This window comes from Lethenteron reissneri, chromosome 47 (assembly GCF_015708825.2).
Source record: "Lethenteron reissneri isolate LAM-NWPU_2019-01 chromosome 47, ASM1570882v1, whole genome shotgun sequence".
Lineage (NCBI taxonomy): Eukaryota > Metazoa > Chordata > Hyperoartia > Petromyzontiformes > Petromyzontidae > Lethenteron > Lethenteron reissneri.
In genome coordinates, this window is record NC_083825.1 from 11,435,746 (window position 1) to 11,549,154 (window position 113,409).

The 113,409-nt window shown below is 47.1% G+C and overlaps 2 protein-coding genes across 9 annotated transcripts; both read right to left on the bottom strand.

Annotated features, from left to right (window-relative positions):
• Positions 1–11,645: 11,645 nt before the first annotated feature.
• On the bottom strand, positions 11,646–61,218 carry LOC133354495 (uncharacterized). Of its 3 annotated transcripts, none has more exons than XM_061571379.1 (16): positions 61,012–61,218; positions 56,040–56,597; positions 53,256–54,385; positions 51,955–52,099; positions 44,797–44,945; positions 43,498–43,615; positions 42,641–42,837; positions 42,078–42,225; positions 41,626–41,694; positions 40,589–40,840; positions 30,521–30,726; positions 29,589–29,652; positions 28,490–28,564; positions 20,326–20,387; positions 19,537–19,676; positions 11,646–14,433 (listed from the first exon to the last, which is right to left on the bottom strand). In XM_061571379.1, the coding sequence occupies exons 1-16, from the start codon at positions 61,031–61,033 to the stop codon at positions 13,596–13,598; spliced, it is 4,173 nt and encodes a 1,390-aa protein (XP_061427363.1). In that variant the 5' UTR covers positions 61,034–61,218; the 3' UTR covers positions 11,646–13,595. The 3 variants fall into 3 exon arrangements, with proteins under 3 accessions (XP_061427363.1, XP_061427362.1, XP_061427364.1); XM_061571378.1 differs by having other exon boundaries at positions 28,430–28,564; XM_061571380.1 differs by lacking the exons at positions 11,646–14,433; positions 19,537–19,676; positions 20,326–20,387 and having other exon boundaries at positions 27,986–28,564.
• Positions 61,219–63,481: 2,263 nt separating this feature from the next.
• On the bottom strand, positions 63,482–113,134 carry SLC39A14 (solute carrier family 39 member 14). Of its 6 annotated transcripts, XM_061571078.1 has the most exons (10): positions 113,041–113,059; positions 96,175–96,520; positions 83,950–84,121; positions 81,817–81,986; positions 80,919–81,088; positions 70,192–70,314; positions 68,854–69,060; positions 67,140–67,347; positions 64,573–64,757; positions 63,482–63,908 (listed from the first exon to the last, which is right to left on the bottom strand). In XM_061571078.1, exons 5-10 carry the CDS (start codon positions 81,012–81,014, stop codon positions 63,762–63,764), a joined length of 966 nt encoding a protein of 321 aa, XP_061427062.1. In that variant the 5' UTR covers positions 81,015–81,088; positions 81,817–81,986; positions 83,950–84,121; positions 96,175–96,520; positions 113,041–113,059; the 3' UTR covers positions 63,482–63,761. The 6 variants fall into 6 exon arrangements, with proteins under 6 accessions (XP_061427062.1, XP_061427057.1, XP_061427059.1 ...); XM_061571073.1 differs by lacking the exon at positions 81,817–81,986 and having other exon boundaries at positions 113,057–113,134; XM_061571075.1 differs by lacking the exon at positions 81,817–81,986 and having other exon boundaries at positions 113,048–113,124.
• Between the last annotated feature and the right edge of the window lie 275 nt (positions 113,135–113,409).

The following is a 113,409-nucleotide window of genomic DNA, read 5'->3' on the forward strand; positions in this document are numbered from 1 at the left end:
GGGGTCCTACCTCTTTTCCCACCTGCCCTTCTAACGAGTAATGCTGGTCATAAATTAAACCCATATTGTTAATTTCCAAATTTGGAATCTTGCCAAATTATGTTTTAAATCATATGTAATGCATACCTGTCAACCCATACGGTTTACCTGCATTCTTGTACAGGGAAATAGAGTTTTCAGGTCCATACGGCGTACAGCCGTTTCAATACAGGCAAAACTAATTTTCATAATCAACGTTTTTGGGTTTAGATCGCGTTATTTATAAATGTGTCGTAACCCTCCACCACCCGACACGGCCAATCAGTAAAAAAGTGTCATGTTGACAAAAAGACAAATAGTTCACTGCTTTAGCCCACCGGTGTGTTGAAACGTGAAACCACAACATTTACAATTTGAGTACGACGTTTCGCTGGTAATTGCATCCAGCATCATCGGGCAATTCGCCAGAATGGTGAGGCTCTGCAGCAGCAGGGTGACGTCATCGTTAACTCATTAACTCATCAGGTGCAACGATTTGAGGGGGGGGGGTTATTGTAATTACATACTAGATTAGTAATCAGGCAGTTGTTTCGATGCGAGTTGTAGATTAGTAATCAGTTTTAATGTGTTTTATTGTGATTATGCTACGTTAGTAATCAGTTCGTGTTTGTTTCCCCTATAAGGAATTGTAATGTATCTTATTTAATAATACGCTTCCAGGCCGCACTAAGCCTGTGGCTGTCTGAGCGATTAAAGTTATTTTTGTTTCTCTCAATTTCAATGGATTCTCTAATTAGTCTTTGCCAGTAGTAACTAGTTTTACACAACACTTCAACGTTGTCAAAATCAATTGAGTGTCCCTGTTGGCAAGCATGTTTTGCCAATGCCGACAGTTGTGTTTGCGATAGTTTAATATTTCTCTGGTGTTCTTTTATTCTTACACTAATGTTACGCCCTGTCTGTCCAATATAGCATCTGCCACATAAACAATTAATCCGGTATACACCTTCTGTGGATAATTTAGGTAATTCGTTTTTAGTGCAAGTTACTAGTTGTTGAATTTTGTGTACTGTACCAAATCTTACTGTAATGTTTTGCTTTTGCAAAACACGGGCTAATTTGTCAGTTACTCCTGAGATAAATGGTATTTTTAAATCCTTTATATTAAGTTCACTTGCTTGCTTGCGCGCTTACGACTGTGCAAATCTTTCGGTCGTTTTTTAACCCACTTCCCGTGATCCAATCGAGCTGACATTTTGCACACAGACTCGTTGTGCGTGACAATACATTTTCGTGAATTTTTTTTTCCAAATGTTTACACTTTTTAGGAATTTTTTTTATATTTAATTACCAATTGCTTAATGGTGGCAGACAATCATCTGACCCATAGGTGGCAGCCATCTCAAGCCAGAGGACGAGAGGACTCTAGCCGCCACGCATATAAAGGATTTATAGTGAAAAACTTTGTTTTTACGGGTTAATTTTTTTAATCCTTTATATTAAGTTCACTTGCTTGCTTGCGAGCTTACGACCGTGCAAATCTTTCGGTCGTTTTTTAACCCACTTCCCGTTACCCAATCGAGCTGACATTTTGCAAACAGACTCGTTGTGCGTGACAATTTAATTTCGTGAAATTTTTTTTCCAAAATTTTACACTTTTTAGGTACAAATGTTTTTATATTTAATTACCAATTGCTTAATGGCGGCAGTTAATCATCTGACCCATAGGTGGCAGCCATCTCAAGCCAGAGGACGAGAGGACTCTAGCCGCCCGTTTCAAAGACCAATGTGGGCTGGGTTGTGGCCCATTGAACACGCATATAAAGGATTTATAGTGAAAAACTTTGTTTTTACGGGTTAATGTTTTAATAATCTGATCGCTTTCAGCAGTGTTGCTTTGCGATCGTGATTTGGCATTTAGTGCTGTTAATTTGAGCATTATTGTAGCCATTCTGTCTTAGTGCTTCTTTAACATGTTTAATCTCTCTCACTAGACTTTCACCATCTGACACTGTTTTAGCCCGATGTATGAGCGTCTTGATAAGAGAGGATTTCTGAGCTGGGTGATGATGCGAATCTGCATTCAGATAGGCATCAGTGTGCGTTTGCTTTCTGTAAACGCTGTGTGTTATTTTACCATTTAGGCCATGCCCAAGTAAAATATCCAGGAACGGGAGTGTGTTATTCACCTCCATTTCCATGGTGAACTGAATGGCAGGGTTTTGTGCATTGAGATGGTTTCGAAAATCGTTAAGTGTATTTTTACCATGTGGCCAGACAACCAAAGTGTCATCCACATATCTAAACCAAAAGAATGGTTTTAATGTGCTCGAGGCAAGTGCTCTGGTTTAAAAGTTTTCCATGTACAAATTTGCTATAGCAGGAGATAAAGGAGAGCCCATTGCTGCTCCCTCCCTTTGTTTAAAAAATTCGCCTCTCCATAAGAAGTAAGTGTTATTTAAACAATGGTCAGCGAGTTTCGGAATATTTTTTGGTAAACCTCTATTCTTTACCAGTGTATCAAGTAATTTAAGCGACTCGCTCACTGGAACCTTAGTGAATAGCGAAATCACATCAAAACTCACCAAAATATCATTAGGGTTAAGTTTAATATTCACAAAAGGCAATCCTTTGGATTGCCTTTTGGATTGCAACTCTCATGTTCACGTCCTTTGGATTGCACTCTCATGGTGCTAATCTCTCATTAACACTGCTGTTGTGCGCATATGCGGACATGATACTCTTATGTGGCGACGGAAGCTCATTCATGCTAATCTCCCTCCCTAATCCCTCTCTCCCTAATCTGCCCCATTAACACAACTGACGTGCTTATGTCCGTGGATGGAGTTCCTTTCCATCTCAGACCCCGCTTGCTTGACCATCGCCACATATATAACCTTGTAACTGCTCTCTCGCTTGTTCAGCAGTTCCACTGCTGGATTATATTTTTCCGCCTGAGGACGACTGCTTGTGTTGCGATCAAAATGTCGTAATTTATTTAATTTTATACCTACGTGACTTTACCGAAAGAACCAAAGAGTATGGATTCCTGCAGTCACGAAAGCTTCAAATCAAGAATGTACATTTACGTTTTCTTGTGTGATTGTAAACTTACCTTTTGTTTTAAGTGCTGAAGAAAGAAATAATGACACCAAAAACACGTTGTTGCTGTGTATAATTATTTATTTGATTAACTTTTTCAATAAAGAAACGTAAAATTTAAAGCGAATTTATGTAAAAATATTTCTTCCGCTCGACCTTCTTCTGCGGGAGTGTATCCACCCGCTCATGATTACTAATGATGGCGGGGGGGGGGGGAGCTCTTTTGCAGTGACGTAACATACGGATATAGCAGTGTACTGCATATATACATTTTTTACCGTCACTTTCTGTAAAGAAACGCCATATTTGCGTAATAAATTATTTAATTCAGCTCGACCTTCCTCTGTGTTAGTGTAAAAATACACCCACTCATGAATATTACTGAGGCGGATGGGGCCTCATGTGGAGTGATGTCAAATTAGCGATTTAGTGGGATGTAGCTATATTTATTTATTTATTGCGCGCCAACGACCATACCAACTCACGCTAATTGCGTGGGGGGGGGGGGGGCGGACCCTGCCAAGTGATGCGCGTTCAGTCGAGCTCACGGGGGACATTTTCTTTTACGTGTTTAACATGTGAAATGCGAGCGTAAATGGGGTTGCTGCTGGACTCTGGCCCAATCATACGACCCGGGGTATTGGGGGCGGAGCCCGGTATGGGGGGCATGTGAGAGGGGCCGCCGTTCACCTCGGCTCCAATGGAAAGCGAGGTGAATGGAGGTGGAGCCACCAGGGCAGTATGGGAAGTCCGGATCTGACGACCCGGAAGGGAGGAGTCAGGGTCACGTGGGAGAGATGATATAGAGGGGAGCCCGGAAGAGATCGGGGCCATTTGATGGAGTGAAGAAGCGGGACCACGTTGGGTGGCCGCCGCGCCATCAGCCACGTGGCTGATGGGGCTTCGGCACACCGTCGGCCAGCGGTGTGCGGAGCGGGAGAAGGAGCTGACAGAGGAGCCTGCGGGGCACGCGAGAGGAGCGTGCGGGGCACGCGAGAGGAGCGTGCGTGGCACGCGAGAGGAGACGCTGGTCCCTCGTCAGGACCAGCGGGGTGTGAGGACGAGTGGAGGAGCTGAGGAGGAAGCGCGTGCGTGGGGCGCGCGAGAGACGACGCTGGTCCGTGGAGGAGACCAGTGGGGTGCGGAGAAGAACCTGAATAAAAGACAAGCGGAGACTAGCAGTGCCTAACGGAGTCTTTTATTACACTGGAGTAAGAAGTGGAACGAGATGTCGAAACATCTCAAGAAAAAGAATATACCTGCACCATCTTCAGAAGATGAAGAGGACCTTCCTCTGGCGGTGGCGGTCCCGTCCATGGAAGGCGTGGGCGAAGTGGCGGCGAGCGACACGACAGGAGTACAAGATGTCGTCGGGGCGGCCGGGCCGTCTGCGTCGACGGGCGCTGAGGACGGCTGGCGACACGTGGCAATCCAGCTTGATTCGCTGCGGGCCGTTCTGCTGGATTTTGTCATCCTGGTGGCGCCAGCGACGATGCCGGATCGGCCACGCGGCGGGCCTTTGAGCGGGGTGCCTTCGGGTGGGGCCGAGCCGTCCGCCATTGGGGCCTCTGCGACGCTTCCCGCCCTCTCCGACACGCGGCAGGACGCCGCCATCTGGGGTGTGGTCGCGGACGAACGGCGGGAAGCCGCCATCTTGTCGCCGCCGCGGCGGGAAGCCGCCGCCATCTTGAACATTGCGGCGAAGAGGCGGCCATGCGCTGCCATCTCGGAGGCGCCGCGTGGTGTGCATCCTGCTGCTGAGCAGCTGTTTTGCGGGAAGGAGCCGCAAGGAGAGGGCGCCGACGCTGCTGCTGCCGGGGCGGGAGTACCCCCGTCCTGGCTTGTGTGCGAGACACCGGAGCAGTCGCGGGAGGATGCCGCGCTCACCGTCCGAGTTCTTCGAGGCGTCTCAAGTCACCACCCTGCCGTCCTCTGCTCGCTGCAGCCCCGGGCGAGTCGTCACGATATGCACTCGGCCCTAACACACACCTCACCCATCTTGCTTGTGCCGGGGTGCGATTGTTGTATGTCTCGAGCGTGCGGAGCGCAGGTCGGGATGTGTGTGTGCGTGAGGATGGACGGGCTGTCTGCTTGTGTTGCTCTGTGTCAAATAGTGGTTATGCGTTGCGGCATGGGGATGTTATCTTGATGGGGAGGTTAATTATTAATTCGGTTACGTCGAGTGTCCCGCGCTGTTACTATCCCGTGGGTTGCTGTGTGCGACGTGGTTATTTTGATAATTTTTTTTGCTGCACGGTGCGACAGGGTTAATGGTGTGTTGTCTGCCTGCAGCTCTGCTTGCGATTGTGCATAATGTACGACCTGTGTGGAACTTTGCTGCTTGTAATCGCGATATGCTGACTGCACGTACTGTATAGACTGTCTTTCTGTACGGATGCGGTGCATTGTTTGGATCATTGGGTTCGGGATTGTTATTAGTTGTGCGTACCTGTTCGGAAATTGGTCAATTCGTGGGGGACCCTAAATTTTGGTTGTATGGGTGTTCGTGCACACGAGATTGCGTGTATGTTCATCGGAAATTGCGAGTGTTGAGGGATGGGGTCGTAAAATTCCGCCAAGTGGCGTCGCTCTTGCGGCCAGGGGTTGCATTGCGAGTTGGTGTGTGTGAGCAATGTGTCTTGGTCAACTATGGGTTAAAAATTCCCCCGATACAACTGCTGTGCGCAGCGAGCTGCGGCTATGCATCGTATTGTTGGGGGTTGTTAAAACGTGACAGGGGATGTGTGTTGTGACCCCCAGCGAGGGGCAGCTGGGGTGCACGCACGGGAAAAACTGCCAAAGTGGTCACACGTTGGGCCGCCATTTTGGCTAGCGCGGGAAATCGCTGGGATGCGCTCGGCGCATGGGGCCGCCATTTTGAGCGCGCGCGGGAAATCGCGGGGATGCGCTCGGCGCATGGGGCCGCCATTTTTAACGCGCGGGGAAAACCTCAATGGGGCGCTTCGCGTGTGCCGCCGCCATTTTGAGTATACACGTCGAGCCGCGGGGATGCGGTTATGGATATCATCCCTTGACTCTCGTGTTGCGCTCTAACTTGTGTGCGTGCATTGCGTGTTGTGCGCAATGCTGGCGTGTTGGCGCCCATCGGGGTAACAGGAGCATAGTGGCCCGTGTCTGACTAAGGGGGGGCGTGTCATTGCACCAGCATTTTGGGACAGAGATGCTGGCTGGGTTCTATTCTGGGGCAAATATTTCACCAGTATACACCTACCATTGTTGAGTGGGTGATGCACGAGTTGTGGTCACATCGGCCTATGGCCGATGGCTGACCTGACAGCCCGGAGGCGAGACACTCCGTGGTATGTCTCAAACTAATGGGCCGTATGCTCATATGGCTCGGGGAGTCGGGGTTCCGTTGTGCGGTGGCAGACTGTGAACCTGGTGGGCCGGGGGCTCACGGAATTCAGGAGTAGAGGTTCCGTTACGTGGCAGCGAACGGGGAGACCTGGCTAGCATGGGGCGGAGATTCCCCTTGCGGGTCCTCCAGCGGGAAGGGCCGCGGACTTGTTCCGCTCTGGATTATGATGTTATTGAAGGTATAGGGGAACTAGTCCTGCAGATCCTATTCGGGGATATGGATATTGTGGGGGTTCAAGCGATTGGAATATGGCCAGTGGACGTTGCTGTGGTTGGCCGACCACTGTGAGGGCGAAGGCAAGTTAAATGTTGCCGCTGGGGAGCGTGGCTCTCTCCACGCGAGGGTGTGCGGCTGGGGGCTGTGTTGAGAGTGACAGTGGTGTTGTATCTATGCCCTGTTTTCCGTTATTAATATTAAGAATAATTAAAAAATATATTTTTTTTATCTATATATATATTTTTTTAATTAAATAATGAAAACAACCCACTTCTCCACCGGCTATACCAGGAATCTATGAAACATGGAGGGCCATTAAAACTATAAGAATTCGGTCATAGAGAGGTCAGAGACATCCAGATGGACAAAGATCGATGGCCTGACCTCCCAAGACATCTTGAGATGCACGGAGGGGGTGCAGAGCAGAGAAAAACAACTTTTGCAACTCGCGTTTTCCTTACACGTTTTCCGTACCGAAAAGTAGAAACTTAACAAAAAGAATTAACCAACAAACAATAGGGGCCTTTTATTAGTAATTCCCTTATATTACTCGTTTTCACCGCATACATATTATTTAGAATTATATGTTTCCTATCTACATGACCTTCCTAAAAACTAAAGAGTACGAATTCCAGAAAGCTTAAGTGGAAACATAGTTACACTTAACCTCAGGACATTAAAATATAACTCAGAATAAAACACCAATCTCTGGAGAACTAAACTTGGCGAAGCCCCCAAATAATGATGTAACGAGGATCATTACGAATATTCATGAAACATAGACTAATGATAACCACGATACTTAACCTCAGGACATTAAAATATAACTCAAGAATAAATGTAACACACAGGACCACATAAATGTATTGCAAAAATCTCCTCAGCCACCTTTGTCTCCAACGGTCCGGCACAAACAGATGGCCCATAAATGCTTGGGGGGTTAGAAAAGGTCGCGAGGAGGGGTCGCCGGGGGTGTCTGGTTCTTCTCGCTCGTTTTTGTTGTTTTGTTTCCCGCTCGCAAGGAATGCGCAGAGAGGGGAGTCACGTTTTGAGTTAAGCACAAGCGCACATAGCGAATGAGCAGTCTGGTTCGAGTCGTGCTCACTCTCGCAACTCGGCTTGCAACGCGGCGTTGCGACGGGGCTCGCAAGAGAGCGGGGGCAGATCGTGCCTCGAGGAGAGATGGGACGACGAAACATCGTTAAAGTGGCAGCCTGAGTGCAATCGGGTTCGAGTCGTGCTCAGTCTCGCAACTCGGCTTGCGACGCAGCGTTGCGACGGGGCTCGCAAGAGAGCTGGGGAAGATCGTGCCTCGAGGAAAGATGGAACGAGGAGGGGTCGTTCGAGTCGCAGAAGTCTGAGTTCAACCTGGGTCGAGGCTGGGTTTCAGCCGTGCTCCGGCTGGCGGAGCGTCGTGAGGGAGCAAACACTGATGCCGATAGCAGTTGTCACTTCTCGCAGAACGAAGTTAAGTGCGAGTGAAGCTGGCAGCTGCACGAACAAAGGAAGCACGGAGAAGAGAGAGTGACGAGTGACGACAAGCAATCAACCTATAAAAAGGCGGAAATCGCCAAGCGTCGACCAACCGAGCATCGAAAAGGACGAGCAGCAGCGGATGAGCAACAAAAGACATCGTTCATCGCCAGAGCGCTCCAAGCCGGTGAGCGCGCACAGCCGCGTCGTCCAGAGCCTGAGCCAACACAGCCTGAAGTAAGGGCGAGTGTCCGTGTGAAGTTGGCAGCGATCAAGAAGAGAGCGACAGCAGCACGACCCGGGCGTCACCGAGCGTCGTGCCGACCCAACAATCATCCAGCAGTGGAGAAGCCTGGAGCTGCCACCAAGAGAGAGAAAGCGCCATTGAATGCGTAGTGTGCTTGATACCCACACCGACCAACACCCAGTGAGAACAGACAAGACGTCGCAGCGACGACGGAATCATCGCGCACCACGCCGGCGAGCGTCGTGCCAACTCGTCATCTAGCAGTAGAGGGAGAGAGAGCGCAAGAGCAGCACGACTCGGACGTTACCGAGCGTCGTGCCGACTCGTGGAGGAGCTGCGCGCTATCCAACGACGGAATCATCGCGCACCACGACGGCGAGCATCGTGCAAACTCAATCGAGCAGTGGAGAGAGCGAGAGCGCACAAGCAGAGACACGCCCGAGCGAGGGAGCAGCACGGCTCGCTGCGGCCACGCCCAACCCAGAGAGAACCTCTGGCCGCTGTTTGTATCCTCCCACACCACACAAGCTAACGACACAACTCCCGGCTCTAAGAATTAATTAATTTTACAAGGGGATAACGCACACACAGCACGCACACGAATAAGACTTTAAAAGAAAAAATATCTTTGCGTTTCAAAAAGGGTTGCCATTTCGAGGTGGTGCGTTCAATATCAACTGATCGTGCAAAGCAGTTGCTGCCGTCAAGTTACATGAATAAGGAATGTTTTAGTCATTCATTTTCGTTAAATGCATAATCTCGCAAATGAATAAGTTTTAGTCATTCATTTTAGTTAATTGCATAGTCTCGCCAATGAATAAGTTTTAGTCATTTATTTCCATTAATTGCATAATCTTGCCTTTTGCATACTAGAGTGTCATGTGTTTGTTTAGAATTAAAATTGCTTAACACCAAGTCTCGAGTGCTTCTTTCCAAGTCCATGCAAAACTGTCTTATTCCTTGCAACTGTATCCTGTGATGAGATATGAAACTGGAGACCTAAAATAACATAACACACACTAAGATAATTGGTAAATGTTTAATCAATGATAATCGTGTTATCCTGATTGATATAACTCTGGATAAACGAAACTAAGCTTAATTGTCATAACTGCATACATTAACATAATCGCACGCATCCGCATAAATTATTACGATTATATCCGTGATTATCATAATTTATGCATATAATTACACGCATTATCATAATGTATGCATATTAATACACACTATCATAATTTATGCCATTCACGCATTTTTCGGAAAATTATTTATTTTTATTATTTTTATCAAAATTTCATAACCCAACACATACAACAGTGGGTAGATGCTGTGTACGTGAGATGTCTGTGCTGGTCCTCAAGGGAGGACTGCTGATTGGCAAGAGCAGGAAAATTTTTGTTGTCACGTGTAAATAATATTTTTTAGTTAAAATGTAAATATTGGGGCATCCATTGCGTCAATTTTTGGGTATTTATTGCGGTTCTCCTTACGCGGGGCGGATTTAGATCATCTCCACTACCCTGGGGCCGGGTGGCTGTCGTGTACGACATGCGGATGTGCGTTTCGTTGTGCTGTGACTCAGGGGGTTGGGTTCTCCTTCTCGTCACAGATTTTCGGCGCCTGCCACATTGGGTGTCACCGGTTGTGCTAACCGGATGTGGACTTGAAGGGGGAGTGGAGCGCCTGTTCGTCACGCTTGCTCTAGCAGTTGCTCTCTGAAGTTGGACTTGAGCCAGGCAGATAGACTAGCAACACGGACACGCTCTAAGACACTGCATTCCTGGTTTATGCGCGTCGGCCATTCTTGCGTGTCGGTTACCGTTGTTGTGCATTGCTTTCCATTCCTTAATTCTTCTGGCTTGTTGCACGGAGGACGGGCCGGTGTTCCGTACCGGATCCTGATCCCTTCCCTTAGTTAATTGTGTTTGTTGTTGTACACTCCGTTGTGTCTGGGGTGATTCCTGATTGTGATGCCGTCGCTCGCATTATTTTATCCTATTGCAGCCGGGACGGCTGGATTTTTCATCAGGGGGGGGGTCATGTAATGCGAGCGTAATTGGGGTTGCTGCTGGACTCTTGCCCAATCACACGACCCGGGGTTTTGGGGGTGGAGCCCGGTATGGGGGGCATGTGAGAGGGGCCGCCGTTCACCTCGGCTCCAATGGAAAGCGAGGTGAATGGAGGTGGAGCCAGCAGGGCAGCATGGGAAGGCCGGATCTGTCGACCCGGAAGGGAGGAGTCAGGGTCACGTGGGAGAGATGATATAGAGGGGAGCCCGGAAGAGATCGGGGCCAGTTGATGGAGTGAAGAAGCGGGACCACGTTGGGTGGCCGCCGCGCCATCAGCCACGTGGCTGATGGGGCTTCGGCACACCGTCGGCCAGCGGTGTGCGGAGCGGGAGAAGGAGCTGACAGAGGAGCGTGCGGGGCACGTGAGAGGAGCGTGCGTGGCACGCGAGAGGAGCGTGCGTGGCACGCGAGAGGAGACGCTGGTCCCTTGTCAGGACCAGCGGGGTGTGAGGACGAGTGGAGGAGCTGAGGAGGAAGCGCGTGCGCGGGGCGCGCGAGAGACGAAGCTGGTCCGTGGAGGAGACCAGTAGGGTGCGGAGAAGAACCTGAATAAAAGACAAGCGGAGACCAGCAGTGCCTGACGGAGTCTTTTATTACACATGCAATAAATATACACATAACACTGCGGCTATTTCTTCACAGTGTGATGTCCTCTTCGCCCCCCCCAACATGATGCGTCCAGTTACTGCTATAAAGTCCGTAGAATATAAAACAAGTAAAATTCTTACACAATTTTTAGATAATTTTTGTTTTATATTTGTATTATTTTACTTTTTCCCTTCTACGTGACTTTACCGAAAGAAACAATAATGTCACTACACATGTTTTAAGATTGAGATCCAAAGAGGTGCAGGCTGCAGCAAAGGTTAAGAACCACTGCTCTAAAAGCATGTTTCTAAATGTGGAGGGAAATACCGGAGAAAAATCCATGCGACCACGGGGAGAGCACGCAGACTCAAAATATACAGGCGTCAGGGTTGGGATTGAACCCACAACCTCTTGTATACCAGGCGAGGTAGTTAACATCTTGCCACCGTGGGTCGATAAAATAAGCATCACTTTCTGGACAATTCAACCGTGGTTGTCCTATAGATAGACCCATCCCCACCATAGAAATGTGTAATTTCCACCACTGGTCCAGAGCTGTAAACAAGAGATGAGCACCAATGCCTCAATGCTCATTTGAGCTTGACATGTTTAATGAACATAAGAAGTACATATAAAAAATGAGTACATGCATTGTAATTGAAACAAGTAGTATGTAAAACGCATATACAGTAATGTAATTTAAGATAAGCAGGTACATATAAAAGTGTGCGTGCACTTGAATACCGTTTGAATACAATAAACGTATATTTCATTTGTGTAGGTGCACGATATGTTACGGTTACATTTTACTTACATAACTTTTTTCAAAACATTGCAAACTAAAAATATATTTTTCTAATCACAAGGGTATTTTGTTACCCAAATATATTTCAAATGTTCATGGTTATGATGCAATAAAATGTTGTAAAGTATATTGGTTACATGTTCAAAACAATTTCATACATTTAAACGTGGCTGAAAACCTTTATTCTTATAATTTCAATGTAGTATATTCAGTTTCCCCTTAAATTTATATTTCACCAACCCACACTGACCACTGGATAAAGTAGCAGCCAAACAACCCCCATGACTGACGGCGTGGGGAGGCCTTCATCCAGCAGTGGATTGCCAAAGCGCTGTACAGGTATCCCTCGATTTACGTAAGTGATACATTCTTCAAAAAACATGAGTAAAACGACATTCTGTTAATTTGAATGGCTTTTCCCATTAATTTAATATGAAAATTATGGATGTGTTTCTGGCCTAAAGGCTGTTGCTGTGACCAAATGTTGGTCCTTGCAATGCACATCGAGGCCAGATCCTAGAAATCCAAGACCAGTACAGCCTTTGTAGACATGTCATCGAACTATGACACGGTTGTGATTTAAAGACCTACATGAAGTTCGTAAGGATCACCCCCCTGCCTCAAATATGCCTACTATGGACGATGTCGAGCAATGTGTCCATTTGGCTTAGCACTCACGCCGTCGCTCTTTATTATTTACAAAAGCGATGCGCCACCAACGAATTAGCACATATTGCATACGTGGATGACCTTGCCTTGGCTATTCAAGCAGTCACCTTCATTGACATCGAATTCATCTTGAACGGGGACCTAAACACCATAGATAGATATTTCCGGACATGGAGGCTCAGCCGAGTAGCTGCATGTCATCTTCGTAACAAGACTGTTAAGCACACCCTGAAAGTGTCCTTTTGTGGCTACACTGTGCAAGATGACCCCGCTCCGACCTACCTAGGAGTGAATTTGGACCGCACCCTAACCTTCCACGATCACCTGAAGGTAGCCACTAAAATGAAGATAAGGGTAAATCTGGTCCAGAAACTGGCACCCACAAGATGGGGAGCATCAACATTGGTGCTACAGACTCGATTTGTTGATGTCCAAATGAACGATGCAATGACATGGAATCCCCAAGACGACCCCAATGCCCTGGCTTCCTGTGTCATCGCACGTAGCTTCCCCATCCATTCAGGAAGTCCAGCGATGCATAGGAAACATACATCTCCCCATCCACCAGGATATCAAAAATGTCACTCACCACCGTTTGAAGTTATGCAAGCCCTTTTGGACCCACCCACTTAACCTTCAACAATGCAACTTCCACCCTGATGATGCTTGAAACCCCGAATGGAGATCACGACACTTCACAAACATGTCATGGAAGACCGGATGCTGATCCCTGGTTAAAATTTTCCACTCAGCTCATGGGCCACAACCCTAAACCACATCTGCACAAACCAATGGAAAATTTTAAACTCTGTGGTGTGCGACTGTGGTCACTCAAAACAGACCATGGAACATAGAACGACTCAATTCCCAATTCACAAACTTGAACAGGATATCATTCAACCATTTTACAAAGTTTTACAAATATTTTAAAGGTTTTAACCGAATACCTTTTATAATCATCCTTCTTAAGATTTCCATAAACGTTACTTTGTAAATTCCATCATCGCATTTTAAATCCGAAAATATTCCCAGTAATTTAGACGATTGTATCTCATTGCGTGCAGCCTAGTCACACACGTACTGATTTTGCGAACGCTTTGGCAGTTGAGGAGGCAGCGGAGTGGGCAGGGTCTGCGCTCGGGAACTCCTGCATGGCAGCGGTGGGGCCGTCTGAGGTTGCCTTGGCGATGCCACCACGGGCAACGTGTTGTGCTTGCGTCCGTGTGGTTGGGGTGACACGCTCTGCGAGTATTTGGCCTGAGTGAGTAAATAAGAGCCGCTCAAATCAGGCCGTATGGAAATGGGTTTGTATGAAGATCTGGGTGGGAGGGGTAACTGGGTGTGTGATTGGCGAGAAGATACGGGTTGTGCTGGCAATGAATTATATTTGTATCTGGGTGTTGAAGGTAAGGCATTGTCTATGTGTCTGGGTTTTGGAGGAAACGGATTGTCTGTGTATCTGGGTGTTGGGGGTAAGGTACTGGAGGCCTGTCTGTGCGTTGGGGCTGAGGAATAATCTCTGTATCTGGGTGTTGGAGGTAAGGGATATAATGTGTGCCTGTACGTTGGGGGTAACGGGTTGTCTGTGTGTCTGGGTGTTGGGGGTAAGGTGTTGAATGTGTGTCTGTGTGTTGGGGGAAACAGGTTTTCTGCACACCTAGGTGCCACCCTTAAGCGATGATCTTCTTGCCTGGATGCTCGGAGTAGTGGACTGTCTGTTGTCTGGGACGATGGGCTCGATTGTTTGCCTGTGAACATCGGTGGCACGGGCAAAGCGCCCCTCGAGTGGCCGGTAAACGTGTCGTATTGGTGCTGGGTCTGCAGAGGCAACGTGAGCCTTCTCTGCTGTGGAATTGGTAAAGTTGTTGCCCTTGTCCCATCTGTTCGTGGTAACGTTGAATACCTGTGAAGATAATTAAATATGAGCATAACTATGAATAGTTCATAGCACTTTGTCAATCCCAGAGTGGCGAGGTTCATAGTGCAATGTGCTAACCACTGCACCGCTGCTTTACACCACACAAGGGTAAAAAAATCGAACTTTGACCATCTACATTAGTGCCACAATTTATTCGTAGGTGTGGAGAAGGACACATACAAATGTTGTGCTTCTCACACACGTTCTTATTGGGGCTGTGATCAAAGAGAATTATCCTCATTATCTGTGCTATCACCTCTTGCTTGTTTTATAAAACTACCATCTCTCTTCTCCAATCATCTGCGAATGGCATAAACTTAGGGCCTAACACAAAAAAGTAATATTTTGTTACGTCGCCTCTTCCGCGATTTCCTGCTTGCGTAACGGCCCAAAACATTACGGTGAGAAAGTTAAACATATTACAGGTCACACATTTATTTTTTTCACTGATATAGTAGTAATCATTACTTATTTACCCAGGAAAGCCACACTGAGAATAGGGATACAGTCTGTTCTTCCATAACACAAATTGGATATAACCACAATTAATGTAATAGGGAACACATTTTTTATAATGTGAATGCGAATTCGATGTGACGCACACGAGTAAACAGAACTTTGTCGCACGAGTAGGAATAAGCGGCTGTATGGCTGCCTCTGTGTAGCATCACACAAGATGGGATGCTGCTGGATGTTTTTTTTTATGCTATCCAAGCCCCTCAGTCTTTGTTCAGCCTGAGTACACATCTCACGCGTTATTGCAGACTGTGCTTTACCATATATTCTATATTATTTACTATAACGCATCTATCTTGATTTGAAGCTTTCGTGATTGCAGGAATCCATACTCTTTGGTTCTTTCGGTAAAGTCACGTAGGTATAACATTAAATAAATCACGACGTTTCGATCGCAACACAAGCGGTCGTCCTCAGGTGGAAAAAATATAATCCAGCAGTGGAACTGCTGAACCAGCGAGAGAGAAGTTACAACAATGCTATATATGTGGCGATGGGCAAGCAAGCGGGGTCTGAGCTGGAAAGAAATTCCATCCACGGACGCAAGCACGTCAGTTGTGTTAATGGGGGAGATTAGGGAGAGAGGAATTAGGGAGGGAGATTAGCATGAATGAGCACCATGAGAGTGCAATCCAAAGGACGTGAGCATGAGAGTGCAATCCAAAGGGCATGTGAGCATGAGAGTGCAATCCAAAGGACATGTGAGCATGAGAGTGCAATCCAAAGGACATGTAAGCATGAGAGTGCAATCCAAAGGACATGTGAGAGATCTAAGATAGAGGCATAGAGAGAGAGAGAGACAGACTGCAAGACAGACTGCAAGACAGACTGCGAGACAACAAGGCTCACCTGATCGAGTCGCTAACCTTTCTCAAGAGATGCCGCGATAACAAGGTAATACCGATCGCATTTACACTCACATCTGCTGCTGTCACTTCCCCTAACGCTAAACGGATTTTGTTCAAAACTAGCCTATCGCTAATCTCAGAGAGAATAAGATTGCTCCGATTTGAACTTGATAATTTAGACAAGACTCTCTTACAATCACACTTAAAATTAACTGATAAAATGTCCACTTCTGATTGGGACCATGTAGAAAACATGACAGTCTCTTCTGCTACTTCAATGTCAACCAAATGTAAAGTTAACTTGATCGCTAAATTCAACCTCCTGTCAAAAAAGAAGCCAGAGCCACACGTTAAAAAGTTAAATGTTAACAAAATTGTCATCAATCAGAGGAACATCCCAATTTCCGACAGCCTAAAATCGGTACTAGCTAAAGGGTTGAATTTCGCAGTCACCCCTAAACACATCCCAGTGGATGATATAATTGCCCAGGCCGACGTAGCCCTCAAAGGCTTGGGACACATCCCGGCAGACGTTGCTAGATCTGAAATCGCTGCTATCCTCAAAAACGCTAAGACACCCGTTCGCAACATCAGCAAGGACGAGCGTTTTGAACTCGCTCAATTAATAAAGAGAGATTATATTATCATCCTCTCAGTCGACAAGGGCAATGCCACTGTCATCATGGATAAAACCACATACAACAACAAAATTCCGGACCTTCTTAATGATAGCAGCTATACCAAAATCAACAGAGATCCCACCAACTGCCTAGCCACAAAAACCAACAATATCACTAAATCGACTTTTCTAATCGATCAAACCAAGCAGAGCTCCCTAAAACCTTCGGCTGCTAGACCACCCAGATTTTATGGCCTTCCAAAAATCCACAAAGTAGGTACCCCGCTCCATCCTATCGTCTCCACCATTAACTCACCCACCTACAAACTGGCCCGATTTCTGTCTGAGACCCTGCTTCCTTTCACGGGCAAGTCCACTTCAGCTGTACTTAACTTAGCTCACTTGGTTTCTCTAATCAAGGACATCTCACTGTCTCCAGATGATTTGCTTGTCAGTTTCGATGTTGTCTCTCTGTTCACCAATGTACCTGTACTCGACACCATTGCAATCATTGAAGACTTGGTCCAACAAGGACTGAATCCAGATTACCAACTTTGGTAAGGCACTGTCTTACCAACACATACTTCACCTGGAATGGTACATTCTACAAACAAATTGAGGGTACCCCAATGGGTTCTCCCTTATCACCAGTGGTAACGAATGTTTTCATTGAGAAATTTGAGAGAGATGCCATCTAGACATCCACCCTTTCCTTGTTTTAGCTATGGGAGGGAAACAGAGAACCCAGTTGTAACCCAATGCAACACAGGGGGGGAACATATAAACTCCACGCATAAGTCACGCGAGATATGAATCGAACCCAGGAATTTCTCGCTGTGAGGCGCGAGCATCACCGCTGTGCCACTACCCTGTCGCCCACTCATTGCTAGGCATATGTATGCATATGTAATAATGTTCCAGGAGACTTGGACGCCGGGGTTGGAGGCACACGTATTTATTCCGTGTTGGGTACAGCACAACACTGGACATACAACACTGGAGGGGGTATCGGCCCCCTCACCCGTCTAACTGGGAATACACCCTCTAGCTACGCCTAGCCTACCTCTTGGTCCTCCACTAACGGGCTAGGGGAGGCTCGCTAGCCGACACTGGTAAGTCGGGCTCACGGTACCCGGAGTCCCAGACCAGCTCTTACAAGAGCACCGGCTCTGGCTCTCGGGACCACGCCGCTGGATCGATCCTGTTCGGCCCTGATAAGGGCGGCGATCCAGGGGAGTCCAGGGCTCTATCTAGACGACCTTCTGTCTTCACTGGTTAGCTTCAACATCTCTCCCCGAGCCCTCCAGCTCATCCCCTTTTATACCAAAACCCCCGCTGAGGGGTGGGGCCCCGGGGGATCCCAGCTCCGAGTCAGCCCCCCAGGCTGCCCGATGCGGACGTCGCTGGGAGCACCTTCCCGTGCACCGACATAGCCACGCCCACTGTGTTTCTTTCCCGTGTGATCCCATTGTATAACAGCCCCTCCATAACACCCCTACACATACATAAGTGTATACAGTAGGTCGTGGGTTCGATCCTGACCTTGACGCCTGTATATTTGGAGTCTGCATGTTCTCCCCGTAGTCGAGTGGATTTTTCTCCGGGTCCTCCGGTTTTTACCTCCACATTTAGAATCAACATTCGTTTAGAGTATTTGGCTGCAATACATTTCCACATCTTCTTGGTTCTTTCGGTAAAGTCACATAGAAGGGAAGTAATAAAATAATAAAAGTAAAAATAATAAAATAATTCTCACGACGTTTCGGCTGCAACGCAAGCAGCCGTCTTCAGGTGAAGAATGAGACACTGCCAAGCTTGGAGCTTATATATAAGCTGGGTTGGAGGTGGAAGAAGAGCGCCTTGACAAAAAAATGTGCATATCAAGAGGAATTTAGCATATTCATGGGAAATACGTAGGAGGTGGGCAGGGGGGTTTCAAAGTCATATTATGCCCATGCATTATGCAGGATTAGCAGCATCAAAGGGAGGGGGTAGGGGTAGCATTAACAAAGGGAGGGAATGTTAATAGTATGTAGAAGCCACGAAACATGTCAATGGGAGAGCGGTGGCAGGAGACCCGCAGCGGAGCAAATAATGCATTCCCTGTGGAGAACACAATATACACAGTCAATGCCTGTGAGTGGACTGCGGTCTGAAAGTCACCGTAAACGTGAACAACAATCAGTTAAGATCCGAAATGGTTTATTACGTCCTTCCAATGATTGCTGAGCTAGAATCCATCTTCTCGGTTGAAATTTTCTCTGTGTTTGTATATGTGGATCGCCTCATGAACGAATCTCTCATGGTAGCCAGATGGCTTGCAGAGAACCTCTGTCTTAGAGAAGTCAATGTCATGTGAGCCCACTGAATTGTAACAGTGATCTGCCATGGCTGAGGTGTTTGTCCTACCGTGTTTCAGGTCTCACTGGCATTGACTGTGTATCTTGTGTTCTCCACAGGGAATGCATTATTTGCTCCGCTGCGGGTCTCCTACCACCGCTATCCCATTGACATGTTTCATTGCTTCTACATACTATTAACATCCCCTCCCTTTGTTAATGCTACCCCCTCCCTTTGATGCTGCTAATCCTGCATAATGCATGGGCATAATATGACTTTGAAACCCCCCCGCCCACCTCCTACGCATTTCCATGAATATGCTAAATTCCTCTTGATATGCAAATTATTTTGTCAAGGCGCTCTTCTTCCACCTTCAACCCAGCTTATATATAAGCTCCAAGCTTGGTAGTGTCTCATTCTTCACCTGAAGACGGCTGCTTGCGTTGCAGCCGAAACGTCGTGAGAATTATTTTATTATGTTTTATTTTTTTATTTTATTACTTCCCTTCTACGTAACTTTACCGAAAGAACCAACAAGATGAATCCCTGCAGTCACGAAAGCTTTAAATCGAAATTTCCACATGATAAGCCACTTCTTTGAGCTATCACCTGTGGCCAGGTCGCTTATGAAAAAGAGCTATATAGCTCAGTAGGCCTTACCTGGTAAAATAAAAATAGTAAATCGTTTTGTATGCATGTTGAACTTCTTTGGCACCGTACGTAGCCAACCGTGCGAGGGACGTCGCATCCTCCCTGGCGTCTCACCTGGCTGCACCGTCGCTGCTGTAGAACGTTGGGCGCGGGGAGAGGCGAGGGGCGACAGGCAGGGGCTCGTGACCGAGAAACGCGCTTCTCTGGTTGTGCGTGTTCTGAAGAGGCGGAGCTGAAACGTGCCGCGCGTCCTCCTGCAAGAAGCGTTGCGATCACAAGAGCTCAGGGGGTGCGGGGGTGCAATGCAAAGGCGAAATTTAAAACGCGAAGGGATCCAGTAAGTAGATTGATGGCTGAAGTGAATAGTTATGACTGTAGTCAGCAAACATGCAAAATATGAAGACTGCTTCAATGAATTGCAGGTTGCTCCAGTTAGCTTAGTAAATCCACTAGATTTACTGTTACGTCTCATCCACACTGTGTTCAATCACCGTGCTGCAGGTCACAGCAACACATTCACCCATCCACTCACTCACCCACTCACCCACACAAGACAAATATCCCCCTTTTAACCTTAACAGACTTTTGGGGCAAGTGCTGTTCGCGAATAGCGCCTATGAAGGCTGGCACGACACACAAAGGGGTAGGTGGCCAATACCACGCCCGGCCACCTTTGTCTCCCCAGTGGCAATATTTACTACACACTGCACCAGGTACTCAGTGAGTCGAACCTAGGGGAGGCCCAGGGCTGGTTCAGATAATCGTTACTGGTGCTGGCTGTGAGTGGGAATCGAACTCGGGTTGCCAAGCTCGTGGCACAGCGTGCTAACCAGGACACTACGGCTACCCACATACAAACACACACATAAAATCCTGTTAGTATCCTCCAGAAAATACACACACCTTTGGTAGGATGTAGGACTGGTTTGAGCTCCTTTGACCACACGGCCCCTTGTCAACACAACCTATAATAAAATATAAGCAGAAATTAGCTGTCAATCAAGACTTATAAGTGGTAACACTGGTGAACAGTTCAAAATTTTATTTATACGGTTACATAAATAACCCAACAAAACCTTAATTTCGTTTATTTGCCATGATTTGCAATGGCAGCGTTATAACTGTGCCGTGTATCCGAACCACACGGGGAAGAAATTGTGGTTGACATAGAAGTTTACCTTATACTTTCAGCGTATAACTCATGAACATTGTTATTTCATCAAATTCAAGTCTCTCCACCGACCCCTGCTGATTGTAGTGATAATGTAATAAAGGACTCCTTCACAAGATGTCGCTCTCCGTTGGTCCTTTATTGGATTCTTTCCTCGCACCCGCTGGTCCTTGCTCCGACCCTCGCCGTCTTCGTCGACGTGCGCCCCGCGCACGCTCCGTGTGGCTCTCGCCCCGCCGTCTCCATCGGCCCCTCCGTGTGCTCTCTCCTCACCCGCCCCTGGCCACACCGCCCTTCGGGTACCCCGCACACTCTGCTGACTCTCTCTATCTCCGTGCGATCCCGCACGCTCCGCTGGCCTGGCCGCACCCCGCGCCCGCTGGACCGCAGTGCGCCTATGACTCCCGACCACGTGGCAATGGCGCCACTTCTCCCAGTGTGGCTCCCTCCATGGTTCACTCTCTTCTCTCCTCCTCTCCCCTTCCGGCTCTCTCCCTATATCCCCCTCTCTCACGTGACCCAAACTCCACCTTCTATCCTGCCTCCGCCTCCGCCCCCCCCCCCCCCCCCGTTCACCCCGCTCCCATTGGCGGCGCAGAGGCCAGCAAGCACCCTGTTCTTGCTCGCATTACACGACCCCCCCCCCCCTGATGAAAAAGCCAGCCGTCCTCGGCTGCAACAGAACAACAATAATGCGAGCAACACATGACACTCAGGCATAAGAAGACAACGGAGATTAGAACAATAACAATTAACGAAAGGGAAGGGATTTAGAACGCGTGCGAGTCGCTGGGCTGTCCCACACGGGGGTGCCCCCCCGCGCGGACCGTGGCCTTGACGGGGTTTTAGGAACGGCGGGACTGGAACTGCCCACCGCTGTTGGAGGCCCATCACTCCCAGCGTCCCATTCCCCAAAGAGGCCCGTCATCGAGCCCTCCCGCAACTGCGCCCGAGGTGGGGTTGTAGGGGCAGCGGGGTCAATTGTCCCCGTCGCCGTGGTAGGCCCACCCGGAGCAGGAATCAGCATGTCCGGCAGGATCACAGCCGGTCCGTCTACAGGAGGCACGACAGGCGCGCTTGCAGGTTGAACAGGCAAAGTCAGTGGCGCGTCGGTCGCGACAGACACCGGCAAGGCAACATTAGGAGATGACGCATCCATCCACGGGGCCACATAAGGTTTCAATCGGGACGTATGAACGTACCAACGCCGCGATCCGAACCGAACACGCGCGGACTGCGGACTAGGAACCTCAATAAGCACCACCGGCCCCTGCCACAGCCTATGCAACTTAGGGGAGGTCCCCACCGGTACCTGCGGGCAGTGCAGCCAGGCCATGCCCCCCACCAGCGAGGGGTCTCACCATACGAGCGTCGTGCACAACGTTCGTTCCGGACCTGGGTCTTGGCAGTAGCCAATCGGGCCCCCTCCCGCGCCTCAGCCACGCGACGAACGGTGTCCCGAATATAATCGGGGAGAGGCTTAACAGGACCCTTCACCCCCGTGCCCAGCTGCACGTCCACCGGCGGCACGTTCTCGCGGCCATACATCAAAAAGAAAGGCGAGTACCCCGTCGACGCATGTGGCGTCATCCGGTACGCAGAGAGCACCCCAGGGATATGCAAATCCCAATCAGCCTGCTTTTCGCTTACCGTATGACAGAGCATTGCCGATAGGGTCCGATTAAGACGTTCAACCATCCCATCCGTCTGCGGATGGTAGGGAGACGTCCGTACCTTCTTGGTCCCCAGTGCAGCGCATACCTCAGCCAATAATTTAGAAGAAAAATTTCGCCCTTGGTCCGTAAGCAACCTTTCCGGTGCCCCTTTGTCCATTACATATCCGAACAAGAACGCCTCCGTGATAGACGCCGCTGACTGATCGGCTAAGGGCCAGGCCATCGGCCAGTGGGAAAGATATTCCACTCCAACCAATAAAAATTTGTTATCCCGAGCGGACGGCGGAAAGGGTCCCAAAATATCCAACGCCACTAATTCATTAATCCGTGACACCTGTATGGACTGCACTGGCGGAACATATGAGTGTTTAGGCGGTTTCCGTCGGGCACAGTCGGAGCACGCCCGAATGTGCCCGACGACATCAGTCATCATGCCGTGCCAAAAAATTATCCCGCTGTGACGTCAACAAGGTTTTCTGCACTCCAAGATGTAACAACTTCTCCGAATGCAGAATCCGAATCAATTCATATCGCAGCGACACCGGCACAACAAGACGCCAGCGATCGTGCAAGCCTTCCCTCCACATCAACAAGCCATCCCAGAGAGCAGCTCCCGGCGTCCCATCGGACAGCGAGCCACCCCTTACCTTCGCAGCCCGACCCCGCAAAGCCCCCAGCAAGTCATCAAGCAATTGCTCGCGGACCCATACCGAACGTGGCAAATTCAAAACCCTATCAGCCGGCTCTGGACATGCGGGAGCCTCAGGCACCTCCACAGCGGACATAACCAGCCGAGGTGGCAGCGGAACCCGCTTGCACCTATTTGTGCCCGAAGTGCAAGCGCAAGGGGACCCCTGCGGCAATCTAGAAAGTGCGTCCGCGTTCGTGTGATGCGATCCCTTCCGGTACTGAATTTCAAATGAAAACTCCTGCAGGGTTTCCAACCATCGTGCCAAATGGCCAGACGGTTGATCAACCCTCAGGGCATATTGCAGAGCAGCATGATCCGTGCGCACAATAAACGTACGGCCGTATAGATACGGCCGGTATTGGCGAAGAAAATGTACTATGGCCAAGAGTTCCCGACGAGTAACGCAGTAGCGGGTCTCCGCCGGAGACAGCACGCGGCTTCCGTAAGCCACTACGTGTTCGACGCCATCCCTAGATTGGGACAGGACGGCCCCAATCCCCGTGTCACTCGCGTCGGTATCCAGGATAAATGGCCGAGTAAAATCTGGATAGTCTAGCGTCGGTGCTGAAACCAAACGATCGCGTAGGCTCTGAAATGCCACCTCCTCCGCCGGTCCCCAACTGAACCTCCGGCCCTTTGCCGTAAGGAGGTGTAATGGCCTCGCGATCGTGGCAAAGTCAGGTACGAACCTGCGGTAATAAGAAGCGAACCCGACGAACCGACGCACGTCCCCCACTGAGGCCGGAGTCGGCCAGTTTCGGACGCACGCCGTCTTCTCCGGGTCCGTGGCCACCCCGTCCGAGCTGACTATGTGGCCCAAATAGCGCACGGATCGCTGCAACAGGTGACACTTTTTAGGCTTAAACTTCAATTTAGCGGAACGCATCCTCGCAAACACCGCGTCCAATCTCTGCAGATATTCCTCAAACGTGCGGCTGAAGATGATAACTTCGTCCAAATATATCAGACATGTGTCCCACTGCAGACCGGTCAACACGAGTTCCATCAATCGCTGGAACGTCGCTGGGGGGGCGTTCAAGCCCATGGGGAGACAATTAAATTGAAACAAGCCCTGCAGCGTACGGAAAGCCGTCTTTTCCCTCGAGGACTCATCTAGGGGAAGTTGCCAAAATCCCGATGAAAGATCGAGAGTAGAACATTTTTTTGCCCCAGACAAGGCATCGAGGGAATCATCCATACGCGGCAGGGGGTACGCGTTCGCAACCGACACTTTATTCAACCTGCGAAAATCGACACAAAACCGCAATTTCCCATCCTTTTTCTTCACAAGGACCACTGGAGCACCCCACGGACTGTTGGACGGGGAAATAATGTCGGCGGCCAGCATATCCTCCACCGCGCCCCGTATATGATCCCGCTCCGACGGACTCAACCGATGCGGGTTCATCCGAATCGGAGCGGCATCCCCCGTATCAATATGGTAGGAGAGCAGAGAAGTGCGTCCCAAATCGAAATCGTCCAAACTAAAAACGTCGGAATACTTTCCCAACAGCGTGCGAAGCGCGGACCGTTGGTCCCCAGTTAAGGACACATTCTCCCGGGACAATTCTGCAATCTAGCGATTGTCCTGTGCCGTGGAGGTCGAGACCCCCCCTATGAGGCCCCGGAGGCCCCCATCGTCATGGGCCGTGAAAGCAGTCATAGCATGAGCTAAAACCGTTCCGGCCGGCACACTAACATTATCTGCGGTCCCATTCAACACTTGTAAAAACGGGGGTTGACCCGGCCGAACAATCGTCTGCGCCCCGACCAGCGTCAAGCCCCCCGTTATAGCATTGGACGGTGACAACAACACACCTGCTGCCCCCTCGATTCCCGGCACCGGTTTCCGATAACGCAGCGGAATAAGCATTTGCGACCCAGGTGGAACATCAACCGATACCTTGGAGAGCGCCTGCACCTGGCGGTCAGGAACGGACTGGCCCCAGGGTGATGGCAAGAAGGCAATTTGGCGGCCCCCCAGTAATTGGATACAATTCTGATCCACCCTAATCTGAATGGGCATTTTTGCCAGGAAATCCGTTCCCAACAAGCAGGGCACCACGAGGGACCTAGAAATTAACACCGTCCCAGAAACCGAAACACCCCCAACCGCTATGCTGGCGTCCACCTGACCCACAATGCCCATACTTCCCCCATTCGCCGCTATGCACGAGTCGTAAACCGGTCGCACCCGCTCCGGAGGAATGGACAGGAGGTGAAATATAACGTCTGAGATAATGGTCGTGGACGCACCCAAGTCCACCAAAATACGCACGTCCACCCCTTGGATGGAACCCGGCACAGTGGATGACCCAGTAGCGGCCGCAACCACCCTCCGTGCCAATTTACGCCACTGCGTCAGCGAGCGACACGGCCCTTCCAGCGCTCCCCTGTTAGTAACATTATCCGGACCCCGCGGTGAAAGTGATGCATGAGGTGACAGGCCTTGCCGGGTGTCTGATGCGTACCGACTTGCCTGTCGTGGTTGTTCTTGACGTGTCGCCTTCTTGGCAGGGGCCTCCTGCTGGAGCGGCGGGCGAGGGCGAGCCCAACACTCCCTGGCGAAGTGCCCCCGACGGCCGCAGCGGAAGCACAACAGGTCGGGCCGTCGTCCGGCGCCCCCCCTGTCCTGGCGATCTCGCAACGGTGGCCCCGGCCACAACTCCGCACCCCCGCGAGTAGGCGGCTGGGTCGCTGCTGCCGTCAACTCCGCAGGCCCCCTCTCGTCCCGCACGTACACGGCCTTGGACGGATCCCATCCCGTGGCACCACCCTCGATCTTGGGGCTCCCCGTCCAGGCTGTCACCTGCTTCCACCGGCGCAGGTTGAATTGCGCGTCCAGGCACTTAGCCGCTATCCGGGAGGTCAGTTGTTCGTGGCCGCACACAGGCATGGGGATGCCCAAATCCCTGGACAACTCCAACATTTTTCCTAAAATCAAAGGCTCCAGCAAGTCAGGCTCCGTGTCCGGGTACGCGGCCATAGCCAATTCCAAGACGGCACCCCGGTAAGCCACAGGAGATTCCTCCGGAGCCCGTTGCCGTTGAATAAACCTGCGATGTGCATCATCCGGGGGCTAATAAGCCTCTGCTATCTCTTCAAATACAGCCTTCAGCGTAGTCTTCCTCGCGGCTTTAATGGAACGGAAAAACCTGACCGATTCGTCATCCAGGAGCGTCGGCAGGACTTCTAGAGCCTCCGCATCCGTCCATTTGGCAGAGCGGACTGCCGCCTCAAAGCGGCAGGCGAACGCACTCCAGTCGCCGCCAATGGAGAATTCCTTGAGCGTCGTCAGACGATGGCTGCGGGTCCCTGAGTCGCCGTAATCCGCTGACGGTGTTCCACGTGGTGGCGACACGATAGCGTCTTCCCGCGTTGACAAGACGGCGGCTTCTCGCAGTGACAAGATGGCGGCTTCCCACGGTGACAAGATGGCGGCTTCCCGCGCTTTGTCCCCGGACCCGCCCAAGATGGCGGCGTCTTGCCACGTGGCGGAGAGGGCGGGAAGCGTCGCGCGGGCCCCAATCGCGGGCGATCCGGCCTCGCCGTCGTCGTCACCAGGGCACACAGTTGTGTCAGCGTGGCCCGTAGCAACTCGAGTTGAGCCGTCACGTGCCGCCAGCCTTCCTCGGCGCCTGTCGAAGCAGACAGCCCCGCTGCACCGACGATTTCTTGCACCCCGGCATGTCGCCCGTCCGCACTTCGCCCCCTCCTTCCATCGTCGGGAACGCCGCCGCTGTTGGAAGCTCGTTTTCGTCGTCCGAGGATGGTGCAGGTACGTTCTTATTTTTAAGATGCTTAGACATCTTGGTTCACTTCTGACACCAGTGTAATAAAGGACTCCTTCACAAGATGTCGCTCTCCGTTGGTCCTTTATTGGGTTCTTTCCTCGCACCCGCTGGTCCTCGCTCCGACTCACGCCGTCTCCGTCGGCCCCTCCGTGTGCTCTCTCCTCACCCGCCCCTGGCCACACCGCCCTTCGGGTACCCCACACACTCTGCTGACTCTCTCTATCTCCGTGCGATCCCGCACGCTCCGCTGGCCTGGCCGCACCCCGCGCCCGCTGGACCGCAGTGCGCCTATGACCCCCGACCACGTGGCAATGGCGCCACTTCTCCTTCCACCGCCAGCGTGGCTCCCTCCGTGGTTCACTCTCTTCTCTCCTCCTCTCCCCTTCCGGCTCTCGCCCTATATCCCCCTCTCTCACGTGACCCAAACTCCACCTTCTATCCTGCCTCCGCCTCCGCCCCCCCGTTCACCCCGCTCCCATTGGAGCGAGGTGAGCAGTGGCTCCTCCCACACGCTCCGCCTCCCAATACCCTGGCGCGTGTGAGCGGCGCGGAGGCCAGCAAGCACCCTGTTCTTGCTCGCATTACAATAATAACAGTGGAACTCACCTCATTTAGCAAAAGTCAATGAACAAAGGTAAGTCCTCGCTTAACGCGTGTTCACACAACGCATTTTCGCTATAACGTGGTTCTTCTATTCGGGAATACTTCGCAGAAAGTGCATTATAACGGATTGCATCTGTTATACTGCGGAAAGCACCCTGTTATGTGGTTTCTGAGCAGTTGATGACAAAATACTTTCTTGAGCTGCGCAGCTGAGCGGTGCGATACAGTATGTGGAATGATACAGTCACGCAGCTGCATACCCTCAGTTATTCCCACCATGTCATTTTGTGTGCATAGTACATCGTATTTTTCATAATAGAGGTTTTTGGGTTAGGTCGCGTAAATATATAAATAAGTCATTAAAACCCGCCACCACCCGGCACAGCCAACTAGTAAGGGTTGTCACGTAAACAGAACATGGCCAATTCGTCACTAGTACAGCACATCGGTGTGTTGGAGAGCCAAGCCACAACATTTACAATCTGAGTACGACGTTTCGCCAATAATTACAACTAGCTTCATCAGGCGACAGCCAGATTTGTGAAGTCTTACTGTTTCGTTCCTTATATAGAGGCGTAGATGTGTTGACCACCCTTCTGCGCTCTTGCACAATGGGGGGGGGGGGGGGGGGGTTATGGATGACATTGGTCGCGAAAGCCTACGTGTTATGCATCGTATTTCACCAACCTTCGTTACATTATTTATGGGGGAATTGTTTTCGCTCAACGTGTTTTTAGCTCAACGTGGCATTTTCAGGAATGCATCTACCACCGCCTTAAATGAGGACCGTACTGCACTGTGCCGACTCGCAACACGCCGCTGCCACCCACACTGCCCCTCTTCGGCGTTTCCGTAGCTCCCACGTCAGGAGCCACCCTGCCGGAGACAGGGGGTGAATGCGTGGCCCTCTGTGCCTGCACGTCATTGGCCAGACTGTACAAGTTCAGATTTGGCACAGACATGACGTGCGGCATTCCACCGAGGGAGCGTACACCCTCCGGCGGCCTCGTGTGGGCTGGGCCTGTTGGAGGCAGGGTACTATAATCGACGCTACAGGACCAATCCAGGTCACCTTGGCTGTACAATTTGGGCGGTGCATGGGCCACGCTGGAAAGGTTGCCCGCCTTGTCACCTTTCCCTGGTGGGCACGGCGCTTCCACTGATTGGTACAGCCCTCGATCGGACAGGTGGATGATCTCCATAACGCCTGTAAAACGAAGCGCACAGAAACACCGCACACACCACACCGCATCTGCTTTCGGCATACATCCTTTCCTGTTTACGCGCTGGTGAAATAATCACCCTCAAACCATTCTAATATTTCCAACTTGATCTGACTATGAACGATTTAATAAAAAATTATCTAAGCCAACTTTGATTGGAGTAATTTTGTATTTTTTACCGAGTTATGTATGTACACAGTTTTTCGATTTCTTCTGTAAAGTGGTTGTTTTTGCTTCAATTTATATCTTGTTATTTTGCTCCGATTTCTATTTGCTTTGTGTTCTTGTTTTAATGTTTTTACGTTTTTGTAATGGTGGCCCAGGCCACTCCTGCCAATGAGACTCTATCCTGGGCTCTTGAGTTTTCACCTCGCTGATCTCGTCAATGAACATAAACCATCACGCGATCTCCGGCCATCTTCGAAGCAGCGGCTTTTGGCTAGCCATCAGACAAAGACAGTCACTGCATCACATGTTGTGAAACTCCCTTCCTGCGGGTATCGAGGTGCCATATCCTCATTTGCCAGGGGAAAGGTGGCCATCTATTACATCTGTATTGCATGGAGTGTTGCCCCGTCGTATGCATGGGTTTTCTCTGGGTCCTCCGGTTTCCTCCCACATTAATGGAGCTCGCCAAACATCTCAATATAGGACCGCAGAGCTCGGGCAATTGTTGGCGCCAGTTCTGGCTGCTACCTTCCCAAGTGCTCATCTGTCCTTTCCCGCGCCTCTGAATTCTACAAAAACTATGCGCGATATAAATTTGTAAATTTCATTTTTGGGGAAGCCTTTATCATCCAGTAGTGGATTAATAATGGTTGATGATGATGATGCTGCTGATACATGTTTAAGGCTGGGGTCGGAGCTTTGGCTAAGCTGTATCCATTTACACAGCCACTGCTGGAGTGTTGACATTGTAGAGTTATTTTGCCCTCTTACCTCTGTGCTTTCCAATAGCAGCTGCTTTGATGTGTCTGGAGGTGTACGTATGCAAGTTGGTTAGCTTACCAGCCTGTGAAGATGTGTCCTTCTGTCGCTCTGCGATGCTTTTCCGTAGCTGCTGTAGATTTTTCTAGTGAGAAGGAACAGGAAGCACATGATAATTGTGCGGTAGTTGTTTTTGTAATACTTCAAGCAGTCTTATTTTACATTCAATATCTCCCCATATTTCACGTGTGCATGTATGTTGAACTTATTTCACACCGTACATAGCCAACCGTGCTAATCAGAGGTGCGGGGGGAAGGACAACAAACTAAACATAAAAATATATTCTAATGAAGCGAGTTTTAAATTTAGATTGAAAAGTTAATAGTTCCAGTGTCTTCCTAATATTGGCAGGAAAAGCTTTCCAGACTGCTGCAGAAGCTCATCTGAATCTACTGTGCTTATTTTAACAATTGTCCCCCTTACTCTGCCTCTGCGGTGCTGACATATAGATTAAGGACTTGCCTGAGAAAAGGATCCGCCAAATAGCGGTAAAGAGAGCGGTTCGCAGTCAGTCACAAGGTTGGGAGATCAATTCCCGGTTGTTGGAAGTTCACTCAGCCCATCATCCCTCCGGTGTCTATAAAATAGTACTACCATTCACTATGGTAAAGTCGATAGTAAGCGTTCTATGGATGGACTTTTCCCCCCTCTAAACGTACAAAAAATGCAATTTACACCACCAGCTCATGGCTGTGAACAGGAAAACGAGCGGCGCCTCAATGCTGGAGCGAGCAGGAAATTGCTTCGACTTGACTATTCGAGTCCCTGCTTCAGGCAATTGACTTGACGATTCAAGTGCCTGGACCGCCTCCGCACCTCCGATTACCACGTTTGACTGCGTACTGTGCAAAAGAAAGTCAACACACATACATACAGTACATGCTTGCTCCAGTTTGCCAGCAACACGGAACACCGTGACAAACCGAGCCCTGGTAATGACCGCCGAGCTTACCGCTTTAATCTGCATGGATTCGGCCTGCTGCTCGTGATGCTGCTGCCAGGTCTTGAAGTTGGACACGGCCTGGTCGATGGAGATGTGTCCGAGCTTCACCTGCTGCTGCAGCTGGATGAGCTCCTGGAGCCCAGGCAGCAATTCCTGCTTGGCCTGATCTCCGGCGTCCCCAGTAGAACGCCGACGAGCGTCCTCCTCGGTCTTGCCTAGGGCACAGGAGAGCCACGACACTGATGCACTTAGCCGCCACGCGCAAGGTGATTGTTGAATGAACGCTTCAGCAACACCAATGCACCTTAACATCGCATCTCGTCTCAAAACATTCGAAGGTGACCAGCTTGATTCCCCGTGGAAGCTGTCCCTGAACATTTCTGCATGAACGAACATATAGAGATATGGCCTGGAATAATGCAAACACATCAAACAACCTCCCTGATTGAATTACCTATAGAACGCTAAGAAATAGACGTACTCGCCTCGTAAGAAATGTTACATTTTAATCCTATTATCAAAATATTCTAAATTTACAAAAATAAATCAAGACTTCTGGGAAACATTTAATTCAGTTGAAAACAAAGGAAAGCAAAATGTTTCACCAAAAAAACCTTTCCTGGATGCCAAAGCACTGATCACAAAACAAGACATTGTCAATAGGTATAATTCTCATTGTGGATCAACCCTGAAAATGTTAGTGAAAGGCATCGTTCCTGCTTCTTATTTAGTCTCATATCTGAAGTGTACATACTGCATAAGCGAATATCCATTAAGACATCATCATCCACATGAGAAGACGAGTTACCTGCATTTTTACTCATGGCTGTAACAGATCTCAACTTTAAACCTCACACATACATGTTCAACCTATCACTTACCGAAGGTACATTTCTACAAGAGTGGAAATCCACTCGTTCATCCAGTATATAAAAATGGATCCAAAGAAGATCCGAATAACACTGATCTACAATTTTTTAGACGTTGTCTGCTTCAGAGATGAAATGTGCTGTTTATTATGGATTTTGATGTGATGAATTCAAATATGACAATTAACACAACTGATTGGCTACTGTTCCCAAGATATTTACTTTTTACATTTTACGTATATATAATGTGCAGATAGTAAAGTGTTACTCATAAATTGTAAACCTATGTCTTTTCATTGGTTTATGGTTGCTTTAAATGATAACATGTCACCTGTCCTGTTTATGTAACACTTTAAAAATCAACAGAAAGGTTATATAAATAAAATGTATTGTAAAGGAGAGCCGACACAAGGTTGCAGGGGGTTCGTCTTTTATTGCTTCCCCCCGGCCCAGCCTTCTCTCCCCGTTTCCCGCCAGTTCTCCCTCTTATATCTCCTCACCTGCTCCTCCCCTTTCCACTGTCACCGTCCCACTGTCCCCCTCCTTTTGGTGGGAATCCTTCCCCTGAGATCCCTTACAGTATTATGAAACAAAAGGCAAAAAAATTACATATATAAGTACATAGTTGAGTCCTTATTCAGTGTGTACTCGGCGTTTCTTGGCTTATCTCTTGTAACCATTAAATTGAGCATCTCTTGTCACTGTCCAGCAATAGTCTGCAAGCATTGATGGGCTCCATTTGCCGTGATAGCGTTTCTCCATTGTTGCAATGTCCTGGTGAAATTGCTCGCCTTCCTCGTGGCTCACTGCTCCGCAGTTTGGTGGGGAAAATCTAGATGAAAGTGCAAAAAAATTTTCTTTAGCGACATGTTTCAACCAAGGCTTTTGTTAGCCTTGAGGAGGGTTTCCACCAACTCCCTGTAGTTGTCTGCCCTTGTCTGCCCTTGTTGTGTCCTTCCATAAGGTCGGGCGTAGAGTGGCAGTCTGGATGGCGTCCGTCTCAAATTTCTCCATGAAGATGTTGGCTACAACCGGAGATAGGGGAGAGCCCATTGGGGTGCCCTCAATTTGCTTGTAGAAGGTTCCATTCCAGGTGAAGTATGTATTGGTTAAGCAGTGTCTCACCAGGGGGGGTACCCCAGCATTCAGTCCTTGATGAACCAAGTCTTCAATGATTGCGATGGTGTCAGGCACAGGCACCTTGGTGAACAAGGAAACCACATCAAAACTGACAAGCAGGTCGTCTGGGGACAGGGCAATCCCCTTGATTGTCGATACCAGGTCAGTAGAGTTTAGTACTGCAGAGGTGGTTTTTCCAGTGAAAGGCCGTAGGATTTCGGACAAAAAACGAGCCAGTTTGTAAGTGGGGGAGTTGATAGTAGAGACAATGGGACGAAGAGGTGTATCTTCTTTATGTATCTTTGGCAAGCCGTACAATCTTGGTGGCCTGGCTGCAGAAGGTTTCAACGAGAACTGTTTGGTCTGATCAATTAATGCGGTTGAAGCAGAAATGATGTTGTTGGTTTTGGAGACAAGGCTGTTGGTGGGGTCTCTTTTTATTTTTGTATAGCTGCCATCGTTGAGTAGTTCTTGAATTTTGTTGTTGTATTCTATTTTGTCCATGATGACAGTGGCATTGCCTTTGTCGGCTGAGAGGATGACAATGTCATCCCTCTTTTTTAATTGAGCTAATTCAAAACGCTCATCTTTGCTGATGTTGCTAGCTGGCATGTGAGCCCACTGAATTGTAACAGATCACTGTTACAATTCAGTGGGCTCACATGACATTGACTTCTCCAAGACAGAGGTTCTCTGCAAGCCATCTGGCTATCATGAGAGATTCGTTCATGAGGCGATCCACATATACAAACACAGAGACAATTTCAACCGAGAAGATGGATTCTGGCTTAGCAATCATTGGAAGGACGTAATAAACCATTTCGGATCTTAACTGATTGTGTTCACGTTTACGGTGACTTTCAGACCACGTTCCACTCACTGGCATGGTGCAGTGTGCAGAGTAATGTATGGTGTCGTAATTGTACAGTAAACATATAGCAGTATGATACACATTAGGGTGGGTAGAATAATACATAGTGTTATATTAAAATGGATAAGGCAGCAAGTGCAGCAGCAGCAGCAAGTGCAGCAGCAGCAGCAAGTGCAGCAGCAGCAGCAAGTGCAGCAGCAGCAGCAAGTGCAGCAGCAGCAGCAACTGCAGCAGCAGCAGCAACTGCAGCAGCAGCAGAAACTGCAGCAGCAGCAGCAACTGCTGCAGCAGCAGTAACTGCAGCTCCCTTTGATGCTGTTAATCCTGCATAATGCACATGCATATGCAGTACTAATCACATTCCTGCATTTCCCATAAATATGCTAAATTCCTTTTGATATGCAAATTCCTTTGTCAATGCGCCCAGCTTATATATATGCTCCAAGCTCGTGTGCTGTTTCATTCAGACTCTGTCGCCTCGACGGACCTGGTTTTCACCTGAGGACGGCTGTTTGCGTTGTGGCCGAAACGTCGTGAGAATTGTTTTATTATGTTTTATTTTTATTATTTTATTACTTCCCTTCTACGTGACTTTACCGAAAGAACCAAGAAGATGAATCCCTGCAGTCACGAAAGCTTTAAATCGAAATATAGCAGACGTTATCTGCCTTGTTCATACAAGTACGAGGCATCTCTGCTCACTTTGGCTAAACAGAAATGTGTCCTTTTGCAAAATCAAACACTGACAAATAAGAGAGCACAGCACTACATGATTTCTAGAGCTGATATAGGGCAATTTGTTCAGCAGAAGGATGTAAGCTTAGTTATGATTGCATCATCCATGACTTCTAGGAATAACATGATGCAATTCATATCATGTATAACGCAATACCAGGTTCGGATTGGATCATTCATTGTTTTGCTCAAAAAGGAAGTACTAACCAAACCCAGTCATATATTTATTCATAGATCCAGTCAAATATGTATTTTAGTCATTTCTGGTTTAAATTAAGATATCTTCCCTTTATAACTCACTTATCCTCTGCTATTCCCGAGTCAAGGGTCGTATATACTGACCCAGTAGCATAGCTTAAAACTAGAGCCAATCAACACTTTTAAGCATCATTTTAATTCTCAGTGACCCTGAATTAGTAAAGTTGGACTACATTTATTTCGGAAACATTTTGGCTGCACACCAGTGTAATTAGAGACAAATCTCTATTCTTTCATCATTTAAAAAAATATTCGAAAAAATACTTAATTCACAAATAAACTGCTACCTAAAAAGTCATAATCTTCTACACAATAAACCGTTTTCAAGAGGAGTACTGCACCACCCACAACAATGATGGATGTATTACACTGTCTCTTCACTTCAGTAACCTGGATAAAGGCCACTACTTCTGTACACTATTCCTCAACTTCTCAAAATACTTTGATACTGTTGGCCATGATATTTTACTCACAAAACTTGGTCAACTAACATTTTCAGACAATACAATAAACTTGTTTAAGAGATACCATTCAGACCGTTCTCAAAATGTACAAAATGATAATATCTCGTCCAAAAATATTAAAATAACAAAGGGCGTTCCACAAGTTTCCGTGCTAGGTTCAATTATGTTCTTATATATAAACAATCTTGTACTAAACTTAAATCACTCAGAATTAAATCTCTGTGCAGATGACACTGTCATGCTAGTATCGGGTAAATCTCCAAAGTCAAACAATACCCAACATGATTTCGACTTCACTCAATACAATTGTCATCACTAAATTGCTCCTAAACCCCCCCAAAAAACGAATATGCTCTTTCCTTCAAGCAAAAATGCACTCTTTGACAGCTGTGACCCTTATAAATCAGCTACTTATGAATACTAAACAGACTAAACCCGCGTTATCGTTCTGCTCTTCGATTAGCACTGGATGTACCTCACAGGACCCACCATTGTGACCTCTACTTAAAATCCAATCTCACATCACTTGATGCAAGACGAAATCTACAGTACATTAGGCCCTGTTCATCCATAACATCCTTATTAGCAAATCTGCGCAATACTTAGCTCATTTATTTGTCAAACCCAAGAAACCTAAGACGTCCCTAAATAGCAATTTGACTTTTATAGATCGGATCTCTGAGCTGGGCTCCGCAGCTCAGGGTCGCTGCCTTCGGGCAAGTAAAAAATGTGTGGTTTACAAATTATCATTATTATTCATAGGTGACAAAGCCTTTACCGTTGGAGCACCAACATTTTGGAACAACCTTATTTCCTCCCTTAACATCGTAAATCTTCCTTTAAAAAATATCCTGAAGCAGAAGATTAGTACTGTACACAACCACATTTGCAAATGTGATTTGTAACTTTCAACTTCCCCCGTGTATTGATAGTTACATTTTAATGTTCGGTTTTATTGAGGGACTACTGTGTGTTATCTTGGTGTGGTGTGGACTCGTTTTTGTTGTTTTATTGATTTGCCCAAGCATACATTTAGTATTGAAAAATCGGCAGGAATTCATGTACTTATACAATGTATGCTTATATACTTTATTTATTTCTATTTATTTATGTTTAGTGCAAGGGTCGGCAACTAAAATAGAAAGAAGAGCCTTTTTTTTTCTAAATCAGTAAAAACCTCAATGTTCCAAGAGCCGCAATGCAGACCCGCAATGCATGTGAATACGAAACGTCCTTAATAAATAACGTCATGGAGCAGACCTTCATGAGCCGCAGGCTGCTGACCCCTGCCCATGGTAAATTGGACTTCCATGGTGAACTGGACTTCCATGTTGAACTGGACTTCCATGGTGAACTAAACTTCCATGGTGAGCTGGACTTGCATAGTCAACTGGACTTCCATGGTGAACTGGACTTCCATGGTGAACTAGACTTCCATGGTGAGCTGGACTTGCATAGTCAACTGGACTTCCATGGTGAACTGGACTTCCATGGTGAACTGGACTTCCATGTTGAACTGGACTTCCGTGGTGAACTAAACTTCCATGGTGAGCTGGACTTGCATGGTGAACTAGACTTCCATGGTGAGCTGGACTTGCATTGTCAACTGGACTTCCATGGTGAACTGGACTTCCATGGTGAACTGGACTTCCATGGTGAACTGGATTTCCATGGCTAACTGGACTTCCATGGTGAACTGGACTTTCATGGTCAGGGGTCGGCAACCAAAATAACAAGAGCCATTTTTTTTCGAATTCGGGAAAAAAAACTCAATATTTCAAGAGTCGCAATGCAGTCCTTCAAGAGCCGCATGTGGCTCCGGAGCCGCAAGTTGCCAGGAGGGGGCGATGATTTGCTGCCGTGTGTAATGCCAATGGAATAACTCGTGGGTAACATTCAATATTTGCACCTTATGGCGGGACCCCGGGGTCACGAATAAACGTAAGTAAAAATCATAATGAATTTCTTCATTTTTGGCGACTCCGTCCCACTACGCACGTAAATGCCGCGACCCACCTGGCGCGAATCATTCTGTTGTCATGTCGTCCAAGCGCAGCGAGGACGAATGCGCAGAAGAGCTGAACAAGCGAATGCATTCCATACTCGGGTATGGGCAGGATCATAAGGCTAATTCAAAGCTGCTCAAACTGCCTACACTACTTAAGTGACTACTTAAGTCATTTATTTGTCATAACGGTATGCATAATACAGTGAAACTGCTCTCTTATCTTCATTATTATTTGTGATCTACCAATGTCTGCAGTCAGGATCAATCGATGACAATCCTATTACCTGCAGATATTTAACAGATGAGATGCATTGCGCCGTTAATTCCTCCTGTTTGATAATTCTTATCTTACTCTTTGGTTCTTTCGGTAAAGTCACGTAGGTAGAAAAATAATAATAGATCACGACGTTTCGATCGCCACACAAGCAACCGTCTTCAGGTGGAAGTGAGAAACAGGCTGCTGAAACAAGTCCTTATATATAGAGCCGAAGGGGGGGGGGGGTTGCCGCATCGGGCAAGAGGGTGGGGGCTGGAGCTTGTGCTGAGGTAGCCATTGTATTGTGAGAGAGTCGCATGTCAATGTGTAGTGACGGTATATCCGCCACTAGGTGGATAGAACACTGAACAGGGTGAAGGAAAGTCAGCGCTGAACAGGGTGAAGGAAAGGCGGGAAGATGATCGAGGGTCGAGTGTAATGACGGTATATCAGCCACTAGGGGGATAGAGTGTGCAGCAGGAGACACAGACAGAGACACAGAGAGAGAAACACACACAGAGAGACACATAGATAGAGAGACACACCTAGAGAGACACACAGAGACACACACAGAGACACACAGAGGGACACACCCAGAGAGACACACACAGAAAGACACACCCACACACACATATTTTTTTTGCGGTTAATCCATAGTCCCCACATACCGCTCGTATCAATACGGATAAGAGGAGCGGCGACCCACTACTCTGTAGAGTAACATTGGTGTAAACGCTTGTTACAATAGGAACAGTGCATTGAAAACGCGTACTATTTTATGTACTGCTTACAAAGTGTGTTCACAAATCCACACTGAGAAACATGATGATTGACAGAGGGGTATAAATTATCTTTTTTGATAGTGTATTTAAATAGAGGTACTGCAGGTAAGTAGTTTTCAGTTTTAAAGTCATAGTTTAACAAGACAACACTTGCCACCATCCTTCAAACCCATTGGTGAAAAAGAGCAAAGTTTTTGTTAACATTATAATATATTGTTTATGCGAGAGCCGGGGGCTTATGGGACCCCGGGGTTCTGCCATAAGGTTCAATTTACAAATTTGGACCATGACGCCGGCACATATAATGGCTGCATCTTTTGTAATGTCGTTGCACGAACATCCACTATGAAGCAGACAACGCGTATTGTATGGTTAATACATCTGCCATATCATGAACAAAGTGCTTGTTTGTGTATTCATCATCTATCCACTGCTGAATGAAGTCCTCCCAAAGCTATCACGCAACTCTTATTGTCTCACGATGCAACAATCCATTTAGCTGCTGCACACGAGCTGATTTCATCGCTCTGTGGCGCACGTCCTCCTTCAGTTGCCACTGTCATTAGTCTCAACCACCAGCTGTCACCAACTGACGTGTGCTTTCTGATAAACGCGTTCCTCCCTCTCTCTCGGTGTAATCCCAAGCATGTGCCTCTCCACGCTTCTTTGCGCACTTTTTACGCAGTGCACGTTTCACCAAATTAATTTTTTTATTCCGCATTCACATATCACAAAAAAAGAACGTGAGAGCATTTTTGCAGAATGCAATTCTAAGTGTGCACGAGTCACCACCAGGAGTGTCCGCACTCCTATCGTATTTGTGTACTGTTCGTTGTTGTGACCTTCTGACCCGCCTCCTACTTTGGACATCTTGTTAAAAAAAGAGCTTCATAGCTCATAGGATTCCTCCGATAGAAATAAAGACACTGATTCTGAATTGTACGTCTGCGTATGAGTTGCACTGCCGCCCGTTTTATTTGGTAGGCAAGACACATTGCGCAGCTCTCGCGCCACGAGCCGGAGGCGTGCCTGTCCCAACGTGTACGATGGACCCCAGGTGCCCTCGTCTCAGCATCAGAATCAGTATTTAGACTGCAGGAGGAGGAATCTGATGAACCACGAAGCTCTTTTTCACAGATACCCAGTATGGGCGGGTCAGCAACTTACAATAAACAATACAATAAACGATAGGAGTGCAAAATAGTGAAAATGGTAAGCAAGTCACTAAATATGAATGCATAATGCATTCATTATATAAGTCCGACTTATCAAGCTAGGACAAGGAAGGAAAAACAACAACAAAACAGTCCCAGACCACACCAACACAACACCACACAGTAGTCCCTGAATTAAATGGCACATTAACATTGAGCTATGGATACATGTGTAGAGGAGTACTGTGAGTAGCCAATGAGGGATGAGCGTAAGGAAGTGCGATTTGGTGGAGAGTTATGCGAGGCCAAGGATGACATAACGTCACGGGTTACGTAGGGGGACTTTCGGAAAGCACTTTCGGGAAAGTGTGCGGGGCCGAGCTGGGGAGAGGAGCTGCCAAGTGGGTTCTTAAGGGGGACCACGTGACGGACACGTGGTCGTCATCGGGGAGGCAGGGTAAGGATCGGCTGGAAGAGATCTCTCTCCTCGTTGCAGACGGGTGAGAGAGCCTAGGGGTACCCGAAGTAGGCCCGACGTATATAGTTATCCCAGGTCCAAGTGAAGGACGGAGAATAGAGTGCACCTACACTGGTGTGAGTGTAGGATGCAGTGTGAAAACGTTAAGTAATAAACGGCAACCAGCCCTTACAGTATTCCTTGTCTCCGCGTGGTTGGTTTGCACTACACATGGGTTAAAAGTTACAAATCACACTGGCAAATGTGACTACTGTATCCAGCGCTAATCTTCTGCTTCAGGATATTTTTTTAAGGAAGATGTATGACGTTCATGTTAATTTGTAAATTGCGCTCCCAGCCTCGTACCACGAGATTAAGAATCCATTCGGAGCTCTTGCACGGGTGGTTAGCGAACTCCGCACGAGTTGCCATTATATTTCTGTGTTACCTGCCGGTGTTACTACTTGTTGAGTGGTGCATCACTGGAAAGTTGTTTTACTACGCCGCTGCGACTTTCCTTTTCTTCACCATGGTTCTCCGTGGGTCGTTCTTGTAAAACAGCAGATGGCTAAATGTTTATTCCTGTGTCAACAAATAAAATATAATCTCACAGGGCAGTGCATCATTGTCCCATATGAAAGAATGGACCTGCAGAAGGAGATATCGCAAACTTCAATTGAATCTGTCTGAATTTTTGTTTATTTCAGCGGGTCAGGCCCACTGAGCTATATATCTTTTTTTCAGTAGCGACCTGACCACAAATGATAGTTCAACGAAGTGGCTTATCATGTGATAATATATAGCAGCCAAATACTCTAAACGCGTGTTTCTAAATGTGGAGGGAAAAACCGGAAGACCCGGAGAAAAAAAAACACCCGACCATGGGGAGAACATGCAAACTACAAATATATGGGCGTCAGGGTCGGCATCGAAACCACGACCTCCTGTATACCAGGCAAGGAAATTAACATCTCGCCACTGTGGCGCCCAGGAACGAAACCACACAAACGGAATCAACCCGATGATAGCGGGAATTTTTGTTGCACGGGGCCACAAATAACAATGCCGGCAGATAAAAGGAGTCTTTCCGAGCTGATGGTTTACCTTGCTGAGCGTACGCACCGGAGCCCGGTGGGCAGGGCGGCGGCGCCACTGCGTCGTGCTGGGCCGCGGGAGCCGCCACCGCCGCTGCTGATTTGGCGGGCATCTTGCCTGGTGGCCACACGTTGCTGTCACCCATCAACTCGTAGTCGTTCAGTTCCAGGACAATGTATGGATCCTTCTTCACGTGGCCATCTGCCAAGTCTCGTGCGCATTCACCGTGATCCCACACCCCTGGGATTTCCTGAGAAGAGACTGAATCCCCAGCAAATATGCGCGACGCTTTAAATCACAACACGTAGTTATATTGTATATGTATCCATGTGCACGCGCAACCCTCGCGTCTATCTACTGCTGGATGGAGTTCTCCCCACGCCATGCAGGCTGCAGTTGTTTGACCATACTTCACCATGCTGGTCAATGCATGTTTGCGAAGGGGGCGGGGGGCGGGGGAGTGCTCAGGACTGGTTCAGATATCAGCCGTAGCCAGGAATTGAACCCGGTTTATAGCACAAGTTGATGACCGCTGCTGTACCATGGCTCCATGATGGCACCGGCATGTGATAACAATATAGCAGATGGAAAGCAGCAGCATACAGTTTAAATATTAACCAGAATAGATGAACATCTTACACTGTGAGTAATACTAAGCAATAAAACAATGTTGTGGTGTAGAGTTTATATGCAACTTAAAAAGCCAATCAAAAGTCCGAATGTGGTAGGAGTTCAGAGTTAATCTTCATTGCATGTTGATGGCCGGTAGCACAGAGTACAGTGAGCATAGAAGTACAGTATAACAGTATATACTGCCGCACCACATTCTGTTGCCCACCACGAAGCCCAATAGCCCCGTGACAACCCGTTTGTGTGTGACGGTCGGTCATCCGAATGCCATCCGGGAGGAGCGAATTGGCTGCAGGCCACAGGAATGGAGCAATTTTGCTGAGCGCAATCTGACTCGGCGGTGAGAGGGCGCACCACTGGGTCCGAGGACCCACACGCAAGTCACGTATGCGTTTGCGTCGCAACGAAAGGCTCACCCGGCATTGGGCTTGAACGTGAGCGGAAGTCTGCTGCTGTGCCCGGACCCTTGTCACGAACATCTTCGTCTGCACAACCGTTACAGGAAACGAGTAATGTCATTGGTTGTGTGAGAAATGAGAATTGGCCGGCCAGGGGGTGCTCGGCAGTAGAGCGAGCGTCTTGCGATTAGAAGGTTGCGGGTATTCTAATCCTGATTGAGATTTGAACTCAACCATCCAGAGTCGATAAAACGAGCACCGCTTTGTGGGGAACCCAACGGTGGTTGTCCGATGGAGAGACTCGCCCCTGCCATAGGATCTAGGAATCTCCACCAGTAGCTCAGGGCGATAAATAGGAGATGGCCATCGATGCCTCAGTGTCCATTTGGTTCAAACAAATAACTTTGAATGGGAATTACACGGCACGAATTAAAAAGTCACAATTTCACAGAAACTCTTGATTCACTCACGGGCTTTGCTGTTCTCACACTCCACTGCTCGGCTTAGGAGGTTTTCCAAAATTGTGCTGTAGAGCTCCTCCTCTGATGAGTCCTTGCAGTCATCGCCGTGGTCACCCAGCCTTAGCTGCTCCTCCTGCACTACCGACCACTCGATATCCTGAGCGCACACATCACAGGAAAATCGTGCACATGCGCAGCTCTTTTGTCAATCCACTGCTGGGTGAGGTCCTCCCGATTAGATTCGCCACCTTTTTCACAAGCAAAACCCGGGAATATTTCTCAGTTCTATTATCAAAACTGTGCGTACACTACTGTAATAAAGTTGAACACAGGAATACTGGTACCATATGTTGGTACAAATCAATTCCTGCCACCCAAACCCAGATGCCAATTCGTGGATAGTCAAACCTGCCGTTGAAAGTCGTGGGGGTTAATTGACCATACTTCTTGGCTCATTTATTTTGTAATTTTCACCGTTTTATTCGCAAGGAGTAAATGTTTACAGACCCCCTTTTTTGGTAACGTTCTGGCGAGTTCTGTGTGCCGCACGACGCATTTTGACAGTGCCGTACCTCAGAGTTTTGAATGAGCTCCGTTAGGGCAGGGAATCCGTGCCGGTGGGCCAGGGAGCCGGGGGAGTCCCCGTGCCGGTTGAGAACGTTCCGGGCCGACTCGGAACCCGGGCAGCGCAGCAGCTGTGAGGTGAGGCACCGCAGGCCGAACCGCGCCGAGAAGTGCAGCAGGGTTGGCAGCTCAGCGTCCGCGGAAGCTGCGACGCGAGAGTATCAGTGAAGTCGGGGAGCGCGGACGTGGGAGCATATCGAGCACACATCACAATATAATTCTTCTGCCCACCACGTAGCTCTGAAGTCTATAACACCTATTATGCTTAGCGGCCATCCATCTAAGCACCAACCATATTTAGATCCGACTGTGTCCATCCAGTGCTCACCGAGCTGGATTGGCTTCCAGTTGTCGAACGAATCACGTTATAATGTCGCACTCTTTACACACAAAGTGCTTGCAACAAATGAACCACAATACCTTGCTGATCTCGTGAAGTAACATCAACCATCACACGAACTCTGTTCATCCTCGCAGCGGTTTTTAGCTAGCCACCAAACAAAGACGGTCACTGCAATGCACGCTTTCAGATACACTTATGCGGCCGTCTGGCACACTGTTCCTTCTGATATTAGGAAGCCACTGGAGCTATGCACTTTTAAATTTATATTGAAAACTAATTTCTTTAGAACCGATTTTTGTTTTTAGTTTGTTGTCCTTCCCCGCACCTCTGATTAGCACGGTTGGCTACGTACGGTGCAAAAAAAGGTCAACATACGTACATACCAACACCTTCGCAGCCTTTCCCAATTGAGTGATCCCAACGTGAGCACATCTTAATGGGGGGAGGGGGGTGTACACTTACACGAGTCTGGTTCTCCGACAGGGAACGCCTGCACTCTCGTCCCAGACAAGTTGCTCTGCAAAGACTCGGTGAGCATCTCGTCCATCTTATCTGTGTGGCTGTGGTGCATTGAAAACGCCTGCATGCGACAGAGAACAGAACCGTCACCTCGACTGACCAGGCAACGCCGCAGCAAGGCCGCTCGCAATGCGAATTAAAATCCTGGTCGGGAGTCGACTCAGCCTATCACCACTTAGTGGGGAAGTCAAGAGTGGTTGTCCTGTTGATAGATAGACTCTCCTCTGCCATAAAAACGTGTAATTTCCACCACTGACTCAGGGATGTAAGCAGGAGATCAGCACCATCTCAGTGCCTGTTTGAGCAAAGCAATCACTTTCATTAAAGTCAATAAGCGACACAGACATTAACTATTGTTTATTCCATCACCCTGCGAGGCTTCTCGACGACAGCTGGAGTTCTCACTCTCAATACCTCTTGAGACTTATTGCTGAATCCAATACTGGCTGCGTAGCTCACTATCGTTATGACGATGATCATAACGATGAGTACACTCGTTGTTTTCTCAGGAAGGTCTCGCCGGCTCTCAGGATTCTGTTTCTTTAATTTTTAAGGTGGTCCTGCTAAGTCTTTACGGTGCTTTATAATAAATTGATTTACCAGTAATTTTATTACAATTTTTATCTTGACGCCGGCACACAATGGTCTAGTATTCTTCAAATGACGTCCCGGCACCTTGAACGTGCACTGAGTGAAGCGGACAGACGGCGCCGAGTCTGCTGTGGTGAATACAGCCGCAGTGTTCACCGCTCAAGCAAGGCAGAGTGATTTCTACCTCCGGTTTACAGCACTGAGTCAGTGGCAGTATATCTATATTCATATGGGGTGGGCGAGTCTTTCTATAGAACATGTTACCAGGAGCATAAACCATCACAAGAACTCCGTCCATTCTCGTAGCGGATATTGGCTAGCCACCGAACAAAGATGGTATTGCTTGCTTTCAGATGCGCTTTTGCTGCCATCTGTAATGCTCTTCCTTCCGATATTAGGAATCCACTGGGGCTATGCACTTTTAAATGATCAAGATTGAAAACTAATTTATTCACAGCTGCTTTTATATTTAGTTTGTTGTCCTTCCCCGCACCTCCGATGAACACGGCTGGCTACGTACGGTTCGTGTGAAGTTCAACATACTTACACACTTACCAGTGGTTAACTGTTAATTGTTATACCGATTCGTTAAAAAGTTTCCTAAGACTTTTACACAGCAAGTGTTTGCTTATTGCCGTGGTCCGCACTCACCTGCTGCATGAAGCTCAAGGGATTGGTGACGCCGTGGAGCAGGTGGCGCAGCTGCTGCTGTGGCGAGACGTAGGTGAGCTCGCCCAGCGCCAGGAGGCCCCCCGCCTCTCCGCTGTGCACGGCTACCGTGGCGCGGCCCGGGCCCAGCTCTGTGTTGCACAATGCACGTGGGGCCGTCACCGCTCACCCTTACTCAGGCTCTCTCCACGTCGACTCTTCTGTGCATCACTTGGACTCGACGTGATTTTAGAACAAAGCCTGGTCAGTATCACCATTTCCTTTGACGACGGTGTAGCCCGCCGCCGCCAGGGTTTTGGGCGCATGAGTAATTTACCTTCCGTTTGTTGACGCTGTCTTGTGAGTTAAAGGTTTGTTTTCCCAGGAAAAGGTGCAACGTGCCATTGAAGACAACAGCAATATCAATAAGCAATGTGTAGTAATACCCCCTTTTACGTCATATCGCAAATACTTTATAAATGCCACTACCTGATTTGTGTCACCACAACCCACACTTGTGTCGCTGACAGCATCACCTGTCGTTTCTCAATCGCCTCAGCCTTCACCTCCACCACCTATGCTGTGAATCACTTTGATTTATGTCGTTTCGCTATTCGTTGTTGAACCTTTCAGGGACGCATCTATGATGTAAACACAGATGTTGCGAAACTTCCTTCCCGTGCACGTCAAGGAGGAGCCATACCCTGGCGCACCAGAAGGCGGTACAGCAATTGTAGACATCGACATCTGTTCCAACTCTCTTCCCGTGGGCGGTGAGGAGGAGCCAGGAGAAGGCAGTACAGCAAAGTGTGGACTCCAACTATTCCGTCTCTATGGGATAGCGTTTCCCCCTCTCACGCGTGGGGTTTCTCTGGGTGCTCCAGTTTCTTTCCAGATATAAAAACTCAACAATTGACCAATAACACCTTAATATATATGAAAGACCCAAGAATACAGTGAGGGAAAAAAAGTATTTGATCCCCTGCTGATTTTGTACGTTTGGCCACTGATAAAGAAATGATCAGTCTATAATTTTAATGGTAGGTTTATTTGAACAATGACAGACAATAACAACAACAAAATCCAGAAAAAACGCATGTCAAAAATGTTATAAATTGATTTGCATTTTAATGAGGGAAATAAGTATTTGACCCCCTCTCAATCCGAAAGATTTCTGGCTCCCAGGTGTCTTTTATACAGGTAACAAGCTGAGATTAGGAGCACTCCCTTTAAGAGTGTGCTCCTAATCTCAGCTCGTTACCTGTATAAAAGACACCTGTTCACAGAAGAAATCAATCAATCAGATTCCGAACTCTCCACCATGGCAAAGACCAAAGAGCTCTCCAAGGATGTCAGGGACAAGATTGTAGACCTACACAAGGCTGGAATGGGCTACAAGACCATCGCCAAGCAGCTTGGTGAGAAGGTGACAACAGTTGGTGCGATTATTCGCAAATGGAAGAAACACAAAAAAACTGTCAATCTCCCTCGGCCTGGGGCTCCATGCAAGATCTCACCTCGTGGAGTTGCAATGATCACGAGAACGGTGAGGAATCAGTCCAGAACTACACGGGAGGATCTTGTCAATGATCTCAAGGCAGCTGGGACCATAGTCACCAAGAAAGCAGTTGGTAACACACTACGCCGTGAAGGACTGAAATCCAGCAGCGCCCGCAAGGTCCCCCTGCTCAAGAAAGCACATATACATGCCCGTCTGAAGTTTGCCAATGAACATCTGAATGATTCAGAGGACAACTGGATGAAAGTGTTGTGGTCAGATGAGACCAAAATGGAGCTCTTTGGCATCAACTCAATTCGCCGTGTTTGGAGGAGGAATGCTGCCTATGACCCCAAGAACACCATCTCCACCGTCAAACATGGAGGTGGAAACATTATGCTTTGGGGTTGTTTTTTCTGCTTCAGCCAGGGCATTGAAAATGGGTCGTGGATGGGTATTCCAGCATGACAATGATCCAAAACACATGCCCAAGGCAACAAAGGAGTTGCTCAAGAAGAAACACATTAAGGTCCTGGAGTGGCCTAGCCAGTCTCCAGACCTTAATCCCATAGAAAATCTATGGAGGGAGCTGAAGGTTCGAGTTGCCAAACGTCAGCCTCGAAACCTTAATAACTTGGAGAAGATCTGCAAAGAGGAGTGGGACAAAATCCCTCCTGAGATGTGTGCAAACCTGGTAGCCAACTACAAGTAACGTCTGACCTCTGTGATTGCCAACAAGGGTTTTTCCACCAAGTACTAAGTCATGTTTTGCAGAGGGGTCAAATACTTATTTCCCTCATTAAAATGCAAATAAATGTATACATTTTTACATGCGTTTTTCTGGATTTTTGTTATTGTTATTCTGTCTCTCACTGTTCAAATAAACCTACCATTAAAATTATAGACTGATCATTTCTTTGTCAGTGGGCAAACGTACAAAATCAGCAGGGGATCAAATACTTTTTTTCCCTCACTGTACGTGGTGTCCGCAATGTGAGTACATCGCACGCCGTGCCCCTCTAGGGTCGGCACCATACAGTGACATCCGCGATGTTACTGCAGTAGTACTAGCGGGAAGTACCTGGCATTGCCTGGCATTGCCCGGGGGAAAAATATATTTCAAAACTTCTGTTAAAAACAGAACAAACACAAGAACTAAGCTATTTTGAAAGCCTGGCCTTCTGTTTGTCCTTCCATTTGTACAGCAACAAAATTATAAGAGGCTTGAGGAAGTCCTGAATCAAAAAGTAATAGAAAGTGGAAGGTAAATAGTTGACCCAACAGGTTTCTGAAAATTGTCGACCTCCCCCCACCCCTCAAAAAATATTTTTACCCCCCCGTAGGCATATATACCTACACACCCTACATACAATAGAGTGAGTAGTATATAGTGACTCTAAAGCAGTTTATGGCTCTATAGTAGTATCTGGCTCTACAGCTGTATCTACTGACTGTATAGTAGTATCTATTGACCCTATAGTAGTATCTACTGACTCCACAGTAGTATCTGCTGACTCTATAGTAGTATCTGCTCACTCTATAGTGGTACCTGCCGACTCTATAGTAGTATCAACCAACTCTATAGTAGTAAACACTGACTACAGTGGTATCTAATGACCATAGTAATATCTACTGAATCTATAGTTGTATTTATTGACTCGATAGTAGTATCCACTCACTATAGAAGTAACTACTAACTCTATAGCAGTAACTACTGACTCTATGGTAGTATCTGCATACTCTATAGCAGTATTTGCTGACGCTATTGCAGTATCTACTGACTCTATAGTCATATCTACCGCTTCTGCAGCAGTATATACTGACTATAGTGGTATCTACTGACTGTACTATTATCTACTGACTCATCCTCAAGTGACAACTTTGGTCACAAATGTTCCACCAAGAAGTCCAATGAGTCCACACCATTTTGAACATTTCTCGTAATGGACGATGCTCATGTGAGTGATAGCACATCTAATGCATATCGCAGACTACTTCCATCGCCCAAAGAGAGGCACCACTGGTAGCTGCAATGGGTGGCATCACTGGACAGTGCGACGCACTGAAGATGAGCTTTCCAGAACAAGGAAATCAATCTTCTTGGTTCTTTCGGTAAAGTCACATAGAATGGAAATAATAAAATAATACAAATAAAACATAAAATAATTCTCACGACGTTTCGGCCACAACGCAAGCAGCCGTCCTCAGGTGGAAACAGGTCTGTCGAGTAGACAGAGTCTGACTCTGTCTCCTCGACAGACCTGTTCTCTACTTGCGTTGTGGCCGAAACGTCGTGAGAATTATGTTATTATGTTTTATTTTTATTATTTTATTATTTCTATTCTACGTGACTTTACCGAAAGAACCAAGAAGATGAATCCCTGCAGTCACGAAAGCTTTAAATCGAAGGAAATTAATCTTCCGTTGTGTGCAACATGCAGCTTATGCAAGTGAGATCAAGTCCATCAACAAGGAAGAAGACCTTCCTCGGGTCGGCTCCCTCAGGAAGTTAAACCCCAGGATGGACAAAGACGGCTTGCTCAGGATTGGTGGTCAGCCAGGGAATGCAAAATTAGATGAGAATTAATGAAATCTCCTCATAATCCCAAGCCAGAGCCACATCGCAATTTTACTTGTGCGCTACTACCACGAGAAGGTCAAGCACCAAGGTCGGCACTTCACAGAAAGAGCAATCCGATCTGCAGGATTGTAGATCGTTGGAGCAAAGAGGTGCATCACCAGCACAATTCACAAATGTATGAGGTGTCGCAAGCTATGTAGAAAACAGGAATAACAAAAAATGGCAGACCTCCCAGCTGATCGACTCAGTATGGAACCTCCCTTCACCTCTGTAGGGATCGACATGTTCGGACAGTGGACAGTCATCTCCCGCCGCACCAGAGAAGGGCTCGTGAACAGAAAATGTTGGGCAGTGCTGCTCACCTGTATGAGTATATGAGCAGTGCACATCGAAGTTAGCGAGTCCATGGACTCTTCGAGCTTTATAAATGCACTCTGGAGATTCTTCGCATCAGAGGGCCGGCCAAGCAACTCCATTCTGATTGTGGAACCAATTTCACTGGAGCATGTAAAGAGCTTAAGATCAATACGGAAAATGTTGAAGATGAGTCTGTAGGGAAATACCTTAGTGACCAAGGCTGCACATGGATCTTCAATCCTCCTCACTCTTCGCATATGGGTGGAGCCTGGGAACGCATGATCGGGATTGCTCGACGGATTTTTGACTCCATGCTGTGTGATGTTGGGTCCACACGGCTCTCTCACGAGGTCTTGACCACTCCCATGGCCGAGGTCTCAGCTATAATTAACTCAAGACCCCTGATCCCCATCTCAACCAACCCAGAGTCACCATTCATCTTGACTCCTGCTACACTTCTTACCCAGAAGACAGATGTGCTCACAGCACCCATCGAGGAGGTTAGCACTGCAGATCTCTACAGACGTCAATGGAGACAAGTGCAGAGCTTCGCCAACACATTCTGGCGTTGTTGCAAAAACGAGTACCTTACGACACTTCACGTGCGCAGCAAATGGCAGTCGAGCAGACCAGACATCCAAGAAGGTGACCTCGTCCTACTAAAGGACAACCAAGTCAAACGGAATGAGTGGCCAATGGGCCGCATCTTCAAGACGATTCCCAATGCCGATGGAAAAGTTCAAAAGGTTGAGGTTATGATAGCGAAGCAAGGTGTCGCAAGAACTTTCGTCAGGCCTTTTGCTGAGATAGTACTGCTTCTCTCTCGCAAAGATATGGACAAATAAGTTGACCCGTTGAAGTTTGTTGTACATTTGTTTATGAGATAAATGGTGAAAATAAATGGTGGTATCTCGTAGATACCAGACAGGTGTGCGTACACAGGAATTTCCTGATATGGTGTTGAGTTTGGTCACGTGACCAGGAAGTGACGACTTAAGATTCTCTAAGCCATGAGGCAGGGTGTCAGCCATTACACAGAGTGCAAAATGGAGGCACAAATAGTGTCTCAGTCAAGACAGGTGCATCTGTTCATTGTGGGACTTTAAAAAGCATTGTCTGTAAGTTCGTTTATGTTCTTGTAATACTGGAAATGCTGATAATTGGTTTTTTACCCTTCTATCTGGCAACAAAACTGACACCTTTTTACAAGGAGTCATGTTTGTATAGACCGCAATACCTGCAGTCGTAATACAAACAAAAGACATAACTCTGATAATGTGCACTGTCCTTGAAGTTGATTGGTCCACACCCGAGACAGCTTTCCTTAGAGCCTAGTCTCACATGGGTTGGACCAGGCTCTAAGGAAAGCTGTCTAGGGTGTGGACCAATCAACTTCAAGGACAGTGCACATTATCAGAGTTATGTCTTTGTTTGTATTATGACTGCAGGTATTGCGGTCTATACAAACATGACTCCTTGTAAAAAGGTGTCAGTTTTGTTGCCAGATAGAAGGGTAAAAAACCAATTATCATATTTTTACTGGCCAATGAGGTTCCCATACACTGGAAATGCTGTTATAATGTTAGGATTGCCGTTATAATGCTGTAAAAGCCTTTATAATTATGTTAAATTGTTATAATAAATATGAGGCCTAGTTAACAACGAAGCCTGCCACTTGCATTATTGTGAATGTTACTTGTAATTGAGTCAGACTTGTACCCATGTACCTTTAATGTGATCTTGAGAGCAAGGATGAAGAAGCATCTCATCCATAGTTCAGTGTTATGTGCAGCGCTGTACATTTAGGCTGCAGTATGGTGATTACACGATGTGGCCTTATTTAACACAGTAGCTTATTCTCTTGTGTAGATATTCAGTGCTAATGTAGGTGCCTGGGCCATCCAGGACCTATTGTTGAGTTTCATGTTATCTAAGACAATGTTATGATGCTGCAGTGTTTATTGTATTGATTTTCCAAGTATTAACAGATGGTGTATTTTGTGCTGTGTTTTTCCATCAGTTTTACCTCGCTCTATTCATTACATACATTTGGAGTCGGATGTTCAGCCTGTCTCTAAAGGTGTATTGAATGCGATGTTAACTACTCGGATAGTGGTGCAATGCAGCACACAGCAAGGCCGAGACACGAACTCTATAATAGTACTAACTTCACATAGTGTAGTGGTAAGGCCTAGTCCCATGCAGAGCCCCCAGCCTCGCCTAAATTGCCCAGCCGTCCGAGGTGGCACCTTTGCAGGCTGGGACTGGGCTGCTATTCCCCCCCCACCATCACCCCACCTACTCTACAATAATATTATCTAAGGACTATAATAGTAGTATCTACCGACCCTATAGCATTAAGTGCCCACATTGGAGAGAATAGGACATCACACTGTGCAGAATTTACCTCAGCGTTGTGTATTTGCTGTTGTTGCATTTTTAACGCGAATGAGAATTCCCCCCTCACCCCACCGATCGCGCGTGTGTGTTGCTAGGGCAATCACCACCACGGAGCAAAGTAACGTTGCAGCGACGAGAAAAGGAAGCTGTTGAACAGGGCCATCCACAAGGGGACAAAAATAGGCAATATCTGCTGGGCTTCACGCAAGCGGGCCTCACGAGGGACTTGCTAATAAGGAGGCCCCCCAATGTGTGGCATTCTGCTGGGTTCCTCCACAACACCTCTGGGCGGCAGTTTGTCTGGGTGACGGCAGCCCGTTCTCACCGGGTGCCTCGAATCTCAGTGTGAAGACGTTGAGCCTCTCGGGCTGAACCTGGGTCCCCTGCCTGTCGCGCGAGGACCTCACGGTCACGATCACTGCGGAGTCCGGCAGCCTCGAGGACAGCAGCACGAGCACAGCAGGTCGCGTCTGTTGGCCACAATATCCACACACAAACACACTTTATACATACAAACACTATTCACACACTATTCACACGCACTATAACACACTATTCACACACAAAATACACACACTAGTTACACAAACAACACACACACTTCATACAAAATCCACACATACTGCACACCACACACTATTCATACAACATCCACACACAATATCCGAACAAAACATTCACACATACACACACAATCCACACGCTAAATCCATAGAAACACTAAATATCCACACAAACACGTAATATTCAGACACACACAAAATCCAGACAATTTCTACAAATACACACAATATCCACGCACACACAATATTCAAACACAATACACAACGACCGCCATTCGCCACTAAGTGGTGGTGACATCACCACGGCGCTTGTGCCAAGCTTTGTGCACTTTGAGGCCACGTGAAGTGTCGAACACCCGCTGGCAGGAGGTCACGAGACAGACCCAGGTCCCATACGGTGACTGATTGAGATTACTGGCAGATGCACCACCTGTGCCCCCTACTGTGTCAACATTCAGTCTTTTAGCCACCCGGCACTCCGCTCATTGTTCTGAGCATTGCTCCTCTGCCCTCCGTTGTTGCTGGAGGGCGACTGCCTCCGACTGCCAAGTCGCGTCCTTCACCAGCTCCTTCCACAAAGGCTGATCTTGATACCGCTGGTACTAGTAATTGACAAGTCCACTCAGTTCCATATCCTCTCATGCCACATCATTCCATCTTTTCTCTAACACGTTCCTGCCCAACAGAAGCTGTTTGGGCATGCGGTGGCTGGGCATGCAGGCTGCATGACGTAGCCAAAGCGGCTTTGCCTGCCGGAGAAGCTGACATGTAGGACTGCGTCCAGATCTTTTAAGGATTTGGGAGCTCATACTCTTAGGTTTTTTCGGTAAAGTCACGTAGGTAAAAATAAATAATAATAAATAATAGAAATAATAATAGAAATAAAATAATAAATCACGACGCTTCGGAGGCAACACAAGTCTCCGTCATCAGGTGGGACCATCACTGCTAAATTTACTGTATAAAGTGAGGCAAAATTCCAAGTGACAAGCTCTTAAATACAAGTTAACTTGTATTTAAGAGCTTGTCTCTGCACAGACACGTGTAACATTGCTGCACTTACTCCACAGATGATTTTGCGTGGCTCCACAATCACAGACTCAATTTGTATCACGTTCTGAGCTTCAGTTGTTCCCTCCTGCGCATTCATCAGTTCCTTAGACTCTCCAGTGGACGTATCCAACATTTCTTCTTCTTTCTCATCATCAGCAGCAGAACTATTTTCGTCTTCTGATTGTAGGGTGTTTACGTGGAACTGCTTCACTGAATGCATATCTTGCCGCGTTTTACCATCACGGTCTGAGGTAGGGTTCAATGTAAGATCAGAATATAGGTTGTTGTCAGGATGTGTATCAAGGTTTTCATTGACATTACGATCGAGGTAACGATAATCATTAGGCCTAAGGCTGCGATCATCATTGTTTTTGTCAAGGTTGGGCTCATTGAAAGGGCCTATATCGTATGTATGGTCATTGCCAATGTCTGTAATACTGTCTGCCTCTGAACTGAGGTCATCATCTTTACAGTCTTGTTCAAGATGAGGAGGGTATCTGCTATCATCAGTGCCCAGTTGAGAGACAAGGTTATCATCTTTACTGCCTTGCTCAAGATCAGGGTAACTGCTATAATTAGGGCCCAGATGAGAGACAAGGTTATCATCTTTACTGCCTTGCTCAAGATCATGGTAACTGCTATCCTCAGTGCCCAGATGAGATCCAAGGTCATCATCTTTACTGCCTTGCTCAAGATCAGGGTAACTGCTGTCATCAGTGCACAGATGAGATCCAAGGTTATCATCTTTACTGCCTTGCTCAAGATCAGGGTAACTGCTATGATGAGTACCCAGATAAGATCCAAGGTCATCATCTTTACTGCCTCGCTCAAGATGAGAGTAACTGCTATAATCAGCGCCCAGATTAGAATCTGAGCGAATGTCGTCATCGGTGTCAGGCCTCTGGTCAGAACAGTTGGAATGAGATCCATCGACATTCGAGCTGACATCGCCTTGTGGAGGGTGGGAGTAGAAATCGAGGTAAATGTCTTCTTCGTCGTTCTCGTCATCGTCGTATGGTTCAGCGTGAAGTTCTTGGTTAAACTCGGCCACAAGAATCCCGGGCGGCACTTCCTCTTCTCCTTCCTCTTCACATGTTTGCCCATAAAAGGGAACTGAAGAGTCGGCGAGCCGCTCAGGTTCTGAAATTGTGAAGTAAAACAAGGCTTAAAATCTGGACACAGTTATAACGCAGTAATGTCGATATGCAGCACCGGAGCGCATTGTAAAATAATCGGAGGTAACACTTTAACCAACGTTGAGAATGAGAAGATTTCTGAAGACAACTCGTGGAGCTGCATTAAATTAACGTTAACGGATCGAACAGTTTCATCCACGTCTCTTTGAATGGCCACTCGTGGTGAAACCGGGTCCTAAAGTGTAAAAGTGTAGCCAGTTGATGGTTTCAGCCCGGTCACCTATTTCCTGCACAATATATAGCATGTTAAATTTGGTTGTGTAATTCATTATCATGAGCCATGATATATCCACTTCTGGATAAAGGACTTCCTAAACCATCACCATCCTTCATGGTCTTGCGATGCAACCATCACAGTGGAGAGGGCACCACGGTGGCAATCTTAACTACCTCGCCTGCTATATAGGAGGTCATGGGTTCGATCCCAACCGACCCCTGTATATTTGGAGTTTGCATGTTCTCCCCGTGGTCGTGTTAATTTTTCTCTGGGTTTCCCGGTTTTTCCCTTCACATTTAGAAACGTGCATTTATTGTATTTGGCTGCTATAGATTTCCACGCAATAAGCCACTTCATTGAGCAATCATTTGTGGCCAAGTCGCTTCTGAAAAAGAGCCATATAGTTCATTGGGCCTTGCCTGGTCAAATAAAAAGTTTAGTTTAGTTCGGCTGCCCTTCCAAGTGGGTGTCCGTGTGGTGAGGGTGTAACTCGGGCCATCATCCCCTCTTTGCATGTAAATTAAAACTTTACACGTGAATTCACAACCTCCTTCCCTCAGCCAGGGCATTGAAAATGGGTCGTAGATGGGTATTCTAGCATGACAATGACCCAAAACACATGGCCAAGGCAACAAAGGAGTGGCTCAGGAAGAAGCACATTAAGGTCCTGGAGTGGCCTAGCCAGTCTCCAGACCTTAATCCCATAGAAAATCTATGGAGGGAGCTGAAGGTTCGAGTTGCCAAACGTCAGCCTCGAAACCTTAATGACTTGGAGAAGATCTGCAAAGAGGAGTGGGACAAAATCTCTCCTGAGATGTGTGCAAACCTGGTGGCAAACTACAAGAAACGTCTGACCTCTGTGATTGCCAACAAGGGTTTTGCCACCAAGTACTAAGTCATGTTTTGCAGAGGGGTAAAATACTTATTTCCCTCATTAAAATGCAAATCAATTTATAACATTTTTGGCATGCGTTTTTCTGGATTATTTTGTTGTTTTTCTGTCTCTCACTGTTCAAATAAACCTAGCATTAAAATTATAGACTGAACATTTCTTTGTCAGTGGGCAAACGTACAAAATCAGCAGGGGATCAAATTACTTTTTTCCCTCACTGTAAGTTACTGATTTAGAACCACCAATGGCGACGAGTGTTGCTTGCCCTTCATGCTCACTGGAGCAGGGAGATACTTTGGCAGCAGTAATATTTGAATGGAGAAGGCCCTGTCAGCACAAATCTCCATGTGACATCATCGTGACGGGTTATTTCCAGAAAACTCTCAAAGGCTGTTGTTCGTGGGCAGGACTTGTCATGAGAAGTGGGCTAAAATGGTCCGTCCCCAATTAGAGCAGCGATATGTACAATTTACGCGACTCCCCACCCACCTCGCACACTGCCTTGTATCGTCCACTGAATGGCCGCGAGGTATTGCTCTGCTTGGCAATACGCGCTCAGGTGGACCCACAGGTGACTGTCGGGGAGAACGTCCCTCAACGTTGCGACGTCCTCCTCCTCCACCGCGTCGCAATTGAGCAACACCACGCTGCGAGGCGGCGCCACGGCGCGCACCAATGCCTCGGCCGGCATGGGCTCCTGCCGCAGCGTTCCGAGCAGCCCCGGGGTGAGCACTATCACCTTGCACGGGCAGCCACGGAGGTGCAGCAGGACCTGCCTGGCCGGGAAGCGCGACGGACGCGGCTCCTCGTACCCGGTGCAATCACTGGCCGGCCCGGAGGCACCCGGCTTGGGACGCTCGGGCGTCGGGTTTGTGGCGGCGGCGGCGTCGTCGTTTCTGCCGTGAACCAGCAAAGTGGCGAGCACGGCACCCAGAGGGCATGGCTCAATCTGGTGCGCTTGCAGATAGCCCGAGGAGATGAGGAGGCGACACAGATACTCACTCCACTCCGCCCCGTCCTCCTCATGGAGTATTAGCACCTGGCAACCTGTGCGGCGGGGAAGCGGTCACGAGAGAAACAGTGCAGAAGAAGCGGCAGCAGAGAACGCAGTGGGCAGCAGTGTTTCCCAACTCCAGCCCTGACCACACTTAAAAAGGCCAACTTTAGCAGAATTCAAAATCGTGGTTTGCACGATTATGCATTTTGCCTTATACAACATATGACAAAAATACTCAGTTTCCTAATACACTTTGGCTTAACCCACTTGTTTGGTTGCATCATCATCATCGCCATCATCACAGTTCATGGGCATATAACCCGTATATGTCCATTGCACATTTCGTCATTTGTTTCCACTTTCCTCTGTCTTGTGCAAATATGCTCAAGTAGTGCCACATCTTTCTGGTATCAATCCCTTATGTCAAGTAATTCTCTGTTAGGTCTTCCTCTCTTTCCGGTTCTTTCCATTCTTCTGAACATGCTTATATTTTTTATGTTGTTGTCCATCCTATAGATGTGTTCAAATAGTGCCAGTTTCCTCCTCATCATTGCCTTTATCATGTCACTCTTTGGGTCCAGTTTAAATGCAGTATCCTTCTGTAGGAATATCGAGTGCCAATATCTTATATCTGTCAGTCGTTTTCATGGCCAAGTCTCGCAGGCATACAAAGCTGTACTGAACACGCATGCTCTCACGATGTTCAGATTGGTCTAATAGCTGATTTTATTGCTTCCCTAGATGCTATTGAAACCTGCCATTACTTATCTTTCCTTTGAGATCCTCGCTCTTATGTCTTTCGTGCAGCCATTGTCCCATGTCAGTAGACTTCCCAAATATACAAATTCCTTATATGCACACTCTTGCTGCTTTCTATTATTAACTTAATTATCAACGTCCTTCCTTCCGAACACCATTATCTTTACTCTTTGGTTCTTTCGGTAAAGTCACGTAGAAAGAAAACAAAATAGAATAACTAATATTAGTTATTTTATTTTATTTATTAGTATTTTCTTTCTACGTGACTTTACCGAAAGAATCAAGGAGTAATTCCTGCAGTCACAAAAGCTTAAAATTAAGTTTGAACCATTATCTGTCTTTTTCACGTTAATCCTCAATCCTGCATCCTTTCCTGACTAGTCAGCATATGAACACTTTCCTGCAGTACTACGCAGCTTTCTTCCATCAGATCTATGTCATCCGCGAATCTCAGGGTTTTTTTCCCTTGTACAGATATTGCTGTGCCGTTGTCGTGAATGGCATCCATCGCTCTTTCTGTTTGGGTTGCATTATCTTCAATGTCCTCTTGGTTTATACTTTTCAGCAGTTGACAAATTAGTGTTAATGTTATAAGTTATTCAGTATACAAAGTTTAAATATACGAATGAAGCTCTAGGAACGCATCTACTTCGTATATGAAGGTATAACGGTATAGCGTTGTGTGTAAATGAGCAGTGTTTATGGATTTTTCTTTATGCCATGGGCTAGGGCCCATATTGGGCTACAGAGCTCGCTGAGTGGTGACCCCCGGTGGGGGGCGTGGTGGGTGAAGGGAAATACTGAGATATGTGCTACTTTCAGAAATCACAATGCATCAGATGATTGTCGTAATAATGATTGATTGAAAACCCGAAATTATAACAGCAGCCAATTAGAAAGCATACCTGTAAACTCATACGGTTTACCCATATTATTGTACAGGGAAATTGAGTTTTCAAGTCCATACAGCGTACAGCCGTTTCAATACGGGCATATTATTTATTTGTATATTTGTGTTTCTCCCTTGTGATGGGACTTTGTAGGACGAACGTTGAGATTTATAAGGGCACGGGGTGACCAATAAGGTCTGAATTGCTTTGTAATAAGGTAGGCACTGATAAGGGGTTGACAGGTATGTGAAAGGGACTAAAATTGGAAAACATTTAGCATCAAGTCAAGTCAAATGTTTTACAGTATATATTCGTGGCGCCTTTCTGGCAAAAATCTGGCACTGTGTGTGGTCGATCTTGGTGTGGTCTGGGACTATTGTTTTTGCTGTTTTGCTGCCTTTCCCCAAGTTTGCATTTGGTGTAGACAAATCGGCAGGAATTTATGAATTTGTGCAATTTGTACTTCTCTCCAGTATTTTATATTTATTTATTGCGACTTGCTTATATTGTCTCTATCTTGCTCTTAGATCGTTGTTTTGTATTGTTTGTTGATATAACTCGTTGACCCACCGCTACTGGACATCTGTAAAAAAGAGCTTCATAGCTCATCGGATTCCTCCAGTCTAAATTTAAATTCTAATTCTCATATACTATCACAGCATTCGACAGTATAAATACTTAAATCGAAGCAAAGTAACTTTAATGGATACAGATACCCAATGGTGGAGCCAGGATTTTCAGGTAGGGGGGGGGTAACCCCTTCAGCAATGAGAAATGATAGAGGAGTTGTTAGTAAGTAAAGGACTTGTCCCTTGCTTTTTATTCGACGCGTGTGCGGTGATGGTGCAGCCATCGATCGAGGGTCGAATTCGAACCGCGTTGTGTGATTGCTGAAATTTTCCTTCAGGGAAGTCGTGTGCTGTATACGCAACTGCGCACAATTCTGAGTCACTTATAACTGCTTTGCCGTTACTTATTGGCAATTATGGACTCATACTATTTGTCCTATCATCTCAGAGTCCCTGGCACACAACAATATGCTACAGTGTCAGCGGGGGTCGCAAAAAGCCGATTTATTACGAATAACCCCCAATGATCGAAATTAGATATTTGATCGGATCATTGGGGGGGGGGGGGCACGTGCCACCCCCCCCAACCGGCTCCGCCAGTGGATACCCAAAGATACCCGAGATATGAGAACCCCACCATGGCAACAGTAGCAACATCTTAAAACGTGGACTGTCATTCACTTGATCAGTAAATCAAAATATTCGACGATGGGCGACATGTGAAGCAGCTGTAAAGATCTGCATCACCCTTACACGTAGGCCTCGGCAAGGTAAGGTAATTTACCCTTTTTACCGGGTAAAAGGGTAAAGGTAAAAGGTGTCGACATGCCAAGGGGTAAGGTAAAGGGTAGAGTAAAGGTAACTCGGAAGAATTACCCGGTAGGGTAAAGGTCGCGCGAAGTATTACCCGGTAAATACGGTGCCTTGTTTACCGCTAAAAGCTCCGTGGCGCAGTCCGTGGCCTCCATTTAATAAGTAATCTTTAAAAAAAAACTTTTTAAAAAACACGCTTTAATGAAATGTGCTAGTAATGGCAGAACTCCACGACTCCAGGAAGTGGCCCCGAAGCTTGCCATAACGTAAGGGGCCGTGGCCAATTACAGCCAACCTCAGTTTACCGTGGACAATTAGACCCAAGCCGAAACATAACATATAAACAAGTAATGTTTTAAAATATGTTTTATATTTTTTATGATAGAACATAGTGTTGTCATCAGTATGACATAAGTATACCAAGTTTGCAGTCGATACCACATTGGGAAGTGGGTTAAATTTGAGTTACAAGATTTGAGGACACAACAACGACAACAACAGAGTGAATTAAAATCAATGGGTGTAAAATTGGAATAATCGAGAGTATTCTATATGGATAAAGCACTCTACCTCGCATTTACCATTATAAACCTTTTTCATGTGTAGTACCCCAGTAATTACCCTGTATAACACATAGGCTTTCACAACCAATATTATTCATAATATAGGTTTTTGGGTCAGATCGCGTTATTTATAAATGTGCCGTAACCCTCCACCACCCGACACGGCCAAACAGTAAAAAATGTGTCACGTTTTTCAAAGGACAAAATAATTCACTTCTTTAGCCCACCGGTGTGCTGAAGAGAGAATCGACTTTTAAAATGCTGTTGATTCTCTCTTCAGCACACCGGTGGGCTAAAGAAGTGAATTATTTTGTCCTTTGAAAAACGTGACATTTCTTACTGTTTGGCCGTGTCGGGTGGTGGAGGGTTACGACACATTTATAAATAACGCGATTTGAACAAAAAACTTATATTATGAATTACCCTGTAATCGGGTAATTTGTATGAGGTAAGGGTAAAAGGTAGGGTAAAGGTAGGCTCGTTGCTTTTTACCTTACCTGCTAAAGGGTAAAAGGTAGGGTAGAGTGATTGTATTGTGGTAAGGTAAAAGGTAGGCTTGTTTTTTTTACATTTTAACTTTTACCTTACCTTGCCGAGGCCGACTTACACGTAGCTCAATAGCACGGCGTGGTGAAACGAATGCACGTTGACCAACAGAGAGTGATTCACTTAGCACTTAAAATAATTATGGAAACATGTAGGCCATGGAATGCTGGAATGGTGGTCAGAGATGGAAAAATTGATAAAGTACATTTATCAAATTGTTCCAAAACCCCGACTGCTGCATGCGACATCGATTTTTTTTAACGGTGCATCGACCAATCGTTCGCCAACATAACAATATAACATGATAAAAGTGAGGTAACTTACCTGAATGTTCACTTGGGTCCATGTTCGTAGCTACAGGAGTAATATATGGGATGTTTCCCACTCTGCCGGAAGGGGAATGACGTTGCCACTGAAGCAGATGTCAATGTTGCTGGCTGCCTTGTGAAAAAAGAAATTCCCAGTGCCCAACCCGATGGTCACTCCGGTCTCACAGTGTCCTGATCAGCTTCGCTTGTTTACTGCCCGATTAAAATGTGAATTGGATACATCATTGTCACAGCGGACGGACGGGCCAATGCGTGCGTCTACTACCAGAGGCGAGTTCGTGTGGCCAGCCCGCAGAGCCGGCCCTCACGGAGTGAGAGAGGCACTGTAAACCGGCACTTCCCCATTCGATGCAATTCGAGGAACACATTTTACCATTTTACAGCAAAGCAGCAAACGCTTGCATGATAACCTGCTGACACTTCCCGTTGCACAAACCCACACATGACATCGGACTAACAGGCGACCACAATTGCAGCACCCAAATGTCAACGGACACTGAAGGCACCGACACATTATGGGAACTCAATTTAAGACTTTGGCTGTTAAGTTTGTGTGTGTGTGCTGCTTGGTGGCGTAGAGGTTAGCCCCCCTGCGCTATGAACCTGAGTTCGATTCGCGCTCACGGCCAACACCAGTGACGATTATCTGAACATCGCCACTGGGGAGACAAAGGCGGTGTCGCGTGGTGTTGGCCACCCACCCCCTCGTGTACCGTTCCAGCCTTCATTGGTGCTCGCGAACAGCACTTGCCCCAAGAGTCTGTCTTTGTGCTGCTTGCATTTGTGAAAACGTCTCTAAACCACAATGTCGTCATAAGCCATGATCCACTGCTGAATAAAAGACTCCCGAGTCGTTGCCATCGTGGTCCTGATCGTTTCAGCTTGGGTGCTGGCCCGGTGATTGGTCACAGACACAAGTGCATGCCGATAAGAATCACCTTCATAACGCACACTTTGCATTCGTCCAGCATGCCCCACAGCTTGCTCACGCTTCACATTTCCATTCAACTGCGCGTTACTAAATACTACACACACTCTGCTCATATATACAAGGAGCCATTTAAAAGTGACTAAAAACTGCACGTGGACGGACGTACATGACCAATATTGCAACGGATGGTGCTTTCACAGTGGCGCAATTTCGACAGAGGCAGCCATCCCGTGAGGTATGGTGCTGGTGTGAGCCCACGGATTACCGTAAACATCAACAGGGCTTTGGAGTGGTTGCACACCTTCACTGGAAGCAAATTGCAGTTGTCCCAGAAGTAGCCATGTTCACGTTTGTCTGCTCTATAAATAATCGAGGCTGCATTTAAATCGGCTGTGGTTTCCGCAGAATTACTACAGTAATGCCCTTGTCAAGTTGATTATCCAGAACCCACCGATTCACTCACCGGTGATCAGTCACCTCATCACTCTTCTGCCACTACTACCATAATTGCCGTGAACTTCATTATTCAATTCCACCACCTGTGTTAAGGACTCAGTCTGCCAGTCTGTTTTTTCTCATCCACACAGAGTTTAACAACCATACTGCAGGTCACAACACTCCCCTTTCTGGTTCCCTCTCGTCTTTTTCTCCTCAAAGCTCCTTTAACCTTGCTCATTTAAAGAAACACGTTGATTTTTTTGTATCTTCAAGGGGGATCCGGGGCTGCTGGCTCTGGGTACTGAACCACCATGGCCCGAGTTGAGTGCGAGAGGCTACCTCTTGCACATGAGGCTCACGGGCCTCCCAAGATTTACACTCCCAGACCCACGAGGCCAACCCTGTGGTTGGACGCCGACAACTCTTGACAGTGTTGTTTGTTACTGGCCGCTTGGCGTTTTTGACCTGTGCTCGGCAATCGTTTAAAATAACACTGACATACGAGTGCATCCGCATCTCCAATTTAACAGTTCGCTAAGTACAGTGCGAAATCAGTTCAACATATATGTGACACTGTGAATGGTAGGCACCACGGTCTGCATGCGTTGCGCTGGGTTTGTGGTTTGTGCGCGTGTACGGGGCCACAGCCTCAAACTCTCCTCGCTCCGGAGCCACATTTACAACAAACGCAGGTGTCATTAGCGATGTGGCCATCACGGGTAAAGTGATGAACCTCTGGTTTATACACCAAGACAGGATTGTCTGGAGATATTCGATGAATTTCCCAACAAGATATCCACCAGATACTACCGTGAAGGAAGCTACAGCGTAGGTAGGCGATACAGTACAATGCAGAAGTCTGTAATAACATTGAAGCGGTTTACAGTGCTGAACTAGTGGTCGAAATTTCACGTTCCTGTGGCGGGGACGAGTCTATCCAAAGGACAACTTTACTTCCCCACGAAGTGGTACATATTTTAATGACCACGGAGTGATCACGGCCTGAATCAGCCAATATGGATTTAGATAGCGTGTACAGGGTGCAGCGCTAAATAACACACAACTGTCAAAGAAAACCCTCCCAACTCACCAACAATACTGTCATAGTTTATTATCTAAAGAACCTTCCACACAAAGTCTCAACAACCATCACAAACCGTATTGCACACACACACAGTATTGATGAAAGACAGACATTTTGATTGCGCTCGAAAATGGAAGGAGAGTGGGAGTGCACACCAAAAGTGGGCCAGGTTTGTTTAATGTAACCGGTAGAAGTAGATCCCTAAGAACAACCCACAGAGGACAGGCAACTACAGCACTGGCGACACAGGGGAGGAAACCATTGCAGAGTGAGCGCGGGGGTGCGCGCAACTCTAGCCGAGCCCGATGTTCCCCGAGTAGATTGTGAGGAGCAGCATGATTGAGAAGCCCGTGAGAAGGCCAAGGTTCTGAATTCCGAAGGTGACGAGGTTGTTCTTCTCCTCCCCGTCCTCTTTGCTCACCTCGTTCATTTCTGGGAACTGGGTTCATGGTGCGATACGTTCACAAGCACGCGCTCGGGTCAGCACCGCGGTGACGCAACGCAGCCGCCAGCAATGCACACGCCACGCAGGGTGACTGGTTATGGGCGCACCTAACGGGGTTGACTGTTTGAAGGATAACAAGGGGCAAGTTACCACAAAACAGATTTTTTAAATTGTTACAATAATGATAGTACTTTCCTTTTACATCACGCCATTCATGCTAATAGCATCTCATAACGCTGTACATTAAATATGAGGACCAATCCCATATACAGCCACTACCAAGCAAATGAAAACCCTACTGTCAAGCAAAATGAAAAGTATATAAATAAATTAAGAAATGGCACCAAAACAAAAATCAAAACAACAAACAAGTTATTACAACAAAGATTTTAGCCCATGAGGTCCGCACATCCCAGACCACGATCCCAACTTCCCAACTAAGCCAGGAAACCTTCACAGGAAGGGCGGTGGAGTGCCTCTTGCGCTTACAAATCAATAATTAGATACTTCTGAGGGCAAATGTGTGTTGGAAAGCTTGACAACAACCACCCATGCGTGTTCACGATTGTTCTCCCTTGTTTGTAAAGGGCCTTCGCTATTCTGAAAACCAAGACGCATTCTCTCGAGCAAAAGTAAAGGATTTCCTGTGGGCACGCACCATGTCAGCCAGGGAGATGTAGAGAAACATGCCTCCTGCCAGCGCAAATATCCAATTGTGGGCAAAGTGACTTCCGGCCACGATGCCGCACACGAGCCCCAAGTAGCAGCTGCACGCCGACAGGAAGTTGAAGAATAGTGCTTGCTGTATGCTCATTCCGGCATTCAGCAGAATCACAAAGTCACCTGTGATGGCAGACACAACCGCCAAAATACCCAATTAACAGGCGCACACAAAACTACAGTGGAAATGATTGTGCATTTTTAATAGTGATGGCTGAGCACGGGCCCAAAATCCCAAAACAACCAGTGACCAGCAACAAACAGCACTCTTAAAGTTGTAATATACAAGAGTGAAATGCTTCTTGAATTGAACTTGGCAAAGTAGATGATGGTGATGGGAGGGAACTCTGCAGTGGAGCAGCGCAAGGGGAAAAGAAGAGTGTTGCGATTTGATATGACGGCAAACATAAAAGTTAATGAACACTCATTTATTGCGGCTGCAATGCAAATGATTAATGCAAGCTTAATAACGTTTCTGCTTTCCTTTAATGCTTCAATTGCAGTCCCTTTCGTCTCAAAGGAAAAATCTAAAGTGTTGATGCTGGGATGTTAGACGTACAGTATGCGCAAACTTAATTTTTTTTTACTTTTTTACAGTAAACCTCGGAATGGAACACGTCCCAGAGGAAGTCCACCGCAGAGGTGGAGCGATTAAATCATTGTGTGCAGGTGCTGGAGTATATCGCCACATGTGAGAGGTGGTGACGAGTTGGGAAGGCCTGCATCTGGCAGTGGTTTGACCCTGGCTGATGATGATAAGTATGTGATTCCGCAAATTGATGTAACCGACGACAAAATGGCCGCTGCTCCACCATTGTGGCAACTCTTCGAGCCACGACGCCCGTACCCCCTGCAACTGCTTCCTCCCCAGGCAACTCCAGCTGGGCGACCCCTCTCTCTCTCTCTGCTTTCAAGTCTCTCCTCAAAGCCTTCATCCCCTCTTCACCCCCCGTGCTTTCAGACCTCCTCGCTTGCTTCTTCTCTTCCCTTGCTCAGTCTCCCTTGCTTGTTCCAGTTACCCAATTTGTTTCCGCGCCCCCTGAGACGTTTGTTACATTACGGGCACGTTTTACGCAGACGTTGATGTCGTAATTACATGATAATTTCCACTTGTAACGAGCCACACGATATTCACTCACTCTCGTGGAGAGAGAAGGACTCGGTTACACAAGGAACCACAGACAGGTGGGAAGGTAACCACGCGGTGAGCTGGCGATATCACTTGCCGGTCTGCTCTACATTATGGTGTTATCAATCATTTATCTATTTTCCCGCATACGCATATAACTCGCAGACTCATATACCCCGCAAAAATAGCGTTTTGTGTAAAACAAATTTCAGATAACCGGCACCTCCATATACCCCGCATGCATTCATATATTTAACGTCGTTACTGCAGCTTAATTCCATCATATTAATACGAAGTTTACATTTGTAATACATTCCACCATCAATTGTTAACATTAAAATCATAACGTGCACAAAGTTAACAAACTAACCGGAAACGAGTGAACTTAAAAGAGTAAAGAACAGAAGTAAATATCCAATAAATAAGTAACACATAACTGGTAGATAAGTATAGTTTTAGCACTGGTAGATTGCGCACTGCGCAGACAATAGCGGCACTATGGTAACTCCGTTGTCTCGCCCCCACCCCCTATCTCTCCCCCCAGCTGCCCCACCCCCCAACCCCCCACCTCTCTCTCCCCCCAGCTGCCCCAACCCCCACCTCTCTCTCCCCCCAGCTGCCCCACCCCCCAACCCCCCACCTCTCTCTCCCCCCAGCTGCCCCAACCCCCACCTCTCTCTCCCCCCAGCTGCCCCAACCCCCACCTCTTTCTCTCCCCAGCTCTCCCGTCGCCGGTAAACAGTGCGCGCGCTTCACACATTGTCGTTTTATTGTACAGACAATTCATTTAAAACGTGATAACATGTGCAATTTTAGTGTGAGTGGTTTATTCAGCAGTGCTTTAGTCAAAGGTAAGTGTTGCATAGTGGATAGTCCTACCATGAAAATGTTTTACATGTCACACGTGTAAAATATTTTTGGGATAGCCCGCACCTCCATATACCCCGCAGGGTCTTGTTTTGTTTGTAAAAAGTGGTATACCCCGCGGGTTATATGCGGGAAAATACAGTAGTGAGTGTTTACATGTGTGAGGAAACCGGACCACCCAGAGAAAACCCACGCATGTGAGAAGAAAACACACTATCCTGTACAGATGGAACTGGTGCAGTCTACATTTTTGCCGTACTGTTTTCTCCTGGCGAGCCAGAGTACGGCACCTCTTTGACGCCCACGGGGAGGGAATTTCACAACATTTGTGCGATCTACCAACCCTCGCTGCGTCCACAAGTGCTGGACTAAAGGCCACGTGCATAGCCACCATCGCCCGGCAACATGTAACGTTTAAATTATCTTGATGGCTCCTAACAACAATACATCTCCACGAGTGCACAGGCGTCAAGGCAGTGCACATGGGGATGCAGAATCGTGGGACTCACCCAGTTCGTGCGGGAATTCCTCGCATAGGATGGCGATGGACGTGCTAATGCCCTGGAACACGGACACCGTGAACGAGGCTCCGATCGCCAAGCCGTCGATGAAGTTGTGCAGCCCATCGCTCAGGGTGATCATCCACGCGAGCGTGCCGATGCGCGAGTAGCGTGTCCCTTTGAGCCAGTAGCACATGCCCTGCGACACCTGCGCCTCCTGCGGAACATGGAGTTTCGTGATTCACCGATCCGGTCTGATAGTAGCGTTAAAAATAGCCTACGTGACATCAGAATCCGAGTCGTTATGTAGACTAGAAGAATCTGATGAGCTATGAAGCTCATTTTAATATGTTCAGTCAGGGTGGGTCAGAAAGTTACAACAACAAATAATGCAAAAACAGATACGAGTGCAAAGTATAGGAAAGCTAAGCCAGTCAGTATATAAAAATAAATAAGGTACAAATTGCATAAATTCCAGCCGATATTTCAACACCAAATGCAATCTTTGGCAAGGCAAAAAAAACAAAAGAGTCCCAGACCACACCAAGACAACACAGTCCCTCAATAAAATTGCACATTAAAATCTAACTATCGATACATGGGTAAGGATCAAAGTTACAGATCACATCTCTTAAAGTATCTCTTCACAATGTAAGCCAGAAAACTGTAAAAAACCAAAACATCCGCAATACATTAACAGTACAGTGCAAGCTCTTGTCAGCGGTTTACAGACCAATAGGGTCATGGGTGAGAGAATTCATGTGTAATAAGAGCCTATGTCCGGCTCACGTGGTGATCGGCTCTGCCGGTCCTGCTTTACAGCCAATGGGGGGAGAGTCTGGGAGCATGGCCCTGGCGTGATCGAGGGGTGCCAGCTAGAATGATTGGTTCTGCTGGTCTTGGCCTCAGCCAATGGGAAGACAAGTCAGGGGCGTGGTCCCGGGAGTTGATGGGGAATCTAGAAAATTCGGCGCAGGCTACCAAGGATTGGCTGGAGCGTACCACGTGACCCAGGCATTAAATAAGGGGAGAGATGAACGACACGTGGTCAGACGAAGAACGAAGGAAGAGAGGGGCCACGCGCGAGCGGGCTCCGAGTGCCACGTGGCGGTGTGTCTCTTCTGGTCTGTCTGCCCACTTCCCGTTGCCTGCCAGCAGCGGGGAGTACTTGTGAACTGGAATAAATAAAAGGACCGATTCCACAAGTCGTCTCCAAGAGTATTATTACACATGGATAAGTGGAATTTAACGTTGAGTGTCTAAACACGCGAGGGGATATGTAGTGTGCGGTCCTGATGATGTATTTACTGCATTACACGAATCACAATGAGCTCCCAGTAAAAAAAAAAATGTCAATTTATAACTGTTAAAGCTTTTTTACCCAGGAAATCTTCAGTCGACTCTCTTTCCAGAGGGGTCCTGCCAAGTTTGCACCAGTTAGGGGCGACACTTGCTATGTCTTTCCCAATCAAGTAATTAGCAAGTCATGTTTAAAATTTGGCGAACTTGAACCATGATGCCAGCTCACAGGGGCCTACGATTTTAGAATTACGTCACGGGGCCATTAGCATCCTCCGTGAAGCGGACGACGCGTGCACCTTACGCCCCGATTCCACAACAATAATCGGGGCGGTCGCCGGGGTTCGAACCCCGAGCCTCTGCAACAAGTGGAGAGAGCGCGCAGCCGCTTGGCCCGGTCGTGTATAAACGTGCGGCCGGGTACCTGCACAGAGAGGGAGCGGCTCAGCATGACCTCGTTGGCGTGCTCGTGGGTGACGTGCGTGTGATGCCCATGGCCTCCCCCCGCAGGGTGGAGGGGGTTCCCATTGGACTGGTGCTCCGTCCCATCCTCGATCGCCTTCAGAGTCTCGGTTGCACCGTCCTCGAGGTCTGGCTGGCTGCTGTAGCACTCGGCTCGGTTAGGCGGCCTCTGAAGAATCCACAAGGTTCACAAGTCGAAAAAGTCAAAGTGAGTTCGTGCTCAAGTGAGCACTGAAACGGTGCTCGTCTCCTGTTTACAACCCTGAGCCAGTGGTGGAAATTCTGCAGTCCTATGGTGGGGGCGAGTCCATTCATAGGACAACCAATCTTAACGTCCCCACAAAGTGGTGCTCACGTCATCGACCCTGGCATGAACGATGGGCCGAGTCAACCCGGAATTATGAGTTGAACTCCCAACCTTCCGATTACGGTCGACTAACTCTACCACAGAGCCCCCTGGCCGGACTCAATATTTACACATCGTTCCCTCGTCCGCAAAATATTTGTTAAAGATGTATTTTTAATGTTATATTTCTTTGCCTTTGTCGTGCTTATTAATTAATGAAAATTACCATAAGAGAGATAGGACTTGGTGGTGTGTGTATTACACACGCAGAAAGGTGATGTCTCGTGACATGCAAGGCATGAAGGGGGACCAATCCTGTGGCCACAATCGTGCCTTTTGCCATCAGCTTGTGCACATCACTGATGTGGGACGTGTCAGCTTGCTGCGGAGAGCCTGGGGCCTATCATAGGAGGCTGGAAGCTCTGCCACTCCCCTCAGGGTGACCGATCGGCATAGGAGCCGCTCCACGCTCAAATGAGAAGGTGAAGACGTTCACCTTTGTGGGAAATCTTTAGGATCATTTATTAGTTAGCTTTAATAGAATGGACAGAGGTGATGATAGCTTGGGGAGGCCTTCATCCAGCAGTAGATCACAGCTGACGATAAGTATACGAGGAGCAGGTGGTGGTGTGGTTGGATTTGCATCGCTGAGCCAGGCCCACTCTGAGTTTCCCATTTTTTGAGCGAGAAGTGAAAAAAACCATAAAAATTCAGATTTTTTTTTGGGCCGAGAGTATTTCCACTTTTTATGTTTTAGACGTTGGCATGGTCGTTAATGCAAATTCCTCTCCTGCTTTGCTCTTTAGCATGCACAACTCTAAAGTTCTCATGCATAAAACTAAACAATCCACATACTCACTACACGTTCTTTAAAAGCAAGCCCTATTTTGAAAATACATAGGCGAAGAGTGTCACACAAAGGTTTTCACTCAAGGTACTCAAGGTAGACATCACCTCGTCTTTCTGCTTCAGCACCATCTTGAGAATCTTCTCGGCGAAGAAGAAGAGATAGAAGCCAGCAAACACAACCGCCGACTTGTAGACATAGCCGTCCTTGACTGGATCCAGCCCAAAAGCCTGAACGCACACGCGAATCACGGTCACCAGAGGGACAATCGCCAATCGCACCAAGCCACAGCACAAGGCAGTTTAACCCCACACAATACAATTCGAGTCCATGACGCAACAAGTGTGAAATGCCTGCCACCACAGCGAAGGAGGAAAATAATAATGAGATGAAACTAAATGACAATGTCCCTCTCAACCGATCTTTTTTAATTTCTGACCTCTGCTTGTGACAGTTTGGATGACTGCACCATTTTCCACGGGAGATGAATGCCCTTCACATGGTCTACAACAGAGGCCGGGCACAGTGATTCGTGAAATTCATCGGCCTCTTCTGGAATCTTGAGAGTGGCTGCACGTGATTGATGGCAGCAGAAAACCCCTCAACCCTACCTTCTCCCGGGGTTGGGCAATATAATAAAAAATCTAAATAACCAAGCCATAAATATTAAGGCATAAATATTGAAAAAAATTATTATATGCAGCCACGAATTAATTTAACGTTCTAACCCATCTCTACTGGACATCTGTGAAAAAATGCTTCATAGCGCATCAGATTCCTCCAGTACAAATACATATTTTGATTCTGAATAGTATTGTTTGATTCTGAATAGTATCAGTTTGGTGTTTTAACATCTTAACACCTGTTTTGTTGCCAGAAAAACCTATTATCATATTTTGGTACTGGCAAAGGAGGTCCCATGATGTAGAAGCTCACCCGAGCTCTCATTACTCTGATAGTGCATTGTCTTTGGGCTGTACGGTTTTTGGCGTCCTCTGGTCTAACACCGTTTGAGACGAGGCTCAAAAGAAAGCTGTCTCTGGTGTGGACCAATCAGTTTCAAGGACAATGCGTACATTATCAGAGTATGTTTTTTTTGCATTCTGACCACAAGCATTGTGGTTAATACACACATGATTCATTGTAAAAGGTTTCAGTTTGGTGTTTTAACATCTTTACACCTGTTTTGTTGCCAGAAAAAAAGGGGGAAAACCTATGATCATATTTTGGTACTGGCAAAGGAGGCCCATGATCTGAATAGTATTATTACTTAAACAATGAATCAGAGGAATGAAAGATGTTGGGAGAGGGAACGTGCGTAGCTGCAAAGTGAAAAACTGCCCATTTTTATGTAATTCAGCCATTATTCAAGCGTTGCGACATCTCAACTACGTTCCCCCAGAGGGTCGGGAGACGTGGGCGGTCTGGACGATGTTTGCCGCAGGAAGCCGTGCGACCTGCACACCTTTCGGTTCGTAAGGTCGGAGCGATGACGCGGTTTAGCACAGCCTGGGGGGGGGGGGGGGGGGAATTCTCCACCCAGAGGGATTCATCATTTAGGCAACTCCGACTGCGCCACAATCCACACAACACTGCACTATCTCGTACTCGTGCACAAGCCGCCGTTCCTCATCCTCGCATACGAGTTCCAATGTAATTTCGGGTAATTACCTATATGTGTGTGTATCCTGTACGGGGGGGTTGTGGCGCAGTGGTTAGCGTGCTGCGCTAGGAACCCGGCGACTTGGGTTTGATTCACGCTCTCGGTCAACAACATTGCCGATGATCTGAACCGATCCTGTGTCTCCCCTTGGTCGACTCAGTCTCAAATGAGTAACTACGTGTTAAACTGGTGTGGTGTATAAATATCGCCACTAGGGAGACAGGCGGTCACCAAAGGCGGTCACCCACCCCCTCGTGTGCCGTACTGGTCTAACAGCACTTGCCCTAACAGTCTGTTACGACTATACGGAGGATCTGTCTTTTGGAGGTGCTGTACAGTATACTGTATAGTGAATAACTCGGCCAAATGGCTCTGTGGTAGAGCGAGTGGCTCGCAATCGGATGGTTGCGAGTTTAAATCCTGGTTGGGGGTTTACCCGGCCCATCACCCATCTCTGGGAGTGATCATAATGAGTGCCGCTTTGTGGAAGTCTTATGAAGAGATTTGCCGTCACCATATAAGTGTGAAATTTCCACCACTCTTAGGAGATGAGCACTGCGCTCCTGTACTCATTTGTGTTGGAAATTACTTTGACTTTTTATCTACTATCAAATAGAACAAACTGGGATGGCGTCTGTATGTTGGTCAAGATAAATCGTTGAGAACATCACTCAACAGGGTCTTCCAGATGTTTTTTTTTACACAAACATTTGTTTCGACATTATAAACCTAAACTGAGTCTCGGCTGTTTGCGTTTCATCAGCAGCGCGGCCAATAAACTATCGCTCCTTGGCAGCAACTGACGCTGTTGCCAAGTCATCCACGATCACTGCGGCTGACAACAGTTGCATTCAGCAGGGGGCAGCACGAACGTATAAATGCATCACTCGCTTCCTCCGCTAGCGGCAGTGATGTCGGTTAACAAACCGGTAAGGGAGTCGGTTTCAATTGCAAAATAGAAATCCCAATAAGATGTAAATAAGTGAAGCAAGTCCTGGTGAAATTCCTTACCCCTCCGCTGCAGTAGATGGACAGAAAATATGGAGTGTGTGTGAAAGTACCTGAGCCACAAACTACTCCTCAGCGTGCCTAGTAAGGCGATAATGGATCATACTTGCAAGTACTGTACATTTGCCAGCAAGATGAGGAGGTAGCTGCCCTAGCAAGTTACAATACGCTGAGGAAAATGCCTGCGGAACCTTGTGGTCGAACGGAGACCACACAAGGCATCCTTTAAAATCTGTGGAACCCGCGAGTGGTCCGAGTCGTTACAAAAATGCCACCATGCAAAGCAGCCTGCACACAATCCCCACCGTCTCAGAAATTTGCTTGTAAGGCCATCCCTGCTCGGAACTTCTCCTGGTCTCAGGCTACGGATCACTTTCCACACCTCCTCAGCCGATATCATCACAGGCAACCACTCAAAGTGGGATGGCGACTTCCTCCACACTATGCTCTGAATCTGGCTACCAGAGTTCAATTCCCGGCCACAGCTAACATGAGTGGAGAGTGGTAGGTGAGAACATGTCCCAGCCCCCACCTCCTTCACTAACATGCACTGGCCAGCGTGGTCAAGGATGGTCAAACAACCTCCACACTGACAATGGGGAAGCCTTCCTCCAGCAGTGGATTTAGAGGGCTTTCCATTGTCAATAATATACGTGTCGTGTGTTGGAGATACAAACCCTAACCCTGAATAATATTACGGTAAAATAAGAGTATCTCACCGCTGCCATCACTAGACAATGTACAATTTATCAAATGAGCCGGAAGACATCGATCGTGATCTAGCATCACCTAACAATAAAAAAAACTGAAGTTGCACTTTTAAAGTCACCATAACTGCATGAAGGGTTTCTTGGCATTAATCAGCAGAATGTATGCAGCGTGCACCCGGGGCCTGTACTAAAATCGGCTGCCCATGCGGGTGGGCGGCCGCACGCACGCACGGATGCGTGACAATTGTCGCAATGTGCTGTCACCACGATTCTGTCTGCCCAACCCCAACGCTCCCCAATCACTACAGCACACACCGTCCTCCTCCTCCCTTGCCACCAGGAGCACAATTCTACCGTGTGGATGTTCTTCTACCACTGCCATAGTCACGTTGAGAGTCGACCACCAGACACGGGCTCGCGTTCGCCATTTCGATGCAGATTTTAAACCGGCATCTCAGATTAATTCGACTTGAAAAGCGCAGAGCAAAGTACAGAGCGGAATAATTTCCATCGACATGTCGTGGGGTCACGAAGTTACTGCAGTCCTTTGAAAATGAGAAAACAATTGTTGGTTTTTGTTATCTATTGTGTGTTCTAATCAAGTGATTTGTATGCCTTTGTGAAGGCATCCAGGATGCACTACAGGTCTTCTTTCGAACAGACAGTGATGGCATTGTCATCTGCATACTGGAGCTCCATGATGGAAATGGTGGAGAGTTTTCTCTTTGCCTTGAATCTGTTGAGGTTGAAGAATCTGACGTCTGTTCTGTACAGGATTTGGACTCCCTGAGGCAGATTTTGGCCTGTGAGGTGGAGGATGGCAGCAATGAAGATTGCAAACAGGGTGGGCACAATGATGCAGCCCTGTTTAACCCTGTTTAACCCTGGTTTCCACGAAGGATTCCGTTTCAACACCACTGTTAATTAGCTCTTTTGATGACATGATGTCATGCAGCAGTCACAGTACCCTAGTGAATGTGTCAGGGCAGCCGATTTTTGACAGAATCAGCCAGAGGGCATGACAGTTAACAGAGTCAAAGGCTTTTGTAAGGTCTATAAAGGCCATGTAAAGTGGTTGCTTTTGTTCCCGGCATTGCAGTTGTCGTACTGTGAAAATCATGTCTGTTGTGTCGCTGGATGGGCGAAAGTCACACTGATTCTCGGAGGATTTCTTCTGACAGGGGTAGGAGTCGGTTTGCTAATATATCACTATGTAACACGATTTTTGTTTCTGGGTAGTAAGTGTTAATTTATAATTGCTTATTACTCAAAAGTATAGAAAATGGATATTATTCCCGACAAACTTTGCTTTTGTGACCAGAACTTTACGTGAAGAAATTACACACATGCACACGTTTTCTCATTGAAAATAGGTAAATTTCTAAATATCATTGTCCTGGTCACAAAAGCACAGTTTGTGGGGAATAATAGCCATTTTCTGTACTTTCAGGCATAAGCAATTGGGATATAACACTTATTACCCAGGAACATTTTTTTTTGTTACACAGTAAATATTTTCCCGGTGGTAGACAGGAGGGAGATGCCTCTGTAGTTCCCACAATCAGCTTTGTCCCCCTTTTTAAAAATGGTAACAATCAGGGCATCCCTAAGTTGTGGGGATTTCCTTCTTGTGCTGGATCAAGAGCAGATCATGTACAGAACCGAGAAAAAGTTTGTTAACCGCAATCATAATTATGAAAATTCCATAGTTTTACCATTATAGACTTCTGTAATCAAAACCGGCCTTTTCTTAAATATCCAATAGGGTTTATATTAACCAATTCCATGTATTTTGAAACAAAATGATATATGAATTAAACATGAGTAATTAAGGATCAGGGTATGTGAAAAAGTAAATGAACCCCTGGTTTCATAGCTCAATTACGGGAATAATTAGAATCAGGTGTTTCAATAATGAAGTTCTTCAGGGGTGAGTTTGAGAGGCCCCACCCCATATAAAGATCAGGAACAATGCGAGTTTGGTCTTCATCATAACGTGTGTGGACACCAGTCATGCCATGATAAAACTAAAACTGAGGACCTCAAAAAAAAGTTATTGATGCTCATCAGTCTGGAAAGGGTTACAAAACCATTTCTAAGGATTTGGGGCTCTACTAATCCACTGTCAGACAGATAGTCTACAAATGGAGAAAGTTCAAGACCACCGTCACGCTACCCAGGAGCGGTCGTCCTACCAAAATATTTCCAAGAACAAACCAGATAAGCATCAAGGAAGTCACAAAAACCCAAGAGAAACACCCACAAATCTGCAGGCCACTCTCGCCTTGGCTACTGTGAGTGTTCATGACTCAACTATCAGAAAAAGACTCATTAAGAATGGTGTTCATGAAAGTATAGCAAACAAAAAACCACTGATCTTCAAAAAGAACACGTCTAAAGTTCGCCAAAGAGTACATACGTGAACCACAAGACTTTTCTGAACAATGTTCTCTGGACAGACAAGTCCAAGGTAGACCTTTTTGGCCTCAATGAGAAATATTACGTTTGGCGAAAACCAAACACTGCTTTCGAACAGAAGAACCTCATCCCAACTGTCAAGTGTTGTGGTGGGAATGTGATGGTTTGGGGCTGCTTTGCTGCCTCAGAACCTGGATGGCTTGCCATGATTGACCACTATGAATTCTGCATTGTATCAGAAGATTCTAGGGGAGAATGTCAGGCCATCTGTCCATGAGCTGAAGCTGAAGCAAAAGTGGATTTTTCAGCAAGACAATGATCCTAAACATACAAGCAGATCTACAAAAGAATGGCTGCAGAAGAAATTCTGAGATTTACAATGGCCTAGTCAAATTACAAACATAAACCGCATCGAAATGTTGTGGCAGAACCTGAAGCGAGCTGTCCATTCAAGGAAACCCTCAAATATCACCGATTTTAAGGAGTTCTGTAAGGAGGAATGGGCCAAAATTCCTCAAATCCGATGTGAGAGACTGACCAATGATTACAGGAAATGCTTAGTTGCAGTCACTACTGCTCTAGGGGGTGTCACCAGTTACTGAATCTAAAGGTTCACATACTTTTTCACACATGGTTATTGAATGTAGGAATCATGAGGAAAATTACAAGTTTAAAGAGTATTATGGTTTCGTGTCATTTGTTTAATCAGGTTATCTGTATCTATTATTATGACATAGATTACGATATAATAACATTTTAGGTTTGAAATATGTAAAATGTGAAAATCCTAAGGGGTTCACAAACTTTTCTTTGGCACTGTATGTTGTGTAAGAGCTCTGACCCGCCTTCCTTTAAGATTTCCGCTGGAATCCCATCAGGACCAGCGGCCTTGTTATTTCTCATCTTCTTCCATGTCCTCCTTTATGGGTCGCTGATGAATTTGCTCAATGACCTCCATATCAGTGTTCTCTCCACTGAAATTTGATTCATCCACGATCCTTCAGCAGCTTTTGTCCATCGTTGGAGCTAAGGGGGTTTAGGCCACGGTAACTGGGTCCGTATGTTGCCTTGGCGGCGTCAAAGATGCCTCTGGTATTGCCAGTGTTTGGCAGCTGCTGGCTCTCCGGTGCTCTCCCTGTCCACCATTTTGCTTTTAAGTTCCCACACCCGGCGTTGGACATCCACCTTCAATCTGGTGTAAGTCTCTATTTTGGCCTTGCAGTTTATGTCATTCTGCCAGGCACAAAAGGTTCTTCATTTTGTGCCGATGAGCTGTTCGATTTCAGTGTCACTCATCAAACCAGTCCTTGTGCTTTTGATCTTAGAGCCAATTGTATTCTTGCAGGTGTTGAGGATAGTGGACTTGAGCATGCTCCAGTGGTGTTTTGATATGATCAGGATATTCTTGGGGAGTTCTTCACCAAGAACAGTCTGGAGGTGTTGTATTCTTGGTTCTTTCAGTGGAAGTGTTGTAGTTTGCTGGTATCACTCAGATTCTCAGTCTAATGGACATAATGCAGCGGATGAGGTGATGGTCTGTCCACCAGTCGTCTGCACTTGTCATCACTCTTGTGATATTTACATTATGAAAATCCTTAGCTCGGACAATGACAGTTCACGAGATGCCAGAGTTTGGAGCAGGGATGCATCCAGGATGTTTAGAATTTGTTTTTCTGATGGGAGTCGTGTTGATGATGATGAGGTCAAGCTACACACATTTGGTAAGTAGTAGAACTCCATTTGAGTTAATATTGCCCACACCTTCCTTTCCAATCGTGCCACTCCAAAGGTTGTGGTCCCAACCAACCCTGGCATTAAAATCCCCAAGAAGAATGATCTTGTCTTCCTTAGGAATACATTAGAATATTATAGCCAAGTTAGCATCGAAGGTATCCTTTACTTCTTCCTGTGAGTCCAGAGTTGGGGCATAAGCACTCAACTGTGGCCATTTGGTTGTTTGTAAGCTGCAGACGAATGGTCACGAGGTATTCACTGATGCCCACAGGGAGTTCGGAGAGGTGGCTGATGAGCCTGTTCTTAATAATAAAACCAACTCCATGGTTCCTGGGTTCATCAGCTAGTTTAATTTTCCAGAAGGTGTAGCTGCCTTTCTCTTTCAGTTGCCCTTCATCTGCCAGTCAGATTTCGGAGAGCGCAGCAAGATCATGAAGATCACAGTTAATTTCACAGGTTTATCACTTGTTGCACTGTCCATCCGGATTCACACGTTATAGGCTCCAAAAATCATTTTTCTTTGTTTCTGACCGCAAAGAGGTGATCCCACTGGATGCGCTAATCCAGTCAAGAGTTATGAGGCAGGCAATTTTCTAGCCCCTTCCCATGTTGGGCTGGACAGAGCGGTTCCTAAAAAGGGCTGCTCAGTCATGGGTGCAGCTGCCAAAAAGCTCTATCTGCCTCTGACCACGAGCAAGACGACGGACTCAAACACCCACCCATTGTGTGCTAGTTCCTGGCTATGAGCTAACAGACTATCACTAACTGCTCCCGTCACCAATTCGCTGATCACCACAGGACTTTGATCCGGGATGTGCAAGAGTTTGTTCCCTTTCAGGAGGATGTCTGCGCATGCGATCTTTTACCATGGGGTGACTGATGCACAAGCAGCTACCACATGGTCCTTGGCAGAGAGGGTCCAATGGCATGGAGACCATAACGATTGGTGACCTCTTTCTGCTGCAGCCTTCCTCCGCCTTCATAACCATGGTAACTTTCGTAATTTTTCACCTGCTCCATCGTTGAGGTCTTTGTTGGACTCCTACCAGGCACCTCAAGAGCTACCTAACGTCATCAAAGAGGAAATTACTAGTGAAGGGCTCCTCGCCGGGGCTTGAGTCATGAGAGCATTCACTCTCCTTCGTGATTCTTGTACTTTTCGATGAAGTGGGGTTCTCATCGGACACCTCCTCACCAGGGCTCTTCCATGGAGGTTTGGAGGGTAAGGGCAATTCCTGGGCCACCACGGCCCAGCTCTTAACCCCCCAAACTGCCTGGACAATCTCAGGAGGAAAATTATGTCTCCCAAGGTTTCCCTATTATCAGAGAGATATCTCCTGGGCCCTCTGAAGGTCTGCCACTGCTTAAGCCCCCTCAGATTCAGAGGCATTTTCCATGGGCTCCTTTACTTCAGAGTCCCACTCTCCATGGAAAAACTCGTCAGAGCTGTAGTGCTCCAGGGGGTGCTTGCACGCCTTACACCTTCATGACAGGGCTACCCTCGTGGCCCTGGCCTACTTAGCTGGGGTGGCCAACTGCTGCTTCCTCACCCCCGACATGAGTTCCGAGTTGGCAGTGTGGTTGTGAATGGGTGTGCATCAGCTTGGTGAGGCAGGCGGGTAACTCCTGAGGATTCCCAACCACATTTGTCTCCTCCATGTTGCAATGGAGGGGCCTCCTTCTGGTTATGGCCAACTGGGGCTGTCGGGATCCCAGCGGGACTGGCCGTTGGCCATGCTAATGTTTTGCTCCCTGTCTGGACATCACAGACCCTGGGCTTTCCTGAGAAGCCTGCCACACCGGGTTGTGGAGGACCCCGCGTTAGTCGGGGACTGCCTGTAACGTGTCTGGTTCCTTCAAAGCAGTGGCCCTCACTCGCGGCATTGCCGGCATGTTTTGCTGTGACCTTTTTCTGCCAAATTTTGAGCCTCCATGCTCTTTCACATCTATCTTGAGTGGGAAGGGCACTACTTTACACTGTCCTTGACACTGTTTTCATGTTCCAAGTAGTATAAACATGAGTGTGGATAGCTTGAGTTTCAGTGGCGATCAGCACTCTTTGCACCTGTGATGCCGCCCTCACACGAGCACTGTTGTGCACAGATGAATTCGCCAAACAGCTCTTTGCGTGTCCACTTAGTTAGAGTGATAAAACAGCGATGCTCATGAGACAAATCTGTACAAAGAGCAACAATTTGCCCTAACAAGCCTAAAATTACTCGCAAATATGGATAATTATGGATTAAACTTTTTTTTCTGAGCGCCGGTTCAGAAATGTTTTAACAGCGGCGGTGGACGGGCCACATAATGAGGGGGCTCCCCTCCCACTCTCCCACCCTCTCTCACCGAAGAGGTAGTGGTGGAGGCCTCTGCATGTACATAATAATTATATAACAAATTATTATAACATTTCTCGGTGTTCGGCACAAAGACCGAGTTCGATTGTGTGTGAGCCTGAGCGTGATGATGACCACCATATGAACAAGAATTGTATACTGCTGTTGCGAACGTTTGTGTTTTACTTACGCTACTCTCTGCCGTTGAGCATCTCAAATTTCACAGAAATACTGCCTGGGCAAAGACAATTCTCACCCGACTCTCATAATACTACATCGTATAAAATGCATTCCAAGGCAAACCTGTATTGCAAACACATATTGAGCAAAATAATGATTGTTAACACAGTAGCTGTGCATCAGCTTGGTTACTCGCGCAGTGGTAGTTACATGCAGATGACTGTTGTAGTTTTGACAGCAATCCATTTGTTAATGAGGGCAGTTCCACACGTTTGCATGCACATTCCAGACACTATACAGAGGTGGGTAATCATGAGTATTATCGGGAAGTGGATTTTATTTGGGCTTATGATTAAAATTAGGACCATAACTGAGATATTCATCATTCATCCTCCTCCTTAACGGAAAAATGCTAACAACCACGGTGGTGTCGGATGTACTAGGATGAACTGGATGTTTCATCCATGCTGGGATGGAAGGCGATGATGTGTTCAGTTGTATATACATCAAAACACGTTTATATTCGACAAATAATGCATGTTATAAATATATGAGTAATTACTTTCACTTACAACACTCATACGTATTATATGGGTGATTACGTTTTGACTGCGAGGTGTTTCTAATCTTTGGAACTGCCCAATAGAAAACGTTTCATACACCAATATACAAAACATTACACGAGAGTGGCCCCTGTGGCAAGGATGTGCAAATACAGCATCTTGTGAGAGTTTTGTGTAACAGAATCAATCACGCGAGACGCAAGGTAAAGGGGTAGAGATTACCTCGGGTATCAATTGAAAGAGAGCGTTGGAATACAGTGTCCCGATAGCCAAAGCTATGAAGTACATGAGCAGCCGGCGGTAGAATTTTTTCCTCATGAAGGGCACCACGCTTGCTCCCACCAGGGAGCACAGGGAGATGATGGTGACACACAGGAACCCATAGCCCCACACTGAGCACAGCAAGTCCCGCAGGGGGTCAGGAGGGCAAGGGTCACAATGACAATGGAAGAGGAAGTCAAAAGAATGGTTTCATGCAGTAGGAAAGCAAAGAGAATGGGAACAAGCTCACAGGGTCAGGGTACACGAAGCAGGGGTCATGAGCGTAGATAGAGTGGCACGGGACACGAGGCAGGGGTAGTGAGCGTTAGTTAGAGAGTGGCATGGTACACGAGGCAGGGGTCATGGGCGTGGTTAGAGGGAGGAGCAGGGAGGAGAATGAAGGGGGTCGTTATCACGCGGGTCATTGGTGGAGAGCGGGGGAGAGAAACAAAAACACCATTAATACATATGTAATGCTTCACCATAGCATGTCATCAATATATCATTTCAACAATCACTGATCCACTCTTACAAGCTGTATTGTGTATTGTACTGTGCAATTAACAGTCAAAGCTGGCTTACTCAAGTTTTTTTAGCTGTTAACTTCATAAAACCTGCAGCTTATATTGAAAAGCGACTTCACATTTGAGTACCAAAATAACCACGTGTGGCAATTGTGGCAGGGATCTTACGTCCCTAAACAATTGTGATTAATATCTGCACTTGGTCGCACTCAAAAGGAGGCGAGTTAAATACTCTTGCTACAGTAAACACACGTGGCTGTAACAGTGGATATGACGTTCTCGTTCGGTGCTAGCTTGATTTCGGGCTGGCAGTCACGGGCGCATGGGCATGGCACCTCTGGCAGTAGCTGCAAGGCGGCGTTAGAGAACAGGGTTCCAATGGCGAGCGCAATAAAGAAGGTGAGAATGCGGCCAAAATAGGGTTTCTTGGTGAAGGGGACGATAGCCACCCCCATCAAGGAGGCAAGGCTGATGAGCGTCACACTCAGCAGGCCAAAGCCCCACACTGCAAGCAACACACCGTGCCCAAAATCAGCAGGCTGCAAACCGCACTCACTCGCCGGCATGTACACGGTACACTATGGGCAACACAGCAACTCTCCACACAACGTAACGTGCATTTAAACATAGTAATATTAGTATTATCGTATGCATTTAACGTCCTGCCAACGCACTGTGAAATTTAAACAAAAACATCTGTTCAGCGTTGTTCTGGAGAATGTTAATAGCAATACAAATAATGCCGCCGTCCCACATTTGCCTCCATGTATAACATGATCATTCTTTACACATCCATTTGGCTGCACAACCTTCTGGGAGTGCAGCGTTGCTTCAGCACAAGCAAACTCTGCAATGAACTACGAATTGAATCAATACGGACAAAATCAGAAAGCCGTATTAACTTTTCGGTTGTGTAAAAGCATACCTTTATTTTGTTACGGTTGGAGACAAACATGGGAAGGAGGCGCTTTAATTCACCAAACAGAAACATCAGTCACATGAAGTGAATTTGTACGTTCGTCCCAAGCTAGGTTTGAAAACAATCATTTTGGACAAGTGAAACAATTAGCCTGGTGCAAACAAGATAACGGGACAGGAGGCAAATAAGACATTTATCCTCGATAAACTGTGCAACATTGCAGACCAACCAAAATATCACCATTTTTTTATACCATCAAATCATGTGGCAGCTGAACTATAAATAAACATTTAAAAGCCAGGAGTAACGGCAAAGTACAATATGAATCTATGTGTATGATGGTAATTATATAAATAATTAGAGAACACTCGAGTGCCGTGTGAGCGGCAGTGTTGAAGTGCTTTACAGACACCGGCTCGCTCCGTACGAGCGCATGTGCGACCGACGTCCCAGAAGCAGGGTCACAGCCTACAACGTTAGCCCCACTATGCACACCCATGCGTCCGTTGTGAGGCAGCATTGAAGGTGGTATTAGTTGCTTCTGTTTGTGTAATTTTGTGGTAGTACTTGGGATACAGTGATAATTGCTCTGACAGACCGAATTCCTAGAGGGCTGCTCCCTACTCACTCACATTACGATGCGGCATTCATTATATTTTTTGGTGTGTTTGTTAAAGAGCAAAATGGAGATGCCACACGTAGAGCTTCATTACCAAAAGGTTATTTCTCTTTTGGAGGTTACGTTGGTCCCTCGTCACGGTACAAATAACCACAATTCCCCAGGGTATTGGTCCATGACTGTAGCGTCTGTTAACCAGGAGCGTCGGGAGATCCGTATGGTCAAGCGCCTGGCACAGTGGCTGGCGAGCGAGCGTGACCATGACAGCAGGGTGAGCACGACGACATCTGTGCAAGAGGCGGCCAAAATCTGTACGTCCGGAGAACTCCTCCGCTCAAGCCACCACGACCGAGGAGGCATTGAAAGGTCATGATACGCAGCTCGTGCAAACGTGGTGAAAACACGCTTAGCTTCGAATTTAGAATCTGACTTCTCAGCCACGGTGCCGTTCACAGCTGCTGCCTCCGCTCAGTTTGCCAGGTAGGACCGAGCATTGGTAAATTCTTGTGTGGGATTTAACAGGAACAGTGTTCGCTGGATATTTGTCAATCATTAGTTACAGATTTAAGAAACCACAATGTAATAGAGTCCAATATATGCGATATAATTGTATTTGCCATGTAAAATCATGGAGATAATGTAATTCCAGATAATCTGTGGCATTTGTTTGCACTACCTGGATGTCTCCCATTTTGTCCAAGTGTCAAAACCAGGGCCCCGTGTGTTTTCTATGCCCTATTGGGCTGGTACGACCTGGGCGGCACGAGGTGGTGCAAGGCGCCACGGCCGCCGCTTGTAATCGTGCAGCCTTAACCTCGCGACGTTCGCAGAGGTATGCAGATGCACGCAAGCACCCGAGAGGAGAGTGGTGCTTGAGCAAGTGGGAGGAAAAGCCAGCACAAGGCACGCGTGTCGGTGTATGGAACCCACCTTCGGCAGGAGAGGGCTTATCAGTGGCCCGGTAGGCCGAGTCCGCAGAGGGCTCAGCACTACACACCTCACTGTCTGAGAGGGCTGGGCACAGCTCCTCAAGCCGCTGCTGGGAAAATCCGCTCTGATTGCTCAGACTGCTTAATGTGAGCATCTCCGCATGGGACAAACACTGCAGGGCAGACAGGGGAGAGCGAGAGGAGAGTGGTGCTTGAGTAACGTAGAGTTAGTGCAATAATAATGAGGATGTTTATTGACATGCTCGTCACTGGGACGACATGCATGGAACAGATGTTAATAGTTTGCTGTCACCACCACACATCCCTTTCTGCTGGGGCGCATGGAGAATAGGAAGGAGACAGTGCGATGTAGAGGATGTCAAACGACAAACACAACAAACTACAATTCGTTTGGCATTATCCTAAATAAATTAATTAAGTCTCACTTGGATGGCTTTTGCAGATCACAAGAGCAAAAGTGATCGTGCAATCATCGTGGTTAAAAATGCCCTTAGCTCAAGTTTATGAACGATGTTTTCTATTCAGTCCCGAATCCAATCCTTCTTGGTTGGGAAGATCAGTGCTTTGTGGTGTATACTCCCCGATACCAGTAAGACAGCATCATTAGCACCCACACACCCCCTATTACTGTCAAGAAGGTCATCTTTGACACACGGAGATGATGCAGGTACATATCACATCAGTGACTGTATAAAGATAAGACTACCCACTTGAAGGTGAGATATATCACTGCATATTAATTTAGTGCCACCCAACTGGTTTATTGCAGCTCATGCAAAAAAACATGGCCTCCACTACATTTGAGAAAATGGGTAACGCTTCAGTGATAGATTTGCTGAAATTCTTCTCTCAGCTCGCCATTCAAACGTCGTGTCCACACCAGTGGCCCATCACTTCAACAGCGGGGATTACAGCTCCAGTGACGCGCCAATGCATGGCCTCGTCCCGACCTCTGCTGGGAATGAGACCAGAAGAGGCTGCTCGCTACATTGTATTCAAACCGATATCGTTCAGCTGGCAGGACTGGACGAACGCCTCACCTTCACTTGATATGTAGCTTTATTATTGACAGATACATTTATCCCTTTCTCATTTCATATACTTTATTTCCATGTGGATAACTCAAATTTTATTTCTCAGATGTATCTGCCTCAGGAATCTAGGGGAGGTAAATTCCTTTGAGCTGGTGATTGGGCCTAGGAATACATTGCTCGGTGATCTAAATCACTATTTTCGTACTGTTTTTAGACTATGTTAAGCACCTTGAGCGAAGCTGCTCTATAAATATAAATAAGAATCATGCTTTGTCCTCACAAGAACAAATTCTTTCAATACAATGTGCCTGCAAAATATTATAATTGAACTTTTTTTGTTAATTACTTTTATTGATCCAACCACTGGGAGGGGGGTGTAAAACTTCCGCGACAGGTGAGTGGTGCATAACACAATCAACGTGGATATGTAGGACCATAGCGATATGTGGTACGTGCGTCAGATCCATTTTCTTGGGGGAAAGGGGAGGGGAGTCAGTCTCATTTTAAGTTCAATCAAGTAAACTTAGGGTCTCTGGAGTGGTATTCATGAGGGGGCCACAGATCTGGGTGAACTCCCCTTCCCTATTCCTCACTTTCAGACTCAGGTGTTCTAAAGCTGCTAGGGCGAATAGAATAATGCCAGAGGGTGAATGAGGGGGCCCCATGATTCTTCCAGGAGCTCAAGATGGTCTTTCTACACGAAATGTCAAATGCTTGGAGAAGGGTGTGTTGGTGCCTGGTGATACTTTGGGGTTAAAGACCCAGGAGGGAGGATTCAATGTTAGGTAGTATCTCGGTGCCAGACATCACGTTCTATAGATTGGTTATTTTGTCATAGAGTATCCTGATGGTGAGACAGTCCCAGAAGGCGTGAATGTATGTTTGTATGGTGCTCAGGGGGCACCTAGGGCAGTCTGGGGATATGGTCTGGGAGAATTTTGCCCTCCGTTGGTTAGTGAGATATGTGTCATGAACGACCTTGAATTGAATCGTCCTAAGAGGGAGGGATCGTAGACCTTGCCAGGGGTTGTGCCAAATTAGTTTCCAAGACTCTAATGGGATAGGGTGGCACACTGCACCCTCCCAAAGCGCTCTGGTATTTGGTCTCACCTCAGTAGGGCCCGGGAGTAGGAGTTGGTATGCCTCAGAGATTTTATAGTGGGCCCTCTCCTCCGTCAGCCACACCCATATCGGGGAGGGGATCTTTCAGAGGTCAACATCCCTTGCCTTGTTAATAGGGTGCCTGATCTGGAGAAATTTGAAAAAAATTGCTATTAGGGATGTTATATCGCTTTCTAATGTTTTGGAGAGTATTCATCCCCCGAGTCAGACGAGAGATCACCCAACCTCCCGATTCCGCTCTTTCAAAGCTGGCCAGCTGACCCCCTTGCCCCCAATTCTGAGGGATGAATGATCCCACATAGGGGGACAGTCGCTAGAGGCCAAAGGTGATAGTGATCAGTCTATTTCTCAGGATCCAGAGGGATGTGTTGATCGAGGATAGTGGTTTAAAATCTGAGGGCTTATCTTTTGGGTGCGAGTAGACTATCCCCTCAAGGCTCCAATGAGATACTATTGCCTCTTCCCACTTCTTTCAGGAACCCTGTCTGTTCTTGTTGAGCCAATGCTTAACCGTAAGGAGGCCTCCCAATAAGTATTACTTAGAAAAATCAGGTAGCGCCAGCCCACCGCATTTCTTTCCTTGAGTTAAGGTATGGTTGTCGTTCCTGGCCATTTTGTGGCCCCAGACAAAGGAACATACGAGGGAGCAGGGCTTATTGAGGAATTTCGGAGGCATCTTTGTCGGGATCATCCTGATGTGGTAGAAGGCCTTCAGAAGGGTAATCATTTTGACCAATAGGACCTGATTGGGGAGTGATAGCAGCATATCATCCCAAACAACTAGGGAGGCCTCAATCTCTAAAACAAGGGATGGGGGGCTAGGGGGGGAAGTTCTGTTTGAAGAGGTCTGCTAGGTTGGAAGTCATATTCACCCCAAGGTACTTGATTTGGGAGGGTCACCACCTGAAGGGGGAGACATTGGGTGGAGGTCTTCCTGAAATTAGGGACAGAGGCATGATTTCTGACTTTGTGGCGTTGAGTTCATAGCCGCAGACTGCATCGTACTCCATAATAATCTTCAGGAGGGCAGGTATTAAGGTGTCCAGTTTTGTGATTACCAGAACATCATCCGCATATAAATTTACTTTATTTTCGACTTGCCCATAGTGTATGCCTAATATCTCATGGCTACTTGGTATCCTGGCTGCCAGAGGCTCAATTGCAAAGAGAGGGGAAGGGGCATCCCTGTCTCGTGTCTCTAGTGAGGGGGAACCTCTCTGAGACAAACCCATTAGTAGTAACTGTCGCAGTCGGATGAGCATAAAAGAGTCTGCACATTTCAATTAACCGGGGGGGGGGGGGGGGGGGAAGGCTAGCCTCTACCTGATTGCAAGTCTTCTCCCCGTCTAGTGCAATGGGGTACGCTTACGTGATTGACCTGGAGGCAATATCAACTGAGTTGACCAGGGTTCGGATGTTGTCTGTGGGATCCCTGCCTTTGACGAACCCCGTCTGGGCAGGGCCGATGACCACCAGGGTTATAGCATACAGCTTATAGTCCATATTCAAGAGAGAAATGGGCCTGTAGCTCTTGGTCTGGTCTAAGGGGGATCCCCATTTATGTATGACGGTGATTGTCGCCTCTTCCATGGAGTCCAGGAGTTTCCCTTGTCTAACAGACTCGATGAAAGTGTCAAGGAGGTGTGTTAAGATCGGAGGGCCCAGGCTTCTGTAGAACTTCCATGGGAAGCCGTTGGAGCCTGGGGCCTTCCTTGCGGGGGAGGAACCCAGGTTCTCCAGGAGTTCAGGGAGCTGGATTAGAGGTTCCGAACCTTCCCTCCAATCCGGGTGGATATGGGATCGGGGAGGCTCAAGTAGGAATTGATCAATGTTGGGGCTCCATGAAAGGTCTGACCGGTACATGTCCTTTTAAAAGTTGCATAACTTCTCATTAACCTTCGCTTCCCTCGTCTTGAAGCGCCCATCGGCATCCTTGATCCCAGCAATGTGGTTACGAGTTTGCTTGCACTTGACCAGCTGGGCTAAGAGCTTGGTCGTGGAGAGAGAAGGGTCGTGAAACGTAAATCTGGCCCTCAAAGAGAAGGGAGGTTTGAGAATAGGGTTTCCCCTTTTTCTGGCAACAAAACAGGTGTTAAGATATTAAAACACCAAACTGAAACCTTTTACAAGAAATCGTGTGTGCATTAACCACAATACTTGTGGTCAAAATGCAAACAAAAACACTCTGATAGTATATGCATTGTTTTTTAAACTGATTGGTCCATATCAGAGACGGCTTTCTTTCGAGCCTCAAACATCGCCTCTCTGGGGTTGGTTAGCTGGACCCTGAGCTTGGCAGGGTATAGGAGCTGAGTCCTCACCCCTTCTCTCTTCCCCAGGTCCTTGTATAGACGGGGAGCAGCAGTGCCCGCTGCTTGGAGTCAGGTCCGGGGAAATGAAGGCCTGGGAACCCTGGATTTGTATGTTGTTAGCCTCCACTCTATTTATCAGGTGGATGAAGAGGGGCGAGGTTTAGCGGCTTGATTTGTCTCCATGTTGGCCGTGCTTTCCCTTCGACCCACTCAGAAAGCCTGGACTATGGCTTCAGGTGCCAGAGGGGGGATGTCCTGTAGTTGGATGTTCTTGAGTGCAGCTGGGAAATGGTTCCTGACATACACAAAGACCCCATTCCTTGCTCAAGCCCTCCACCCCTTCTGGAACTCCGAATATATTCAATTGGCTTTCCTTGTTTTTAGCCTCTAACTTAATGATTGCCTCTTCCAGAGCCTGGAGTTGGTCTCCCCTCCTATTATCGCTCACCACCAAATTCTCTGCCGTGACCTTCAAGGCCATGATAAACGCTTCCTGGAAGTATTTTCTCCCAATTTAGATCAAAGTTCTTGGAGGAGCTGAAGGACATCCCTATCCGTTTACTCAGGTCTTGGTTTGGACAGAGAGGAGAGGGGGGAGGAGGCTTTAGGCTTCTTCCCTAGGATGCAGTCTACTATTAGGCTCGAGGAGGAGCGAGTAGACTCAGGTTGTTGACAGAACAATTACTGTGTTGGGCCTGCTCTGGGGGGTAAACGTGCTCTAAATCACTACAGCATCGCCTGTACCTCCCTGAGAACACTTCTCCAGTTGACCCCAGGGCTGGTGCAAGGAAACGCTCCCTCACACATGTAGCCGTCGGTCATCACGTTATATTTAAACTGCAATAATCCCTGGAGATGGAATATTTCGATAGCAAGGGTGTCCAACATTGTCACTTGTAATAATTGTCAAGTATGTATGTAATTGTTGTGTACAATGCTTACTATGGTGTCTAAAAGCAAAAAAGCAGATGTGCAGGCAGATTATTTTTTTTGCCGACCGGAGTGCTTCATGCTGACGGAACCATGTCAGGCAGATGGGTGAAAACATAACTTATGAACGATGTTGAAATGTCCTACAGTGAAGTCTTTGAGGACTGGTAAGGGGCGAGTCTTCATAAAGTCCAGTTACCATCAGAGTCAAGGCCGCAGAATCGTTTGTCAAGTGTCATACCCAAAGTGACAATCCTTGTCCTGAAGGCTTTATCGCTCACTTGCATCTTCTCATAAGGTCTCGAGTCATTCAATCATCACTAATCCCATACCCTTATCTTGGCAAAATGCCTCTCATTCTCTCTCTCACTGTCTCTCCAGTGAGAGTTTGGGCACAGTAATTGATTCGATCTGTGGCTTGGTGAGCTATTCACAGCAGTCCCCGGAGTATTATGTTTATCGTAGACACCACGTGGTCAGCACAACACGAAGGGGAATGATTAGAGGTGCCGCGTTGCTAAGATGACGAGGAGCTGCCTAGTGGATTGCTCATAGAGACAACGACCCCAGAGGCCACGTCACTAATCCTGCCCAGCGGCATTCGGGCACAGGGCTCACACTTCTTGGTGCAATGTCACAGTAAACCTCCCGCAACTAGAGGCCGACTCTGCTCACTATCTTTTACTATACTTCACTGCAATGCCATGCACCGCCTTGCACCTCCCGGCACGGCCCTGCACGGCCCTGCACGGCGCAAGAGCCAATAACCATGGACCGATGAAAACTGCAGTCCTGCTGTGCAGAGAGCCCATGTTGCCATGTCTTCTAGTGTTGCACCTAAAAACGTATTATTTTTGAAATCTGTAAATTAAGACACTTTTAATTTCCTGGTGACATTTAATCCAAAAGTAATAAAAATGCTCCAGTGTATTATAGGGACTCAAGATTAGTGGTTCCCCTCGTGTAAGGATGTGAAGTAGCTTATTCCCAATCTAGTTTTGTTCATGTTGCTTTCAATGGCAAGACACTTTGTGGTGAAAATTGCATATCTGTCCACTGTGGACACGACCACTAATCACCATGAAACCATACGCATTTCAGTGATGTCCACAGTTATAAAGCTGCATTACAGTATTACATCAGTCTGCAGTCTGGATAATGGTACATCGAGGTGTGTATGTTCTTTGCTGCACACCTTCAATCTTTCCATCTCTTGGTGCAATCCCAGGCACTCCTCTCAATGCGTATTTGCACCCTATTAAGCTTTCTTCCATTGTCTGTGCAAAACATTCTGGGTTGCCCTGTACAGCAGCACACCAGTGAAGTTGGTACCGAGCACCCTGTGCGTGTCGGGATTTGGGTGAAATTGCCCGCACATTGCGTGGACAGACGCGAATCTCAGTGAATGATCGTCTCTGTAACCCCATGCACTCACCCATGAGGATGAGCATTTCCTGCAATAATGTAGCAGAAGTTCACCCAGAGACATGTAACCGCAGTGGCAGTAGCGTCTCCAAACACTGTTAGAAGGCATGTATTCTCCGCAGCATTGTCTCGTAGCATGAAAACTAATTGGCCTTCACAACAGATTGCGAGACAGGAAGGCTCACCTGATCGAGTTGCTAATCTTTCTCAAGAGATGCCGCGATAACAAGGTAATACCGATCACGTTAAAACTCACATCTGCTGCTGTCACTTCTCCTAACGCTAAACGGATCTTGTTTAAAGCTAGCCTATCGCTAAAATGTCCACTTCTGATTGGGACCACGTAGATAACATGACAGTTTCTTTTGTTAATTCAATGTCAACCAAATGTAAAGATAACTTGATCGCTAAATTCAACCTCCTGTCAAAAAAGAAGCCAGAGCCACACGTTAAAAATTAGATGTTAACAAGATTGTCATCAATCATAGTAACATCCCAATTTCCGACAGCCTAAAATCGGTACTAGCTAAAGGGTTGAATTTCGCAGTCACCCCTAAACACATCCCAGTGGATAATATAATTGCCCAGGTCGACGTAGCCCTCAAAGGCTTGGGACACATCCCGGCAGACATTGCTAGATCTGAAATCGCTATCCTCAAAAACGCTAAGAAACCCATTAGCAACATCAGCAAGGACGAGCGTTTTGAACTCTCTAAATGAAAAAACAGATGACATTGTCATTCTCTCAGCCGACAAGGGCAATGCCACTGTCATCATGGATAAAACCACTTACAACAACAAAATTCAGGACCTTCTTCATGATGGCAGCTATACCGAAATCAACAGAGATCCCACCAACCGCCTAGCCACACAAACCAACAATATCATCACGGAATCAACTTCTCTAATCGATCAGACCAAGCAGAGCTCCTTAAAACCTTCAGCTGCTAGACCACCCAGATTTTATGGCCTTCCAAAAATCCACAAAGTAGGTACCCCGCTCCGTCCTATCGTCTCCACCATTAACTCACCCACCTACAAACTGGCCCGATTTCTGTCTTGAGACCCTGCTTCCTTTTACGGGCAAGTCCACCTCAGCTGTACTTAACTCAGCTCACTTGGTTTCTCTAATCAAGGACAGATGATTTGCTTGTCAGTTTTGATGTAGTCTCTCTGTTCACCAATGTACCTGTACCTGACACCATTGCAATCATTGAAGACTTGGTCCAACAAGGACTGAATCCAGATGTACCAACTTTGGTAAGGCACTGCCTTACCAACACATACTTCACCTGGAATGGTACATTATACAAACAAAATGAGGGTACCCCAATGGGTTCTCCCTTATCGCAGTGGTCGCGAATGTTTTCATGGAGAAACTTGAGACAGATGCCATCCAGACACCCACCCTAGGTCCTACCTTGTGGAAGAGATACGTAGATGACACATTCGTCATCTGGTCACATGGCCTGCCAGCACTGAACCAATTTCTCAACCACATCAATTCCATACACCCGTCTATCAAATTCACCACGGAAGTGGAAAAGGATGGCAAGCTACCATTCCTGGATGTTTTGATCGAGAAGAGACCTGATGGCTCATTGGGACATTCGGTCTATAGGAAAGCCACCCACACGGATGCCTATCTAAAGCCTGACTCCCACCACCATCCAGCCCAGAAGAATTCCCTCATCAAAACACTACAATATAGGGCCCGTTGCATCTCCGACCAGCACCACCTAGCCAGTGAGTTGGAGCACATACACCAAGCCCTCAGGATTAATGGATACTCGGACCGTACAATCCGCAAAGCTGTCTCCCCCAGCCATGGGGAGACAAACTTCTGAGGATCCCACCAAAACCATCACTTTACCATACATAGCAAGGGTTACCAAAAAGATTTTCAAAATCTTAAAGAAACACAAGATCCAGGTTCGTTTCAACACAGTACACAAAATCCGTGATTTAATCCCATCTGTAAAAGATGCGATTCCTGACATGCAATACCCTGGTGTTTACAAACTCAGTTGTGGTTGCGGCAGCAATTTCATTGGGGAAACGAAACGACATGTCTCGGACCGCGTTCGTGAACACAAGGCAGATCTGAAACACGATAGGACCAATACCTCTGCCGTTGCTGATCATTGTTTTAACGCTGTGGGCTCACACGAAATAGATTTTTCCAAGACGGAGGTACTCTGCAAACCTACTGGCTACCTTCATAGATTTGTTCATGAAGCCATCCAGATATACACATAAACACAGACACAACTTCAACCGAGAAGATGGGTACGAACTGAGCAATCATTGGAAGAACGTTAGAAACCAGGTAAAGTCTTAACTGACTGATGTTTCCATCATACCTGTCTGTCAGCTGTTATTTCCGACTCTCTGTCTCTCTCTCTCTCTTAGATCTCTCATGCTCACATGTCCTTTGCATTGTTACTCTCATGCCTTTGGATTGCACTCTCAAGCTCACATGTCCTTTGGATTGCACTCTCATGCTCACAAGTCCTTTTGATTGCACTCTCATGCCTTTGGATGGCACCACTCTTCGTTCTTACGTTAACATGCTAATCTCTCACATTAACGTAGCCGCTTCCGTGCCCTCGTCGAGGAGGCCGCTCTCCGTTCTCACATCAACATCACTAGCCCCGCCCACTTCTTTATGACCCTTGGGCTACACACCCATTTCAAACCTTTTAAAACAGTCTGCCTTAGTAGGAGATCATGCTTTCCCACCTGATGACGCCCGAAACGTCGGGATTTATTTTATTTTATACCTACGCGACTTTACCGAAAGAACCAAAGAGTATGAACAGCTCTATAATTTCCCCATCTCGAACCATCTTGGTCAGAAATGCTTATTCTCGCTTTTCTTTTAATCCTGCCAAGTTAATTACCTATCTGTGTGGGGCGCCATGGTGGCGAGATGTTAACTGCCTTGCATGGTATACAGGTCATGGGTTCGCTCCCGACCATAACGCCTGTATATTTTGTGTTTGCATGTTCTCCCCATGGTCACATGGATTTTTCCACATTTAGAAACATCCGTCTACAGTATTTGGCCACTATAAAGTCACTTTGTTGAGCTATCATTTGTGGTCAGATAGATTCTGAAAACGATCTGCATAGCTCAGTGGGCCTTACCTAGTAAAATAAAAAAAAATAGTACCATATATACGTGTATGGAGGAACATGGTAAAGAACCCGGCCAGGAGACTCAGCAGTATAACGAGCGGCTCACAATCGGAAGGTGGAGAGTTAAAATCTTGGTGGAGGGTTGACTCGTCCCATCATCCCTCTGGGGTCGATACAATTAGTACCATTTGGTGGAGAATTCAACAGTGGTTGTGCTATGCGTAACAGACTCGCCACCACCAGAGGAACATGGAATTTCCACCATTTCCTCAGGATTGTAAAGGGGAAGAGCACTGATGCCTCCATGCGCGTTGAACGGGCGGATGACATTGACTTGTATTTGTAAGAGCAGCACCGTGGATTGGACATAGGAACTCTTAACCTAAGGATGTGGCCCATGATGAGTCTGTCCAGATGCCTGGCTTCGACTTAACCTCCCAAGGTGCCAGTGGGTTCAGTTTAACCGATTCCGGTGTGACCAGGGGGTGTGTGCCGTTTCCGAACATCGATGGGGCGTACTACGTGATAGCCCGCTGTGTGAATGCGGGAAGGAGGAGAACCATGATGCACATCATCTCTGGCTGTGAAATCTGTCAGGGTATGCCGGGCGGACTGGTTGTCCTACACATGCTGGAGGAGGCCGACATGGTTTTGTGGCTCCGGGGGCTGATGTCTACTCACATAAAAACTAACAAGCATATGTATTTGCTTATTTTTCTTGCATATCTGGCTCTCTAACTGTATGTAAAAGCATTTGCTGAATAAAATTATGAGAGTAGCGTCACGAAAGCCACTGCAATGATCGGGTAGCAGCAGCGCATATACAAAACCTGGCAGGAGCAGAGAGGCCAGTCTTGCCGGCCACTCGCGTAGTAGTGGCTTTGAATAATTTAATCTGCGGTCCCGGTCGAGTTACCCACGTGGCTTGTGTTCCCAAAATAACACTTCAATAACAAGCACCCTGGTAGGAGTCACAAACTCGTGCGGGATAGTCCCTGATACCCATGCATGTTATGGTTGAGGTTAGGAATGCTCACCATTCCTCTCTGATGAACCCCATGAGATCTTTGTGATTCGTAACTCTTCTGTCCATGTTTAGCAGGAAAACTTTTTTGTGGGTTGCTCAGTGATCAGAGGTTGCACTAATCGTATTGATGAGGTGATTGAAGCATCCTGCACGAAGCCTGGTAACGAACCTTCTCAGAGTATTCTAATGTGGAAGCCAGGTGCTCGCAGCTGGCAAAAACCTCAAACGCTAAACCATCGGGTCACAGTGGTCTCCCAGAATGCCCTCATTGCCAATGTCATCAGCTGGAGAGATCGGCTTAGATATTTTTAAACAGATGGGGAGGACGCGTCAGTGGGGAATGTTAGACATGTCGTGTATGTACGTCTCTCTGATGAAGAAGTCATGGAGTTGGAATGATGGTTCGCACTGGACTGCAAATCAGGGAAATCGACACAGCCAGACTGAGCCGCAACATGCTGTGAATAGCTACAAGAAGAGATCACCAGTATATGCAGGTCAGTCACTTTCAGTTTAAATCGGTTCTTGTAAAAATACAAGACTAGCATGCAACCGCTGGTTTAAAGGGGTTAGAGTCTTCGGTGTTTTTATTGGCCGGGTCCAGTCATTTTGGTGACCAGGTCACACTCTTGCAAAAGAGGCTCTTCCTGGTCTACTGAGTTCTTGCCTGGTTAAGAAAAATAAACTTTGAACGCAGCTGTTGTGTGTATTTGGTGCATTTAGTGGGTGAAATGTCAGAGAAGTTTATTATGGGAATCATGGTCATGTAAGCGGGTGAATCTTTATGGCGGGTTCCAGCATCGCCGTGTCATCAGTTTGGCTAGAGGAGGGTTACGTGTCGAGCCCCCCCGCCCCACCGTGGAGGTGTGGGAGGGGAGAGGTTTGATGAGGGAAGACCAGGAGCCCTGCTGGGCCCTGCTATATGCGGGACATAGCGTTACTGGCCTCCAGTGCACGTGAACACCCACACCAAGCGGAACAGTCAAATGGCGCCAACCTCGGCAAAACTAGGAATGTGGAATTTACACCACTGGGTGAGGCTGTGAGCAGGAGAAGAGCAACTCCTCCATGCTCGTGCGAACGGGAAACCACTCAGACTATTGAATGGCGCGTACTATTTTGGCTAACGAGCTTAATTGCATTTCAGTCCGATGACAAATTAATTAGAAACAAAGCTGCACGTGGACATCGTAATGAAAACTTTAATAACTTACCCTTGAAGAATTTTCTTTAACAGAGTTGCTATCAGGGTGGGTCCTTGCGATCCGAGTTTCTGTGTTTAGGTTGAGACTCATTTGGAAAGTGTTCTTTAGCTGCTCCACTGTGAGTGATCCGTTCGCTCCGTATTTTTCCAGAATTTTTAGCAGTAACATTTCAGCGGAAAACTCTGATGTATGAGACCATGATTGCATAGGGTAGAGGGCAAGAATGAGCATCGAGCAGTCTATCCAGGAAGGCCGCAGTCGACATGGAAAAGGCATGGTGAGAGGGCAGCTGAATTATGATGGCAGATTAGACTTCTCAGCAACCAGAAATGTCCCAGGAGAATCAGTTGCTTTCCTAGACAAAAAGAAAAAAACATTTAAATATTGGAAACAACAAAAAAACATGAATATTTAATTATATGTGTGTATGTATATTTTGTGGGGTGCAGTGGCGCAGTGGTTAGAGTACTGCACTATGAACATGGTGACCAGTTTGATTCCCACTCACGACTAATAACAGTGGCGAATATCTGAACCAATCCTGGCACTCCCCCTAGATTTAATCAGCCTCAAATGAGTACCTGGTGCAGTATGTACACATCAGCACTGCGGAGACAAAGGCATTAGTGTTGGCCACCCACCCGCTTGTGTGCCGTGCCAGTCTTCATAGGTGCTTGCTAACAGCACTTGCCCCAACAGTCTGTTAAGGCTACACGGGGGATCTTTGTCTTTGTATATTTCCATGCACGAACATGGTATGCAAAATCAGTTTTACTTATACACGCCACAAACAACAATAAAGACGTAATGTAATACAATATTATTGCATGTACAGTACTCATTCAGCTTTCCGATATTTATCCTGCCCTGCCGCACAATCTTGCGGCACAAGATTGCGTGTGTCGTTCGTGTTGATGTTTATCGGACTGTTGACCGTGGACGTCTTGCGCTCGGTATGTGGGCTCCGGCATCACCGTGAGATATCGGCTCATTTGTATTCGAATTAACGATGTCCATTTCACCCAGATAGCAGGTGACACAAAAGCATGTCACAGGTGGGCCGCGAGAAAGCTCCTGTCGCACCTCCTAGCTTTGACATTCCTCCTCAAAGACACTGGTGTAACCATCAACCACATCAACACATCATCAATAGGCCGCTGCGTCCGTCTCATTCATAATGGAAATTAAAGACAAGCCAGAGTGCGATTGTGGGCATACAACCCAATCTATGGACCGTGTAGTAAACCACTGTAGTCTGTACTCCTGTAATGAGGGGAGGACCAGGAAAACTATACAAACCCTCTCCTGTAGCCCTCTCGTCATGGTGATCAGACCTCAACATCAGTATTTAGCTCCTGAACATATTGCCATCATACGCAAAACTATAATCGGCTCTTTTCACATGTCGGCAATTTTCTCTTGTCCAGTTTTTTTTGCAAAAAACACGCCGATGTCTCCGTGACCAACAACGCAGCAGGTTGCCAGGCAAGAAAGGTTTGGAGGTTTCACTCAAATGCGACTGCCTAACGCACGGCTTTGGGAGAGGCCCACATGCATCTCAGCCAGCACCTATTAAGGGACTGTGTGTTGTCTTTGTGTGGCCTGGGACTGTATTTTGTTGTTTTGCTGCATTGCCCAAGCTTGGGAATTGGTGTACTTATGCAATTTTAATTTAGATAATTAATCTGAATTATGTAATTATTTGAAGTGATTTGCTTACCTTTCCTATACTTTGCACACCTATCGTTTTTTGCATTGTTGTTGTTGCAACCTTCTGACCCACCTCTACTGGACATCTGTGAAAAAAGAGCTTCAGAGCTCATCGGATTTCTCAAGGATAAATAAAGATTCTGAGGTCCGCCAAAGTTCAGTCGACTGAGCCCGGGCCAATAGGCCAAAGAGCGCGCGCCATGCATGCTGTGCGCTGCTCCTGATGATCGATGGGGGAGGGCCTGTTCACATCTGCACCTCCGATGAGTACGGTTGGCTACATATGGTGTGAAAGAAGTTCAACATACATCACCGATCCTGGCTTTCTATTCTTCCAAGCATCTTCCCCAATGTAGGGGGCTCTCACTTAATGTATCACATGGAGTTTATTTTAAACAAAAATGATTTCTGGTTTCTCACCGAGCGTAAATTTCCCAACGTGTTTTCATGCTCAAGGACCGTGTTTTGTGAATACCCAATCCCCATCCAGTCCACAAACTGGGTGTGTGGCCCAGCGATCTGCAATTCTTGAGACATGTGCTTGTGTAGTGATGTATAGAGTCACTACGGTGTCTAGCGCCAGCCACTGGAAGAAGAGTGGTACACTGTGCATGTTAGCGTCTCTCTGGCACCAGAGTGTGTGTGTATGGCATAAAAGCGGGCTTCTGGTGACGGCCAGAGAGAGGGCACTTCAGGACATGCCAGTCTGCGTGAACCCGAGAGGGCACGTGATCAGGAGAGGGTAGCGAGGGGGGCCAAGGGGTAGCAAGAGGGACACATGACATAAGGCCCAGAACCTTCTAGTAGGATCTAGAAGGGGGCGTGGCCTAGGGCGAAGCCAGACCATGCTCAGGGGCATGAAAGGGAAGTCAACCCGCCATGCTACGTCTCCTCGCTCTTCGGTCTTCGGTTGTCACGTTCGGTATCGTGGGTCAGGCAGTACGTTACTGACCTAACCCGGCTATGTAGTTGCCCATTGTGGTTATTTCGTTAGTGGAAGTTGTTACCACCTATGTCGTTATCTCGTATGTTTATGTAGTTACCCTGACGGGGTGTGTTTCCGTGGATGCCACTACAAGTGTAAACATATTCTGTTCATCTACTGCCGATGCAGAAGTCCCCATGCCATGCGGGTCATGCGGGGCTATTTGACCATACTTCAATATGCTGGTCAGGCTGTAGCCCCGAAGTCTACTCAACCCTGTACACTTTACTCCCTGCATCTCACAAGATCAGGTGCCTTCCAGGTGTCCTGGTGAATGTCTACACCTTCATGCAAACGATGCAATCCAAACAACTGATTAAGTGTGGGCTTAAGCCCAGCATTGTCATTTAAATCGGTGTCTGTGTGTGGACATGCAAATATAGCTTGTGCACAAACATGCACATGCATTAGTGTGCATTTAAACCCCCGCAACTTAGGACAAGCTTGATAACACCCCTTTAATTCCAGAGGGAAATCCAACAACACTACATTTACAATGTCCTCCTACAATACGATGCATCTCCTAAATGGTAACTTAGTTGGTGTGTAATGGGCCAACTGGAATCTGGCACCAAACGTGCATATGGTGAGCAAAACCCATAATAAAGGATTAACGGTGATGTCACCATGGCGCCTATGCCAGGCTAGGTGCACTTTGAGGCCACGTGAAGTGTCAAAGGTTCGCTGACAGGAGGTCTCGAGACAGACCCATGTGCCATGGGTTGGCTGACTGATATGACTGGTAGATGTACCAGCTGTACCGACTTGCTGCATTTCAGCCACCCGCGCTCCGCTCATTGTTGTGAGCGTCTCTCCTCTGCCCTCTGTTATTGCTGGAGGGCGACTGCCTCCAACTTCCCAGTAACGTCCTTCATGAGCATAGATGCCAATCTTGACACCGCGGGTACCAATCTTTGGCAAGTCCACTCAGCTCCACATCCTTCTGTACCATGTCTTGCCCATTTAACCCCCTCTATGCGACCAAACAGAAGCTGCTTGGGCAAACAGTGGCTGTGCATGCGGGCTACATGAGCTCATTGATGGGAATGCGCTCAGATCTTTCAAGGATTTATTAGCTCCTAACACAATCCAGCCTAGTGAAACCAAGGATGGATCATGGGCATGTCAGCCTGAATGTTTCTAACGATGCAAATGTTCAATTTTAAGGGTCCAACGTTTCACAAGCATAGAGAAGGGAGGGCATGACTGTGGCCGAGAAGACCTGAAGCTTCGTGCGGAGCGACATACCAGGTAGCTTCCACACAACATTGCGCAACCGTTGAAAAGATAATGCTGCCCGACTGATTCGGAGTGAGACCTCTACTATCAAACCAAAGCTGGTCATCAGCACACTGCCCAGGTATGGGAAATTGTCCACTCTCTACAAAACTGCTCCATCACCAATGGGGAGCTGAGGGGGTGGAGCCTTTGGTGGCTCAAAATACCCAGGCAGGTGCTTAGTTTGGTGGTGCTGATGGTAAGACCCAACCTCTTAGTGGCACACTCCAGGTTCAACAGCAGTGCTTCCAACTCCCCCTCGGAGTGAGCAGCATTAGGATACATAAAATGGTTGACCAATAGGGAGCCATCCCTCGACCACACCCGTGCATCAATCAGCCTCCTCTCGTGTCTGTACCAGATGGAAATTCCTCCGGTACAGCCATGGGAAGCTTCTGGAACCACGTGATCAAAGATAATGTTAAATAATGTGGGAGCCGGAGGATATTCCTGTCGCACCCCAAGGTGAACAGGGAATGGCTCCGACTCCTGGCCACGTAGGTTTACCCAGGCCTGCACACCATCATGAAGGCCCTTAATGATTGAGAGCAGAGTCGGGGACTCCGAAAGCACGAACTGCCCACAGCCCTGGCCTGTTGATGGTATCATAGAGGCCTTGACCAGGTTAATAAAGCAGAGATGTAGGGCTTTTTGGACTTCGCTATACTTCTGCTGTAGCAGACGGATAGAGAATATGACATACGTGCAGGAACGCCCTGGTCTGAAACCACATTGGGGGTTTCCGCAAGCCTCTCCCTTAGCGTGCCTGGCAAGGTGATGTTGAATAATCCTTGCCAGGACCTTTCCCGGCACACTGAGAAGAGAGATGCCCCTATAGATGTTACAATCTGTGTGGTCCCCCCTCTTAAAGAGAGAGACCACCTGGGCATCCTTCCAATCCTGCAGAACCCGTCCAGTGGTCCAGACAGTTGTGATGTCATGTAAGCCAGTCTGCACACAGATGTCACCCTCCCTCAGCATTATGCTTGGGAGATCGTCTCTGCCCGGCACTTGTCCTGGTCTCAAACTTTGGATCGCCCCTCGCACTTCCTCCACAGATGGCACCTCAGCCAACCATTCAGAAGGGGCGACTACTTCTGCCAATATTTGAGGCACGGCAGCCCAAGCAGGGTCGTCCCCACCTTGCCCCATGATGTTGTCTGGGCTGAGGGAATTCCCAACCCCCAAGACCTCACAAAAATGCTCCTGCAAACCTGCATACCTATTCCTGGGGGTCGGAGATAAGATTACCATTCTTTCCCTGAAGGATGGTGATAAGTGAGGCGCTGCAAGATACTTGCTGGAATTGTATAGTGAATTGTGATTGCGGGCCACTGAGGCAGATTCCATCTCCTCAGCAACCCGCCACTACTCACCCTTGCAGCGCCGCACGGCTCTCCGAATCTCTGAGTGAAGGCTGTGGTAAGCCTCCTCATTCTAGACCAGGTAGCTTCCACACAACTAAGCTCATGAAAACTAGGGACAAGACTTGGGCATGTGCTCAGAAAAGTAATTTGGTCCATGACTGGCTAGAATACAGGATTTTAAGGAATAGATGCGTCAAAAAAATACGGCATGCAAAAAATGCATACTTTTCCTCCACTCTCCTGGAATCACATGGAAATGCCAGGATCTTCTGGAAAACAATCAAAAGTATCGAAAAGGCATCTAGCACAGATAATCTGCCCGTTGAGCTTAACCAAAATGGGGAATATTTTTCAGAGCCCCAAAAAATAGTTGACAATTTTAACCTTCATTTTTCTGAAGCTGGTGACCTTTTTGATAATGTATTGGAAGTCACCCCCCTGTGCATGCAAATTCCTACACCCCTGTCCAAACATTAAACGAATTTAGTTTCCAGCCAATCCACGAAAGTAATGTTCTGAAACAACTGTCCTACCTCAAAGGGTCCTCCTCTACCAGAGCAGATAGTATTCCCGTCTTTACTCTGCTAACTGTTGGTCACCTAATATACAAACCTATAGCCCATATTTTCAACCTGTCCATCAAAGAAGCATCAATACCTCTAGAATGGAAACATTCATATGTTCGTCCAGATTACTACCAACCTATCTCAATTTTGTCCCCGTTGATGACAATTTTTGAAAAAGTATTGAACTACCAAATTAGCAGTTTCCTGTCCGACAACAATCTATTACATCAAAAACAATCTGGGTTCCGAAAAAAATACAGCACATCTGCTGCATTTGACTCTTTGAATCACATTTACAGTAGCCTTGATAATAAGCAGTACTGTGCCAGTCTTTATCTTGATTTGTCCAAAGCCTTTGATACAGTCGACCACAACACCCTGCTTAGTAAACTAAGTTGCCTCTGTTTCTCCAAACACGCAGTAGAATGGTGAAAAAATTACCTCTCTTTTCGCACCCAAACTGTACTCACAGATGGTTGGAGGTTAAACAGTGTTAAGATAACAAAAGGGGTTCCACAGGGTTCAATCCTCGGCCCCCTCTTGTTCTCTCTTTATGTCAATGAATTGGGCACTGACCTGGATCATTCCAGGTGATGACACGATACTGATTACTGCTGGCCTCTCTCCGGATGACGTGATTGCTAAGCTCCAGGGTGATTTCAACAAACTACAACATCAGCTAGTTGCTCTTAAACTAGTCCTGAATACCTCCAATACCAAGGTGCTATGCTTCTCACCAGGACTAAAGCAGGAAGTTATATTTCCCCAATTACATTCCTTAAATAATTATCAAATAGAGCAAGTCAAGATATATAAGTATCTCGGGGTCATTCTTGATTCATAACTGAAATTTGAAGATCACATTGATTATATTGGTAAAAAGACAAAAATTAGTTTTCTGTATCAACACAAGCACTGCTTCCCCCCTATGTTCCGTTTGGGATTGATAAAAGCTACCATACTGCCTCTACTTGATTACTGTGACATCGTGTATAAATCAGCCCCAAGTACTGCACTGAAGAAGCTTGACTCAATGTATCACTCGGCCTTAAGATTTGCATTCAACTGCCCATATAGGACTCATCACTGTGATCTCTACATTGGATCAAACTTAACATATCTCAATGTTCGACGGCTTGTGCATCAGATCTTATTTATTCATGATGTACTTACAAAAACAATCCGCAGATTACCTGCTGGATCTCCTCTATGTTTCAAAGAACAAATTTGACCTAATGTCTTCGCTCATTTACCAGCTTCACATTCCCTATTGCCGTACAAATACTGGAGGAAGGGCCTTTGCTATTGATGCCCCCAGGGTCTGGAATGCTATTGCCAATAAACTGGAACTTGAATCACTACCTATGAGATCTTCACTCAAAACTGCTCTAGAGGAGTTGTACACCCCTAGCTGCCACTGCAGTTTATTGGCCTAAAATAGAATGTTTCGCTCCGGATGATCGCTGCAAAGTATGCAAAGTATGATCTGTGTTTTGATTTAGTGTGCTGATCTTAAAGGTGCATTGAAAAATGTTGATACTCCGACTGATGCTCCTACTGTTGTGGAGTGACTCATGCAGCCAGCTATGGCTGCAGAGTTTGGTAGTACATGTTGTTCACGTCGTTTATTGTGAAAATTCGGTCACAGTTCCTATGACCATTGTTTCATTGCTTTTATGGCTTTATTTTGGTGATTTTCGAAAAGTTTTTGGTTGGGCCATGTTTGTATGTTGTAGTACAGAGTTAGACTGATGGCCTTAATCTAAGTTGTCTTGTGGTTGTTGTTGTTTGACTTGCATCCCACTGGGATATTTGCACAGGGTTGGTGTACGGTGATTTTTCTGCAATATTTAGTTGTCTTTTCTTGGATTTTCTGTTTGCACATAGTCACTTTAAGATGTTTTCTTGTTCATGTTTTTTTTGTTTGTTGCGGTTGCACCCGATTCAAGAGCCGAATGGCTCACTGGGCTATACCTAATAAATTAACTTTGAACTTTAAACAACATTGCGCACCCAATTAAAATATTCTGCCCGACTGATTCAGAGTGAGACCTCTGCTGTAAGCCTCGTCATGAAAGTGTGTTTGTGAAGTAAGGTGCTCATCGTATGTACTGTATTTAGGTGTTTATTAGTGTGCGTTAAAATGTAGTTTTTTTTATTGTCTAACCTTTTTTGTTTCAACGTTTTCCTCGGCGGTTTGTTTTGGCGCGCTTTTTACCCCGATTGTGTGCGTGTACAGCACCTGTATTCTTTGTATGTGTGTGCAATTTGTGTCTGTGTATTTTCTGTGTCCTCGTGTGTGTATCTGTGTTCTTGTCCGAGTATGTTTATAAATAGCATGGCATACTGGATCGTGGTGTAGTGTAGTGTGTGTACTATAGTGTGTGTGCATGTACTGTAGAGTGTGGTGTACTGTAGTCTATGATGCCTTGTGGCTTGTATACCACAGTGTGTAGTGTACTACAGTGTGTGGTGCGGGCTGTGTGTGCGGTGCGGGCTGTGTGTGCGGTGCGGGCTGAGTGTGCGGTGCGAGCAGAGTGTGCGGTGCGGGTTGTGTGTGCAGTGCGGGCTGTGTGTGCGGTGCGGGCTGTGTGTGCGGTGCGGGCTGTGTGTGTGTGTGGTGCGGGCTGTGTGTGTGTGTGGTGCGGGCTGTGTGTGTGTGTGTGGTGCGGGCTGTGTGTGTGTGGTGCGGGCTGTGTGTGTGGTAGCAGGCTGTGTGTGTGTGTGGTGCAGGCTGTGTTGGTGTAAGTGGGGGATGTGTGTGTAGATCGATCGGTGCGTGCGAGGGGCTGGTAACCCCTCCACCTGGCACTTCTTCTACCAAGAGCCACAGTGGAAACACCAAAATAAGCCCCTGCTAGAGAACAAGGGGACACGCGTTCCCTCCCCTAGGTTGACTCAGCCTCAAATTAGTACCTGGTGCGGTGTGTAACCACCGCCACTGGGGAGACAAAGGCGGCTGGGAGTGGTACTGGCCACCCACCCCCTCGTGTGCCGTGCCCGCCTTAATAGATACTCACTCGTAGAAGCTTGTCCCAGTGTTTTAAAGCTATATGGGGAATCTTTGCCGTTGTGGGTGCGGGTGGAGAGGTGACTCAGTGGTTAGCACACTGCACTACGGTACTATAGACCAAGCAATTTGAGCTCCATTCTTAGCCACAGCTAATATCAGTGGTGATACATAAACCAGTCTTGGGCCTCCCCTAGGTCGACTCAGCCTTAAATGAGTATTTGGTGTAGTGTGTAAAAATCAGCACCAGGCAGACAAAGTCGACCATACATGGTTTTAGCTACATCATCCAAATCCAATTTCTGACAATGCGTAACATTTGTATGTATGTTGAACTTATTTTGCACCGTACGTGGCCAACCTTGCTAATTGGCAGTATATTCAGGTGTCTTAGACTTCCCTTAGGGCGACTCAGCCGTAAGCAAGTAGCAGCGAGTTGAATGTGTTAACATGAGCACCATCAGGGTGATAAATGATGCGATATTTGAGTCTGGCCAGAACACTCAATTGTACACCAAATTGGGCCTTACGAGGTGGCCACGAACACCACTTGACATTATGGGCATAGCTGGCCAGGTGGCCCAGGGGTAGAGCGAGTGGCTCGCAATCATACGTTTGCAAATTCAAATCCTGACTCGGGGTTGACTTAGCCCATCATCCCTTCGTGGTTGTTAAAACAGGTACCAGTTTGTAGGGAAGTCAACAGTAGGTGTTCTACAAATAGGAATGTTGTATTTTCACCACTGGCTCAGTGCTCTAAAGAAATAAGCATCGATGCCTCAATGCTGAGATGAGCAGGGAGTCAATCTATTAATATAGATATACTGCTACCCAGGAGGATTAAATTGTATTTGTATATGCATGAAAGGCCAGTGAATGCCAAGTTCGTGAAGAGACAATCTAAACAAAGGAAAATATGTATTGACCGGACCTCTATTTTCTCTCCACAAATTAAAGCCAACTTCCCCAAACAGGACAGCAACGGTCAGACATTTACCAAAGGGATCAAATGGCTGACGTGGCCGGTGGATGTGAGCTCAGCCGGCACTGCCAAAACCCTGGACTCGAATCCAGGTGGCTGCCACCAGCGGTTAAACTGGGTTCTCAAGTCAAGTGATGGTCCCGGCCGATCACCAGCAAGTTCACAAAAACCACAATCACACATATATTTCGTTGTCTACTTCATTTGACTTTGCTCTTCGATTCCAGCCCTGGAAATTAACAAAAAATATGGTTTGGTTGCCACGCGACAAACATTATACTCAGGGGTAGGATAGGTGGGAGAGTGCTGCCCACTAATCTGTGTATCATAGGTCACTGAGGCAGGGCCGTTCTCTAACACAAATAATTTCACTGCCCTGCGAGAGGTCCTGGTGGATTCTTTGTCTCAGCACGCGACAGCAAAGATGAAGATACAACTGCAAGGTTTGTTTTTTTGTTATGACCAAACAGCTGTTACCCAGCATTCATCACAGTGCACGTATGGGTCCTGCTTTGTATGTCACGGGGCAGAGCGATTCCTGCTCCATCGCACACTTCACCCTACAATGTGCCCCTTGTAGTAACTACCCCAACAGCAGGAAGTCATGCGCCCAGCATTTGATTCACAGCCACTGTAGATTAATCAACATCACATTATGGGTATTTTTACACGTTCACTGGAATATTCAAATTTAATCCTATCATCATCCCAAACTCAGGCTTATAATCCTGGTGGTGAATTTGTGGGCATCACTAAGATGGGCCACAGCATTATGGACAAGATGTCAAAACACCACCACCGTGGACAAAGTGGACTAATTCATAATCAAGAATAAACACCTCATTCGAAACCCAAACATCACACACCTGCTGGCTTTGACATTCCTCCTCGAAGACACCTGTGTAACCATCAAGCACATCGGAACATCAACAGGCCGACGTACACTTCCCATTCATAAACAAGCCACAGGAGTGCGATTGTGGCCATGCAACCCATTCTATGGACCATAACGTGAACCACTGGAGTCTGCACTCCTGCAATGTATGAGGAACAGCAAAACTACACAAACTCTCTCCTTTAGCCCCCTCGTCGTGGCGATCATACTTTGACATGGGTATTTAGCTTCTGTACAAATTGCCATTATACGCAACAACAGAATCAGCTCTTTTCACACGTTGGCAATTTTGTCTCTAGTTTTTTTTGCTAAAACACGCCGATGTCTCCGTGACCAACAACGCAGCAGATTGCCAGTCGTAGCGAGCAGGAGACCTCGACATCGAGCTCCTGAACAAATTTCTGCTGTCACTATGTGCAACAAAATGCGAGGTTTGAACCCCCACAACAGTTGGTTAGGATTGAGAAAGGTGGCCTAAACGATCCACAGCAAAACACACCGGCAGAGAATAAGCCACCTCCAGCTCTCCATCACATCTGGCTCTCCACATACAAAACCCATCAGCCACACACGCTGCCTCCTCCCTTCTGGGACTTAACTTTTGTTTAGCAGTACTGGTCTATTAATACAATCATACTCTGGACCAGACATGGGCAAACTACGGCCCGCGGGCCGTATACGGCCCATTGGGCTTTTTAACCCGGCCCGCCGAACTTGTCCAACCCGATTTGGTCGTGACTCGAACCTAATTTACCCATTGGATTGTATGTAAATACAATTAATCCGTTCCAGACTCCTACTAACTGTATATAAATATAGTTTTTTTAAAGATTATTAGGCACAATAATAGTTAATTACGCAATAGAATTCAGTGTAATAGTAAACTAAATGTAACAACATTGAATAACACTGAGATAACCTTGAATAACAGAGAAAACTAACATTGCCGCATCAAGGTTTAGAATCGTTCAACAAGATGATTGTTTCGTCTGCTACATCAGTCGGTCGATTCTGAGAGAGAGAATATTCGTATGAGCAATTCATGTTTCTATTGAAAGTGAGTTAACAGTAATATTTGGGTACAGTATTGTTTTTGGAAGCATTCACCGTAATATCGTATCAACGTTTACTTCACCGCATCATCGTATGAATGATGCGAGAAGAGATTAACGGGTTCTTATGTTAGCGATTTACGTACTCGGCGGTTTCGCTCTCTAAATTACGGCTTGAAAGAGGGGGAGGGGTATGACTACACTCACAAAATTATTATCTTACTAGGAATTTCATATAACAAAAGTTATATACATAACTGTTACGCTTTGTGTAATTCAACAAAACAAACCACACTTAACTCCGAGTTCTCTCCAAATTTCATGAGTCCATTCTAGGCCCCACAGTTTTTTTAAAAAGAGTTTTAAGCACAGAACACATAATTAAAGTTTTAAAAAATTAACCCGTAAAAACAAAGTTTTTCACTATAAATCCTTTATATGCATGGCGGCTAGAGTCCTCTCGTCCTCTGGCGTGAGATGGCTGCCACCTATGGGTCAGATGATTGCCTGCCACCATTAAGCAATTGGTAATTAAATATAATTTATTTTTTCCTAAAAAGTGTAAAATTTTGGAGAAAAAATTTTCACGAAAATAAATTGTCACGCACAACGAGTCTGTGTGCAAAATGTCAGCTCGATTGGATCACGGGAAGTGGGTTAAAAAAACGACCGAAAGATTTGCACGGTCGTAAGCGCGCAAGCAAGCAAGCAAGTGAACTTAATATAAAGGATTTAAAAATCATTAATTATACAAACTTTTCAATAATTTCCTTCTTCACTTCGAGTTAAATTTTCTTTAAAACCTTCTTCTCACCAACATTACCACTCATTACCACTTTCTCCGAAGGCAAGTTTGTAAAAGAATGCATGGTACAGACAGCAGACATCTTGTGTCCGGAGATCAAAAGCAAATTTGAAAAAGTCAGCTTATCACGCAGGACTGTGACTCGCCGTGTGGAACTGATTGATAAAAATATAGCCAGTCAATTAAACAAAGTCTGTTTCCTTTGAATTATATTCACTAGCACTGGATGAAAGTACGGACGTAAAATACACTGCTCAGCTCTAGATTTGAAGCTTTCGTGACTGCAAGGATTCATATTCTTAGGTTTTTTCGGTAAAGTCACCTACGTGACTTTACCGAAAAAACCTAAGAATACTGCTCAGCTCCTCATTTTTATCCGAGGCATTGACAGTTTTGCGATAACAGAGGAGGTTTTGACCATAGAGTCCCTGAAAGGAACAACGCGGGGAGAGGACTTGTATAACCAGGTATCTGCTGTCATCGAAAGAATGACGCTACCTCGGAGTAAACTTGTCAATGTCACAACGGATGGATCGACAAATTTAACTGGAAAAAATGTTGGGCTGCTGAAAAGAATCCAGGATAAAGTGAAAGAGGAAAACCCTGTCCAGGATCTTATTTTCCTTCACTGCATCATCCAACAGGAATCCCTGTGTAAGTCTGTATTGCAGCTTAATCGTGTCGTGAATCCAGTCGTAAAACTTGTGAACTTTATACGAGCAAGGGGACTTCAGCACCATCAGTTTATTACCTTCCTGGAGGAAACTGATGCGGATCATCAGGACTTGCTGTACCACAATCGTGTCCACTAGTTAAGTTTGGGGAAAGTGTTACAACGAGTGTGGGAGCTGAAAGAAGATATCATCGCATTTTTGGAGTTGATGTGGAAATCTGACGAATTCCCTGAGCTAAGCGACAAGAACTGGCTTAGTGACTTTGCGTTTGCTGTGGACATATTTTCACACATGAATGAGCTGAATGTGAAACTGCAGGGGAAAGATCAGTTTATTCACGACATGTACAAACATGTGAAAGCCTTCAAATCCAGCTCACTTTGTTCTCCGGACAAATTGCGAACAAATCTTTTGCTCATTTCGCCACTTGCCATGCAGGAAGAGGCACCGCGAAACGCAAAAAAATACAGCAAATCACTTGAGGACTTGCACGGAGAATTCTGCAGTAGGTTCTCTGATTCAAAAACATTGAACAGTCACTTCAGCTGGTGTCCTGTCCCCTGTCACAAGACCCTGAAACAGCACCACAGGAGCTGCAGTTGGAACTGATAGATCTTCAGCCTGACTCCGTCTTAAAGGAGAAGATCAACTCTGTTAAACTGAATGAATTGTATGCTTCACTTAACAGAGCCACGTTTCCAAACCTCCGGAGGACTGTACAGAAGATACCGACTTTGTTTGGCTTGACTTATGTGTGTGAGCAGACATTCAGCGTCATGAACGCCAACAAAGCCCGTCACAGATCAAAGTTAACGGATCAGCACCTCAGATCTATCCTGAGAATTGCCACAACCAAAATAACTCCAGACTTGGATGCACTGGCAAAAATGGGAGATCAACAACACTGTTCCCACTGAAACTGAAAGTGATGATGTGTTGCTGCAGCGAGGTTGGAGCCAAATCTCCGACACACAGCCTGCGTGGCTGCTCTAACCTGTTAATGTAGATAATAAAGAAGTTCAAGTGAGGTAATTGGTTTGGCGCAGGGCTCAGATGTTTTCATGATGTTTGACCAGTCACGTTACAACATGTTTTTGTATTGTTCATGTTCGTGCAATGTTAAATTGCCTTGCAAATAAATGCTTTGCTACCTGTTAAAGGCCAAATCCTATCATGTAATGATTTTTACATGTAATTTATATTAGTTCACACAAACACTCCATCCACCTGTTCCTGGCCCGGCCCCTCTGTCAAATTTTAGAACCCATTGTGACCCGTGAGTCAAAAAGTTTGCCCACCCCTGCTCTGGACCGTTTTCAACATGCAGCGTATCATCAAAAGTCACGGTGGCGAGATGTTAACTACCTCGCCTGGTATAGAGGAGGTCGTGGGTTCGATCCCGACCCTGACGCTTGTATATTTGGAGTCCACGTGTTCTCCCCGTGGTGTGGATTTTTCTACGGGTCCTCTGGTTTTCCCCTCCACACTTAGAATCATGCGTGTAGGAGTATTTGCCTGCTATACAATTTCACATGACACGACTTCGTTGAGCTATCACACGTAATAGCCAGGTCGCTTCTGAAAAAGAGCTACATAGCTCCTCGGTGGCCCTAACCTGATAAAATTAAATTAGTTAAAAGTAAAAAAAACATCTCTTTGAACCGCTCCCTCAAATGACCCGCAGTGGCATTTCACGTCTACATACAGAGCATGCCTGCTCGGCTGCTGAAGCCCCGCAGCCTGGCCCAACAGTGACACGGGGAGAATCAACTTTTAAGATGCCTTTCACAACCCCGCAGACTCGACAACAAGAATGTGGAGTAGCGCTGCTGACGAGGCACAAAGTGCAGAGACAAGACGGGGGAGAGAGCCTGGCCGGGCATCCAGCAGTGGACAGAGCCCAGCTGATGATGAAATACTTCAAAGTGATCGCTTGCTCAAATGAGCCACATTGAAACATTGTTGATAATTACCTGCTTACAGCACTGCAGTGACAGAGGTGGAAATTCCGTATTCCCATGGCCGGGGTTGCCGACCATCCGGACGACATCCACTCGACTAGGCCTGTCGTCCCCAGAGTGCTCCACATTTCTTTGGGATATACCCCGGGAGGAATGATGGGCCGAGTCAATTCTCAAATCAAGATTTGATCTCGCAACCTCCTATTGCGAGCCACTCGCTCCACCGCAGAGCGGATTAAGAATAGGAAACGTGAACCAGCAGTCGAGAGAGCACGGCTATGAGAGATAGAGGATTCGTCATGGCCTCGGTTGCGTGGACTCGGCCGCACGGTGACCGTGACCTCCCCCATAGAGAGAGATAGGGGGGGGGAGAGAGATGGGGGGGGGAGAGAGATGGGGGGGGGGAGAGATAGTGGGGGGAGAGAGATGGGGGGGGGGGGGAGAGAGATGGGGGGGGAGAGAGATAGGGGGGGGAGAGAGATAGTGGGGGGGGGGGAGAGAGATAGTGGGGGGGGAGAGATAGTAGGGGGGGGGAGATAGTGGGGGGAGAGAGATAGTGAGGGGAGAGAGATAGTGGGGAGAGATAGTGGGGGGAGAGAGATAGTGGGGAGATAGATAGTGGGGGGAGAGAGATAGTGGGGGGGGGGAGAGATAGTGGGGGGGAGAGATAGTGGGGGGGAGAGAAAGTGGGGGGGAGAGAGATAGTGGGGGGAGAGAAATAGTGGGGGGGAGAGAAATAGTGGGGGGGGAGAGAAATAGTGGGGGGGAGAGAAATAGTGGGGGGAGAGAGATAGTGGGGAGAGAGATAGTGGGGGAAGGGGGAGAGAGATAGTGGGGGAAGGGGGAGAGAGATAGTGGGGGGAGAGAGATAGTGGGGGAAGGGGGAGAGAGATAGTGGGGGGAGAGAGATAGTGGGGGAAGGGGGAGAGAGATAGTGGGGGAGAGAGATAGTGGGGGAAGGGGGAGAGAGATAGTGGGGGAGAGAGATAGTGGGGGAAGGGGGAGAGAGATAGTGGGGGGGGGAGATAGTGGGGGGAGAGCATGTCCTTCCTCCGCACCTCCGATTAGCTCCGGTTGGCTACGTCCGGTGCGAAAGAAGTTCAACATACGTGCACATACATGGGGAGAGTGCGACGAGAGAGAGAGAGAGTAAGGAGAGCGGAGAAGGAGAGCATGGAGAGAAGCGTGGGGTTGGCAAGGAGAAATACGCAGCGAGAGCGCAGAGGGAAAAGCGAGGGGTGGGAAGCGATGCGAATCAGTGGCCAGCAGCAGGGAGAGGACGGCGAGAAGAGCGAGCAGGAAGAGGGCAGAGACAGCGGAGAAAGGAGATGGAGAGCAGGGAGAGTGCGTGGACGGAGCAGTGAGAGAGGATGGAGACGAGGGGGCGAGAGAGCAGAAAAGGTCGCTCTCACGCCGGCCGGGTCGCGGTGCAGGCGGCGATAGACGGGGGGGCAGCGGGGCCCCCGACCGCTCCTCTGTGCCTCTCGCTCACTCACCTCCCAAACACCTTTCACTCACCACTCACCTCCCACTCACCACTCACCTCCCACTCACCACTCACCTCCCACTCACCACTCACCTCCCACTCACCACTCACATCTCTCACCTGCGCCTCCTCTCCTTCTCAGCGCGCCGCACGCAGCTCACTGGAGCAGCGCGCGCGGCCGGTTGACGTCATGGGCAGTGACGTCAGCCGCGCCGCGAACCCAGCGGGGGCGGACTTAACCTCGCCACGTGTCCACCACTCACCACGTGCACTCACCCCGCACGTGTCCACTCACCACGTGCACTCACCCCGCACGTGTCCACTCACCACGTGCACTCACCCCGCACGTGTCCACTCACCACGTGCACTCACCCCGCACGTGTCCACTCACCCCGCACGTATCCACTCTCCACGTGTCCACTCACCCACGTGTACTCACTCCTCACGTGTACTCACCATGTTGGTGTGAGATT

Bases quoted from the DNA above. Each gene is read 5' to 3' on its own strand.
- LOC133354495 (XM_061571378.1), bottom strand. From the start codon at position 61,033: ATGGACCCAAGTGAACATTCAG. The intron at 44,946-51,954 runs GTGAGAACGGGC...TGTGCAACACAG, and splicing joins ACTGAGATTCGAGGCACCCG to AGCTGGGCCCGGGCCGCGCC. The intron at 29,653-30,520 runs GTAAGCTCGGCG...CCTTCTCACTAG, and splicing joins AATCCATGCAGATTAAAGCG to AAAAATCTACAGCAGCTACG.
- SLC39A14 (XM_061571073.1), bottom strand. From the start codon at position 96,441: ATGCCTTTTCCATGTCGACTGCGGCCTTCCTGGATAGACTGCTCGATG. The intron at 70,315-80,918 runs GTAATCTCTACC...GTGTGCGTTCAG, and splicing joins TCTTTCAATTGATACCCGAG to GCTTTTGGGCTGGATCCAGT. The intron at 69,061-70,191 runs GTGATGTCTACC...TGGATTCTTCAG, and splicing joins TGCTGAAGCAGAAAGACGAG to AGGCCGCCTAACCGAGCCGA.